The 144,179-nt window shown below is 35.7% G+C and overlaps 4 protein-coding genes across 9 annotated transcripts; 3 read left to right on the top strand and 1 right to left on the bottom strand.

The window, feature by feature from the left end:
• The first annotated feature begins 35,932 nt into the window (after window positions 1–35,932).
• Window positions 35,933–82,227, top strand: LOC131845653 (frizzled-2). The gene is made up of 3 exons (XM_059194742.1): window positions 35,933–36,312; window positions 79,798–80,009; window positions 80,782–82,227. The coding sequence occupies exons 2-3, from the start codon at window positions 79,818–79,820 to the stop codon at window positions 82,225–82,227; spliced, it is 1,638 nt and encodes a 545-aa protein (XP_059050725.1). The 5' UTR covers window positions 35,933–36,312; window positions 79,798–79,817.
• A 3,939-nt stretch (window positions 82,228–86,166) lies between these two features.
• Window positions 86,167–112,699, bottom strand: LOC131845623 (uncharacterized). Of its 3 annotated transcripts, none has more exons than XM_059194702.1 (11): window positions 112,652–112,699; window positions 111,684–111,782; window positions 109,625–109,711; window positions 100,425–100,568; window positions 100,055–100,166; window positions 99,357–99,505; window positions 98,360–98,537; window positions 97,643–97,819; window positions 96,768–96,870; window positions 87,336–87,432; window positions 86,167–86,731 (listed from the first exon to the last, which is right to left on the bottom strand). In XM_059194702.1, exons 2-11 carry the CDS (start codon window positions 111,777–111,779, stop codon window positions 86,471–86,473), a joined length of 1,404 nt encoding a protein of 467 aa, XP_059050685.1. In that variant the 5' UTR covers window positions 111,780–111,782; window positions 112,652–112,699; the 3' UTR covers window positions 86,167–86,470. The 3 variants fall into 3 exon arrangements, with proteins under 3 accessions (XP_059050685.1, XP_059050684.1, XP_059050687.1); XM_059194701.1 differs by lacking the exon at window positions 112,652–112,699 and adding an exon at window positions 112,520–112,605; XM_059194704.1 differs by lacking the exon at window positions 112,652–112,699 and adding an exon at window positions 112,520–112,605 and having other exon boundaries at window positions 100,425–100,562.
• Window positions 112,700–117,494: 4,795 nt separating this feature from the next.
• Window positions 117,495–133,442, top strand: LOC131845682 (longitudinals lacking protein, isoforms F/I/K/T-like). 4 transcript variants are annotated; one of them, XM_059194771.1, is made up of 6 exons: window positions 117,495–117,730; window positions 118,248–118,454; window positions 119,071–119,328; window positions 125,172–125,415; window positions 127,413–127,484; window positions 131,280–133,442. In XM_059194771.1, the coding sequence occupies exons 2-6, from the start codon at window positions 118,281–118,283 to the stop codon at window positions 131,990–131,992; spliced, it is 1,461 nt and encodes a 486-aa protein (XP_059050754.1). In that variant the 5' UTR covers window positions 117,495–117,730; window positions 118,248–118,280; the 3' UTR covers window positions 131,993–133,442. The 4 variants fall into 4 exon arrangements, with proteins under 4 accessions (XP_059050754.1, XP_059050757.1, XP_059050756.1 ...); XM_059194774.1 differs by lacking the exon at window positions 131,280–133,442 and adding an exon at window positions 130,314–130,978; XM_059194773.1 differs by lacking the exon at window positions 131,280–133,442 and adding an exon at window positions 129,207–129,697.
• A 725-nt stretch (window positions 133,443–134,167) lies between these two features.
• Window positions 134,168–134,566, top strand: LOC131845627 (longitudinals lacking protein, isoforms A/B/D/L-like). Its single transcript, XM_059194708.1, has one exon. The coding sequence runs from the start codon at window positions 134,168–134,170 to the stop codon at window positions 134,564–134,566; it is 399 nt and encodes a 132-aa protein (XP_059050691.1).
• The last annotated feature ends 9,613 nt before the right edge of the window (window positions 134,567–144,179 follow it).

Genomic DNA, 144,179 nt, shown 5'->3' with positions numbered 1-144,179 from the left:
GATCCGGTTAATCGTCGATGCTCGTTATCGACGTAAGCCGAATATTTGCGTTTAATCGGGATCCTGTATGGATGACGAGAGCACGTTAAATATTATAATTAAGTGTTAATTAATGTGGTGTTAGTAAATTGAATTTATCTTATATTAGTATGTGAAATACAAACATGGGCATGTGCAAACGATTACAATAGAAACTGGCTTTAACAAATTACAATTATATTAAAATTTCAATTTAATGTAGTACTTCTACCTCATTAGATATTGGGATTTATATGAATAAATAAAATTTACGTGTTTATAATTTCAAATTTACATTTTTTACTAAATGTATATACAGTACTGACATAATAATTTATTAAAAAAATTGTTTATCTATCTTTCTGTCTGTCTCTCTCTTGTTCTTGCTAATATTTTAAACGGCCGGACCGATTATAATGGGAATTTCTCTCGCACATAAGTAATGTTATGGTAACTTAAGCTATTTTATATTTATAGCTGTATATTCAGACATACTTTACCCATTTCAGAATTTATACTTGCGTCAGATATATATGTAATGCAATTTACAATCAGCCCGAATGGGCAGAGAAGTGAGCAACGCGAGAGTGTAAACACGAGTGAAAACACTTCCCATGCCATTGGCGCTGCCACTCGCGCTGCCCGGCGCTCCCTCGATTGTCGGTTTTTCGTGCGCGAGTCAAAGGACTGGCAGCGCGAGTGGCAGCGTGTTTTTACATTCAGCCCTCTCTCTCAGTCGTCGCCCGGCAATATTTCGGGCAGCGCGAGTGGCAGGGAATGCGGCTGAATGTAAACGTAGCATAAGGGAAGCACTTCGGCTGCATCTACTTAGTTAATATTATTTTATTGTATTCATAATTGTCATATAAAAGATAATGTTTAAAAATCTGCAACGGAAAAGCAAAACTTTTGCTTTAAAATTTATTCACATAAAAAGATATCGAGAAATGTTCATATATCCATTTAATTACATGATAGTACTGTGAAGTTAAAATTGAGATTATTTTTGCCAATAGTACCTACACTCGTGCGAAACCAGGGTGGAATATTAGTCAATACATAGATACTTCAAACATGCGAGAGTTAGTTACAGACCGTCACGTTCAGCGATTGAAAACTAGTACAGAGGTTTTATTAGACACCATATAGTACGAAGTAGTTGCCAATTCCAAGAGTACAATACCTACAATGTCGGTACGCAATTTGCAATTTTATTACCACTGCAGTAAGATTGTTATGCTATATACACAATTTATTTCTACTTTGATAAAGGAACACCACGGATTTGTTTATGGGGATAATAAACTCGAGGAACTGTGCGCAGATTTGTGAATTTCTTTAACTGTACGAAATATATATGACTCTAGAGTGATGCATGAGCTATTTTGTGAATATATATAAAAATAGTGGTAGATAAAAAACAAATTGTTATGACTATTCAAAAGTGCTTAAATTAAGTTTATTTGAATAAATGATTTTCTATTCTAAATGATTTTCTATTCTATTCTATTCTATTCTAATAACAAAGTCATAATGCTCCGGAGTGTGCCACTAGTCAAGTATAAATAATAATAATCTCAGGACAATTCACACAGCGCCATCTAGACCCAAGTTAAGCTACCTAAAGCTTGTGTTCTGAGTAACTGCAGTCAAGTTTCCACACTGAATATTTGTGATTTCACACATACCTACTATTTATAGCGGAATTAAAGAAAATAATATAAGTCTATTAAGTAGTGAAATGAACTTCTAGAAAATAACACTTAATTCGATGAAATAAATATAACATCTCAGGACAATTCACACAACGCCATCTAGACCCAAGTTAAGCTAGCTAAAGCTTGTGATATGGGTACTAGATAACTGATACAAATACATAGACATATATTTTTTCGCAATAACATACATATTATACATAGAAAACACCCAGACAGACCCAAACAATCATACTCATGAATACAAATGTTTGCGCCGTGCGAGGAATCGAACCTGCGATTATCGGAAGTGAGGCGATACAGTTGTAACGTCTTTATAATAAAAAACACAAAACGATCTTTGAATCAGCAATAACTATTAAACAAAAAAGTATAATATAAATATGAGTCTGTATGTTGGTAGTCTGTGCAATAATTTTTATTTTTTAATGCAGAATTAAAAAAAAATATTAGTATACTGCACAAGGAGTATAAAATGCTAATGTTTTTTTTTTTAATTCTTTTAATATAAACCATAAGTGTGCGAAATTTCTAGAAATATGCACGGTGGAGAACCGCCATTCATTCAGATGGTGGGGAATGGTATTTTAGTTTTTGACTGGTAGTGCGATGGTTCAATATTCAAATAACAGCTAAAAACGGTATAGCTCTCTTAAAAGAAGCTGTCAGGGGCAATAAGGCAGTTAGGCATAAGTGTTAAACATGGACAATAATTTCAGGAAGTACATATGTTTAAATAAAAAGAGGCAGTTGATCATCTACTGTCTCTTGGAATAATTTCATTTATTCCCTATTTCCAACACTGGAGAGTACATAACACCCAAATTTTGGGGTGCGCCCATACTCTACACAACACTTAGAGTGTATAAGACAAATAATCTACTAGGTCACGACGCTCTCAGATTTATTGTCCTTCCTTATTACTGCACATATTAATTACAACATATTTTCATCTGAAGTGGAGTTGTGTCGTGACAAATTGTACCGTTATATCCCACCCGGCCTGTGCCTGGCGCCGACACCCGGCTCCCGGAGGCCGGCGCCCGGCTCAGCACCCGGTAACACCCCAGTAATGCTCCGGTGATAATTTATGCCGTAATTAAACCGGTTATCACAGCTACTGGAAGTTAACTGATAAATAATTTTAAGAAATATATTTGTCTTTTATAATTATTTTTGACTAGCTGTACCCGCGGCTTCGTCCGCGTGAAATAATGACTTTCGATAGCAATTTTAATCAGTTAGGCTAATTATAAAAAAACCAACAAAAAATGTCATCGTTCTAGCTTCAGAAAAAACGATTTTCACGCAAACATTCAGCCCTCAATTTTATTTTAAGGGTAAAATTTTTACTACATTTTAAATGACATTTTTATTTAATTTAGTTCACAGTCTAAAAATATTGTACTTAAAGATTAGAACCTGGATACGTCCGCGGTTGTCCAACAAAGATTTGAGACCATTCAGTATTCTTTGAGTGAAATAGAACATATATTCAGGGATATATGAATTTCCGATTTTTATATTGAATAAGTTTATTATTAGGTAACCATCTTTACTGTAGAACAAAACCGATAACGTAATCGTTTTACGATTGCTTGTCCGTTTCTAAAACATCCTGACACATTATACAATGATGACTCAATTACCTGATCCTATAACTTCAGGATTGTCACCGCCAAAAATATCAAAGTCCTCGGGTTATTTTCCACTAATATTAATTTCATTGGGTACTTATTTCAGCTACACATAAATCTCTACATCTGTAACTAACATCAGGAATACGACATTTCACAATTTTTTTTGTGTATACCTATATAATTATTTATACCTGTAATATTGTTTTATTTTATTATTATCATTACATTAGGAGTTGTGGTCAACATTGACTCTGTATTGAAAATTATTGTTGTTTTATTTTTGTTATATGTATTACTAGCTACTCGCCCCGGCTACGCCCGGATGTTCATGTATTATATATATAAACCTTCCTCTAGAATCACTCTGTCTGTTAAAACAAACCGCTTCAAAATCCGTTGCGCAGTTTTAAAGATTTAAGCATACATAGGGACAGACAGCGACAGCGACTTTGTTTTATACTATATAATGATTACGCGTCACGTTGTCATTTTCTCATTATTAAAAAAAATATCAATTTTAAATTTGATAATACACAAATTAATTTCTCCGCATGCAATTTACATGATTATGTTTTTAATAAGATTAAACGATTATATCAATTCAAATTTAAAAACATTTTATTTGATTATGTTTTTAATAAAAAATAAAGTATCACGGATTATTTATGTTTAAAAAAAAGATAATGGATTTGTTAAATAAAAAACCATTGTCGATCTTCTATCGCATTAATGTCAACCCTACATCACTAGCCCGATAATCGGCAAAAATATCGAATAACTATTCGGAATACGTATCTATCGATACACACGGATTGAAGCGCCTCGATGTACGAGTGCTGGCCCACCATTCAGTACACGACACACGACCGTTGAATTATTCATTAACTCAATAGACATTATTGTTAGTTTTTTGCTCCAATCGTTACTTATTTATAGACAATACGAGACATCCAACGTGATTGAATTATTCGATTTCGTGCTTTATTTACTGTGTGAAACCATGGTATGGCCATGTGTTGTAATTTTATTATATTTGCGTATAGGTAAAACGAAAAGACTAGATACGGAGATATAATAATAATAATAATAATCTCAGGACAATTCACACAGCGCCATCTAGGCCCAAGTTAAGCTAGCTAAAGCTTGTGCTATGGGTACTAGACAACTGATACAAATACATAGATAATTTTTTTTTTCGTAAATACATACATATTATAAATAGAAACACCCAGACCGATACAAGCAATCATACTCATGAATACAAATGTTTGTGCCGTGCGAGGTCGAACGAGATCGAACCCGCGACCATCGGTCATAAAGCGGTGTGCTAGACCGCTAGACCACCGAGGCCGTCAATATATATTAGGAAAGTTATTGAATATATAAAGATACAGCACCATGTATCCATAGGTATAATTAGTGAATCACGGGATCTCACCATGTTTTATTTTTGTTGAGTTCCCGATACATGTCCGTTGAAACACTGCCGAAATATCGGTAATTATATATGTATATATATTATTATACTTATAAATAATGACCGCGTCAAACTAAAAACAACATGTATCCATAAGTCGCCGGGTCAGATCCGGCTCGAAGGACCAATGTTGAGAGGGTAGATAATAATAAAACATCCTGCAAACTTAGTATAGTTAAATCACTTGAATTTAATTACATTGAACAACGTATGATAGACAAAATCGTCAAACCAGAAACCAGAGAGAAAGAGACTATCCATGCTGTCACCCTATCACTTATGTATAGCTATTACCATAACCTCAAACATAAAATAATTATTCATTTAATTATAGTTTGTTAGGCGAACTCGGTGCTTTAGCAGTTTGATTTATTACTAGCTGCACCCGCGACATCGTCCGCGTGGAATTAACATTTATGTTTTTTAAATAAAATTAGCCTAAGTTACTCCTTATTACATCAGCTACCTGCCAATAAAAGTTCCGTCAAAATCGGTCCAGCCATTTCAGAGATTAGCTGAAACAAACAGACAGACAGACAAAAATTGTAAAAAATGTTATTTTGGTGTAAGTACCGTATTTATATTCATATGCATGTAGTAAAAAATGGTTATTGCAATATTACAAACAGACACTCTAATTTTATTTATATGTATAGATGTATTGACATACATACATAGTACATAGATATATTTTTTTATTTAAATGGCGCTATATGAATTGTCCTGAGATATAAAAAATGTAGCTGTACTTGAATTCACTACTGTGTCCATACAAAATATTTTTTTAAATTCAATATTTCATTACAGACTTCTAATTCTGCGCATGCAGTATCTAAAAATACAGATCTATTCAGCGCATGTAACTCAGAGCATATTAGGACAATTTAGACTCCAGACAATGAATAATTTAGCTATAAAACTTTAATATGACGTTCGTATTTGACATGCTAGTGGTTCTCGACTCGTTATGGCGTCCGCACACATATATTTGCAAATTGGATAATTTGAAACACAATTGTTTAATATCGAACGACGTTAGAATATTAAATAGTATATTTGTGTAATTGTAAAACAGGTGGGTAATAAATAAGTGATTTTATATATTTTTTATGCGCACTCAACGGAAGCCCTCATTAATGAATAATTTTTCCGATATTTGCAACATTTTTCACTGATGCTTCGCTTCTATTGGTCGTAGCGTAATGTTATATAGTTTAATGCCTTCCTCGATAAATGGACTATCCGACAGAAAAATATTTTTTCAATTCGAACCAGTAGTTCCTGAGATTAGTGCGTTCAAACAAACAAACTCTCTTTATGATATTAGTATAGATAATGGAATAGTAGACCCGCCTGCGCTAACGGTTTACACTGGCAGGGCACCAGTGGAGGATGATAAGACGAGCATGAGGTCAGGTCAGTTAGCCCATCGTTGTAATTCACCATGAATGTATCACGATGGTTTCTAAGGTGAACCACATGGAGGTCAACCTGACATGGTACATTAGTAGGAATGGGGTTATTAGTCCAGATTATTAATAATTTGTATATGTACATCACCATAATAATTATTATTTAAATTGGAATGACAAAGAGAGCGTCATGCTCCAGTGGTTCAGTGGTTTATTACACTGATTTACAGCCAAGAAGTTGTAACTTGGATCTCAACTCAAAGACTCTAAAGGGGTGAAACACCAACATGGCATATAGAGCCTTGTATTACGGACCTACTTCATGCATTACAGTAATCCTCCACATAACTGTATTGTAGAATGCAGAATAGTGCGGCTCTAGTCCTAAACACATTTTTCCCGAGAAACGAACCCTTAAATTCCAAAACGAATCCCCAAAGCGTTTTCAAGTATGGTAGGAATAATAATGAGTTATAAAACCTATATATAATCTAATTAATTAATTGATAAACTGCGGGTAACCACCACTTATTTTTATTTTTTGCGAATCAAAACAAATGAAGTAAATAAATAAAACGCAAAAATGTGCATGGACCAATAAGGGTGTAATTTAAAGAAAATATAGTCGAAAAAGTTTTTATGTGTCTATTTATATATCTGAGTGACATGACTACCACGTAATATTATATTACAAATATTTAATATACCATCATAGAAATAGTATTGCTCAAAACATTCCTTTCCAGAGCCGTCCTAATATAGAAGATAATAAACCTGACAGTAATTAAAGATCATTTTCCCGAAACGAAATTAGACTTCAAAGGAAGTTCAAGGAAATATGTTAAATTAATTTTACAAACTTAAGGAAAGTGTACAATACGAACGTGGATGGATGGAAAGGGAGAGGACGCCCTAAAAAAAGATGGATGGATTGTGTGAGAGAAGATATGAATAAATGAAATGAAATGAAATTTTATTGCATAAAATGTGGTACATTGGATGTGGTATTTTGAATATTATTATATTGTTCGCACATTTAGTCATTTCTGACATGCAACAGACAATTGTCAATTGAAATATTGTCATTATACATTGCTCATCATTACATACATATATTATTATAATTAATTAATTTATTAGTAATAGTCACTTTTTCACCATTTGTGAAAGGTATTCGTCTATATTATAAAAGCAGTTAGATAACAACCAATTATACAATTCTTTTTTTAATTTGCTTTTATTTAATTGTTTTAACTCCTTTGGCAACTTGTTAAATATTTTTATGGCCATTGGATAACAATTAGAGCTTGCTAGCGTTGAATTTATCAACGGATAATATAATTTATTAGGACGCCTCCTTGTGTACTTGGTCTCAAAATCATTAGATGTTTTAAATAACTCAGGATGCGATTTAACAAATAGGCACAGTTCGTAAATGTACATAGATGGCAATGTTAACAGTTTTAATTTTTGAAATAACGGTTTGCAACTTGTTATTGGTGAAACATCAAATATGGCTCGTATACATTTCTTCTGGGAAAGAAAAGCTCTACTTAATTCCACCGAATTTCCCCATAAAACTAAACCGTATCTTAATTTAGAGGCAACGTAACTGTGGTATACTAGAATAGCGGTTTTTGTTCCTGCTATTTTTGCTATTCGCCATATTGCATATGAGAAACGATTTGGTTGAATACATAGATTATCAATGTGGGTTTTCCAAGTGCAGTTTTTATCCAAAGCAATTCCTGAGAACGTTAAAGCATTTGTTTCATTGATCGTTTGTCCCTGACACGTAATGTTTAGATTTCGGCAACTATTGCCATGTTGATTTTGAAATTGTATTGCATTTGTTTTTGATATATTTACTTTTAAATTATTATATGTCAACCAATTGATAAAAGGAGAGTATGCTCAGATATGACGGCCGATAGAAAGCAGTGGAAGAGAATGACATACTGCGCCGACCCCAAAATGTAAATGTAAATTGGACTCCAGTCTCCGCAATCAATCTCTCATTTGGACCGTTGTGCGTGTAGAGGCAGACTACTAAAGTAGCCAGCCAAGCTCCTCCCAAAAGCGCAGAAGTCATCACAAGCTTCACGGAGCGAACTCACTTTCCGAGGATTTGTTTTCATTGTGTGGCCACTGCTGTGGCGCCGACCCCAAATAATGGGATAAAGGCAAGGCAATGATGAAGTAACTTTAATTTTTAAAAATTGCAGCAGTTCCTTGGAGTCTAATCTTATATATAAAATTCTCGTGTCACAGTTTTCGTTCCCATACTCCTCCGAAACGGCTTGACCGATTCTCATGAAATTTTGTGAGCGTATTGAGTAGGTCTGAGAATCAGCCAACATCTATTTTTCATCCCCCTAAATGTCAGGGGTAGTCCACCCCTAAATTTTTTTTTTATTTTTTAGACAAAATTTTTAGTTTCTGTTTTTTTATGATACAGCATACAAAAATACATATAATCCTAAATTTTCACCCTTCTATCATCAACCCCTATTTTTTTATAGCGTTATTAATTTATATGGCAAAACAACGTTTGCCGGGACAGCTAATATCAGTATAAAATCCGATCCAATCTTAATATTCTTTTTGTAATGTAGGTAGTACGACAGTATTTATTTTTTTAAGCGATGATAATTCACCCACGTGCGCTAATCCGCCGGCACCAGTGGAGGATGATAAGATGAGTATGAGGTCAAATCAGTTGGACCATCATAGCAAATTCTTCAGGAATTTAACATGATAGTTTCCAGGAGGAACCGCGTGGAGGTCAATTTTACATGGCACATTGCTAGCAATGGGATTATCATTACGTTGATTTTTATATTAGAATAATATATATAGTATCAAAGTACGGTACAAAAACTCTTTGAAAAAAAGTCAGACCTTAAGCTACAGTATATTATCCTAAGTTATAAGAAGAAATGATATTTTATATTGTTATAAATACATTTCAGGACAGACCATTGAACTTGGCACCCATTTAGATCTCACCTCTTTTGTCGTAGAAGTCAACAATCAAGGCATATATCATAATATTAAACTCGGCTATCATTTCACATTTATGTTTTTAATGGTATAATTACTTAACAAGTTGATTGTGTATACAATATTTTAACTCTCATGATCAGTGCTAGTTGTTTAGTTTAGTTTCGTTTCATTTATTGACCAATGTAAAAATCATCTTTACATATATGGCAAGTCAATACAATAATGATATTTATAAAATTTTAATATGATTACAATTATATTATGAAATAAAATAAATTACCTACACAACATACGGTTTAACTAATTACAATATGTCATAATGATGTTTAAAAATCATAATTAAGGTGTGTTGACAGTTTGTATTCACACATTTCAACTTAAAAATGTAAAGTCACAACAATTATTTAAAAGAGCAACACGCAAGTATGTTGCTCGTTCATCTAATGATGAGACAGCATTCCGAATGAGTAAGTTAAAAAAGAATAAGTATATAAAGTAAAGACCCGGTTAACTATATGTTTACATATAAATAAAATTGGAGTGTCTGTTTGTAATATTGAAAGGACAGATTTTTTCTCCATGCATATGAATATAAATACGGTACATACACCAAAATAACATTTATTACAATTTTTGTCTATCTGTCTGTCCGTCTGTTTGTTCCGGTTTTCTCTGAAATGGCCGGACCGATTTTGACGGGACTTCTTTTGGCAGGTAGCTGATGTAATAAGGAGTAACTTAGGCTACTTTTATTTTAGAAAAATGAAGTTAAATTTCACGCGGATGAAGTCGCGTGTACAGTTAGTTATGCATCAAAATTGTCAGATAATTTATTAGAACTGTAAGGAGCACTTGTATAAGATGATGACTTAGGCTTTGAAGCCGGCTACCGCAAGAGAAACCCCAAGTATCATATAATAAGGAGTAACTTAAACTACTTTTATTTTAGAAAAATAAAGTTAAGTTCCACACGGACGAAGTTGCTGGAACAGCTAGTATCATATAAACCCGATATTGAATTGTTCGATATCGTAAAACCACAGTCTAGTGAGGTGACTGAGTTGATTCAATGGAATCTCGATTATGAATCGATAACGCTATAAACAACCAGAGGTGTGAACGTTTACACTGTATATTTGCATTTTAATCGTGAGAGGACATTCACCCCGAATCTATCGAGATCTTTAACTAATAGGTAATATGTTTATTGCTTTGTGTATTTAAATTGGTATTGATTAAACAAACGAGCAAACGGGCCTATTGCTGCTGGGAAAGGCGACACCCAGCGGGGTTTTAACTGCATCCAATTTACTATAATTTAAAGAGTTTTATTCAATCAGTTTATGAGATGTTGGGAATTTGTTTTTTAATTAAATTTATTTTTAAGGATTCTTTTTTATTGATATAATGGAATGGTGCACCCGGTTGCGCTAACTGTTAACGCTGGCGGGGCACCAATAAGATGAACATGAGGTCAGGTCAGTTAGCCCATCGTGACAAATTCACCAAGAATCACGACGGTTTCCAGGGGAACCGTGTGGAGGTCAACCTGACTGGTAATACTACTATTAGCCGAATAAAGAGGCTGTGGATATTTTGTTTTCATGAAATTTAGATCTTTGCAATAATTGCATCAGTGATCTTGTATATAAAATCTATATGTATAGACAGGTATACAGTATTTCAATGTTTATAGACTTGTAATTTCAACCATATTCCTTACCAATATATCTCTATCTCCTATAAATTATTTGCACACGCATCTCATAAATAATATATAATAACCATTCCAATATAGTAGCGTATTAACTTAATAATTATGGATACGGCAATGAATGCATCATGGCATAAATCGTGCGTGCACTGCGTAGGAAGCGCAAATAAAAATAAAACATTAACATATCGAATTGGACATCGAGTCGTAAATATTCGTGAAAGCGAATACGCTCGAACGATATCGATTACCATCGGCGTGTACGACGCCTCACTCTGTCTCCTGCTGTGCGGTCGACGACGGCGATGCTCGGCATTTTTTTGCGTTTACATAGTACGATTTAGAATTATGTTACGAATGTAAAAGCCACTTCCAGAATAGAATAGGAAATCATTTATTCAAATAAACTTACATTGAAGCACTTTTGAACAGTCATTACATTTTTTTAATCTACCGGTCATTCGGATAGCTGTCTCATACTCGTAACAAGAAGAACGATCAAGAAACTTGCGTGTTGCTCTTTTAAATAATTTTGTTATTACTTTACATTATTAATTTTAAGTGTGTGAATCATCATCATCATCGCAGCCACTGCTGGACATAGGCCTTCCCTAAAGATCTCCACGACCATCGGTCCTGCGCTGCTCGCATCCAATGCCTTCCAGCGATCTTGACCAGATCGTCGGTCCAACTTTTTAAGTTATAGCTGTATAGCTTATGCTTTTTATACAAATTTAACATTTCGTATCAATATTAAAGAAACGGTAAATCCAAGTTTGGAATCGACTTATCAAATTTGTAATTCAGTCAAATTATATAATATCTGTATTTATTATTACAATGTAGTAATATAGTGTTACATTATCTAAAGTATAAAACGTTTTGTAGATGAAAGGCACAGTAGAAAGAAATGACTGAAAAAAAATATTTAATTAGTAATTGCAAGAATTCTACGCCCTCAAAGTGAGTGAAGGTTTTTTTTTATGGATGATAATGGAATGATGCACCCGCCTGCGCTAACGGTTTACGCTGGCGGGGCACCAGTGGAGGATGATAAGATGAACATGAGGTCAGGTCAGTTAGCCCATCGTAAGAAATTCACAAAGAATTTACTATGATGGTTTCCAGGGGGAGAAGCACTGAATCACTGGCAAGAAATGCCAGGATTAATACATTCAAAAGACCTAATATCGGGCTTCTCGACCAAATACTCCAATAGATTACTGCTATTGAGTAAAAGCAACATATGCATGATGACTAGGGCCCTCACAGGACACTGCAAATTGAACAAGCATATGGCTAAGCTAGGCCTATGCACGACAAGTATCTGCAGATTCTGCCAAACTGAAGAGGAAACGCCGCTTCACATCCTATGTGGTTGTAGCCCACTCATGCATAAACGAAATATCTCCTTTGGAAAGTTTACACTCTTTCCCGAGGAGATAAAAACGATCGCTCCTAAGAATATCCTTCAATTCTTGTCCCTGACGGGTCTAGGTAGCGAACTCTGAAAAGGGCGAGCACAATAGATCTATGTAGGTCGCAGTGCTACAGGTGCTACACATCTGACAATAGCCCAAACAACCCAATAAAAAAAAAAAAATTCCAGGGGGAACCGCGTGGAGGTCAACCTGTTTTGGTACATTGCTAGTGATGGGGTCATGAGTCCACATTACTAACAATCCCCCTTCCCCCAGTGGGTGAGGGTCAGGGTCACGGAAAATATTAAATACTAAATAGAAACTGGTGAAATAAACAAAAGGTTTTCCCGAGACATAAATTCACGGCGGGCAAAAACATTTATATTTCTTTATTATACTTATCTTTGTTACATTTAAGCTTTATAAGTATTTAAACCATATAATTTTATAATAAACTAGCTATTCCCGCGACTTCGTTCGCGTGGAATTTAACCTTATTTTCTAAAATCAAAGATTTTTCAAAATAAAAGTTGCCTAAGTTACTTCTTATTACATCAGCTACCTGCTAAAAAAAGTACAGTCAAAATCGGTCGAGCCATTTCAGAGATTAGCCGGAACAAACAGACCGACAGACAGAGAGATTTTACAAAAATTGTAAAAAATGTTATTTTGCTGTATGTACCGTATTTATATTCATATGCATGTTGTAAAAAAACGGTTATGTCAATATTACAAACAGACACTCCAATTTTATTTATATGTACAGATAATACCGTTGGGTGTAAACAACGATTGTTATTTATGAGAATATTGCTTAAACAAATAAATTAAAATTATTTGCCGCGTACATCGTTGTCTCTCGGTCGTTAATAATTCTATTTTCAAAATTTATAAGACAAAAAGGCGCTAAAAATGAATGGTCAATGGCCGACCCGTCGGCCATTTTGTAATAAATTACTTGGTAACACGCGCCTCCGCGTCAATGTACTATATTTGATAGCCTTGCGTGACATCTGTCTATGGACAACAAACTATCTCTTCGCCAATTACCATACAAATCGGTATAGCAGTTCAATCGTAAAAAGTAGCAGGCAAACGAACTCTTGCATTTATAATCGAGTAAAAAGTGTATAGAGACGAAGTTTATGACTTTACAACCAAGTTTAAAAATAATAAGATTCAGAATCATTACATAGTATAAAACAAAGTCGTGGTCGCTGTCTGTCCGTTCCTATGTATGCTTAAATCTTTAAAACTAGGCAACAGATTTTGAAGTGTTTTTTTTAAATAGATAGTGATTCTAGAGGAAGTTTTATATGTATAATACATGTACACCCGGGCAAAGCCGGGGCGAGTAGCTAGTTACACTTTAATTATTTTATTTCATAGACGGCCTTGATGGTCTAACGGTTTGGCACACTGCTTTACTTCCGATGGTCGTGGGTTCGATTCCTCGCACGGATTTACTTCCCATATAATGTTTGTACTTTTTATGGGAAGTAAATCTGTGTGCTAAACCGTAAGACCACTGACGCCGTGGACATAGGAGATGGTAGGATGGTAGGCTTTTTTATTGGAGGTTTGGGTTATATATTGTCAAGTGCTTGAACCTGTAGCACTGCGACCTACATAGATCAACTGTGCTCGCCCTTTTTCAGAGTTCGCTACCTAGACCCGTCAGGGACAAGAATTGAAGGATATCTAAGAATATCCATCCAAGAGCCATGGTTTTTATCGCCTCGAGAAAGAGTGTCATCATCATCTGCATCTTCCTTATCCCATTTATTTGGGGTCGGCGTAATATGTTTTTCGCTTCCATTCATCCCTGTTCGCAGTCATCGCGTTATTTACTTCCTTTCTTACCATATCATCTTTCACACAGTCCATCCATCTCTTTTTCGGCCTCTGCCCTTATAACCATCCACATTAATATGTAACACCTTTCTTAAAATATTATCCTCGTTCCTACGCATTACATCTCCATACCATGATAGACGATTACTCTTCAACCTCTCTGACACCGGTGCCACTTTCATACTTCCTCTAATGTATGTATGTATGCCTCGGGAAAGAGTGTAAACTTTCCAAAGGAGATATTACGTTTATGCATGAGTGGACTACAACCACATAGGTTATATAGTGGCGTTTCCTCCTCAGTTTGGCAAAATGTGCAGATTTTTGTGCACAGGCCTAGTTTTGCCATATGTTTATTCAATTTGCAGTGTCCAGTGAGGGCCCTAGTCATGATGCACATGTTGTTTTTACTTAATAGCAATTTAGACTATTCGAATATTTACTGTTACCATCTTATTTGTTATATACAAAAGACTCCTCCCATCGATCCCCCGTCCAATTCAAACGGGGATCGATATTACGACGGCCTGAGCCGAGGTTCGAACCCCTAGCGGTGCCCTCAGACTAAACTCGTATCCGTCAGGCGGGAGTTAGCCTTCCACCGCTCCGTAAGTCCTTCCTTTGGAGTGCTATCTGCACTCGCCCTCTATCCGGTGAAGCTGTAAAGGCCAGCTGCGGCCAACAGCATTAGAGTAGTTCGAAAAAAAAAAGCAGTTTTTTTAAGAATTCAAAATATACTCTGCTACTCAAATAATTATTGTAGCGTATCATAATTATGGTTTACATTTTAATTACACCATCTCTCAAATATAACGATGCCTCACAGATCATTAAAAATCCAAACTGTGTTTATAGTAGAACTATCATCTTATTATGACCATTGTTCATATACCAACTAAAACTTTGCTCAAATAATATTTATTACCATAATTAAACTGTAACCCCATGGTTTATTTTACCTGAGTGTATTCAATTACATTTTAAACACTGCTATCTCTATCTACATCTATATAACTCAAAGGTGACTGACATAGTGATCTATCAACGCACAGCCCAAACCACTGGACGGATCGGGCTGAAATTTGGCATGCAGGTAGATGTTATGACGTATGCATCCGCTAAGAAATGATTTTGATAAATTCCACCCCTAAGGGGATAAATTAACGCGAGCGAAAAAACGGGCAAAAGCTAGTATCTTATAAACACCTTACTAATATTAAAAACACAAAAGTTTGTGAGTATGAATGGATAGACAGAGATGTAGACTTCTCTTTCACACATAAATGATGGGACGATTTTAGCGTATCCGGGTGCATTTTACATTCAGCCGCTTCCCCTGCCACTCGCGCTGCCGGAAATATTGCCGGGCGACAACTGAGTGAGAGGGCTGAATAAAACACGCTGCCAGTCCTTTGACTCGCGCACGAAAAACCGACAATCGAGGGAGCGCCGGGCAGCGTGAATGGCAGCGCCGATGGCATGGGAAGTGTTTCCACTCGCATTTACACTCTCACGCTGCTCACTTCCCTGCCCACAATGGCACACTCGTGTTTACACTCTCGCGCTGCTCACTTCCGTGCTCACTTTCCTGCCCACTCGGGCTGAGTGGAAATGGACATAAAGTTTTGTTTTGTGTAGGATATTGGATACCAAGAACAGGGGAGTAGATGGACTCTGATTGAAATAGATACAGGAATGGAATAGGAGCATAAGGTACCCACGCAGACAATTTTTTACAATCTACATCTGGTGACTTTTCTTTCTTAATACTGTCTAAATTAGTTTATAAATACATAAACAAAAAAAAATCGAAAAGGCATGTACTGGTAAATAAGAATGTTCATACAGATGCGTTCGATCAAATTCGTGACCATTTTTTATACCACGTATGTGGCAAGCAAGCATACGGCCCATCTGATGGTAAACGGTTACCGTACCCTATAGACCATTGGACCATCGAGCAATAGTGCGATGTGCAGAACTGTTAGACCGCCAGAATTGTTAATATTTAAAAAATCAGCACATTTGTCATACATACACCTAGCAGCCCGAGTTCAATGCGCAGCAGGGGTGCCAACCGTACGAGAAGCCTAATATAGATACAAGATTTGACGGCCTCGATGGTCTAGCGGATTCGCAAGCCGCTTCATTTCCTATAGTCGCGAATTCGAATACTATTATTACTATGTTATACATTCAGTGCAATCGAACAAATATATAATAAAATACCACATGTAATTCGAGAGATGGCGTTAAATAGATTTAAAAAAGAATTACACCAATGGCTCGTTAAAAAATGCTGGCCTCCTGGCCTCCTGGCCTCCTGGCCTGACATCTGATATTCTTATTTATAATGTAATTTAATTGTAAAGGTAATTGTTATGAATTGTAATTTGCATGCCCCCTGAATATGAGGCGAACATTTGTACTAGTGTTGTAAATGTTGAAGCAAATAAATTACCTATCTATCTATCGTTTGTATTCATGAGTACGATTGTTTTTATACTGTGTATTTATGTATGTATTTTAAAAAAAGTTGAGATGGCGTTATGTGAATTGTCCACAGTAATTATTTTTACATTACTAGCTGGCCCCTGTAACTTCGCCTGCATCATACTTACTTGACATTTATCATTAAACTAGCGCGGGCTTCGCTCGCGTTAATTTATCCTCTTAGGGGTGGAATTTATCAAAATCCTTTCTTAGGGGGATGCCTACGTCATAGCAGGTTTATGCATGCAAAGTCTCAGCCCGATCGGTTTAAAATTGATAGTTTCATACAAACTTTCATCCCTTATTTTATCCCCTTGGAGGTAGAATTAATCAAAATCCTTTCTTAGCGGACGCCTACGTCACAACATCTACCTGCATGCCAAATTTCAGCCCGATCCGTCCAGTGGTTTGGGCTGTGCGTTGATCGATCACTATGTCAGTCACCTTTGATTATATATATTTAGATTTCGCCCAATTTACATTAAATGTTTTTAAATTATGTGTTATTAGCCTATGTGTATTAAGCTATATTACTACAAATATTAATTTAAAATTCATTCGGTAGTTTTTGCGTGAAAGATTAATAAACATCCATCCATATTCATATACTCGGCATGGCATTTACCACGTTATTTAGAATTTACTATAATATTCTAATGTACAAAGCTAGATATCCAATTTCTGATTCTATATGAGATGTTTTATTTTTTCTTTCTTTGAGCTAAAACTTGTGAAGTTGGCAACCCTGGTGCGCGGCGCAGGTATGCCAGCATGACACCTACCAGGTTGTTTACAATTTACACAGGTCGAGAGACGCGACGCTGGCGCCAGCGCATTCCATTCGATTCTCTAATCGAGTGAAGTGACTGTAGGCATCTGAGACTTGATCATAGCTCGATATTATATAGCCTATAGATATACTCGATAAATGGGCTATCCGTGCTAGCTGTGGGCCTCGGTGGTCTAGCGGTTTAGCTCACCGCTTCACTTCCAATGGTCACAGGTTATTTATATGTAAATACGTGCTATTATAATATAATAATTACTCATGTTTTGAATCATTATGATGGTATAAGGAATTTCATTGAAATTAATCAACACTATAAAGTGTTCTTTTTTTTTTTTATTAAATTTATTTGTTTCTCGACTGTTTTTATTGTCCCATTTTTTTTTTGTATTATAAATATATTATGTAGTACTTCAGCCGCGATTTGATACGGCCAAAGTTTTAATTGTATAATGTGTTCCTCTAGAGGGGATGTTAAATTATCGTATCTATAAAGTGTTCACTATTTGTTTTACGACCATTTATTTGACGACCTCGGTGGTCTAGCGGTCTAACACACCGCTTTACGTCCGATGGTCGCGGGTTTGATTCCTCACACGGCACAAACATTTGTATTCATGAGTATGATATTTTTGGATCGGTCTGGATGTTCTCTGTGTATATTATGTATGTATTTACAAAAAAAAAAGTGTCTATGTATTTATATCAATTGTCTAGTATCCACAACACAAGCTCTGCTTAGCTTAGAACTAGATGGCGCTTTGTGAATTATTCAGGGATATTAGTAGAAGATATTATATTACAATATCCTACAGTAAAAAAAAACTTTTAAACCAGTAGTTCCTAAGATTAGTTTAACAAAACAAACAAATCATATTCACCTTTATATATTAGTAGATATAAATAAATACATACATACACAAAAAAAAACTGTTCCGTTCTGAACATCAATTTAGATATATAAAAAATATATAATGTAATAATCTCAATCCGCATTATTATGAAAAAACATATCAGAAAAAAACTGCAATAACTAATGTCAACCTGTCAAACGAACCAAAATTATATTGAAATAAACAAGACATTTACAGCTCTATAGGACAACTAATATAAATATTTAGTTTTTTTTATAAATACATACATAATATACATAGAAAACACCCAGACTAATACTAACAATCATATTCATGAATAATGAATACAAATGTATGCATCGTGCGGGGAATCGAACCTGCGACCATCGGAATTATACTGTATGTAGTATATATATACGCATACACAAAAAAAATCAAATCTGTTCTTTTTACAACATCAGACTAAAAGTATAATGTAATAATTAGTACGCATTATCTATATATATAAATAAAACTGGAGTGTCTGTTTGTAATATTGAAATAATCGTTTTTACTACATGCATATGAATATAAATACGGTACATACACCAAAATAACATTTTTTACAATTTTTGTCTGTCTGTCTGTTTGTTTCGGCTAATCTCTGAAACGGCTGGACCGATTTTGACCGGATATTTTTTGGCAGGTGGCTGATGTTAATAAGGAGTAACTTAGGCTACTTTTATTTTAGAACAATTCTTTGATTTTAGAAAAATAAAGTTAAATTCCACGCGGACGACGTCGCTGGAACGGCAAGTTATTAATAAAATAAAACAAATCACTAAAAAACTGTTCGCAATCTAATTTATATGTCAACCTGTCAAGCAAGCCAAAATTATATTGAAATAAACGTGACACTTATAGCTGATACAATGCACGGGCTTGTCAACGGAATTTATTATGTTTTTAATTTATAGACTAATCGTAACCATAGAGTAAAATATCCTGCTCACGAATATAATAAATAACCCTGGACAACTAACACAGCGCCATTTAGTATCACGGTAAACAGAGCTTGTGTTACGGGTACCTAGACAACTGATATAAAAATAGTATAAGAATAGAAAATCATTTATTCAAATAAACTTACATTGAAGCACTTTTGAATAGTCATAACATTTTTTTTTTAATCTACCGCTCATTCGCAATACTGTCTCATCACAAGAAGAACAAGTAAGAAACTTGTGTGTTGCTCTTTAAACTTACTTTTTTCTGTAAATACATACATAATATACATAGAAAATCTAGAGTGATACAAACAATCATACTCATGAATACAAATGTTTGTACCGTGCGAGAAATCGAACCCGTGACTATTGGAAGAAAAGCGGTGTCCCACACCGCTAGATCACCGAGGTCGAATGGTTCATACGTTTTTTAAGGATTAAAATGGAATGGTGTACCCACTCGTGCTAACGGTATACGCCAGCAGGCACGAGGAAGGTAATAGGACAAAAATTAAGTAAGGCAGTTTTGGCGAAACTCAATTGTCGAGAAAGGGGGGAAATGAAACCATTGCTAGAAATATAACTTGTTAGGGCCCAACTTCTAGTTACGTGCCTCAACACCGACCACGGCAATGTACCTGTCCTGCCTACACTACGCTACCAAGGAACAGGATATTGTTGACTACATCCGGACCAAAAGTAACCTGACATTGAGGGTGACGCAGCTGGAATCGAGTCACAACACGAGCTTCAAAGGGTTCGTGGCCCGGGTCCCCACCAACATGCTGCCCACCTTCATGAAGGAGGACTACTGGCCGAAGGGTGGTCTATCAGCGATACCGTGGCAGATTGCCGTCGTCAGTGCTGTGACCGTAGAGACAATTTTATTTACATATTTTATTATTATTTCTAATTTCTATTTTCTTTCCATGCAAATAAAAATAAATACCATCATATATCATAGCATATTCAGCATCAGCATAAATTAAAATTTTTCCACTAAATAAGATTGTCACCACACTCCAATGGAATTAAGCAATTTATCCTTCTATCATCTAATTCACCGTGTTGTTACTGCACTGGGACGCAACGGTCCGTGTTAGAAACAGCAGCACGTAAACGCGCTGATCCGCACTGATCTGCACTGGTCCGCGCTGTCGTATATTATCAACATGCGGTGACCGCACTAATCCGCACTGGACCGCGCTGATTCGGACTGGACCGCGCTGTCGTATATTATAAACATGCGGTCAACGCAAGTTTGCAAATCACCATAATCTCCGTACCCATATTGCAAAACAATTATAGGGCTGCTAACTCTTTGTATACAGTATTAGCGTCATCCCGCGGCGATACCCTTGTTAATTTGCATATAAACATGATTGACGGCCTCGGTGGTCTAATTGTTTAGCACACTGCTTTACTAACGATTGCCGCGGGTTCAATCCCTCGCAGAGTGGTATTTGTATTCATGAGTATGATTGTTTGTATTAATCTGGGTGTTTTCTATGTGTATTATGTATGCATTCTCAAATCTTTTATCCCTTATTTTATCCCCTTGGAGGTAGAATTAATCAAAATCCTTTCTTAGCGGATGCTTACGTCATAACCTCTACCTGCATGCCAAATTTCAGCCCGATCCGTCCAATGTTTGGCCTGTGCGTTGATAGGCACTATGAAGTCACCTTTGAGTTGTATATATTTAGATTCAAACTCATATGCCTAACTAATCCTAAACTAATTTTAGCCTATTTTAGTCTTATTTGCATACATAGCTGTTATTTTATACCCAACTGTCAGGTTCAAGTAACAGTTGTCAATAGTGAAGAACTAACAACAAATTTAACTATTGTTATTTTACAGTGCGTGAGAGAGTCTAGTATAAGTCTAACATTTTGTTAAAATTACATTGTTAAAATTACTTCTTTCATAAGCTTCTTTATGAAAGCTTATGATAGTAGTAATTTTAACAATTGTATTTATGTTTAATACTTTTTGATTAGAATATTATTGTTATATAATGCAGTTATCATGTAATGTAAAATCAATCTATGTAATTTATAAATAAAGTACAATTCTGTCTACATAAGCTAACATCACACATAGGTCGTCAATACATTTGCTTGCCTGACATCAAATTCCAAATAAAGATCATTATGTGCTAACCCTAACGCCATTGCGCACGCGCAACCTAAACTAGTTCAAGGCGGACAATACATGCGACTAATTTGACTATCCAATAGCACATGGGACAACAAGATTTTACAAACGCTCATTGCCGTGTAGGCAGAACTGATTGCATAAACAATAAGGATATTATTCTTGGCTGAATATTTGCGAAACGTAACAGCACATGGTGTAGACTGTCATGAGGCTTTTGTCCTGAAAATGTGAGCCATGCGGGTAATGCACCAGTGAATGCGTGTAGTTAAATAGCGGTTGCTTAACTCATTAGGTTTTCAATGTTCTATACATTATGTTAGGCTCAAATATATCTTCAAATTTACTAATATTCTTAATACGATAATATGTTTGTTTGTTTACATGTTTTAAGTCAGTCTTTCAATTATTGTCCCTACAAGCAGCACTCGTGAACGGGTGCTGCTTGTAGGGACTGGTCTGCTCTAATCACTATGACTGATTTCCTCTTATTAATTGTTTAACCAGTTGGTTATGTATTCAATATTTTTTCTTTTTGAGTATTTAATTGAATTAGTGCTAATTGGTGGTTTGTATTCACACACTTAAACTTAAAAATGTAAAGTAATAATAAAATTATTTAAAAGAGCAACACGCAAGTTTCTTGCTCGTTTTTCTTGTGATGAGACAGCTTTCCGAACGAGCGGTAGATTAAAAAAAATGTAATGACTATTCAAAAGTGCTTCAATGTAAGTTTATTTGAATAAATGATTTTCTATTCTATTCTATTGGCATGGCAATACAATTTAAGCAATGATGTTCTTCGTCAGTCTTTCATGGCAATACAACTTAAGCAATGATCCTGAAATTTGTAAAGAAATAACTAATTTAAGTGACGAAAATAGTGAAAGATATAATCTAGTTTTTATCACTGTAATGATTATAACAAAGTCGGTCAGAAGTTAATTATAAATTTATCATCGTAAATCGGTGAGGTCGCTCCGTAAATTCTGTGAATATACCAGGAAACTTCTCCACTTCTGGGAGAATATAGCTGGCTACAGTAGTAGTCTCGGCTTTACACGCACAACGGCCAAAAAGATTGACTAAATGCGGATCAAATAGTCTAAATTACAGTATGTTACATTATAGTCACGCGGAAATGTTATAATAAAAAACTCAAGCACAGATTGTAAATACACCACTTGCACTATGATCGTTTAAAATATACGGTTACAAATGCACTCGTACTGCGTTGGTGAAGTACCTAGATATCAGAGAATACATTTTCGAGCGACACCACTCACGAGTATATGGTTACACCAAAACGTGACACTTCGTTTTTTATTTCCATGCTGTTGGTATTGTATTTAATTATATCTGTGTGTGGGCCAACTAATACCTAATTAGATAATTCAAGTGTGTCTTGTGGAAGAATATTATAGTGATTGTAATCTTAACATAGTAATATTTCAATCCGTTTCACTAAGGTTGCATTGAAAAGATTGCTTTTAGCAATATTGTATTGTATTATTGTAACGATACATGTGTACTTCGTTATATTGTTTGTGCTTCTTCTTTACTGTCTGTTGCAAATAAAGTATATTCTATCTATCTATCTATGTAGTAATAAATGAAGTCATTTCCGCTGTCTGCTTGCGTAGATCTTTTAAAACTACTTAACACGTTGTAATGCAGTTTTTAGCAATAGATAATAATAATAATCTCTGGACAATTCACACAGCGCCATCTAGACCCAAGTTAAGCTAGCTAAAGCTTGTGTTATGGGTCCTAGACAACTGATATAAATACATAGATATTTTTTTTTTCGTAAATACATACATATTATACATAGAAAATACCAAGACCGATACAAACAATCATACTCATGAATACAAATGTTTGTGCCGTGCGAGGAATCGAACCCGCGACCATCGGTCGTAAAGCGGTATGCTAGACCGCTAGACCACCGAGGTCGTCAAATATCGTCAAATATCAAAGATGGAGTAATTCAAGAGTGATTGTATGTCTTAGATATGATTCTGCGAAGATCTGTATTAGAGTACTCACTAATACGTACAATCAAACTCATGAATACAAATATTTATCGTGCTAGGAATCGAATCTGCGACCATCGGAAGTAGTGCGGTGTGCTAAACTGCTAGACGAACGAGGTCGTCGGTACATAAATGCTTTGGTATGGTATAATTATTGTACAGGGAGAAAGAGGTTAATAATGTGCAGTAATTAACCCATTACTAGCAATGTGCCATGTTAGGTTGACCTCTACACGGTTCCCCTAGAAACTATCGTGATAAATTTCTGGTGAATTTGCCCTAACATGGGCTAACTGACATGACCTCATGTTCATCTTATCATCCTCCACTGGTGCCAGCGTATACACTTAGCGCAGGCGAGTGCACCATACCATTATCATTCATAAAAAAATTACTGTACAGTCTATGGTCTCTCCAAGGAGGATTTAATTATTATTTGTTATACCTCAATAAAATTTGAATCCGTCTAAATCGATTTTGCCTTAAATACGATGTGAAACACCTAAATCGCATTTCAATAGTGTAACGCTTCTTAAAACGTAATTTACCCCCTCTCTAAATAGTATTACCTACTCCAAATTGACGAATCTTTGAATCTATATTATATTGAAACCTTAGAATGTTGATTATATTACTTGAATCCGACGCTTTCTGATGTTAGATAGAATTAAATGAAGTCTGATTTCTAAGAAAACTCGTTATATCCGTCCAATAGTGAACGATTCAGTTCCACGAACTTCCAAATTACTGGTACTTCAAGTTTACATTATGAGTTATTTGCATTACAGTATAATATGGGCTGGTCCACAGTTTAAGGAAATTAAGAGGAGGAAGTGCTAATAATATGGTATTTTCCCAAATTTCGCCAGAAATCAACTATCGTGATTTGTTCCTGAATACGTCTTATCATCAAGTGAAATGACATCATATTCGCCTTATCATCAGTCAGTGTACCGCCATTAATTTGAAAAGTATACGGGCTGAGTTTCTTCTCAGTTCTTTTCATTTCTAAATCATTCCAAACTGACGATAGATTTGACATATCATAAGAGTCTGTAATAGACCTACATAAATAGTAATATTTTGAATTTGAACACTGAAAGAATTTTCACTCAGTTCATTAGATCCAGAGATTACCTTCCCGATAAATGGGCTATCAATTTCAACATTGAAAGAAACAACAACACTTCTCAAAATCGGTACTACAGTTCCAGTGATTACCCCTACAGTCTCATAAACTCAGAAATTTTACCACTTTCTGATATTAGTGTAAATGAATCATCATCTGCTTCTTCCTTACCCCTTTTATTTGTGGTCGGCGTAATGTTTTTCTCTTCCAAACATCCCTGTTCGTAGTCATCTCGTTATTTACTCCTTTTGTTACCATATCATCCTTCACACAGTCACAGATATTACTATAGCTGAATTCAATATTCATCTCTAATTTACTTACAAATCTGCCTGAAAAAAGATTTAAATGTCATACAAAACACTTCCTATAAAATTGAAGAATTCGTTAACGATAATAATGTTTTTATAGAAAAACTTTAAATCCATAGCACTTACAATATTATCTGATTCCACTAATAATGCGTGCGTAGCGATTTCTATATTGATTATCGCATGCCTCTTACTTGTTATACTGTAATTATTTATATAAAAAAAACATCTATTTAAAAGAGCAACACACAATTTTCTTGCTCATTCTTCTTGTGAAGATTTCCGAATGAGTGGTAGAATCAAGATATGACTATTCATAAGTGCTTGGAATGAGTTTATTTTAATAAAGATTATTTCTATTTCTATTGCCGTAGATACACCGTCACCAGACCAACTCTCAAAAAGATGGTTGTCAGTACTAAGCTTACGTGAGCTGACATGCTCAAGGCTGATAGGATTAACGTGGCAAACAGTGGTACACCGCGTTCTCGCTTCACTTATCACATAATCCATAGATCTTAATATGTTGCCACAGAATAACAATCCCAGGACAATACAGCGCCATCTAGTCCCAAACTAGGCAGAACTTGTGGCAACAGATGATACATAGATTTTTTTCTAAATATATGGACTGGTCTAGTCTAGTATCTTATTTATACATCTACGAGCATACATATAAATAAAATTGGAGTGTCTTTTACTTCATGCATATGATTATAAATACGGTTCATATACACCAAAATAACATTTTTTATCATTTTTGTCTGTCTGCCTGTTTGTTCCGGCTAATCTCCGTAATGGCTGGGCCGATTTTAACGAGACTTTTATTGGCAGTAGCTGATATCATAAGGAGTAACTTAGGCTACTTTTATTTTAGAAAATTCTTTTATTATAGAGAAATAAAGTTATATTCCAATACAGCTAGTATTCAAATATAAATGTTTGTACCGTGCGAGAATCGAACTGTTGGAAGTAAAAAACATTACACACACTACCATCTACTTGACACACACACGCATTGAAGTTATAGTCTTTGACAATAGAACCTTAATAATTTTCAAATTGTTAATTTAAATAATTATGATGAATTGTTAACTATTAGGGAACCACTAGATTGTTTAACTTCGCTTCAAATTCGAACCTTTACCTACTTAATTCAGTGCAATATGCAGTTTTAGATAGAACCAGTTTGTGAGACAATAGGGAAGGTATAAAAGGAAAGAAGACATGCGGGTTGCCGCTCAGGTAGATAGTGTGACGGCTCGTAAATCTTTCCATACGGGAGTTTACGGGACTCATTTCGGCAGCGCTGCCCCGGCCCGTTAGAATTGTGTATTTGTTTTATTGCTTCTTGAAGTGTCATGAGGGTTTTACTGGGCTGGTTTTTGTGGTAGCAACTAAATTAAATAGCTATAATTGACAGCCTCGATGGTCTAGCGGTTTAAGTGTCTTACTTCCGATAATCACAGGGTCGATTCCTCGCACGGTACAGATATTTGTATTCATGAGTATGACTATTTGAGTGTTTTAATAGTAATAATCTCAGGACAATTCACAGCGCTATCTAGACCCAAGTTAAGATCGCTAAAGCTTTGTTATAGGTACTAGATGACTGATATAAATACATAGATATTTTGTTTCGTAAATACATACATACATACATATTATACATAGAACACCCAGACCGATACAAAAAATACAAATATTTGTGCTCTGCGAGGAATTATGTATATCCGCGACCATCGGAAGATTTGAATTTTTTCTTACCCGCCAAAAAAAGTCCCGTCAAAATCGGTCCAGCCATTTCAAAGATTAGCCGGAACAAACAGACAGACAGACAGACAAAAATGGTAAAAATTGTTATTTTGGAGTACTGTTTTTATATTCATATGCATGTAGTAAAATATGATTATTTCAATATTACAAACAGACACTCCAATTTCATTTATATGACACTACAATTTTATTTGAAAAAATATGTATAGATGTATAGATTTTTACCGTTATGAACAACCCTGTTTATATTCATAAAAATAGTTCCCTGATGTACTTCATCACAAACCAAATTAGGGGGAGGCAATTATTAGTAATTAATATAGGCACAAATCAGCCATCCAACTGCAGTAACTCATACAAACAACGCAGTTTAATGGGTTATTGGAACCATATTGGCCGTGAGTAACGGTCCGGAGTTAACGCAACTTCGGCTTAACTGGATTTAACATCTGTTGCTTCATTTTGTAAAGGATTTTGTTAAGTACAATGCGGTAATAGACATTTTAAATAATAACAATACTGTGTATTGTTATATATAAAAATCATCTTTATATATATAAAAATCATGTTTATATATATAAAAAACTAGCTATTCGCCCCGGCTTCGCACGGGTGTACATGTATCTAAATATATATAACTCAAAGGTGACTGACATAGTGATCTATCAACGCACAGCCCAAACCACTGGACGGATCGGGCTGAAATTTGCCATGCAGGTAGATGTTATGACGTAGGCGTCCGCTAAGAAAGGATTTTGATTAATTCCACCCCTAAGGGGATAAATTAACGCGAGGGAAGTCGCGGGCAAAGGCTAGTTATAATATATATATATAAACCTTCCTGTTAAATCACTATCTAGTTTTAAAGTAGTTTTAAAGATTTAAGCATACATTGGGACGGACAGACAGCGACAGTGACTTTGTTTTATACTATGTAATGATTACGTGTCACGCTGTTTGTCCGCGATGGACTTTAAAACTACTGAACCGATTGCAAATTTGATTTGCACATTGTGTGCAATTTTATTCAACTTGAAAGATAGGATAACTTACATCTCAATTTATAGTCGCAATATTGTTTTATTCAAGAACCTTAGCCACAGCAACGCCTCGGTGGTCTAGCGGTTTAGCACATCGCCTTACTACCGATAGTCGCGGGTTCGATTCCACGGCACAAACATTTGTATTCATGAGTATGATTGTTTGCAACATTTTTCACTGATGCTTCACTTCTATTGGTCGCAGCGGAATGTTATATAGCATAAAGCCTTCCTTGACAAATGGACTATCCAGCGCAAAAATATTTTTTTCAATTCGAACCAGTATTTCCAGAGATTAGCGCGTTCAAACAAACAAACAAAATGTTCAGTTTTATAATGTTAGTATAGATTTACCCTTTTTTATATATCACTTTGGAGTTTCTTACAAACCCTCTTGAGAAAAATATATATCTAGCATTATTCCTGATTTTTTATACAGTGAAAATAACTATACAGTGATCCAATATTTTAATAATAATGCATATTAATAATTCTCTATAGTACAGTGTTATAACTCTGCCTCATTTTATAATAGGCGCGAGTTCGATTCCCCAACAATACCTGAATAACATCGTATTTAGTGAGTGTATCTGAAATCATTCGGGTATGACCGAGTATTAATAGAAAATATTACACATGCGTGTTGAGTGTACTGTCGTGCACACAACACGAAGACAGACGTGGACAAAGTCGTGGGTAATAGCTAGTTAAAACTAAAATATTTTAACCGCAAAATGACACCTAATTGGTGTCATTTTGCGGAGTCTCATTTTTTTTAAAACACAGGGGACAAACGCGCATGCGGCTCACCTGATGGTAAGTGATTACCGCCGCCCATGAGCACCCGCAACACCAGGGGAATTGCAAGTACATTGTCGGCCTTTTAAAGGAATAAGCTCTATTCTTGAAGGTTTCAATATCATATCGGTACGGAAATACCATTGCTGGAAGGTGATTCCACAATTCTCTTCTACTACTTAATGATTTATATTATTTTGTTTAATTCCGCTTCAAAGAGCATCGGCGAACAGACGCGGTTTGATCGCCGATGAATCAACACTTCGCTTCCAAGCTATATCCGAACTCTATTCAATGTCTGATGATGTCTCGTTTAGAGGCGAAACACGTGTCGCAATATAGGTGTAGACTCAATAACGGTCGGAATTTGATCACCATCAGAGAAGGTCGTAACGGTAGTCAAGTTTCCACACCGAATATTTGTGGTCTCAGACATGCTAATTGCAGCGGAATTAAACAAAATAATATAAATTCATAATGTAGAAATATAAAGAATTTATTTTAGAGAAATCTTTCTGTGAAATCGTCTGCGTGGAATGTAACTTATATTTTATTAAATTCAATCAAATTTCTGAAACGAAAGTAGCCTAAATTACTTCTTAAAACATTGGTTTCTGCGAGTGAAAGTCCCGTCAAAATCGGTCCAGGTATTTCAGAGATTAGCAAGAACAGTCAGACGGACAATTTTTTTTTCATATTAGATGTAAGTACCGTATATACTTTCATATACAATTAGTGAAAGCTGTTAATTTGAAATGATTTGTCATTTCAAATTGACAGCTTTCACTAATAAACAGACACTTCAATTTTACTTATTTATATAGATACACTGGAATGGCAACAGTAGTGATGTATAGATTACTGTTACCACTACATAAATGTTTAAATGACTAAAATATCTTACATGAATAGATTTTCTGTTTGAATAGCAATATAACGGACGAAAACTAAATTTCTTATAAATTGGCATTTTTTTTAATAATATTTACGTAACTTAAGATTTTTATGTACACTTTTTATTCATATTGGCATCGAGAAGTTTCTCCACGCGTAGGAAAAAAAGTAGTAAAAAAAAAAAGTAACTCAGTTTAGTTACTGAGGCAGATCTGAGTAAAGAGAGAGCAGATCTAAGCAGGCAGATCTGAGTGAAGAGAGAGCAGATCTCAGCAGGCAGATCAGAGTCAAGAGTGAAGAATGAACTGATAGATAGATATTTTTTTTATTTAGGGATTTGTGTTTTTGTCAGGTGCTTTAGACCTGTAGCAATGCGACCTAGATATATATATCGATACAGGACAGGATATCCCGTCCACTCCCATCGTCCACTTCAAACGGGGATCAAAATTACGAAGGCCCGAGCCGAGGTTCGTAACCCTAGCGGTGTCCTCAGACTAAACTCGCCTATCGTACGGTGAAGCTGTAAAGGCCAGTTGCGGCCAACAGCTTTTTATTGAGGATTTTGGACTTATTGTCATAAGACCTACAGCACTGCGACCTATAAAGATCTGTGCTCGCCCTATTTCAAAGTTCGCTACCTAGGCCCCTTTCCTGACGAAAAAGAATAGAAGGATATTCTTAGGAGCGATGGTTCTTATCTCCTCAGGATATAGTGTATACTTTCCAAAGGAGATATTTTATTTCGTTTATGTATGAGTAGGCTATAACCACATAGGATATGTAGTGGCGTTTCCTATTTTGCTTGGCAACAAAAAAAAAGCATAAGAATCTTAGCACATTTCACGCCGATGGTACCGGTAATGCATAAGAGGCAAGCAGTGGTGCAGCGGTGCGCCCACGAGCGCCCACCGTCCCATTGTGTTCCTGCATACATAATACACGTACTGCCTACTGCATGCACACAGGCGTACATGTAGCCACGAGTGTCGTTTGTCAGCTATCGCAATGCAACCTACACGCGAGATATGTTCTCCTGGTAGTTGTGTCTAGGAGACGCCTAGCTTTTGTTGCATTGTAAGTCTGTCTGGTCTATTTTATGGAAATTGTTTAATAATAATAAATAATCTCTCATAAATGACAGCAAAATATTAATAATTAACGTTTTGAAAATAATAATATTAATAACTGTTTGTTTCTAGAAGTAAATAAATAAATAAAATAATATATAAATCTATTTGCATATTGACTAGAAACATTTATTATGTTTTACAGCTCTGGCTACAAGACTTTTGACCCAATAAATATAATTTTAATACACTTATATATGAAACTTTTGTTTTTATTTGTGTGTAAATTAATAAAATAATAATTATTGATATTTTATTATTTATAAACAAATAATATTTAAAATAACAATAGAGCAAATATTACAAGTTTAATAATATACCATTGCTCAGTCGTTTATATACTTACTTTTGATTTAGTTTTTTATTTTCATTCTGTATACCTATAGAAAGTTACTTTACTTACCAGCGAGTCATACAAACTACAAGTAAAGTGTGTAATTTAAGCTAAGCTAAGTGTGTAAATAAACTAGTATAAATTAAATGAAATCAAGTCAAAATTCATTTATTAATTTATTCAATTGAAAAGAACGATTGGAGTTTCTTCCTAGTCTTAAATGAATTTCGAAGATATTTTTTCTTTATTTGGTCAAGGGCACAAGGGCAGGGCATTCTACACGGATGAAGTCGCGGCCACACCTTTTTTTTATGGACTACTCTAATGCTAGCCACAGCTGGCCTTTACAGCTTCACCGGACGATAGGGGGCGAGTGCAGATGGCACTACAAACCAAAGGAAGGACTTATGGAGCGGCTGAAGACCAACTCCCGCCTGACTGATACGAAAATGGCAAATCTAGTCTTAAATATTATAAACGCGTAAGTTTGTAGGTATAAAAATGAAACTTTAGAGTAATATAGCTTATGCATCAGTATAACACAAAAGCTATATTTTTTATTGAAATTTAATGCGAGTGAAACCGCGGGCACAGCTAGTCTTAATCTTAATCAAATTCAAATTTTTTTTCAAATTCAAATTCAAATTCAAATTGCGAAAGTAGGGATGTTTCTGGCTCTTTCTCACAAAAACTACTGAACGGATTTCGATGAAACTCTACAGTAACATAGCTTATACATCAGCATAACATATAGGCTATATTTTTTATTGAATTTCAACAAAAACGGGCACAACTGTATTCTATAAACATGTTAATCTTGTGACCGTATTGACATAGTCTCTACACTATCTCGTGCAACAGTCCAATATTGAATATAAAGCACACAGCGTTATCATTTTAATTAAAATTTAAGAACTCATAAATGACAACTGTGATAATTGACAATAATAATATTGTGATAAGTAGCGATACCCTCCAAGTAATCTGAGTGATGAGCTCACTGAACTTATTTATATGTATGTTATTGTTACACGTTAAGTCACAACTCTTATCCCGGATGGGGTAGTCAGAGGTATTCTTCTTTTAATGAGCATATTTACTAGCTACTGGCCCCGGCTTCGTACGGGTGTGCAAGCAAAAATCATTACATAGTAGAAAACAAAGTCGCTGTCGCTGTCTGTCCGTCACTATATATGCTTAAATCTCTAAAACTATGCAACGGATTTTGAAGCGGTTTTTTTTTAATAGATAGAGTGATTCAAGAGGTAGGTTTATATGTATAATACATGTACACCAGGATGAAGCCGGAGCGAGTAGCTAGTAACCAATGATTTAAAATATTTAATTAACAGTAATACCTTACAGTACATGTTATGGGCAAAAGGTGCTGACTCAGCTGATGCTGTGAGCGTAACGTTTACACGTGCGCTGCACAGCGCTGATTTTCAGTCAGTACCTCTCATCGAAAAAACAACAATAGTACAGGTGTTACACAAATCTTGTATAACTCACTTAGTATGTAAATAAAGAAATAATACAAAAAAATTGCTCAGAATTGTCTTTTAATTGATGCCTACGGCCACCTTTTACCATTGAAAAACCCCATGTTGTACATGGGGGTTTTTGAAGCAGGGTATATTGAAGTTTCTTAATAAACAGTCCAGGGGTTGTAACAAATTTTATATAACACAAAAAAATCGCTCAGTATTGTTCAACATGATGCCTACGGCCACCTTTTACCATTGAAAAACCCCATGTTATACATGGGGTTTTTCAAGAAGGGTATATTGATGTTTCTGAATAAACAGTCCAGGGGTTGTAACAAATTTTATATAACACAAAAAAATCGCTCAGTATTGTTCAACATGATGCCTACGGCCACCTTTTACCATTGAAAAACCCCATGTTATACATGGGGTTTTTCAAGAAGGGTATATTGAAGTTTCTGAATAAACAGTCCAGGGGTTGTAACAAATTTTATATAACACAAAAAAATCGCTCAGTATTGTTCAACATGATGCCTACGGCCACCTTTTACCATTGAAAAACCCCATGTTATACATGGGGTTTTTCAAGAAGGGTATATTGATGTTTCTGAATAAACAGTCCAGGGGTTGTAACAAATTTTATATAACACAAAAAAATCGCTCAGTATTATCAACATGATGCCTACGGCCACCTTTTACCATTGAAAAACCCCATGTTATACATGGGGTTTTTCAAGAAGGGTATATTGAAGTTTCTGAATAAACAGTCCAGGGGTTGTAACAAATTTTATATAACACAAAAAAATCGCTCAGTATTGTTCAACATGATGCCTACGGCCACCTTTTACCATCACACCGCTCGCCATCGACAGGGAATTCATCCCCACACGCTGGAACCTATGGTCTCAGACAGTGCGGTTTCAGAGGAACTTCCTCCCGTGTTCACTTAAATTGTGGAATGAACAATCTGCCGAGGTTTTTACTAGTGACTACAGCATAGGGTTTTTCAAGAAGGGTATATTAAATTTTCTTAATAAACAGTCCAGGGGTTGTAACGAATTTTATATAAAATAAAAAAATCGCTCAGTATTGTTCAACATGATGCCTACGGCCACCTTTTACCATCGCACCGCTCGCCATCGACAGGGAATTCATCCCCACACGCTGGAACCTATAGTCTCGGACAGTGCGGTTTCAAAGCAGTTTTCTCCCGCGTACACTTAGATTGTGGAATGAACTACGTGCTGAGGTTTTTACTAGTGACTACAAGATGGGGTTTTTCAAGAAGGGTTTCTTAAAGGTCGGTAACATGCACCTGATATTTTTTTATGGATGATAATGGAATCGTGCACCCACCTGCGACGACCTCGGTGGTCTAGCGGCCTAGCACACCGCTTTACGTCCGATGGTCGCGGGTTCGATTCCTCGCACGGCACAAACATTTGTATTCATGAGTATGATTGTTTGTATCGGTCTGGGTATTTTCTATGTATAATATGTATGTATTTACAAAAAAAAAATTATCTATGTATTTGTATCAGTTGTCTAGTACCCATAACACAAGCTTCAGCTAGCTTAACTTGGGTCTAGATGGCGCTGTGTGGATTGTCCTGAAATTATTATTATTATTATTACCTGCGCTAAAGGTTTACGCTGGCGGGGCGCCAGTGGAGGATGATAAGATGAACATGAGGTCAGGTCAGTTAACCCATCGTGACAAATTCACCAGGAATTTATCACGATGATTTCCAGCAGGAACCGCGTGGAGGTCAACCTGATATGGTACATTGCTAGTAATGGGATCATGAGTAACAAAATATTTTTTTAAACAATTTTTGTCTATGTCTATTATGTCCAAAATAACATTTTTAACAATTTTTGTCTGTCTGTCTGTCTGTTTGTTTCGGCTAATTTCTGAAATGGCCGATTTTGAACTTTAATTGGCAGGTAGCTGATGTAATAAAGAGTAACTTAGGCTACTTTTATTTTAAAAACTAAATAAACTAATTGACTTTTTTGTTAAATTCCACGCGGACGTAGTGACGGGTTTTTGTCTGAGCCAGTTCGAACACACGACCTTAGATTTCAAAGTTGATATATCGAACTAATAGACCAGGACGGTCTATAAGAAATAAATCTCACGTCGATATATCGGTAGTCACAGTATAATTGATTTAAGGCGCGCAACAAAAACAATAAATCACTTGTTATCAGCTGCTATCGCGGCCGCTCCATTGTTTATGGTTGCGGCTATCATCTGTCATATGTCATATTCCACAGACAAGGCTTGTTTATTAACCAATAAAGCCCGTTATTTAATTTAAGGTGTTATAATTTTCTATCCATTTCAAAAGTACAGATTTTTTCGTTCCAAATAGCTTTTCCTTCTGATGATTCTTTTTGTAAAAATTTTAACGGCCTCGATGGTCTAGATGTTTAGCACACCGCATGGTCGCGATTCAATTCCTCGCATGGTACAAACAATTGTATTCAAGAGTGTGATTGTTTGTATCGGTCTGTGTATTTTCTATGTATATTATGGATGTAGTTACAAAAAAAATCTATGTATTAATAACAAAAGCTCTGCTTAGCTTGGAACTAGATGGCGCTGTGTGAATTGTCTTGGGCTATTATATAATCGATTCGGTTCAATTATTTCTAATGTATTTCATACAAATGGTTTACGTTTGTATCACTGTCTCACATCCGTCTTTGTTTCTTTTGTCGTTTCCATTTTAATATTAAAAATGTAAAAAAACGAACCTATACTCTATGGGCAACTTATTTAAAAATAAACAGTGTAAAAGAAATTTAAATCTCTCTGTCTATAAGCTTAACGAACTCAAACAGTTCCTTTTATTTTCTTTCCCTCCTGCTGGATGAAATTGACGAGGTGAAAATGAGTTTTATCTACTGATCGAGACCGATGGAATCCCAACCCACTACGTTCGCAACTTTAATCGATTTTCACTCGCGATTACAAACCCAATCCGGGATGTAATAGACTTTTTACATTTACCCAACTTCCAGCTACGCTCAACACCTACATTTCCATTTCAAAATCGTCACAGAATTGCAATGTACACATTAATTTCCGTCACGTTTAACAACAAGGTGGAAATTTGAAATGCCAAAGTGGAATCACGTAAATTGATTCCAAGTCCGGACACAGAAAGTACGTTTGCCGCGCCAACACAAATCCGAACGCAAAACGTTCGATTGGAGTAATTTCGAAACGTTTTCCTAATTTATAAAGAGGCGAGGCAGTCCCGCCCGTGCTCATATAATTATTTTAACGCGCGTTCAGAAAAAAACTTCCCAAGAAAGCAAATAAATGAACTCGCAGTAAGAACGGGTGCTGCCATCTAGTAGCGAAGTGTACGAAGCTGCATCACCCCGCCCCGCGCTCCCCGCGCCCCTGCGTCGCCGATCCAAACAAGCATTCTCGTTTCATCGTTCATTCACTCAGTCAGTCGGCGCACGTCGTTCGTTACTTACGTGTTTGTGATAAAAATATATACGTAACCGAATATTGTTTGAAACATTCGCTCAGCTGATCAGTGACAAGGTGTATATAAGCGAATATAACAAGAAGCTAAATAATTGGCTAGTGCTGTGATCTCGGGAGTGAAAACCCTAAAACGAGCGACTATCGAAAATATCTCGAGTCGAATGTAAAAATATACGCGTCGCCGTGAAACATTCACCGCGTGTGACTGATCGATATTTTAAATGATAACATGGATTCAATTAGGTGTTGTTTTAGAATACGGTGAGATATTGTGACGAGTTGCATTTGTGTTGTGTGTGATCGAGTGAGACATCGCGCGGTAGAAAGCGGTAAGTAACGTTATTGATTCATTGCATTTAGATAGATATTTACCTAGATAAGGATCCGGGATTTGTTTTGAGCCGATAAGTGCCGGTTGAGTAGATATCGTGACAAATAATTTGCATTTTATTATACAAATAGGAGGCCGTCATGAGCCGACGGATTCCAGTCTCCAATACGAGTAGGTAGATAGCGGTAAAACCAAGACATCTATATATTACCTATAATGTATTCTGCAATACTGCATTGGACCTGCATGAATTCCGTAACAACATTAATAATAATAATAATCTCTGGACAATTCACACAGCGCCATCTAGACCTAAATTAAGCTAGCTAAAGCTTGTGTTATAGGTACTAGACAACTAATACAAATACATAGTTTTTTTTTTGTAAATACATACATAATATACATAGAAAATACCCAGACCGATACAAACAATCATACTCATGAATACAAATGTTTGTGCCGTGCGAGGAATCAAACCCGCGACCATCGGACGTAAAGCGATGTGCTAGACCGCTAGACCACCGAGGTCGTCAAATAAATGGTCGTAAAACAAATAGTGAACACTTTAATTTGAATGAAATTCCTTATACCATCATAATGATTCAAAACATGAGTAATTATTATATTATAATAGCACGTATTTACATATAAATATTGTTTTAATTACATAGTAATATTTTATCAATGCTAATGGTTATTAAAATTATAATAATTGTAATAAATCTACCTACTGTCCTACTCTACAATGAAGTGGGCACTAGGTATTTAAGCTGTACATGTTGTATACTGATATCTTAAAGTAAATAGAAAAAAAAGAATTCGAATTTTAAAAAGTAATTCAGAGTAAATATTCACCGTAGGTACAAGTTCCGAATTCTTTATTTGAATTCAAATAATTTTCTTTAATTGAATTTATATTGAATGCTTACTAACATTATAAACGAGATAATTCTGAGTAAATATTCACAGCAGGTTGGTAAGTACAAGTTCCGAATTCTTTATTTGAATTCAAATAATTTTCTTTAATTCTTTAATAGAATTTTTATTGAATTCTTACCAACATTATAAACGCTAAAGTTTGTATCGAAAGATGGATGTTTGTTGCTCTCACGCAAAAACTACCGAAAGGATTTTGATAAAACTTTACAGTAATATAGTTTATACAGCAGAATAATAAATACACTACAAATTTCATGAGAGTGAAACCGTGAGCACAGCACAAAATAAATCTTAGGTAGATTTACGAGTATATTATGTACCTATAAACTATCTACTTGAATGTTAGTGATTTCAAAGTTTTGTATACTAAGAAGTTAAACAATCTTCAATCAAATTTAAAATAAACATACGATAATATTTATTTAGTGCTCATACAAGTTTCACAGAATGCCGTTTGTTACATTAACCACAGTTAATGGAACAAAACCTAAAATTTAAACTTATATTTAATTTATTGTCCAATGTAAAAATCTTCGTTACATATATGGCAAGTCATAATATATAGTAATGATATTTATATAATTTCAATGTAATTACAACTATAGTAAGTACTTAACAAAATTACTTACATCTATACATATAAATAAAATTGGAGTGTCTGTTTGTAATATTGAAATAACTGTTTTTTTACTACATGCATATGAATGAAAATACGGTGTACCGTATTTATATACAAATGCACAAAATGTGTATGTATACACCAAAATAACATTATTTACAATTTTTGTCTGTCTGTCTGTCGGTCCGTTTGTTCCGGCTAATCTCTGAAATGGCTGGACCGATTTTGACGGGACTTTTACGGGCAGGTAGCTGATGTAATAAGGAGTAACTTAGGCTACTTTTATTTTAGAAAAATAAAGTAAATTGCCACGCGAACGAAGTCGTGGGATCAGCTAGTTTTAAATTTGATTTTATTAAGTACCTATCTGTTTATGAAATATTTTGTTTGGTAATTTTATAATATTCGATCTACACGATTTCCAAATTCATAACATGGTCACTGACTCTGAATTCAATGATGGAGAACTAATAATTTAGATAGATAAAAATCTTTATTCGTAATTTCTGATTAGGGGTAGGGACACACAGAAGTACCTCCGTCAAACTCAAATTGTCATATATTCACGACTTGTGTTCTAAATAGGATGGTCAGAGGTATTTTCGACTGTCGAAATTGTGTTTATTTGGATCTCTGCGCCGAAATATAGCTTACAAATTAAACTGCTTATCTACTTACGAGGTAACCGATAAAAATTCATTGATACATTTACCAAAAATGCGCGCGAAACCTTATTAATTTCTATGTATGGTTATAATATAGTGATTTATTCGTACCTCATAAATCTATACTTTATTATAACCACTGGTTAATATAACTTCATTACACAAGAAACAATAGTAACGCAATAACTAACAATTGAAACGAGAATAGACGAAGTTTGTTGTGAGAATAGTCAACGTGCAATATAAATTCAATCAAAGAAGTGCATAGCACCCGACCGCTGTACTACAAGAATTTAGGTACTAAATATATCTGTATTAGATAGATAAATTATTTATTCACAATTACAGACACATAACATACATGAAATACAGAAAAAACACGAATTTATAAAAGAAATGTAGGTGACTTTATATGCCGCAAAAGTGAAAAAGGTAAAGTATTACACACGTAGGCAAACCACGGAAAGCTATAGGCATGGGTTACGCTGACGATCAGTATTGTAGCAAATATGCGCGCGAAACCACATTAATTTCTATGTATGTTTATAAAACTGATTTATTCGTACCTCATCAATCTATACTTTATTATACCCACCGGTCGTTATAACTTTTGATTACACAAGAAACAATGGTAACGCAATAACTAACAATTGAAACGAGAATAAACGTAGTTTGCTTTGAGAATAGTCAACGACAGTGCATTGCACTCGGCCGCTGTACTACAAGAATGTAGGTACTAAATATATCTGTATTACACAGGTAGGCAAACAACGGAAAGCTATAGCCATGGGTTACGCTGACGATCAGTGTTGCCAACACACTTTTACCATGTCCAAATTGAACGTCCAAGCATCGCCTCATTGTTAAAAACTTTTTTTTACTTGGAGAAAATTCTCATATTCCTCATGAGAATTTTAATTTCAAGTAAAATAGTTCCCGCCGCAGAACAGGAATCAGAAATCATTTTATTTTGTAGGACATTAGCATTTCAATAATCAACAAAATTGTAATTTAGGAAAACAATTAAGTTCATTTTTGCATGAGAAACAAAGTTATTGCCAATTATAACTGTGCTAACAATGATTCAGTTTTATTTAGTTCAGTTACATATAATAAAAGGAAAATGACGTCAAATATGATTTCTGACCACCCAGGAACGCATTGAAATATACCCAAATTTTATGCTAATCCGTTCAATACATGAGAGTTATATGATTAAGATACAATTATCAACAATGCTGAAATGTATTTTTTATCTAAAAAGTCATTTTGGCTTTAAACAATTACAAAAATTAATTTATCGAATGGAAATTTTCAAATTACTTAATACATTACATACGGATGTGTGTAACACATTTTTAAAAAAATTTCCACTCAAACGAAGATTAAATTTACCTATTCTAATGGTAAAACTGCTACTATGGCAACACCGCTGCCGATGCACTTTCTCATTTGCAAGTCGAAAATAGCCCGAACGAGCGCCACCGGTCGTCTGAGTCACGCCTTTATTTACGATCTTAGCCATCTCCCTGCGAGGGGCATTAACAGCTCGCTAAGTGTCCGCGAATCTATTCCAACACCGTTCACAATATACCCCAAACACGTGTTCTAGTTTTATAGGCATCATTCCCGTACAACGAGGCAACGTTCCATTTTACGGGCTACTAAAAATATTTACGGCCAGTTACATCATACAATTTTTGTGCTCTGTTCCATTTAATATACCTACATGCCTATCTTTTCAATGGAACGGTGCTCCTTCGCGAACTACTAAGTCTAAGGGAAAAAATTTTAGGAAAAATTAAAAATATAATGTAAAAATTTGACGTTCATAAGCGGCTAAAATGTCCTACATGAATAAATGACTTTTGACTTTTAAGAAGATAGGACGAATATAGGTCAAATAGGTTAGCGTATAGTAAAAGTTATTATTCAATTAAATATTTATTGAGTAATTTATTAAAAAACCTAACTACCTAAGGAAATAACTGCGTTAGATAATAATAAACGAGTACTACTGCCACAAAGCTTGTGTTATGGGTACCAGACAACTGATATAAAATACTTAAATAATATGTTTTTTAGTAAATACATACATAATATCGACTTCGGTGGTCTAGCGGTCTAGCACACCGCTTTACGTCCGATGGTCGCGGGTTCGATTCCTCGCACGGCACATACATTTGTATTCACGAGTATGATTGTTTGTATCGGTCTGGATGTTTTCTATGTGTAATATGTATTTACGAAAAAAAAACTATGTATTTGTATCAGTTATCTAGTACCCATAACACAAGATTTAGCTAGCTTAACTTGGGTCTAGATGGCGCTGTGTGAATTGTCCTGAGATTATTATTATTATTATATTCTAAGCACTACATAATATATTTTATACTAGCAGTTCCCACGACTCCCTCCGCGTGATATTTAACTTTATTTTACTAAAATACAAGTAGCCTAAGTTACTCCTTATTATTTATTTTATTTATTTATTTATATAACTTCAATGCACAAAATACCAAGGTAAAAGTACATATGGCGGACTTAACGCCTTAAGGCATTTTCTACCAGTCAACCATAGGCTGTGCAGAGAAAAACTGTATTACATCAGCTACCTGCCAATAAAAGTCCCGTCAAAATCGGTCCAGCTATTTCAGAGATTAGCCAGAAAGACAGACAAGAGTAAAAAAAAAATATTTTGGTGTATATACCGTATTTATATTCATATGCATGTAGTAAAAACACGATTATTTCAATATTACAAACATTTAATTTTATTTATATGTATAGATTATTCTCGATTATTTTAAAGAGATGTAGTAGAATCTTCAGTAGTAAACGACTAATTAAAGAGAGCAATGACGCTATCCAATGTTGAATTTATTAAATGAAATCCCTTGTTTGCATCCCTTATTGCACTGAATAAAATATTTTTCTTTCTTTCTTTCTTTCTTTCTTTCTTTCTATATATCGTCTAATACAATTTACAATACATATTTCATACTCGCGATCAAATCATCGGTTACGAGGGGCGTCGTCGTAATTCGTTCGTATTATACTATACGATAGCAATGGATTCTGTCTAAAATCTTAGTTTGTTTACAATAATCATTACATCTCCCATCTGAGTGTTTGTATTCGCGATGTGGTGTGGGCGAGATGCTGGAAACACCTCATAAAGCAGTCTAATCGTATACGTAACACTGTAAACAATCCTAAAAACGCTGTAGAAACTGTTAAACACTGTTTCACATTTTCTAACACCTCCTAATTACAGGTAAAACGCATTAAATATAATTAGTGCTTATTTGAACGGATATAAAGGTGCGGGTTCGATGCCCCTGCGGGCAAACATTGTGCGATCACATACGATTCTCTCACAATGAGCTGTTTGTTTCCGTGGTGGAAACGCCAGTGCTTACAATTTGTGTTGGCATTAATTACGGTTGGATTACGTGTAGTGAGGTACCTACTTACATTGACCGGTTTATTTCATTAACACACGTTACTCACGTGCCTGTAATTTGTGTCTGTTGAACAGCATACCAGCAGAACCTCATTCATTCATTCATTCATAATTTAAAAGCTACGCACTTCCATCAATATCTTTGGTTGATGATACTACATGACTCCAAATTTTTCCTTAATCTGCTTGATATAATAATAATAATAATCTTAGGACAATTCACACAGCACCATCTACACCCAAGTTAAGCTAGCTGAAACTTGTGATATGTGTACTAGATAACTGATACAAATACATAGATATTTTTTCGTAAATATATACATTTTGTAAATAGAAAATACCCAGATCGATACAAACAATCATACTCATGAATACAAATGTTTGTGTCGTGCGAGGAATCGAACCCGCGACCATCGGAAGAAAGGCGGTGTGCAAAACCGCTAGACCACCGAGGCCGTCGCGATATAGCTATGTCGTCTTCCCTTCCCCTCTTCCAGTACCTATTGGACTCAAATCTGACTGAAGAACCTTAAGGTACTGGGAGGAAGGGGATTGTTAGTAATGTGGACTCATGAACCCATTACTATCAATGTACCATGTCAGGTTGACCTCCACGCGGTTCCCCCTGGAAACCATCGTAATAAATTCCTGGTGAATTTGTCACGATGGGCTAACTGACCTGACCTCATGCTCATCTTATCATGCTCCACTGGTGCCCCGCCAGCGTAAACCGTTAACGCAGGCGGAAAGACCATCCCATTATCATCCATAAAAAAAAACCTTAAGGTACTAATAAATCAAAACATATTACCATCCTTTTATAGCATAGGGGACAAAAGTGCTTGCGGCTCATCTGATGGTAAGTGATTACCGCTGCCCATGAGCACCCGCAACAGCAGGGGAATTGCATGAACGTTTCGGGCTTTTAAGAAGGAATAAGATCTTTTGTTTAAGGTTTCAATATCGGATCGGCTCGGAATCACCTTCCAGCAATGGTGCTGGAAGGTGATTCCTCAATGTTGTGCGTGACAAAGTTTGTGAAAAAACGCATGGTGGAAGACCGCCAATCAAAACCCCACTATTCATTACTAACTTTATACGCGACTTCGTCCGCGTGGAATTTAACTTTATTTTTCTAAAAAAAATTTACTCCATATTACATCAGCTACCTGCCATTAAAAGTCCCGTCAAAATCGGTCCAGCCATTTCAGAAATTACCCGGAACAAACAGACAGACAGACAAAAATTGTAAAAAATGTTATTTTGGTGTATGCACCGTATTTATATTCATATGCATGTAGTAAAAAACTGTTATTTCAATATTACAAACAGACACTTCAGTTTTATTTATATGTATAGATGTATAAGATTAGTTACTTGTTTAAATTATAAATGTATACATATATGGACTGAGTGCGGGATGTTTTAATAAAAAAAATAAAGCATCTAAATTTTGAATATTACAAACAGACACTCCAATAAATTAATATAATAATAACTCAAAATAAATTAATTTAATTCCTCATAAACGAATGCATTTGATCATTAAAAATGATATCACAGTACATCAAAATGTTTCTTATTTTTTTGTAGTTTGAATTTTAAAAAAAGCTGTTTTAAGGGGCAGCTGAGGCTATGGGTGGGCTGTGTATGTAACTATATATTTTATAAATGATGGGTGGACGATGGCGCAGCGGGGAATCGCGACTATGAACTTTAATATTGTTTAATAGCTGTGCCAAGTACCCCTAGCTTGAAATGCTACACGTAGATGTGTAGGTGCTTTGTTCCACCACTTTTTTCGACGACCTCGGTGATCTGGCGGTCAAGCACACCGCTTTACGAGCGGTGGTCGCGGGTTCGATTCCTCGCACGGCACATACATTTGTATTCATGAGTATGATTGTTTGTGTCGGTCTGTGTGTTTTCTATGTATTTACAAAAAAAAATCTTACTATGTATATGTATCAGTTATCTAGTACCCATAACACAAGCTCTAGCTAGCTTAACTTAGGTCTAGATGGCGCCGTGTGAATTGTCCTGAGATTATTATTATTATTATTTGTATTGTACCCCAAACATATCCCGGTCATTATTAACATATGTACCAGTTATCAAATATTTTATCTATTCTATATGAAGTAGTGTCTGCGTAGTGGTCGAAATTCGACTATAATAACTTTTAATTATAAGTTTGAACATTATTAAAGTTCTATTGTCAAAGACTATCTAAATATATATAACTCAAACGTGAGTGACGTAGTGATCTATCAACGCACAGCCGAAACCACTGGACGGATCGGGCTGAAATTTGGCATGCAGGTAGATGTTATAACGTAGGCATCCGCTAAGAAAGGATTTTCATTAATTCTACCCCCAAGGGGATGAAAGTTTGTATGAAACTTTGTCAATTTTAAACCGATCGGGCTGAGACTTTGCATGCATAAAGCATACTATAACGTAGGCAAAGAAAGGATTTTGATAAATTCCACCCCTAAGGGGATAAATTAAAGCGAGCGAAGCCGCAGGCAAAAGCTAGTACTTCTATAATCACACGCACCAACAGTTGTACAGGCAATAAACAAATATATGCGTATGTGTGTCAAATACATGGTAGTGTGTAGGTTTTTTTTATTGATTTTATGTATTTTTGTGCATAATTAAAAAAAAAAACTATTAGCAATCTGCGCTCTTTCTCTAAATAAACTATAAGTGTGCGAAATTTCATACTCCTGCGTCGGCGCAGTTTTCGTAAAAAGGATTACTAAGTTTTTGCTTTACGTATGAATATCTATAGATCTTTGTATCTATAGATGAATAAAATTTAAGTGTCTGTACGTAATATTAAATTACCATCTTTTCACTATATTACACTTTATTTATATTTTTTTATAGATGATAATGAAATTGTGTATATGCCTGCGCTAAACGGTTTAGGCTGGCGAGGCACCAGTGGAGGATGATAAGATGAGCATGAGGTCAGGTCAGTTAGTCCATCGTGACAAATTCACTAAGAATTTATCATGATGGCTTCTAGGGTACCCGCGTGGAGGTCAACCTTTCTACGTTATATTCTACTACGACTGTACACGCGACTTCGTCCGCGTGGAATTTAACTTTGATTTCTAAAATAAAAGAATATTACAAAAATAAAAATTACTTACAAAACCCTAAGTTACCTTGTTGGTTACTACATCAGCTACGTGCCAAAAAAGTCATATCAAAATCGGTCAAGCCAGTACAAACAGCCAAAAATTCTAAAAAATGTTATTTTGGTGTACATACACCAAAATATTTATATTCATATGCATGTTTTAAAAAACGGTTATTTCACTATTACAAACAGACACTACAATTTTATTTATATGTATAGATGTATACCATGTTACGTTACGTTATACTACTAGGATACTACGGTGCGGAACAACTCAATCCAATATTACCGAATCGGAATTACTTTCCACAGTGGAGCGGCTGTTTAAATACAATACTTAAGAAATGTTCTTGCTTCTTCTATTTGGGGTGTTGATTGGTGTTTTATACACGGCGTAGACTCAACAATGATCATCATCACATCAGTATTATTAGGTGAATCTGATATACACTCACGGTAAACTATAATTACAATAATGGGTGTGTACACCCATTATCTGTTTTTATAAACTCTACTAATATTATTTTGTTTATGAATTTATATGTTCGGTTGTACGCTCTAATCTCAGGAAGTAATGGTTCGATTTGAAAAATTCTTTCAGTTTTGGATAGCCCGTTTATCGAGGAAGGTTATGGTGGAAATAACATCACGGTACGACCAATAGGAGCTGAACTGTAATGAAATATGTTGCAAGAAGTGACGTAAACAAAATTGCGCAGGTCAGATATTATACGGGTTGTTTTAGTGGATGATAATGGAATGATGCACGCCTGAGCTGACGGTTTACGCTGGCGGGGCACCAGTGGAGGATGATAAGATGAGCATGAGGTCAGGTCAGTTAGTACATCGTGACAAATTTACCGAGAATTTATCACGATGGTTTCCAGGGGGAACCGCGAGATGGTCAACCTGACATGGTACATTGCTAGCATTAGTCCACATTACTTACCATTCTTTTTCCCCCCGCATTATACAGGGTAATCGGAAGGGGTATATCCATTAAGCCGCAACATACGTGGAGAACCAAAGTTTGTTACCATGGGTCCTTACCCATGGTAACAAACTTTTGTTCTCCAACTTTCGGCGGAACTGAATTGAACTCAAACAAAGAACGACAAGAAACTCAATTGAATTACTTTTTTTTAAGCCAGTTTAATTACAAGAATTTGTACAGAATAACATTTTTATGAATTTTGTTTGAAACAAATGAACTAACCTAATTTCAGTCCATCATCAGCTCAAAAAATAACTTATTGTGTAGAGTTTAAACGGAAGTTAGTTAACTGATACTTAGCAGTGGTAACTTGTAACAGCACAGTAGTCTATTCATAACGTAAGTACAGACACGATAACATTTATTATTAGAGAGACAAGTACCAAAGATCACAACACGTGCTCGTAAAGTGTTCTCAGTTTAATCAATATTTTACTTGTTAATTCCTAATACAATTGAACAGATAGCTGTGGATTTAACAATAACACGCACTGAGTTTACTATATATGTGTACATTTATCCTAACGCTGAGTTGTACATATTGTCGGAGTCGCCGTGAAGCGTCGAAATATCGGGAGTTCATATTCAAATTCAAATTCAAAATCCAAGACCAGTCCCCACAAGCAGCACCCGTACACGAGTATGACGGATGAGCCAGCCATCATTGCACTCAATCATATTAGAAGGAGCACATCGACCCGGCCCACCACGCCGCCACAAGTTTGAACTTTATAGCGAGCATGACTGTTTCAAGTTACTCCTCATAAATAATATAATTACATATATATATCCCATTTCTATACTTTTTTTTCTTATTGATGATAATGGAATGGTGCACCCGCTAACGGTTTAAGCTGGCGGCATGGGGGCACCAATGGAGGATGGTATGAGCATGAGGCCAGGTCAGTTAGCACATCATGGTAACTTCAACACGAACCACGTGAAGAACGGTTATTGCATTGCTAGGAGGGTTGGGGTTTTTAGTCCACATTCCTGTTTATAGTAATCTCAGGACAATTCACACAGCGCCATCTAGACCCAAGTTAAGCTAGCTAAAGCTTCTGTTATGGGTACTAGATAACTGATACAAATACATAGATATTTTTTTTGTAAATACATATACATTGTCAATACCCAGACCGATACAAACAATCATACTCATGAATACAAATGTTTGTACCGTGCGAATAATCGAACCCGCGATAATCGGAAGTAAAGCGGTGTGCTAAACCGCTAGACGACTGAGGCCGTCAAACATATGATGAGTATTATGTTATTGTTTTTTAAAAATAAACAGTTAGTGACGTGGCCAGATTTCGGTAGCGAACGGTCATAAGAAATCTTAATCCAAATTATCTAGACAGTGATGTATGTCGAGGTGTAATTACACTTGTTTAATCCCATTTAATCCCCGTGATTGTGATAATACTCAATGATAATGTGTCCATCACTATGTTACGACCTCTGTGCCAGTGATAGGTTAAATCAGCCTACCCACCATAGTATCTGAAAGTTTCGCAGTCGGATAAAACACAAAATTTATATTACTACTGTAATAAAATTACCAGCGACTTCGCTTCTAAAATAAAAGCTTTAGATACTCTAGAACATTGGGTATCTACGATTAAAAGTTCCATCAAAATTGGTCTAGCCGTTTAAGAGATCAGCTGAAACAGACAGAATTTTTGTAAACTATTTAGTACTTGATGTAAGTACAGACGTTCTCGGCATCACTTGAGTTCACACTATATGTTATTCTGATGTGTAAGCTATATTACTGTGAGTTTCATCAAAATTGTATCTGTAGTTTTTGCTTAAAAGAGTAATAAACATCCATCTATACTCACAAACTTTCGCGTGCATAATATGAATATATATTATATATATCCGCGCAGACGCTTTTACACAAAGGATACCTCAAAAGACACTCTACTCGGGAGTACCAAACAGCGAGATTGGGGATCTTAGGTCTCTACCTAAACTTAAAAATGGTAACCAACATAAAATCGTGGAATAATTTAATAAGTCGCGCGTTGCCCGGTCAGTTGACAAGTTTTATCGCGCGATATCGAGTAATATCAATAAATCATACACGATAAGGTCTCCTCGTAATTAAATGTGCTGCATGTGATCGATCATGTGTCTGTCTGTGCGGCGGCCAGTTACGTAAACCAACTGTAACATAGTTATAATCAACAAGATGTACACAAGGATCCAACTAACCAGGGATGCCAACGTTAGTTTTTTCGGACTGCTCTAATGCTTTTGACCGCAGCTGGCCTTTACAGCTTCACCGGACGATAGGGGGCGAGCAGATGGCACTCCAAACCCGCGGAAGGACTTATGGAGGGGCTGAAGGCCAACTCCCGCCTGACGGATACGACTTTAGTCTGAGGGCACCGCTAGGGGTTCGAACCTCGGCTCAGACCGTCGTAACATCGGTCTCTGTTTGAATTGGACGGGGGATCGATCGGAGAGGCGACCGGGGGCGCCGTTGTGGTGCCCCGGGCGCGCGCAGACGTGTATGAGGTCGTCGACTTCACCGGCGAGGACGGTGTCTTGACTGTGTGTAAAATTGTGGTCGGGATGGAACGGGTGGGCCTGTGGGGAGGTTTACTACCGTGCCAACGTACGAGCATCCTCGTACAAGTACCTCCTCAAATATTTCTCAGTTTCGTGACACTCTTCTTGATATGAATCCAAAACTTAGATCCTATATATCCAGTGACGTTCAGTTTTGCGGTCATTTGGAGGACAAGGCTAAAAACTGCCTCTATAAAGTTAGGAGTGCTGCGTGATACGATATTAAAACCTTCATGAAAGGAGTTTCTTCGAGAATTCCTTCTTAAAAGACTAGGAAAACACTTGGAATTCACCTATTATTACGGGTGTACCATGGGCAGTGATAATCACTTACCATTAGATGTGCCGCATGCTAATGTTACCTGTGCTAAAATAAAAGGTAGACTGTAAAAGTTCTATGCGTGTGAGAAGCTTCCTTACGCATTTTAGATTTTGGAATGAACTACCATGGTTTTCTCTAGAGACTACAGCATGGGGTTCTATTGGGTCGCCAACGTGCACGTGACATCCCTTGTGTTTCAGGCGTCCATAGGCTAAGGTAATCGTTTACCATCAGATGGGATGTATGCTCAATGGCCACAATCGTAGTATAAAAAACCCTCATCAAGTCTGTACTAGGTTTTAACCTATAAAAACCAGTCAGAACTCTATGATGTACGAGGTTAGAGTAGAATTATGCTAATGTACAAGTTTTTATCGTATTTTTATTTCTTTGACTAAATGTTGATAACCCTGGAACTCTGGACTCGGTCCTTGTACTTGGTCCGAGCTCGTTTTATCATATGCAAATAACAGCCATAGGTTAATTTTTTATCATTCGTATAAATATTAATCGTAAATATTAAATGTTAATAACTAACGTGCACATATAATAATAATTGTGTCTTGTTATGTATATAATTAATTGATGTAACGCTTCGAAATTCGCATTCCATCATTTATATCTTACTAGCGAATCGGCACTGCTTCGCTCAAATATTTGAATTTCTCGGCTTGTTATATACTATAACATACATGTATTATACATATAAACGTTCCTCTTGAATCACTCTATCTATTACTGAAAACTGCATTACAATCCGTTGCGTAATTCGAAAGATATTAGCGAACAAATAGACTTTATTTTATACTATTACTAGCAGTACCGACAAACGTTGTTTTGCCTAAAAATAAAAAATAAAATTTAGGGATGGACTACCCCTAACATTTACGGGGATGAAAAATAGATGTTGGCCGATTCTCAGACCTACACAATACGCTCACAAAATTTCATGAGAATCGGTCAAGCCGTTTCGGAGGAGTATGGGAACGAAAACTGTGACACGAAAATTTTATATATAAGATAGTAAACATTGTGAATAACGATTGAAATTAAAATGTTATTTATAATAAGTGGCCAAAACTCATGTGATAGAATATGCAAATTAATAAAACACTTTTTATTATATTTACATTTATATATGAATCCTGATAAAATGAAAAGTAATAAAACAGACGTAATAAATCACGTCAGTAACGGTTATAAATTTGGTTATTAAATAACGAAATAATGCTATACAATTTCACATTTTAATATGCAAATAAAATCTTTCTTCTCTAATTTGATGCTTTAGAATTTATACCTACAATAGCAATAGCAAAGTACCATTTATCTTATATACTTTCTTGCCTCTACTACTACTACACATTTTATAATATAAAAAATATTTTTTTTATTTATAAAATATGTAATTTATATTTATATATTTCAATAAATTTTACCATACCATACCATCACTCTTACTTGTTCAACTAATCTGATGGTAATGGTAAAAAATAAAAAAAGTGTCACCCCAAATTACTTAGCAGTATGAAAATTAGTTAACATTCTATTCTCAGACCTACTGAGTATAAACACAAAATTTAATAAGAATCGGTCAAGCCGTTTCCATATAGTTTCAAACACTGACACGTGAATTTTATATATATATTAGCTGTACTCGCGCCTTCGTCCGCGTGGAAATTAACTTTATTATTCTAAAATAAAATTAGCCTAAGTTACCCCTTATTCCATCAGCTACCTGCCAATAAAAGTCCCGTCAAAATCGGTCCAACCATTTCAGAGATTAGCCGGAACAAATACAGACAGAGAAAAATTGTAAAAAAAATATGATACATATACATATATGTATACACATATAATTTTATCGCGTTATCAACTTGTACTAACATTGTAAAAATTGTAATGTAAACTCAACGCGTTCCTTGAATACCATTTTTGCGTACAAACATACAATATAGCATTTTACGAGTATGTGTATATATAACGTTTACATGGCTGATAAACACGTGTAATGCTAAGTATTCTTACACTGTTAATGTTATCAGTTTTATCAGAAATCTGATGGTAACAGTATACCTTGTAACGATATACTATTACAACCAAAATATATGTTTTGTGACAAAAACCTCGTACAATCTGAAAATCTGCGCTATCAATGCGATATCAGTGTGATAAGTGTAATAGCCGCTCGTTTTGGTACTTCTTCTACAACCGATTTTGTTGTCAATTGTCACTAAGTTATCGCTACAGAGGAGAGGTTTTTTTTATGTATGATAACGGAATGGTACACCCGCCTGCGCCTGGTGTACGCTGGGACACCAGTGGAGGATGATAAGATGAACATGAGCTTAGATCAGTTAATTCATCGTGACAAATTCATCAGGAATTTATTATGATGGTTCCTAGCAACCGCGTAGAACTCAGTCTGACTTGGTACATTGCTAGCAGTGAGATTATTTAAGCTTAATTGAAAAAGATAAGAACAGAGTTTCGTGTCAGTCCTTCTTAGCTGGAAAGCAAATCCGGAATGACAGTAGATTTGACATATCATAAAAGTCTGTGATGTACCTACATGAGTAAAGATATTTTGGTTTGATATAAAGATACTACGTTTGCTCAAAAATCTAATAAACCGCATTTGTTATTCATATCTGTTACACTGGCATATTTTATAAAACCTAGACGAATTCAAATGAAATTTCATATACAGATGCATCATATCCTAGAATTTTTTTTTATACTATGATGTTGGCATACGGCCCATCTGATGGTAAACGGTTACCGTAGCCTATGAACGCCTGAAACACCAGGGGTATCACGTGCGCGTTGCCGACCCTTAAAAAACCTTAATATACCCTTCTTGAAAAACCCCATGCTGTAGTCTCGTGGGAAAACCTCGGCAGGAAGTTCATTCCACAATGTAAGTGTACGCGGGATGAAGCTCCTCTGAAACCGCACTGTTCGGGACCACTTAGGTTATAAGACATACAATCATTTGTACCCGAATACACGCAAGCAACGCCACAAGATTCAACCAGTTATGAATAAGATTCAAACTCAATGGTTGAGAAACGGCGTATGTATCAAAACATCTTAAATCATAACACGATAAATATGACTATGGAATTTTATTTACAGCCATAAATTCGTATCGAAATTTAGCGAAAGCACTTGTATTGTCCAAATATTTCTACAGGCACCGTGCACGGCTTCTAGCGATTAATCCGAGATGCGTCGCTGTTTATTATCGAAAACGTAACTTATTACAATAGCGATAGAGTTGATTTTGTGTGGCCACCGCATTTGGTTGGGGATCGATTATACGAACAAACAGGGCCGGCAATAAATCATCCACTCCCGTTTACCTGCTGGCTGCGATCGATAAAAAACACCCCGTGCTTGAAACAAGAGGGAGTGACATTACTAACGATGTCACCAAGCGTTAGAATTACGATTATTATTACTTTAATTTTAACGTTCAGTTCAAAGACCAACTGAGCGGAACTAGTTCTATGTTTTTATACTCATTAAAGTTTCTACTATCTTATATATAAAATAACAACTTCTCGTGTCACAGTTTTCGTTCCCATACTCCTCCGAAACGGCTTGACCGATTCTCATGAAATTTTGTGAGCGTATTGAGTAGGCCTGAGAATCGGCCAACATCTATTTTTCATCCCCCTAAATGTTAGGGGTAGTCCACCCCTAAATTGTTTTTTTATTTTAAGGCAAAATAACTTTTGCCGGGACAGCTAGTATTGTTATGAGAATCAAAGAACGAGAAAACTGCTGTAGCTGTCATGCATCTGATTTTTGTAAACTGATCTGTGGAACAAAAAATGTTTGACTCTTCTTAATCTACTGCTCAAGTTCAAGTTACATACTATTTTTTGTTAAAACTATATATTGAAGTTCGTTAACGATAGATAATAATGTTTTTATAGAAAATTAAAAATCCATAACGCTGACAATATTATCTGATTGCACTAAGAATGAGTGCGTAGCGGTTTCTATGTTGATTATCGCATGCCTCTTACTTGTTATACTGTAATTATTTATATAAAAGAAGACATTTATTCAAAAGAGCAACACACAAGTTTCTTGCTCATTCTTCTTGTGATGAATCTGCGTTCCGAATGAGTGATAGAATCAAAATATAACTATTCAAAAGTGCTTGTAATGAGTTTACTTGAATGAAGAGTATTTCTATTTCTATATTTTACTAGCAGATCCTGCCACGCGTTGCTGTGTCTATGGTTCCTGAATAAAATAATATTGAGATATAAGTTATCCTATATCCACGAATAGCTAACATTATTTTAATCGTACATACCTGAATTAGAAAAAGTAGAATTAACAAAGTCCTGTTATAATGAAACGCAACAATTCAAATTCAAAAATAATTTATTCATGTAGGACATTTTAGCCGCTTATGAACGTCAAATTGTTTTATATTATATTTTTTTCCCTACCGTCGAAAACAAGGTTATAAAGTAATATAATAATTTTTAAACTAAGGATATTTTAGTTGCGTTGAAAAACAATAGCATGCAAATAAAACGTCCCGTCACACCGACTGCAGGTAACTGGACATTGTTTTAAAACAAATGAACAAATTCGCCACTTATTGTTAGTGTACCTTTTATGAATATACGAATAGTTTGCAAATATAGCCCAAATTTTATGAGTGTCTTTCAAAATTTATTTTTATTATATCTCCTCACAGTATTATGACAAATCGTCGCCATTTTGGAATCGCTTTTTATGACGGTTGGAGACAATATTACTTGTTTTAAACTTTAAATTGTTTTGGGTCATACATAATGACTTCTGTATATTTTTTTTTTCCAAATGCCAAAAAAAATTTGCATTCTTATTTTTTTTTAGTTTATGTATAATATTTGTGCACGTTCTTCGAAATGACGATAATTGTAACAATTGTAATTTGTTCCAAAACGACCCAACTTCAATTCCCAAAAATTTGTCTATATTATCAGTAAGAGAAATAGGCTGTCTTTATTAAATATATATATATATAGCCTTAATATAATTTTAAAGTACAAAATCGAGGATAATTGCTTATATATTTTAATGTGGATAGGTGTAATGAAAGAAAGGGAGAGAACACCCAGACCAATACGAACAGTCATACATTAATCCTGTGAGGAACTGAACCTGACCATCAGTAAAGCTGTGTGCCACACCACTAGACCACTGAGGTCGTCAAATATGATATAGATGATTTAAGTGTCCATACATCATCGTGTGAGGAACCGAACCCACGACCATCAGCACTAAAACAGTGTGCTAAACCACTGGATCACCGAGACCTTCAGATATGATATAGATGAATTAAGTGTGTTCTTTTCGAATTCTATAAAAATCCACGATCGCGCAATATGACGTACATTTTACGTTTCGTCGTAAAAAAAACTCGTCGTGTTTCGTCGTAAACTCGCACCTATCACTCTTAGTTTCCATTCGCTGAACTTTCCTCGTCACTGCACTCAAAAGCAGCCATTTTATACTTTATGCGTCGAGCTTCTACCTACCTGGTAATTGAGTCTTGATATTTCAGGGACTCGTGACTTAGTGGCAGCTACCTCGGTTTCTTGAAGTCTTGAAAACGAAAATTGCCACATTCAAAACTGTATGTCAGTTTAAATTTCCGATTACCACCGGTACATGTTCCATAATACACATAAATAGAATGTTGTCTTAAAAGATGGCCAATTTGTGTTTTTATTGTTCCACGTCCGTCCATGATATACACGTCTTTGTAACACAATCTATGTTCAAATGAAATCAAAATATCTATATTCTGGTCTATTACAGATTCCGCATATTAATTATATATTTCACATTAATTTATATAAATTAATAATATATAATACATAGTATATATAGACACCTATATAAATACCTATACATTGTAAATAAACTGGCTTTTAAAAAAAAGTAATTCATTTGAGTTTCTTGTTAGTTTTCAATTGGATCTATATACCGAACTGGACGGTAGGGAAAAAAATTATAATGTAAAAACTTGACGTTCATAAGCGGCTAAAATGTCCTACATGAATAAATGATTTTTGAATTTTGAATTGAATTTTGAATTTTGATAAATTTTAATGAAATCACTAATGACATATTTATATTAATACATACATGCGGAAATGTCCGTCTGTCTGATTGAAATTTAGATTAAAATAAAAAATACAAATTTAAGTTTTTGTTTTTAACTGTAGCTGACTTAATCCTGAAAGTTAACTGTTAAACTACTAAAATGCACATACAAAAAATTTAAACATTCCTCATACTATATCAGTTAATTGAACACATCCAATTTCAAAGTGTAACGCCATACACGCATTTAACAAATTTATTTAATTCTATAATTTATATAGCTACCAGGCTCATTCCTCAGGAATATTACGTAAATGATAACGAGTGTTTGACAAGTTTCAATATCGGCGTTATCATAGTAGAGGGCCGGGGGCTAGTTAACCCGGTTATCCGGACGGTCATCTCCACCCGGGTGAATTGTTAATTCTAAATTCGACCTTGTGTGGTACAAGATAACAGCGAACGCGTAAATCTGGTTTATCTTCTACTCTTATTTTATTAGCTAATATAGTTCTAACACTAAGTCAATGTAATTTATTTAATTTACAACAATATTTGAGAGCCTTACAATAAGTGGTATTTAGATTTTTTGGTCGCAGGTTCGATTACTCGTACGCTACAAACATTTGTATTCATGAGTATGATTGTTTGTATTAATGAGTGTATTTTCTATGTATATTATGTATGTATTTACAAAAGATATATCTATGTATTATATATATATATATCAATTGTCTAGTACCCAAACCACAAGCTCTGCTTATCATGGCACTAGGCTCTGTGTGAATTGTCTAGGGATATTATTCATCATCTGCTTCTTCCTTATCCCATTTATCTATGGTCGTCGTGATATGTTTTTCTCTTCCATTCATCCCTGTTCGCAGTCATCTCGTTATTTACTCCCTTTCTTACCATATTATCTTTCACACAGTCCATCCATCTCATTTTCGGCCTTCCTCTGCTTTTATAATCCACATTCGTATGTAACACCTTCCTTAGGATATGATCTTCATTCCTACGCATTACATGTCCTGTTGTAGTAATAAGAAAGAAGACTAGGTAAACGGAGAAAATATATTAAATAATAGAGAACTGACAATTATGAACAGAAAGAATGAATTGAAGTATCAAAAACAAGAATGTAATATAAAAGAACTATAAATTTAAATACAAATTTAGAATATAAAATACATATCTGATTAGCCAGTTACAACACTCCCCCTTAATCAGAAATGATCAAAAAGCAAAAAAAAGGAATTACAAAAAGAAATATTTTGCCAACCCTATAACTACCATGCGTTTCTTAAAAACATCAGCAGGCATATCACTGCTTTTAAAATATTCTAAAAATGAAATTTTATTTACTACTACTACACATCTTGTCTATAAAGTGAAATTTTTATTACATATAACAAAAAAATATTATATATAACATCACCAAAAAAAAAAAGTCCAACTATCTAAAGAAAGGATTATGAAATAGCATCAGAAAAACAAAGTATTATGCAAATACAAATAATATAGCATCAAAAAAAAACATTATATTTTTCAGATGTATAACTAACTTGTATCTTTAACCTTTTATCTTTTAATATACCTATGTATATGTGACAGTAAGTGAAGATCATTACATTAATTTTAAAAGTATAAATCTAATTTAGTAGAGTTTACAGTATACTGCAGGCCTTGCTGACATTAAAACTTACTGAGACAAAATCTGTAACCTGTATAGGACATTCTATCACATCCATACCTCTTGATGAATTATAACAGGGACGTGGATACCACCAGCACAACCATATATTGCTCTATCAGGTACAACCACAATTAATACCCACAGGGACGCAGATAATACCAGCACAACCACATGTTACACTATCAGGTACACCCACAATTAATACCCACAGGGATGTGGATAATACCAGCACAATCATATATTGCGCCATCCGGAACAACCACAATTAGTTCCCAAAAATCCTCAAGCACTAGTCACAACTCTTCATCTTCTTACCGTCAAAGGTCGGGACGACAGTCATCTTCAAGATACCATCAATTAATTCCCTTTTAATAATAAAATACCTTATCCATAAGACAGATTCCAAAAGTGAGACTTCGTAGGAATATATGACAGCAACGGAATCTTTAATAATTTTGTCAATATCAGCTAAGTTTTGTAAAGTCCACATAAAGCCATTTATATATTCCTCTACATTTTTTAAAATGAATCTTCGCTCTAATGCCAATGTTAATATGTCCTATTCCTCTTCATCCATCTTCAAAAGGCATCATGTAATCATCAACGATGTCCATTTTACGTGGACTACTGCTTCACCGACTACCGTGAGGCATATCTTCACGAGTGCCTTTCTGTTATTCCTTACCTTCTGATCCGCGCCGTAAGCGCATATTCGTGACCACAGATCCTAGAATTGGGCATTTTAAATATCCACGAAGGATACCCTTATTTACTAGTAAAAGACAACGACGGAATTGATGAGGAATTCGACTTACTATGTAAATTTTTCTCCGTTTGCTTTCATGAGACATTTTTGACAGAAAATATTTTTTCTTATTAACACAAAAATATTCACAATAAACCGTCTTCTTCAACGAATTTAATTTAAAATCTATAATGTGTTAAGCTCGTGCTGATAACGTGTTGTAGTAATAAGAAAGAAGACTAGGTAAACGGAGAAAATATATTAAATAATAGAGAACTGACAATTATGAACAGAAAGAATGAATTGAAGTATCAAAAACAAGAATGTAATATAAAAGAACTATAAATTTAAATACAAATTTAGAATATAAAATACATATCTGATTAGCCAGTTACAACATGTCCATACCATGATAGACGATTACTCTTCAACATCTCGACACCGGCGCCACTTTCATACTAGGGATATTATTATTGATATAATAATTTCAGGAAAATATCTCAGGAGTTATCTTGAGATATTATTAATTATTATTTTGCGAAGTCAGGACAAATCACTAAAAGATGATAAGCTAAACGAGTTAAAACCAAAATTCAGCTTCGAATCCCAATTTTCCCCGCCAATCGTGGCGTTTGGGACTCAACGGGTATATGCCAAACTCGCTGAGTCCCAAACGCCATAAACGGAGTTTGACATGTCGAGCGGAAAATTTTCAGGAACAAGTATTATTATTATTTTGCGAAGTCGGGACATGTCGCTAAAAGATGATGATAATGATGAGTTGTAACCAAAATTCAGTTACAAATCCCAATGTTACCCGCCAATCGTGGCGTTTGGGACTCAGCGAGTTTGACATAAACTCGCCGGGTCCCAAACGCCACGAATGGAGTTTGACATGTCAAGCGGAAAATTGTCAGGAACAAGAAAATGTTGACCCCCAGAGTTGATTGCGTTGGAAGCACTCGCGCAAATTAATCGATGTTTTGCCAACCTAACCTAGTTCCCAACTTTACGGGAATGTTTGATTACCAACATTATAAATTATATCTGAACTTCCCTTCGCAGGGAGCTTGTTTGCGTAATTACAGTTTACATTATACGTACAGAAACGTGTTATATGTATAAACACACATTTACATTATATTATTGTAACTAGCGACGCGTTCTGGCTTCGCACGCAGGCATTACAAATCTTTTGGCAAATACAAAATCTACAAATCTTTCTTCAATTTGGCTTGTTCTATACTGTAACAGGCATGTATTATACATATACTTTCCTCTAGAATCACTCTATCTATTGCTGAAAATTATATTAAAATACGTTGCGTAATTTAAAAGATATAAACGAACAGACAGCGGCCGCGACTTTGTTTTATACTATGTAAAGAAAACCCAGGCCAATTCACGCAACGCCATCTAGTCACAAACTAAGTAGAGCTTGTGTTTTGGGTACAGACAACTGATGTAAATACTAAAATATATATTTTTTAAATACATACATAATATGACAAAACACCCAGACACAATACAAAAAATCATACTCATGAATACAAATGTTTGCACCGTACGAGGAATCGAACCTGCGACCATCGGACGTAAAGCAGTCTCCTAGACGCTAGACCACCGAGGCCGTCATTGTCGTCGAGATATATCTATTGTAGTTACAAAAAGTAGGGTTCTTCTCTATTCCAAATCCACATGCAAACTCTCATAGTGATTGGTTAAACGCTGTTCTATTTAAAATTACAATTTGGTGTGTCTTCCTAACCTTTAAGGGATTGAACCCGTGACCATCGGAAGTAAAGTCTTCTAAACCGCTAAACCATTGAGGCTGTCTAAAAGATCAAATAAATATCTTCTCCACTAGCATGACTATTTAAACATCTGTCTTGTTCTGTATTAATAATTAATAATTGTTATTTAAATCAATATGCAGTTAATAAGATAAGTATTATTGCAAACGTTATCAATCATATAATGCACAATAGTATAGCAATATGTACAATGAACCTGTTATATTACCACTACATGTATATGTACATACATATATACCTAAGTTGTGATCGCCCTCAATCTCGTACCATCACGTAGCTACTAGGGATGGTCGTTATATATCGATGTTAATTTATCGATAATAGTTTTTTATGTACGATAATGGAATGGTGCACCCGCCTGCACTGGTATACGCTGGTCACAAGTCTAAGGTATAAGGACAGGTCAGTTAGCCCATCGTGGCAAATTCACCAGGAATTTAACATGATGAGAACGACTAAGACTGTTGAAGGAAGGAGATCAAGACTAGGCGATCCCCCTCCGATCGATCCCCCGTCCAATTCAAACGGGGATCGAAATTACGACGGCCTGAGCCGAGGTTCGAACCCCTAGTGGCGCTCTCAGACTAAAGTCGTATCCGTCGGGCAGGAGTTGGCCTTCAGCCGCTCCATAAGTCCTTCCGCGGGTTTGGAGTGCCATCTGCACTCGCCCCCTAACGTCCGGTGAAGCTGTAAAGGCCAGCTGCGAACAACAGCATTAGAGTAGTCCGAAAAAAAACTAGGCGAGCAAAGGAACTGCACCGGTATAGTCGTAAAATATTGTAACTAATGTGTCACATATGTAAAAACAATATAGTCATCATTGCCTTGCCTTTATCCCATTATTTGTGGTCGGCGCAGTATGTCATTCTCTTCCACTGCTCTCTATTGGTCGTCATATCTGAACATACTCTTCTTTTATTCATATCATCTTTCACACAATCCATCCATCTTTTCTTAGGGCGTCCCCTCCCTTTACATCCATCCACATTCATAAAAACAATATAGTATTATAAAAAAACATAGATAATAAAAAAGGTGTTATGGGACACAGTCACAGATGTAGTCAGTCAGATACATCAAAATAATAATTTCATTTAATAATGTCTAGTAAGACAAATTCAATATTGTCTACTAAGCACTGCTGTGTCTAAACTGTGTCACCCCACCTTACATTTTCCTATTGTTATTTAGTATATAAGATCATTATTTCTATGGACATATTGTCAGTTTATCATCTGTAATATACATCGTCTCGACCAACAACATAGTATCATTCGACCTCGTTGTCTATTATGACGACCTCGGTGGTCTAGCGGTCTAGCATACCGCTTTACGACCGATGGTCGTGGGTTCGATTCCTCGCACGGCACAAACATTTGTATTCATGAGTATGATTGTTTGTATCAGTCTGGGTATTTTCTATGTATAATATGTATGTATTTACGAAAAAAAAATCTATGTGTTTGTATCAGTTGTCTAGGACCCATAACACAAGCTTTAGCTAGCTTAACTTGAGTCTAGATGGCGCTGTGTGAATTGTCCTGAGATTATTATTATTATTATTCACCCGCAACAGTATAAAAAATTGTTCGCAACAAGGACGTCGACCTGATATGGCACATTGCTAGCAATGGGGTCGTTAATCACATAACTATCATCTCGAGGTCCTTGGCGTTGATATATCCAGTGACGTTCAGTTTTGCGGTCATTTGGAGGACAAGGGCTAAAATAGCCTCAAAGAAGCTTGGTGTGCTCAGTAGAGTGAGACGGTATTTCACGGCGGCCCATCGCTTGCAATTATACAAGGCGCAGATCCGGCCGCATATGGAATACTGTTCTCATCTCTGGGCCGGAGCACCACAATACCAGCTACTTCCATTTGACCGCATTCAGAACCGAGCAGCCAGAATCATTGGTAATCAACGTCTATATGACAGACTCGACCCATTGGCTTTGCGGCGAGATATTGCATCTCTGTGCATTTTCTACCGCATATATCACGGGGAGTGTTCTGAGGAATTGTTCGGATTAATACCAGCTGCTGAGTTTCACCAAAGTACCACCCGCCAGAAACTGAAATACCATCCTGATCATCTGGATGAATGGCGGTCTTCCACAGTACCATCAGGTGAGCCGCATGCTCGTTTGTCCCCTGTGTTATAAAAAAAAAAACTAACAATCCCCTTCATAGTAATATTTTAGGAAAATTCACACACGCGCCTCCACGAGAAGGTAGGGTGCAAGCCATAGCACCCTAACTAGAGAGAGGGGGCCTGTCCTACAACATCTACAGGACAGGCCAAGCCGCCGAAGTCTGGGTTGAGTGCCAAGTGCGAACCCGCCCCGCGGCACCTCGAGGTATACCGTGTGGTTTTTTAGTGGGTACGAGTCCCACACACCACCTCGCCATCCCTCCGGCGGGGTGACGGTCTTGTTGAAGATTTTTCCACACGTTAAAAAAAAAAAAGGAAAATTCACACAGCGCCATCTAGTCCCATGCTAAGCAGAGCTTGTGTTATGGGTAGTGGACAACTGATATCAACTTGGGACTAGATGTGAATTAGGTAGAGTTGTTATTACTAATAATATAAAAATACAAAATCGATACTTCACATCGATATTTATCGCAGATATCGACAAATTGTGAATCGATGTGAAAATCGATATTCTAAATTCCAACATCCCTACTACGTACGTGTTACTAATCATGCACTAGTATCGGGAACAGAATTAACTACGAGAATAGCCGGGTGACTCACTAGTGTTAGACAACGATTACAGTACCTGCTCCCATTCAATTATAAAACCTATGTGCATTTAGGTAAGTTACCACCCATGTAGTACCTACCATTGGTTAAAGATTATGTCGAAAATCACATATGTACTTTAAGGTTTTTTTCTCGTCAATGATAATGGAATGGTACAGGCGGGTGCCTGCGCTAACGGTATACGCTGGCAAGGCACCAGTGGAGGATGATAAGATGAGCATGAGATCAGGTCAGTTAGCTCAAGTAAATTCACCATGAATCTGTCACGATTGTTTCCAGAGGGAACCGTGTGGAGGACCGTTAGCTTCTTACCATCCCAGTATAATAAATAAAACAAATTTAATAGTGAACGTTATATACGTAATGGTATACATAGGCAAGGATTACCACTTACCATCAAGTGGACCGTTAGCTTCTTACCATCCCAGTATAATAAAGAAAAACAAATTTAATAGTGACCACCTCTGCACACTACACTACTACACTGCACCTGTCATACTTGCGAACGAGTTCACGAATATGACGGTTAAATCATCGCTTCATTAAACCACAGCTTATTACAGACCATTGACATGGAAGAACAGAAAAAATATTGAGCTGTTTGACGCTCGATATTTTTTCAATAGGCATTCGCACTTACCTAACGTTGTTTAAAATAGAACCGTTTCTAGGTTGGTTTCTAGACTACATTACAATGGAGATAAATAGATACAGATTTGTCTATGGCATGGTTGGAATACCATCTGTACCGTAACTATTTACCGTTTGGCGAAGCCTTTTACTAACATCGTATTTATTTATTGAATCTATTGGTTTTTTTATTGAATGATGATGGATTGAGGTAATTGTCTGTGCTAACGGTATACATTGACGGGGCCCCAGTGAAATATTATGTTATATATGTATATGAATATATATGTATTTCTATAATAATATTAAAAAAAAATCTTATTTAATCCGACCCTTAAGGTCGGTAACGCACACGTGATACGTGGTTCCTTTTTAACATATTTATCTACCACTGGCTACTCGCCCCGGCTTTGTACGGGTGTACATGTATTATACATATAAACCTTCCTCTTGAATCACTTTATCTATTAAAATAATCTCTTCAAAACCGTTGCGTAGTTTTAAAGATTTAAGCATACATAGGGACGGACAGACGGCGACAGCGACTTTGTTTTATACTATGTAATGATGATGACTAGCTGACCACGCAAACGATGATGATTTTGTCATATAAATTAAAATCGCTTTTAAAAAATAGGGATATAAAATATTGTTGAAAATTTAGGGTTAAATGTACTTTTAATGCCACATTATAAGAAAATTAAAAAAAACCTTAGGGGTGGAGAACCCTTATCACTAAGGAGTATGAAAAATAGATAGTAGCCGATTCCCAAACCTACTGAATATGCATATAAAATTTCATAAAAATAGGTCGAGCCTTTTCGGAGATATATGGTGGGGGTGTGTATATATGGGACACGAGAATTTTATATAGGTATATCTTGTATAAAGTTTCTTAAGGTCATATTATATAACAATATATTCTGTGAAAATTTCATCTTAATTTCTGTATGAAATTAAGATCCTGTGTTTTACAAAACATTTACATACAAACCAACAGAATCTTTTATGTAAACCTAATATATATTTGCGACTGTTATCCCAGATGGAATAGTCAGAGACCTTATCAACTATCGATGTTACTACGCATGTAACACAACACTTGACATGCCCTCATTTCACTGGGTAATAATAATAAAAATAATCTCAGGACAATTCACACAACACCATCTAGACCCAAGTTAAGCTAGCTAAAGCTTGTGTTATGGGTACTAGATAACTGATACAAATACATAAATTATTTTTTTTCGTAAATACATACATAATATACATAGAAAACACCCAGACGGTTACAAACAATCATACTCATGAATACAAATGTTTGTGCCGTGCGGGGAAACGAACCTGCGACCATCGGACGTAAAGCGGTGTGCTAAATCGCTAGACCACCGAGGTCGTCATATATATTTGCTACTGTTATCCCAGATGTAAAAGTCAGAGTCCTTACCAACTATCGATGTTACTGAACGCAACATTTGACATGCCCTCATTTCACTGGGTAATGTATTTGAATTCAACACGATAGTGGGCCAGCCTTCCCCAGACTAGATTCAAACTCAAGACCTTGGCGTTTGAGTCGGGTAAAATCACTAGGCCACGCTGATGAACTGTTGTTGATGTAATTAATCAATATATAATCACTCTCTTTACATTCAATTAAAGCGCCTACAATGAAATTATGAATAATTCAATGACAAATTAATAATAAACATTCGACGGCCTCAGTGATCTAGCTGTTTATCATACCGTTGTACTTCCGATGGTCGCGGGTTCGATGCAAATATTTGTATTCACGAGTATGATTGTTTGTCCGATACAAACAATCATACTCATGAATACAAAATATGTTTGGGTGTTTCTGTGTATATTATCTACTAGCTTTTGCCCGCCCGCGGCTTCGCTCGCTTAATAGTAAGTATTATTATTAATTAGGTGTAGTTTTTACGGCTTTACTTTTGTTTAGCGTGTGTAAAAAATTAGGGCCTACAAAATCTAAGAAGATTTATACAAACTTTCATCCTCTATTTTATCCCCTTAGGGGTGGAATTTATCAAAATCCTTTCTTAGGGGATGCCTACGTCATAGTAGCTTTATGCATCCAAAGTCTCAGCCCGATCGGTTTAAAATTGACAAAGTTTCATACACACTTTCATCCCCTATTTTAACCCCTTGAAAATTAATCAAAATCCTTTCTTAGCGGATGCCTACGTCATAACTTCTACCTGCATGCCAAATTTCAGCCCGATCCGTCCAGAGGTTTGGGCTGTGCGTTGATAGATCACTATGTCAGTCACCTTTGAGTTATATATATTTACAAAATAAATATATCTATTATTATACTAGTTGTCTAGTACCCATAACACAAGTTCTGTTACCGTGGGACTAGATGGCGCTGTATTAATAGTTCAGGGTTATTTATTTATTTATTTACTAGGCTACGACGCTGAACTGATGTAATTATTCAATAATACATCACTGCCTCTACATTTAATTAAAACATGCGCCTACACTGAAATTATGAATAATTCAATGGCAAATTAATTATAAACATTCAGAATCCTATACATATAAATAAAATTAGACCGTCTGTTTGTAATATTGAAATAACCATTTTTTACCACATGCATATGAATATAAAAACGGTACATACACCAAAATACATCATTTTTTACAATTTTAATCTGTCTGTGTGTCTGGCTGTTTGTCCGGCTAATCTCTGAAATAGCTGGACCGATTTTGACGGGTTTTTTTGGGAGGTAGCTGATGTAATAAGGAGTAACTTAGGCTACTTTTATTTTAGAAAAATAAAGTTAAATTCCACTCGGACGAAGTCGCGAGTACAGCTAGTATGCAATGAATAGGTATGAGGTGCTCAGGAATTTGTGTGTATGGGTGAATCACACCTACACACTTAACTAATTAACTTATTATTTATTCAACGATGCAAACCACAACCCAGTTAATGTTGTTTAGACCTGCCTACCGTTATTGAGTGGCGAAGCAAACATCTAATAATAAACATATTAAATCACTATTGCTACACTAATATTATAAATGCGAAAATAATTCTGTCTATCTGTCACGCTTTCACGCCAAAATTACTGAACCCATTTTAATAAATATATAACCCTGGACAATGAACACGCCATCTAGTTGCACGATATGCAGAGCTTGTATTATGAATACTAGACAACTGATATAAATACATAGATATTTTTTTGCAAATTAAAGTAAGTACAAATCACATTATATACATAGAAAAACACCAAGACCAGTACAAACAATCATACTCATGAATACAAATGTTTGAGCCGTGCGAGGAATCGAACCCGCGATCATCAGACATAAAGCGATCTGCTAAACCGCTAGACCACCGAGGCCGTCGAGAGATTTTAATCTAATTTGATACATAAATAAGAGGACTGCCTGTAGCATGAGTAGCTTCTGTTGTGTACAATTGTTTGTTCAAACGACAGTGGCCCCTTATTGTTTCTACAAGTGTGGATTAGAAATTCTCTATTATTGCGACCAGTATTTATTTAAAAATCGTAAATTACCTACGTAAATTGTTTTTCCTTAACATTTATAACGTAATGTAAGTTAGACTCCATTTTCCGCAATGAGTCTCTCGTCTGGACCGTTGTATGCGTATAGTCAAGACTACTAAAATAGCCACCTAAACTCCTCCTATAACAGAAGTCTCCTGGTGTCACAACTTGAGCATTTTATTTATTTATTTATTCATTTAATTCAGACCACATGCCCCATATTATAAATACCTTATACACTAACATACATAAGAAATAATAATAAAAAGTAAATAAAATTGTCTCTATGGTCACGGCACTGATGAAGGCAATCTGCCATGGTTGCGCCGATAGACCACACCCTTCAGCCAGTAGTCCTCCTTCATGAAGGTGCTTCAGCATGTTGGTGACCCGGGCCACGAACGCTTTGAAGCTCGCGTTGTGATTCGATTCCAGCTGCATCACCCTCAATGTCAGGTTACTTTTGGGCCGGATATAGTCGACAATGTCCTGTTCCTTGGTAGCGAAATGTAGGCGGGACCAGGTACATTGCCGTGGTCAGTCGTTATTGCTTAGCATTGTACATTTTTTTTTCCTTTTTGCTCGGCTCCTAATAGTCGTACGTGTAGGACTGTAGAGTCAAGACTACTAAAGTAGCCAGCCAAGCTCCTCCCAGAACAGAAGGTTCCTGGTGTCTTCACAGAGCATTTTATTGCTTAGCATTGTACATATTTTTTTCCTATTTGCTCTGCTCCTAATAGTCGTACATGTAGAACTGTAGAGTCAAGACTACTAAAGTAGCCAGCCAAGCTCCTCCCAGAACAGAAGGTTCCTGGTGTCTTCACAGAGCATTTTATTGCTTAGCATTGTACATATTTTTTTCCTTTTTGCTCTGCTCCTAATAGTCGTACATGTAGAACTGTAGAGTCAAGACTACTAAAGTAGCCAGCCAAGCTCCTCCCAGAACAGAAGGTTCCTGGTGTCTTCACAGAGCATTTTATTGCTTAGCATTGTACATATTTTTTTCCTTTTTGCTCTGCTCCTAATAGTCGTACATGTAGAACTGTAGAGTCAAGACTACTAAAGTAGCCAGCCAAGCTCCTCCCAGAACAGAAGGTTCCTGGTGTCTTCACAGAGCATTTTATTGCTTAGCATTGTACATTTTTTTTTCTTTTTGCTCAGCTCCTAAAGCCAAGGAGTCAAGACTACTTTAGTAGTCTTGGCTCCTTGGCTCCTCTTGGCTTGGCTCCTCCCAGTACAGAAGTCTCCTGGTGTCTTCACAGACTTCAGCATTTTGTTGCTTATCATTTTTATACATATTTTTTTCCTTTTTGCTCGTCTCCTCATGGTCGTACATGTAGAACCGTAGAGTAAAGACTACTTTAGTAGTCTTGACTCCTTGGCTCCTCCCAGTACAGAAATCTCCTGGTGTCTTCACAGACTTCAGCATTTTGTTGCTTAGCATTTTTTATACATATTTTTTTCCTTTTTGCTCGACTCCTAATAGATGTACGGCTATTAGGAGTCGAGCAAAAAGGACTGTAGAGTCAAGACTAGTAGCTAACAAAGCTCCTCCCAGATCAGAAGTCTGGTGTCTTAACAGGCTTCAGCATTTTTTAGCTTTCAGCATTTGCATTTTTTATACATATTTTTTCCTTTTTCCTCGGCTCCTAACAGTCGCAGCGTGATGTTTAATAGAGATACTGCTATGTTGTACTCGTGACTTGTCATGTAATTCATACAACACTTGTATTATATTGTTTATTTAAAGCTGCCTGCCCTACATACAACTAATCTCCAAAACTGTTCAACTAATAAGGTTGGAGGTCGAAATAATGGTAGCAATTGTGTTGACCTCAAGTTAGGGTTGTCAAGCTTGAAACGATTTGTCTAGTACAGTTAAAAATATATTCGCTAAGTTTTTTTAATATATAAATTTTTACACATTATTATATCATCGTAATACGATTGAATTTTGACTAAAATTGAATCGGTCAAAATTTCATAATGCTATTATGGAATTTTGACCGATTTTCGTAGATCAAAATCTTGAGCAAACTTGTATAAAATGAAACGAAAATGCTCAGAATATGGACTTCGTAATTACTGTTTCTCTTAATATGTTTTTTTTTTGTTTTTCTTTAAGTAAACAATGAACGCATGCAAATGTATGTTTGTCTTTTTGCATTAAATCCGATCGATCCCCCATTCAATTCAAACGGGGATCGAAATGACGGTCTGAGTCTAGCGGAGCCGTCAAACTAAAGTCCTATCCATCAGGCGGGAGTTGACCTTCAACAGCTCCAAAAGTCCTTCCACGGGTTTGGAGTGCCATCTGCACTCGCCCCCTATCGTCCAATGAAGCCGTAAAGGCCAACTGCGACCAACAGTATTAGAGTAGTGCAAAAAAAATTATAATTTTTGTAAAATGTTCTATTATAGTTAAAATGTCATAAGTGCCGTAATTATTGTAGAATCCTGATACAATTGGCATCCCTACGACATGTATTATATAAACATAGCGCGCCCGCATGATCTCTATCTAGCTGTGCCTAGCGGCACATAATAATATAATTTGGCATAATTTTCTATGTTCCACGACCTTCATAGTGTAGTGATTTGTAGCCTCATCTTCTGATGGTTACGCGTTCGATCCTCGCATAATACAAACATATGTCTAATGGATGATAATAGAATGGTGCACCCGTCCGCGCTATCGGTTTACGCTGGCGGGGCACTAGTGGAGGATGATAAGATACACTTAAGTCAGTAAGCCTATCGTAGTAAATTCACCAGAATTTATCATGATGGTTCCCAGGAGGAACCGCGTGGCGGTCAACCTGACATGGTACATTGCTAGCAATAGGGTTATTAGTCCACATCACTGACAGCCTCCTTCTCCTCAAACATAGTCATGATTTACGCTGTTTATTGGTATAGATGATTAGCATCTTTCTCACGTATGTATTTACACAAAAATGTATTTAAATGTGTAAAAGCTTTTGTGTATTTTTTTTTATTTGTAATGCCAAAGAAGAAGTGTGAGTACCACAGATATCATCGCCGTGATGTCCATGGTAATCAACGGCCTCGGTGGTTCAGTCGTTGAGCACACCGCTTTACTTCTAATATTCGTGGGTTCGATTCCTCGCATGGTACAAACATTTGTATTCATTGTATTTATGAGTATGATTGTTTGTATCATTCTAGGTAGTTTTCTATGTATATCATGTATGTATTTACAAAAACAAAAGTAATTAAGTATTTATATGAGTTGTCTAGTACCCATAACACAAGCTCTACTCACCGTAGGACTAGATGGCGCTGTGTTAATTATCCAGTGTTTTTTATTTAATCAAATTTCATTCATTCATTTTCAGTTCATTTTGTAAACATTTAAGACATCGACGTCGTGAAATTTGTAACTTGTGTTATTATTCTGATGTATAAGCTATTAAGTACTATTTTTATTATTTACTGTTAAAACGACAGTTACCATTTACCGTCATCATGACGCTAGCTTATTTACCATTCCACATACAGAAAATACATATACTTTACCGGTACAATGAGTAAATTAATCATATTCTGTCATTCATTGAAAGATACCAATGTTTGCCAAACCAAACACTCGACCCTCTGTCAGCTATCCTAGCCACCTCCGCGGGTCTCGTGCCAGAATGTACGAGTGGTATTATGCTTTCTAACCACTTGGCCGGCCGCCAGACGCCGGTCGGACGTCAACCTTCTCACTAATGCTTTATTATACGTAGAAGATAATACCTATTAGCTGACTTTACACGTACTTTAATTCACGCGCGAATCCACTTTCACGCGGGAAATAGAGGTTTTACATGTCGTCGTTCTCTTTACATCATTACATAGTATAAAACAAAGTCACTGTCGCTGTCTGTCCGTCCCTTATGCTTAAATCTTTAAAACTACGCAACGGATTTTGAAGCGGTTTTTTTAATAGGTAGAGTGATTCTAGAAGAATAATACATGTACACCCGGACGAAGCCGGAGCGAGTAGCTAGTATAAAATAAGGCAAAGAGAACGAGAGAGAGAGCGCACCATCTTACGCATTTCCGTCTTTCTATTGTTTCCGCGCCTTTTTATAATACTTCATTATTATATCAAACTGACATCTGACTATGGAACAAAATCAATTATATTTCCTTAAACGCATTTATGGCATTTTTATTAAATTATTATTTGTACAATTTGACCCACTTCCTATGCCACGCTGTCTTGGCTTGACTGGAAGAGATCTCTTTTAAAGATAAGTCCTCTTTTGTTAACATTATTTCTAATTAATATACTTATAAAATGTATTTCAGTGCAATAAAGAATATTTAAACACTTGCATCTATTCACATCATATAATCCAACGGGGCACATCGAGGCAGTGTACCCAAGATATTAGCAACGTTGTCTCTTTGAATAGTTATTTCTACCAGTCCAATTCAAACGGAGATGGAAATTACGACGGCCTGAGCCGTAGATCGAACCCTTAGCGGTGCGCTCAGCCTAAAGTCGTATCCGTCAGGCGGGAGTTGGTCATCAGCCGCTCCATAAGTCCTTCTGCGGATTTGAAGTGCCCGCTGGACTAATATCTGCACTCGTTCTCTATCGTCCGATGAAGCTGTAAAGGCTAGCTGCGGGCAACAGCAATAGAGTAGTCCGAAAAAACCATCTGAGCAAAGAAGCAAAATCATAGTCATTGATACTTTAAAAATTTTAAACGTGTCTTTGAAACAAAATGTGTCATTTCAGATTTTTTTTTTTACGTACTATAAAAATACACGGGCCAAAGAGTGAACAGAAAAAATACTTAACAAACGCCCAGATATAACACGCTCGCGTATCAAAGAACGTGTCGTGTAAAGTCAGCTAATGTCGAGGGCAGGTTAATTTGTTGTCACATCTAGTTATTTATTATATCCGCTACAATAATCGGATATTTTTTATATATTTTCCAAAATACTAGCTAAGCTTTTAAGCTTTGTACAAAGTTGTCTGCGAGGTCGTCTGTCTCATTTGCTTCAGCCGCCAAGAAAAGCAAGCTGTGCTTTGTAATACATGTTTCGTTTGAAAGGAATTTTTGTATAGAGTATCCTCTGGTGAACTAGCGGTGAAAATATGAGAATCAGTCCGACATAATTTTACTTTTTAAAACAATTGTAACATTCTATAATTCACACAGCGTCTAGTCCCAAGCTAAGCAAAGCTGCTATTATGAGTACTAGACAACTGATATAAATACTTAAATACATTTTTGATAAATACGTACATAATATACATAGAAAACAGCCAGACCGATACAATAATCGAACTAGCGAACAACTAAAGTAAAACAGTGTAGTAAACAGTTAAACTGAGGCCGATAACAATAATACTAGTATGTATGTATTTATTAATTAGTAAAGCTGTGCCCGAGACTTCGTCCGCGTAGACCTTGACCAAATAAAATAAATTATAATGTAACCAAAAAAAGACAAATATAAAAGATGTTTCCATACAACCTTTTATCTACCTTATCAACACCTTACAACCTTTTTTTGCATTAAACGTAGCCCTTGTCCTTTCTCAGTGTCTTTACTGTCTGTGTACCAAATTTCATTTAAATCTGTTGAATAATTTTGGCGTGAAAGCACGACAGACAGACAGACTTACTTTCGCATTTATAATATTAGCTACGAATTAGTTATTACTGCACTAATTTTACATAAGGTAACAGGTAAGTTCATACCTATACATTAGTTAATAAAGAACCATTATATGAACCATAGAGCACGTTCTGTCGCCAGTTTGCTCTCTAAATGGCCCCTCCAGCATGCGGGCATTACGGGCCGACCTCGGCTATTACAAGTGTACCGTAATAAAGGCGCATAATAAACCCTAATGAGAGGTCGCATTGTTGGCCCAAATATATTGATATAAATAGATATCGCAAATGGCTTGCTTTTAAATATATTAGACACATACACTTCATTTATATTTTTATGTTTTTTCATAATTTTAACATCAGCATTTGAGGGTCGGCAACGCGCAAGTGATACCCCTGGTGTTTCAGGCGTTCATAGGCTACGGTAACCATTTACCATCAGATGGGCAATCAAGCATACGGCTTGATTGCCACCATAGTAGTATAAAAAAGAAATTGTAAGAAACCGGATCCTTTACTATCTGTTTTTAAGTATCCAGGACCTACTCTCAGAAATAGAAATAATAATTATCCAAAAACACTTATTTTCAAGCACTTTTCAATAGTACTTTTTGATTTTACCACTTCATTCTGAAAGCAGACTTATCACAATAAGAATGGTAAAAGAACTGCGTGCTGCTCTTTTAAATAAATGTTGTTTTGTAAGGATGAATGTAGTTAGTAAGTAGTATATAAAGATTGATTATTATAATAAAGGAGACAGTATACACCCAAACGTTGTACCTACCTATCATTTGCCTAACAAGCACCACCCTTATATGGCCACCCTGCCATGGTCATTAGTAAACACATTTTACCAATGAAATACTATTATATATTACCAAGTATACGACATTTAACATAGAAACCGCTACGCATTCTTTGTTCAATCTGATAATATTATCAACATTAATAAGACACTTTGTGCTTTATAAAATAATAAAGTGCTTTCTATAATAAAAAATTAAATATTTAAAAAAATATATAGCACAATTTATCCCTACATTCAAAATCCAACATTCAAAATTCATTTATTCATATAGGACATTTTAGCCGCTTATAAACGTCAAATTTTTACATTATTATAATTTTAATTTTTTCATTACCATCCAGTTGATCCAATCGAGAAGAACTGGCAAGAAACTTAATTAAATTACTTTTTTTTTAAAAAGCCGGTTTATTTACAATGTATATTTATATAGATGTCTATGTCTAACATTAAATGAAAATCCAAATGTACTAAATCACCAATCGAAGTTACTGACACAGATTAAAAAAAAATGCTATAAAACAATTGTCATTAGGTATATTTATTAAAAAATATAATTAATAATTTTGAATATGGAACATAGAGTTGCGATATTTTATATATATATATATATGTTTTATAATATTACCATAGACTTGTAGGGATCCTGTTAGCTTGAAAGTTGACATGTCGATAGATTATGTAACGAGGTCCTAGGCTCCTTCTGTCTCGTATCTCCAAAAAAGCAGACGAAAGTGTGGTCCACAGCTGGTTTCCTATATGTGAATAAATGCTTTTAACTTTAAACAATAGAAACGTATGGTATTTTTAATGGTTGATGATGAAATTTCATACATGAGGCAGGTCACTTAGCGTATTGTGACAAATTCACCAGGAATTTATAATAATGATGGAAAGGCGTGGAGGTATACCTGACATGGTACCTTGCTAGCAATAGAGTCAATAATCACATTGCTAACACTCCCATTCCCTTCTAGAAACGCTGAACCGCTAACCCTAGCTCACGATACCAAGAAAACCCACGGCTGTTTTACGGCCATGTTTGTTACGATGTTACAAACTCAACGAAGGGCAGCGCACACGCAGTCCTGGAATCGACGTTCTACATTAAATAGCAACATTAACGACTCGAAATAAACCATTGCATATAAACAACGACAGTTCATACTAAACCAGTAAAATATAGAATAGAATAGCAATTTTTTTTTGTCAAAAGCACTTTTGCATAGTCGTACTTATTTTTTTAATCTACCGCTTTACAGAAAGCAGTCTCATCAGAAGAACGAGCAGCAAGAAATTTGCGTGTTGCTCTTTTGAATAATTGTTGTAACTTTACATTTTTAAGTTGAAATCTGTCTGTATGTCTTTTATTCTGTAATTTTACTGTCTTATATCAAAATAAACACGTCTTACAAAGGATACTGTGTGGTACCTAAAATATATGAAATTATATAACTCACTTCATACAAAGGTTCTTCTTTCTCTTCTTCTTCTAAAATAAAGGTTGTTCTATGTTTGAAAGATTTTTTAGAATATAATTTTTTTACGACAACATAAGAATGTCAAACATGTTAGTCTATAAAAATGATAAAGAGGAAACAACCAGACACAAAATCATTTTAATATCAGTCAGACATAGTTTTAAGCTTATCATACATTCTAGCTTTCATTCATTCTTCACTTATAGAAATCTTTTTTTTTATAATTTCCCAAATGTAGTAAACAATAAGGTATTAACAATATGTTGTTGAGATTTATTTATTTTTATTTATTAAAACTTTAATGCACAAATACATAAATAAAGGTACACATGGCGGAGTTATCACCTTGAGGCATTTTCTCCCAGTCAACCATTGGGCAAACAAAGATTCATGTAGCCGGTGCATTAACCTCATAAGAGGTGTGCAATTTATGTTTAATTAAATAAAATATAATAATAATAATAATATTTATTCATGATACACATTTACATTTTAATTTACTGTAGTTCTACACTAGGCTGGCAGGCCGATATTGTAGAGACTGGAGTGATATCTATATATTAATTTAAAAAAATACATATATCTCAATAAAATCAGCCGTGTAAAACCGGTTCTAGTTAGGTCATAAAGTTAGACTAATACTACTCAGTGCCGGAGTAATGTGGCTAATATTCCGACTCCACCAACATTACACGAGTAAATTCAGTAATCAAATAGAAATCTTGCGCAAAACTAGTTTTCCGTCAGAAAAATACGCGTGATTATTTTTATTGGCGTCTTGTTTATTTTATGTGTTATAAATAAATTCGCTCACTAGCCGATATTATTAGTTTAGATACAGTGTGCCGCGTAAATATTTATATTGCCAACAAACAAAAATACCATTTCATTGATTTGCTGAACCAAAATATATATATAACATAGCTGAGCGGGGGGGAAAGGGGATTGTTAGTAATGTGGACTGAAATCTTATTGCTAGCAATGTACCATGTCAGGTAGACCACGCGGTTCCCCCTGGAAACCATCGTGATAAATTCTTGGTGAATTTGTCACAATGGGCTAACTGACCTGACCTCATGCTCATCTCATTATCCTCCACTGGTGCTCTGCCAGCGTATACCGTTAGCGCAGGCGGGTGCACCATTCCATTATCACCCCATAAAAAAATTATTGTTAGGAATAATGGTGAAATACTCGTATTAAAACACTGACGACGTAAATAAATTGTCAGTTAACGAAATAAGTGTTATGTAGCTACCAAATTTTGACATATAATGTGTTTTTTTTATCAATTCATTTTTTAATAATTACATTGTATATTTTTAAAAAATTGCATGCTAAAACAATGGCGAAATATGTAGACCATTTTATTAATACTGACCCTCTTCTAATATATAAGTATTGTATATTTCAAGCAAATAAATAAATATGTATTTATAGCAATACTAGCTGTGTTCGCGGTTTCGCCCGCGGCTTCACCTGTTAAATTTCAATCTAAAACATAGCCTATGTGTTATTCTGATGCATAAGCTATATTACTGTAAATTTTCATAAAAATCCGTCAAGTAGTTTTTACGTGAAAGTGTAACAAACATTCTCACAAACTTTCGCATTTAAAATATCATAAAGATTAAAATTTTTAAGCCGCCACGCGGTAGTTCAAGAACGATGCCATTGTTTCTCGTTAATTAAATAGATGCGTGAAACGGAACGTGATTCCAAATTAATCCTAATGCACCCATTAGGTGTAGCCAAACACCATTTCAGGTTACAATGTAATCAAGCGTGAGCATGCAGTTAACCACACAACTATCGTGCTAACGTTAAATTTAACTGTTACCGAATCCGTAGGATGTCTGTTAGAGACACGTGTCGATATCTTGTGTCGTTAAAAGCACATTAACTGTCGACGTACAGCGACTCTTGCGACGGTCAACAGCACACGGCCGGCCGCGGTGGCCATAGACTAGACAACGCGCAGATGTGACGACAACATCCTATTCTTGATATTGAAATGATCTTTAATCAAATAAACTTAATATATGTACTTTTAAATAGTCGTATTAGATTCTAAGTATTTAAGAACATGACTTAATAAGTCAATAATCTTATTCTAAAAATCATATTTTATTCAAAAGTGCTTATATTAAGTTTATTTAAATGAGGTAATTTGTAACTTTATTCAAATAAACTCTATATAAACACTTTTAAATAGTCATATCAGATTCTAATACGATCATTCGGAAAGAGTCATCATCAAGAACGAGCAAGAGACTTGCGTGTGATATGTCAAATAATTGAAAGTTAAAAGTTAATTAAAATATCATTTGTCACCCGTGGAAGAACTCTAAAGTGTAAAGCTTCCATAAATTTCCGAACCGACACGATATTGAAACCTTCAAGAAAGGAGCTTATTCCTTTTTAAAAGACCGACAACGTACTTGCAATTCCTCTGGTGATGCGGGTGCCCATGGGCAGCGGTAATCACTTACCATCAGGAGAATCGCATGCTCGTTTGTCACCTGTGTTGTAAAAAAAATACATTAAATTAAGGTTAGGGTCCAATAAGTAAACCAAACAAGACGACTTTACATGCCCGCAGAGTGTGGCTAACAGCTATCAAATAGTGATTGTCACTTGGCCAGCTCAGTAGTTATCTGTATATTTACAGCGAATAATTGTCAGATTACGTTTGTTTGGAATGTGCACGTTATCAAATAAACATATTTTCTTTGGGTACTTTATCATTTGTAAAGGTTAGCATTGATGCAAACGGATGGTAGTAATCAGATATTGATTGTTTTTATTTGATCTCATTATCAGTATAATATACTACCTCGCGTTTCAACGGGCCTCGGGATAATAGAAAGGAGAAGAAAATATGAGGTACAGACTCGTAATTATTTCAATTTTTTCTCAAGGGTTCAAGTTTTTCAAGGGTTTTGGGTTTGGAAATTACGACGGTTTGGGCCTAGGTTCTAACCCCAGCTGTATATACCCTCAGGCCAAAGACGAATCCGTCATGCAAGTTCGTCCTCTTAATTGGAGTTGCAATCGCTGCCATTTTTCGTCCGCAGAAACTGTAAGGATTTGGTACGGCCAACCTCATTTCATTACCTCATTTCAAAAACTCGAAGGCCAACTCCAGCCTGACGGATACGAGTTTAATCTATGGGCACCGCTAGGGGTTCGAATCTCGACTCAGGCTGTGATAATATCCCCGTTTCAATTGGACAGGGGATCGAAAGGAACACAGTGCGGAGCGCCCGAACGCAAACTAAAAAAATTCGTATCCCGTACCAAGCAAATAGTTTTTAAGTAAACCTATACATCATTCTGTAGCACAACTCATAGACGTTTTTATAGTCACAATAAATAGGTACTGTATAGTTGAAGTAACTATGCAAACTAGTTAATAAAATTGAATGGCCCATAAAAATCTCGCCTGCATTCTAAGAAGCGATTGCACGTTAGGCATTTAATAATGAAACTGCGTCCAGTCTACAATGTACAAAGTCTATTCACCGGGCACATGTTCCGCTAGAAATAAATAAAAGCATTTAACTAAAACTAAATCTATTCCAACGGACTGAGCGTCCGGAAAAACAGTGTACTCGTATTTATTTCAACTGTTATTGACTTTTAATTAGGCACAGTTAAACACCCTGTCAATTTTAAATATAAATGCTTGTTTAGGATCTCGTTACGATGCTTGGTTTAACAATTATTACGTCAATGAAAATAGCTTAGACTTTGTATAATTTAGAGAATTGGTGGCTGGCTACGTCATACTCGTGAACGAGTGCTGTTTGTAGGGACTGGTCTGCTCTAATCACTACGACTAATTTAAGCTAATTGTGTATTTAATATTTGACCCTAATAAATTAGTGATAGTTGGTATTTCACACGTTTCGACAACAGTACAACAAGCAACACTCATGTTTCTTGCTCATTCTTCTTGTGTTGAGACAGCTTTCTGAATGAGCGGTAGATTAAAAGAAGAATAACTGACTATTCAAAAGCGCTTAAATTAAGTTTATTTGAATAAACTGTTTTCAATTATCTTTCTACTAGCTGTGTTCGCGGTTTTATCCGTATGAAATTTATAGCCTATATTATTCTGATGTATAAGCTATATTCCTGTAAAGTTACAACAAAATCCGTTCAGTAGTTTTTGCGTGAAAGAGTAACAAACATTCATCCATACTCACAAACTTTCACGTTTATAATATTATTAAAAATAGATTCTTTTCTGATTGTAGTTTTTATAATAAACTTCGATGGAAAAAAGAATCATATTTTCAATTAATAAGTCGAATTGATTTACAAAATATTGCAAATCCTGCAAACAAAATATATCGGCGAACAAAGTATACGATTACGTATCTCGGGTTACAATCTGGACGGTGATAAGTGTTATCAGTACGGCGCGATTATCAAATAATTACTGTTAAGAATTACATATATGTATATACGGGAGTTCGCTACTGTTCGTGTTTTATTACTATTGGCCTACTGATAACGCACTGATAATGGATAGGGATACCCTATTTATAATACTTTCTCCTGATGTAATAACTGATTTGAAATGTCTTTCTGATTGACTTGTTTTTTTTTTTAAATAAAAGAATTTTCTAAGGTAAAAGTAGTCTAAGTTACTCCTTATTACATCAGCTACCTGCCAATAAAAGTCCCGTCAAAATCGGTCACGCCATTTCAGAGATTAACCGGAACAAACAGACAGAGATAAATTGTAAAAAATGTTATTTTGATGTATGTACTGTATTTATATTCATATGCATGTAGTAAAAACGGTTATTTCAATATTACAAACAGACACTCCAATTTTATATATATGTATAGATAAACGCGAAGTATTGTGAATATGGTTTACTCTACTCTACTACGCAACAACTACTACTCTTTTACGCAAAAACTACTGAACTGATTTTGATGAAACTTTATAGTAATATAGCTTGTACATCAGAATAACATATTTATATTATATGGTCATAAATTTCATGCGGATGAAACCGAGGTAATAGCTAGTACATATATAGATGTTAGGGAAACTACTCTGCTACCAAAATGTTAGGGAATTTACTATGTATATATATAGTGAAAAATGAGTGGAAGCGTCAGTCACGTACCTGTATGGTTCTGCGGATTTCTTGGGCTTCAGGGTCTCGAAGATATCTTCGCTAGCTGTCCAGTTTCACAGTAGGTTCACAGTAGGTTTCACAGTTCTAATTTATTTTAATTCACAACACAATGCGCGCGCGTCATGGCCGCCGTACAGTCGGTTCAGTACTAGGTAAGGGAGGGGAGGCAAAGGCGCGGGAACAGAAAACTAACGGACTCTAATATAATAATCTGTGCTTACGATGTTACAGGGTAGATTTTGAACAATAGATTTATTATTTAAATTAATTAAGTTAATTAAATGAATGATATTTATGTGTATGTATGCTCCTTTGCAGATGCCGGTAGTGTAGTCCACATGAGCATGTGTGGGTGGCGCGGCGTGGTCGCGCTGGCGACGCTGATGCTGGCGCGAGCGCAGGCGACGCTCGCGCTGCACCAGCCGCGCTGCGAAGAGATCGTCATCCCCATGTGCCGGGGCATCGGGTACAACCTCACCTCGTTCCCCAACGCGCTCGACCATGACACCCAAGACGAAGCCGGCCTAGAGGTAACATATCAATCTTTTATTTTTGTACACTAATGGCCACATGCTCACGACTAGGAAAGAAAGAAAAAATTAAAACATTTATAGCTGACTAGCTTTTGCCCGCGGCTTCGCTCGCGTTAATTTATCCGCTTAGGGGTGGAATTTTTCAAAATGCTTTCATAGGGGTTGACTACGTCATAGTAGCCTTATGCATGCAAAGTCTCAGCCCGATCAGTTTAAAATTAACAAAGTTTCATACAAATTTTCAGCCCCTAGTTTATCCCCTTGGGGGTAGAATTAATCAAAATCCTTTCTTAGCGGAAGCCTACGTCATAACATCTACCTACATGCCAAATTTCAGCTCGATCCGTCCAGAAGTTTGGGCTGTGCGTTGATAGATCACTATGTCAGTCACCTTTGAGTTCTATATATAGAGATATATGTATACATATAAGCAATTACTAAATATTTGTAATGATTATACATATTATATGCATATAAAAGTATTTTCATGATACATATATATCTGTCTGTCTGTTTGGACATGCTAATCTCTGAAACTGCTGGACCGATTTTAAAGAGACTTACTCGCTGATAGTTAATGTTATAAGAAGTGACAGTTAGAAATTTTATTTATTTTAATAAATAAAATAATAATATACCAACAGCAACAGTAATCAACAGTAACAGTTAGTATATAATTAATTCCGATATATTGGGTGGTATTTCGATTTGTCCACAATTTTCCGATCTCGCGGATAAAAAACTAATATATGTTATAATTAAATTTCAGGTCCACCAGTACTGGCCCCTCGTCGAAATAAAATGCTCCGCCGACCTGAAGTTCTTCCTGTGCTCGGTGTACACGCCGATCTGCCTGGAGGACTACGCGAAGCCGCTGCCGGCGTGCCGCAGCGTGTGCGAGCGCGCGCGCTCGGGCTGCGCGCCGCTCATGCAGAAGTACGGCTTCCAGTGGCCCGAGCGCATGGCCTGCGAGAAGCTGCCGCGCTTCGGGGACCCCGAGAACCTGTGCATGGACGACAACAATCGCGAGCCGGAGCCCGAGCCGCCGCGCCCGCCGCCCCGCAAGACCCACAAGAACCTCTGCAAGGACCCAAAAAACTGCGAGAGCGGCCAGGCTGCCGGCGCGGGCGCGGCCGCCGCCGACGACTGCGCCTGCACCTGCCGCCTGCCGCTGGTGCCGGCCACCGCCAACTCCAGCGCCGCCGCCATCGGGCTGGCCGCCTGCGCGCTGCCCTGCCGCGGGGCCTTCTTCACGCGCGAGGAGAAGGAGTTCGCGGCCGTGTGGGTCGCGCTCTGGAGCGGCCTGTGCGCGGCCTCCACGCTCATGACGCTCACCACCTTCCTGATCGACTCGCAGCGCTTCAAGTACCCGGAGCGGCCCATAGTGTACCTCTCGGCCTGCTACTTCATGGTCGCAGTCGGCTACCTGACGCGGCTCGCGATCGGCCACGAGGAGGTCGCCTGTGACGGGCCCGCGCTGAAGACCTCCGCCGACGGGCCCGGCGCCTGCACGCTCGTCTTCGTCCTGGTCTACTTCTTCGGCATGGCCTCGTCGATCTGGTGGGTGGTGCTGTCGTTCGCGTGGTTCCTGGCCGCGGGGCTCAAGTGGGGCAACGAGGCGATCGCGGGCCACGCCCAGTACTACCACCTGGCCGCGTGGCTGATCCCCGCCGCGAAGACGGTCGCCGTGCTGCTGGCCGGCGCCGTCGACGGCGACCCGGTGGCCGGCATCTGCTACGTCGGAAACACCTCGCCCGAGAACCTGCGGCGGTACGTGCTCGCGCCGCTGGTGGTGTACTTCGCGCTGGGCGCCACGTTCCTGCTCGCCGGGTTCGTGTCGCTGTTCCGCATCCGCTCGGTGATCAAGCGGCAGGGCGGCATCGGCGCGGGCTCGAAGGCGGACAAGCTGGAGAAGCTGATGATCCGGATCGGCGTGTTCAGCGTGCTGTACGCGGTGCCGGCGGGCGTGGTGATCGGCTGCCTGGCGTACGAGGCGGGCGGCCACGAGCGCTGGCTGCGGCGCGTGGCGTGCGGCGCGGGCTGCGGCTCCCGCCCGCTCTACTCCGCGCTCATGCTCAAGTACTTCATGGCGCTGGCGGTGGGCATCACGTCGGGCGTGTGGATCTGGTCCGGGAAGACGCTGGACTCGTGGCGGCGCGTGTGGCGCGGCGGCCGGGGCCCGCACCACCGCGCGCTCGTCAAGGGCGCCGTGTGACGCGCGCCCGGGCCGCGCGCGCCCCCCGCGCAGCCCCCGCCCCCCGCGCAGCCCCCGCACCCGCCCCCGCCGCCCCCCGCCGCGCCCTCCGCGCGCTCCGCCCAGCCGCTCTCCGACTACGGGCCCGTGTAGGCGCCGGCGGCCCCGTGTGTCAGTGCCATTACCGTGCCCGCCCGCGGACTCTCGTGACGTGACGTGACGTGACGTGACGTACCGAGACGTGACGAGCGTGACGCGGTTGTCTAGTCCCGCGCGTGCCGCGACGTGCACGTAATATATACGTAATAGTGTGTAAGTGAGGAGCCCGATGACCCCTCGTATACTAGTGTAGTGCGGCGATACTCGTACACGGACGGTGTATAAGTGCAGTTCGCGTGTAGACGTCGATTTCGCGACACGCGAATTAGTAAAATACTTTATAATTAACGTTTTCCACGTACGGTGAAATGTAACATATTATAGTGTTAAAATAAAGGGATTTACTAATGCGCGTCGATACTAAAGATAAACGAGCAGTCGTTAAACATGTAATCACTGTGTACACCGATTTTGCGTTTACTCAACATTTTTTTATGTACTGTATTGTCCGTAATAAAAACTCGGTTTATTTGTTGAGTTCTAACCGAGTGTAATTTGACGAAACTTTTCATTACTCAGTGAAAGAGGTTTGAAATTTGTAAAATAATTATACATAATCGCAACTCACTACTTTACAAATTACATTGTAAGCGAAAAAAAATTGTAAATAGCTATATTTAGTACCAAATGTGTATAGGCGGATGTCCTATTCAACGACGTGTAGACTAGTACGACCATGTGATAGAGGCATGGAATTGTAAACCGCCATCTGCCGGCGAGTAGTAGAACGTTACGTTTCGCATAAATTCATTTAAATGCGAGGAATCTGGATGGATTTATGACCCGAACCAAAGCACCTACAAACCAGTGAAATGTTAAATTGATATAAAAACTCGTGCTAATCAACTTAACAATTTACTGATATGTATTGTTACCATAAATATAAAGTTTAACGAAAATTATGAAGACATCTTGTATCTATGAATCCACAAATCCACTGATGTTTGCATTTAGATGTATGGACAGCATACACTACTTCTATAGTTGTAATATAGGGATCTCAACGTACAATATATAACGTAATGTAAGCGACCATTGTTAATAATCTCATTATATAAGATAAATATCCCGATTGAAACTGAAAACAAATGAAAAAATCGCTCAAATAGAATGTTTAATGTCGAAGCTAGACCGCCACGTGCAATTATGTAATTTTGTACCATATATTTTATTTATAAACGAGAAGATATTGTAAATGTGTCCGCGGCGCCACAGCCGATCGCATCAAACTATGTAATTTATTTTATATCTAGCTGTAGATAAGAAATATAATAATAAAGCGACTTTTTTATGTACAATCTTTACTTTTTTTTAATTATTCCATATATAATTAACATCCTTTTTTTTAATTTAATAATCTTACTAATAATATGAACGAGAAAGTTTATGAGTACAGATGTATAGGTGGATGTATGTTTGTTACTCGCATGCAAAAACTACTGAACAGTAAAATATGTTATACATCAAAATAACAAATAGGCTTTAATTTGAAAAGATAGCATGTAAATTTGGCGAAATATAATGAGAAATGTCAAGTGTCCTACAGACGAAATTGCGTGGATCAGCTAGTTACATTTAACTGACATTGCCTCAATCATGCAACAAAACAAATGTTTTGACTACATTAAAATTAGCATAGAGATAGCCTTTTTGGGTGTTGTTTTAAAAGTACATTATATTTGTGAGTGCAATCAAACTTTAGAAAATTTTGAATTTCCGACATGAAATATTATTATTAATGATCTATCAGTCTTATGAATAATTAATAAGACTGACAGATCATTAAATAAGTCACCTGACGATGTATTGTTATTTTTAGAAAAGTTTTTCTGACCTGCCACAACTAAAATCAAAGTATCAAGTGAATAATGGAATCGCAGAAGTTAACAACAGCATTTAGTAATTGACTCTTCAACAACAATCACAACCTTCTAAGCATTCTGTTTGCCTGGTACCGTTATATTTACAATATTTCTTCTCTAAAGCGAACTGACGCCGCAACGCGCGGTGCTAATTTTTCAAACTAAAATTTAGAAAATAATAGGAACGCAGAAGTTAATAACAATATGTAGTAATTGACCTTTCAACAGCAACCTCCTAAGGTTTCTGTTAGCCTGGTACCTTGATTTATTTTACAATATTTTGTTCATATTTAAGCCAATACGAGACGCAAAGATAACAATGGAACAAAATTTTGTATTATAAGTCTTCTATGATCCATACTACGAAATTGTGCATAAATTCCATAACCCGACCGGACAACTCGGACCGTAACCTGATTGGTCAACACCTGGCGTGCATCATACCATTTTTATAGACAGAAGAGGGTATTTGTAAAGAAGTGCGTTAACACCACTACGGTTATGACCGCCTAGTACAAATTGTCTGTCAAAAATGAAACTCGCCTGATACGAATGTAGGGTAAAATGCCAAATAAATATAGAATTAAAATAAACATAAAGCTTATAAAATCACTGTTTATAATTTTCAGAAACAGGTGTTTAAATAAAAGCAACAAATTCAGTCTATAAGGTTTATTTAGAAGACTAAAAGCACTAATAGTAATATAAAAACTAGTTATTGCTAGTTTGAACATTATCTCGTGGTAATCATAACAAAACACATGTAAACAAGTTAAAAATATAAAAATATTTGTACATACAGTGCCATCTTTACATTATATGACGAACTTCTTAAAACAACGACATCTATGTAGTTTAGCAACTTACCGCTAGATGACGCTAAATGTAAAAAATATAGTTTTAAATAAAACAATTACACGAGTATGAGATTAACTTATATCTATAAACTATCACATTACAATTACGTATGTCGTTTGGACAGATTGTTACTATATTAAAAAATATTTGTTACTACATAATAAAAGTCACGAAAAATGGCAACTCCGTTCATGGGCGGCGCTAGCTGCGCGGTGTCACTTCAATTTGCCTCAACAAATTATGGCATGGAAGGAATAACTTTCTATTTATATAACTTACACTTAATACCTACAGTCTACCTTAGCTAATTACGTATTTTCGTCAGTAATGGCAGTTTCTTCTATACAAATCTAGCAGTTCACTACAAAACACAAACATTTCAACAAAGAAATGAATAGACACATTTTAAATGAATCACTAACCATTAAAATACATTAACAACCATCAAGCTCTGCCATTAGAAACTAGTTTTAAATGGCATTATTGCTTTCGATTAAATTCTCACAGAGTAATGTTTTTCGATGTTACAACGAACAACCTGTAGACAGGTAATTCCAATTTTTCATTATTCATTAAAAAAATATTAATAATAAAAGAGAAATGTTTTGTCTATGAAATGCATACTTATGCTTTAAACATCTGATAACTATTTAAGAATAATAATCAACTCAATTTATTACCCTTAAAATTAAGTACATTAAATATTGTTAGCACACAGGTAATAATGATTGTAAATATATTAACAAAAATTTTAAAATAATGGTACAATATTATTGATACCGATATTTTAATTTAATTATATCACTGTAATTAAATATAACTTAAACGATTACAAATTTTATGTAAAACTTGAAAACAAAAATGATTTGATACTTATTATTATCTACAACAGTAAAGGCAAAGGAACAGCGCCACACAGCCTTGTCAACTATAGACAACATCTTAGTTATTTTATATTTTTGCATTTAATACATATTATTAATATAGTTAATTCGTTCTTAATTAAAGTAAATAAATCTTTTACCACAATTTAATATTATTCATATTAAAACCAAATTAACTATATTAATAAAGGCAGTATCTTACTTTTTAAAGTACAAAAAGAAATGTGTCTTAAAACAAAACGTCCGATCGATCCCCCATTCAATTCAAACGGGGATCGAAATTACGACAGCCTGAGCAGAAATTCGAACCCCAGGCTAAACTCGTATCCGTCTAGCGGGAATTGGCCTTCAACCGCTCCCATAAGTCCCTCCGCGATTTTGTAGTGCACTCTGCACTCGCCAAAACTCGAGCAAACAGCATTAGAATAGTTCGAAAAACAATACCGGCACAGATTAAAATGCAAAATGTCAAGGGGCCTCACTAGTAGAGGCGCTGTACCCTCAACTGGAGACCATGCTATTACAGCTGTGTGCGTAGTACATCGCTTGGCTGTATGGATCATGCATCAGAGACCCTGGCACCGCGGTGTCCGTTTGTTCATGCATACTCATATTTAAATTGTGTATGTATTGTGAGTGTGTATGACTGTCGGGCAGTTGATGACTTCCATGAGGTACCTGATGGTAGTAAGGTTGTTCCTGAGGCAGGTGCTCCATTTCTATATTCTTCTGGATCTCCTGCTGCTGGAGTGGTTGCAGACCCTGTAATAATTTTTTGTTACTTAATAAATATATATATAAATCATCCTAAATAAATAACCCTGGACAATTAACACAACGCCATCTAGTCCCACGGTAAGCAGAACTTGTGTTATGGGTACCAGACAACTGATATAAATACTTAAATATTTTTTTTACAGATACATATAAACAGACACACCAATACAAACAATCATACTCATGAATACAAATCTTTGCACCATGCGAGGAATCGAACCCGCGACCATCGGAAGTAAAGTGTGCTAAGATGTCAAAAGTACCTCCCTTTATAGTTAAGTATAACAGTTTTAAGATAAAAACGTATCAGCAATTAGCTGTAACTGTATATTGTATTAATCATTATCATTACATAGTATAAAATAAAGTCGCTGTCGCTGTCTGTGCGTCCCTATGTATGCTTAAATCTTTAAAACTACGCAACGAATTTTGAAGCTGTTTCTTTCAATAGATAGAGTGATTCTAGAGGAAGGTTAATTTATATAATACATGTACACCCGTGCGAAGCCGCGGCGAGTAGGTAGTTTAGTAAATAAATACAACTAAAATTAACTTAGACACTTTTGTAGGTTTTCAATTAATTACTTACCTGCGTTTGGTATTTGCAGCGTTTGAACCTCCCGTACAATGATGAGTAGGGTAGGTTGTAGTGTATGGCTGCCTGGTTTATCGACATCTGACCTATCCTGTACACACATCACAATTTTTTTTTATTTTTGGTTGATAATGGAATGGTGCATTATCCTGCGCTATCGGTTTACCCTGGCGGGGTACTATTGGAGAATAAGATGAATATAAGGTCAGGTCAGTTGGATGGGCCAACTGACCTGACCTCACGTGGGGGGGGGGGGGGGGGGAAAGGATTGTTAGTAATGTGGATTAATAGAAATAATCTTTATTCAAATAAACTCATTACAAGCACTTTTGAATAGTCATATTTTGATTCTACCACTCATTCGGAATGCAGATTCATCACAAGAAGAATGAGCAAGAAACTTGTGTGTTGCTCTTTTTAATAGATGTTTTTTTTTATATAAATAATTACAGTGTAACAAGTAAGCGGCATGCGACAATCAACATAGAAATCGCTACGCACTCATTATTAGTGTAATCAGATAATAGTGTTATGTATTTAAAATTTTTCTACAAAAACATTATTATCGTTAACGAATTCTTCAATTTTATAGTAAGCTTTTTTGCAAAGGAAGTGTTTTATTTGACATTTAAATCTTTTTTCTGGCAGATTTATAACAGACTCTGGTATTTTATTGTAAAACCTTACGCAATTGCCATAAAACGAATTACTAACTTTAGCCAAACGACATTTAGGTAAAATCAGTTTGTTATTGTTAGGTAAGCTTTTATTAGTGCAATCACTAACTCTTTTGAAACTGTCTATATTCTTCCTGGCATACATGATATTTTCATAAATATATTGAGAAGCAACGGTGAGGATATTTGATTCCTTAAAGCACTCTCGCAAAGACTCCCTGGAACCCATGCTATAAATGGAGCGAATGGCCCTCTTTTGTAAAATAAATATTGTATTTATATCAGCTGCTTTGCCCCATAACAAAATACCATACGACATAATGCTATGGAAATAGCTAAAGTACACAAGTTTAGCCGTTGCCACGTCTGTTAATTGTCTAATTCTTCTTACCGCATAAGCGGCAGAACTAAGTCGACTCGCTAATTTAGTAATATGAGCACCCCATTGCAACTTGGAATCTAATGTGATACCTAGAAATACAGTATCATCCACAAAATTAATAGGTTTATTGTCCAACGTGATTTTTGAATCTACCGGCCTTACATTGGGGAGAGTAAATTTGATACATTTAGTTTTATTTGCATTTAGTAACATATTATTAGCTGTAAACCATTTTAAAACATAAGAAAGAGCACCGTTTACTTGGTCCAAATCATCAATATGTCGATTGACTTTGAATACTAATGAAGAATCATCAGCAAACAGAACTATGTCAGCTATCTTTTCTACCATATAAGGAAGATCATTTATGTAAACTAAAAATAAGAAAGGACCTAAAATAGAGCCCTGAGGAACACCCATTTTAATACTAGTTCCCTCAGTAATAACCCCATTGCTAGCAATGTTACATGTCAGATTGACCTCCACGCGGTACCCCCTGGAAACCATCGTGTTAAATTCCTGGTGAATTTGTCACGATGGGCTAACTGACCTGACCTCATGCTCATCTTATCATCCTCTACTGTTGCCCCTCCAGTGTAAACCGTTAGCGCAGGCGAGTGCACCATACCATTATCATCCACAAAAAAACCTGACCTCATGTTCATCTTTCACAAATTTACCAGGAATTTATCACAATGGTTTCCACGAGGAGCCGCGTGAAGGTTAACATGGTACATTCCGCCAAACAACATTGCCAACAATGAACCATGTCAGGTTGACCTCCACGCGGTTCCCCCTGGAAACCATCGTGTTAAATTCCTGGTGAATTTGTCACGATGGGCTAACTGACCTGACCTCATGCTCATCTTATCATTCTCCACTGTTGCCCCTCCAATGTAAACCGTTAGCGCAGATGGGGGCACCATTCCATTATCATCATTAAAAAAAAGCCCTCAACACAATATTTAATACTGTTATTGTGACGTTGAAGTAAAATGAGATAATTTAAGTTTGAGTAAGTAAAGAAGGGGTTGTTACAATGACTTTTTATTGTTATTATCACACATATGTGTGATTTCTTCTTTCTTCCTTCGCTAACGATTTAAGCTGGCCGGACCCCAGGGGAGTATAAGATGTGCATGAGGTCAAGTCAGTTGGCCCATCGTGACAAATTCTCCAGGAAATTATCACAATCATTTCCAGGAGGAACCTCGTGAAGGATAACGTGACATGGTACATTCCCCTAATATCTTACAATTTGTATTTTTCAAATAAATAATATTGTTATTGAGACGTCCAAGTATAAGGAGATGAAATGTAAGCCAGGAGAGAGAAGAGTAGCAATAGGTTAGGACCCTATTGCTATCAAGTATTTATTACTTGATAGCAATAGTGTACTACTATGTTATCTGTGAATGAAAAGGGGATTGTTAGTAATGTGGATTTAACCTTTACAGGTTGTGTCAGGTTGACCTCCACGCGGTTTTCCTGGAAACCATTGTGATAAATTCTTAGTGAATTTGTCACGATGGGCTAACTGACCTGACCTCCTCATCTTATCGTCTTCTACTGGTGCCCCGCCAGCGTATACCGTTAGCGAAGGCGGGTGCACCGTTCCATTATCATCCTTAAAAAACTATGTTATCTGTAGTCATAAGGACTAGGACCCTATTGCTAGCAATCGATTTTTCGCGGTTCTCCCTGGAAACCAAGAGATTTCATCACAATGGGCTAACTGATCTGACCTCCTCATCTTATCGTCTTCTACTGGTGCCCCGCCTGCGTATACCGTTAGCGCAGACGGGTGGAATGGTTACCCGCATCTTTATCATCCATTAAAAAAATCCAAAATTTTTAAACATATAAAAATAGAATTCCGGTGATCACTGTAAAGTTAAGTATTTATAAATGTTAAAGTCAAAATCAGAATAGGTAAAGGTGATAAGCATAGGTGATAAATTGTTTTAATATATTATTCTATTTTTTTAATATATTATAAAAATAAAAAAAGGTTTTTTATCAACCAACCAGCTACTTCAGTCAAGAAGAACTGGCAAGACACTCAACTAAAACATTGTGGTTTTAACTGCGTTATTTTAAAATTTCATTTGTTAGTTCTCCTTGACTGAACCTATATAAAGAACCGACGGTACTTGACATCATAAGTACAATACACTATAAGTGCCCGTAATAGACCTATGACCTACATGAACGAGTTTGAAGTTCAATTTGATTACAAATCACGCCAATTGTGAATCGTATGTGTCGACCATACATGTATAAAGCAACAGTACTTATTGATGTACATATATTGATTTTAAATTTAAACTTTTATGGAAATAACTGATTCATAAAGCTTTTAATATCAGAGTTAAAATTAGATAAACTAAGTTTCTTTATTAAGTAAAAGTAGTCTTCTTAAACCATACATGAATAAAGCAACACAATTTATTGATATACATATATTGATTTTAAATTTAAACTTGTGTTCAGGCGCGATTGCACTAATTTGTGGCCCAAATTGTATTTTGATACAGCAACACTGCATCGTCAGGTTTCAGCGGGCCAGAGACAAAATTGTGACGGTTGACATTCAAATTCGAAATTCGCTAACGATCATATACGCATTATAACACGCAACCACTGTAAACCTATTTTCAATTAATTAAAAAGCTAGCCTGGAATCTCCGAGTTTAATTACACCATCAAGATCCTCTTCACACTAAAAGGCGTAAACATACGTTGTGGACCTTCGACGCCGCATAATATACGCAAAATACGAAACAGCGACCAACGGATTCTTCGTAAGCCGATTCATCGCAAGGAATTTGGACTACGAGACGTGCGAAGAGGAACTACCTACAACAGGATCGAGGTTAAGACGACGGAGGAGTAGCAGCAGATGACCACCTACATCATCACTACGCGCATTTCGGTACGGTCTGCCATCCTCCCTAACCCCATCCCTTTCGCTTCATTGTGTAATACTGTGCCTTCATTTACGTTACAGTGCTTGTGTTTGGCATCGAAGCCAGCTTGTGCCTCAGCTAGTGCTGCTGACTTCACAATCCAAGAATCAATCGTGAGTACTTTTATAAATCACCAAAATGAGCGTAGACGAGGCTATTAGTACAGGCAAAATCAGTCGTGAAAGATCTCCTAATAGGCTTATAGCAAATAAAGAAAGCGACAATGACTATCTTAAGGATTTAATTAAAATGCGTGGCATTATAAAAAGCAGGGTAACTAGATTTTCAAATGCTATTCATGATCTCACTAAGGAGCAATTATCTAGTCAAAAATGTATCGATTTAAGGTTACGCATACAAAGTGTTACTAATTTGTATGCAGAGTTTAGTGAGATTCAAACAAAAATCGAAAAAACTGTACGCGACTGTGATTTGGATACGCAATTAACACAACGCGATTTGTTTGAGGATTGCTATTATAATGCACTATCACGCGCGGAGTATATGCTTAAGTCTGTGGAGGTCACTGCCAGTTCAAATAAGTGTAGCACTAGGGTCTCTAAATCAATATCCCTTCCGGTTATTTCACTACCCACATACAACGGCATGTACGATTCGTGGATCGAGTACAGGGACAGCTTCCTATCGTTAGTTCATAATTCTGATGAACTCAGTGATATCCAGAAATTCCACTACCTAAAATCGTCATTGAAGGGAAGCGCGGAGTTAGTTATCGATTCCGTGGAATTCTCAGCCAGTAATTACGCGGTGGCATGGGAACTGCTTCTCAACAGATACAACAATAGCAGTCTGTTAGTTCATAATCACGTTAAGGCGTTATTTACGATATCAAAACTCACTAAAGAGTCACCACATTCGCTAAGAACCCTCTCCGATACGATATTAAGAAATTTACGCGCTTTAAAAATATTAGGTGAATCAACTGAGTACTGGGACACTTTAATTATTTTCATTATTACGTCTAAGTTAGATGAAACCACCGAACGCGAGTGGGAACAATATAAATGTACTACGCGAAAGCATATTTCTGACAATAAATCACCACTGAAGGTAGATGATCTTCTTATGTTCATAAGGGACAGGGCCGACATGTTGGAAACATTGCGAGTATCACACAATCCTAACATTAACTCTAATAAACAAAGCGCTGTGTCGCATAGTGTGTCACACAATGTGTCACATAATGCGACACATAAAACGTCACAACACAAAATTCACTGCAATGTTTCCACCAATAAGCCACAACATCAAATCACTTTCACTAAAAAATTATGTCTAATGAGTAACGCCGATCATCCCTTGTATTCATGTCAACGGTTTTTAGACACTGACTTAGATACTAAACTGCAATTTATATCCGCAAATAAACTGTGTGAGAACTGTCTACGTTTAGGGCATTCGGTAGATGTATGTAGGTTCGGGCCGTGTCGAAAATGCACTAAAAAACATAACACGCTAATTCATAACGATGCAACTGACCATACGCAAGTTATATCAATGCATTCAGTCGACACCGCTGTCTCGAACCCGGGCGCTGCGCACGCGTCCCCCGCGACCTTTCCACCGCCCGCGGATTCCATCCCCATGCAAATGAGTTACTCACAGGTAAACAGTGCACACATAGGCAATAGTAATGATCACAACAATCAATCTATGTGCATGCAACCGGTTTTACTGTCTACTGCAATGGTCGAGATAGTTGATAAATATAATAATATTCATATAGCACGCGCGCTTCTCGACTGCGGTAGCCAGTATTGTTTTATATCAAAATCATTATGCGATTTACTTAACATTAATTTAATACAGTCCACTTGCGAAATTCGAGGTGTCGGAAACACAATTACTAAGTCAACACAGATATGCGAAGTTGAGCTAAAATCACGCATTAATAAATACTCAGCACGTATTAAATGTTTTGTGTTGTCTTGCATTACTTCGACATTACCCGCCGCTGTTTATAATCAAGGCGCGCAGTCTATAAGGACACCTGATAATATACAGCTGGCGGATCCATATTATTATGAGTCCCAAAATATTGACATTTTAATAGGCGCGGATTTATTTTGGGACTTACTATGCGAAGGTAAAATGAGGTTGTCAAATGGACCCTTTTTACAAAACACGAAGTTAGGTTGGATAGTTTCGGGTCCTATCGATCTTAACATACGCAACAATAAAATACCTATCCAATGTAATTTTGTACAAACAATTAATACACAGTTAGAGGAGTTGCCTAAGGTTACCGACACACAGACTGACAACGAACGGGCGTGCGTGGAGCATTTCGTTGTTACCACTACGCGCAATGATGACGGAAGGTTTCACGTACCACTGAAACAGTCGTCTGCCTTAGGTCAATCATATTCGCAAGCCAAACATCATGTTTTGGCATTAGAAAAACGTTTAAGGCATCGTCATTTAGTCAATATTCTAATCCGCTTAAGACAACATAGGTACACTGCTTATTTGTTACTAGTGTTACAGTTGAATGAGGTGCCGCGCGATGTATTGCGCGCGTCGACCCTAGTTGAAAATGGTTTATCAGCGCTTAATACCATTCGTATACCGCGATCTGTTATAGCTAGCGAAGCTATACAGATACAACTGTACATTTTTACAGATGCGCCGCAAACATTCAAGTTTAAGTCTGGAGTGACTGATTTTTTTGCAACTCGATACTACGAATATACGTTGTCTTCGTTTGTGTGGTTTTCTCAGCTCAATCGTATAAGACAAACTATCGCTTATGTAGTATGCTTTATACATAATACACACCATAAAATAAATCGACAGTCGGATATTCTCATTGTTGATAAGTTGAGAGAATTAAACACATCGCTAGTTAATTTATTTCAAATGGAATCATTTTCAAATAAGTACATGTTGTTTGAAAATTATCTTATTTATTATAATAAACATATTTATTGCAAATTAAATTCATTTAAGGTCAAGAATTATTTAACTCGCGTTGGTGGTCGACTTGTAAATTCATCTCACTTCATTTCGGATAAGAAGCGTTCAATTTTAATTTCATCTATACATATTTTTTCTATATTGCTATTTCGTTATAAACTCTTGCTATACGCAGACCCACAGGCGTTTCTCTTCAATTTAGGAGAAACATGGTGGCCTTGCATTGTTTGTAAACGTTTGGAAAGCAGAACTCTTGCCCCGCTTATGGGTGACTTATCTACTAATCGTATAACTTCATACTTTCCCTTTATGCGTTCTAGGGTAGACTTCATATGCACATTTAATAGTTTAGAGACACGCGTGATGCGCTTGGAACTCGCCAGTGACTCATCTACTAATACAGATTTACTAGCCTAAAACATTTATTTACACGCTTCACAAACTATGCGAATATCCTTTCAAATAATAGCCAAATTTTATTATTAATTTTATTTTATATTTATATTTTACTTTTATTCTACCATATGCGCCTCATTTTGGTGGTTTATAGAAGTTTAGAATTCCATGCTGTAATATTTTTGTACCGCGTTTTAGAAAGTGTTCAGCACAGTATTATTTCAATCGAACCTCCTTGTTTTCCTGTCCTTTAAATCCTATATTCTTAGATCCGCACAACCTTACTCCTAACAGCCCCAGATATTTCCCGGCAGGCCGTCCGCTTACCGCGCCTGTCAGTCATGACTTCACAGAGGTGCCTGCTCATCGACTTACGCGCTATGAAGGAGTCGAAGAGTTAGTAGTTTCGCCTACACTTCTGGTCTCATAGGACGACGAAGGGTATACCAGGACATCAAATCAAGGACCAAGAAGAAGGAACGCTATTGAGCTACAGCTAGACATGCCCCTTACTCGACGACTAGTTACAATTATAAGGCACTTTCACGTTGAAAGCTGGTGCTTCCAAGGCCGGGGGTATGTTCAGGCGCGATTGCACTAATTTGTGGCCCAAATTGTATTTTGATACAGCAACACTGCATCGTCAGGTTTCAGCGGGCCAGAGACAAAATTGTGACGGTTGACATTCAAATTCGAAATTCGCTAACGATCATATACGCATTATAACACGCAACCACTGTAAACCTATTTTCAATTAATTAAAAAGCTAGCCTGGAATCTCCGAGTTTAATTACACCATCAAGATCCTCTTCACACTAAAAGGCGTAAACAACTTGTATAGAAATAACTGATTCATAATAAGCTTTTAGTATCAGAGTTAAAATTAGAAAAACTGAGTTTCTTTATTAAGTAAAAGTAGTCTTCTTAAACCATAGATGAATAAAGCAAAACAATTTATTGCTTTGTATTGATTTTAAAGTTATACTTGGACAAAAGTAACTAATAAAAAATAAGTTTTCAGCATCACAGTTCAAAATAGATTCTTTACTAAGTACTAATCTTTAGCATTCTTATGAATAGAATAGAAAAGAAAATTATTTACTCAATAAAATTACATTTAAGCACTTTTGAATAGCCATTACTTATTTTTTTAATCTACCGCTCAATCGGAAAGCTGTTTCATAAAAAGAAAGAGCAAGAAATCTTGATACAGGTATATTTTTTAACTTGCGTGTTGCTATGGTATAAGTGAATCAGAATATGGATAAGTAATCTATAATTTGTCTAAAAGATAGGTGAAGTTTAAGAATCCAATGGTCCTAGATATGAATATATGTAGGTATGAATCCAATATTATGAAATTTTGAATAAACAATTTTGAGATTCCCTGAAAATTAAATGTTTATCGAAAAATCCAGCTAATTTTAACTAACTAGTAATAGAAGTTCATAGTCTACTCTTATTTTAGACTAAACTAAAACTTAACCATACTTGCCACAAGTTGGTTAAGTTATAATTATTAGTTTGAATTTGAATTCACAAGTTTAAATTAGATAGTCATCATGGTAGAACTTGTTAAAGCTAGTTAGTTCAACGCTAATGTAATTCAAGTTTAACTATTTCAACTTAATAGTAACTTAAGTAATTTATTCGATTCGTCATCATTGCATAGTAAAAATAAATCGCTGTCAGTCCGTCCCTATGTATGCTTAAATCTTTAAAACTACGCAACGGATTTTGAAGCGGTTGTTTTTAAATAGATAGAGTGATTCTAGAGGAAAGTTTATATATATATATATATATAATACATGTACACCCGTGCGAAGCCGGGGCGAGCAGCTAGTCTTATATATAAAATTCTCATGTCACAATGTTAATTTGTTAGTTACCGTACTCCTCCCAACGGTTTGACCAATTTTTATGAAATTTTATATGCATATTCAGTAGGTCTGAGAATCGGTTAGATACTATTTATTTTTCATACCCCTATAAGTGAGAATTAAGGTATTTGGTATTTATATTTGTATGTAGTAGTAAATAAAGTCACCAATCGGGACAAACTCACCTTACAGCTTCAAGAGCTTCCCCCATAGCATCTTCGGACCAGGGTGTGGGGTTAGAGCGGGACAGCTCGATGCCTTCTCTCTTACACCTTCCATATAATGTGCCTGCAATTCAGAAATAATAGTGAAGAGTCTACATTTAAGGATTTTTGGTATCTCTGGTCTCATTGTTGTATTCGGTGGTTTATAACATCGTCTTACAGTCCTGGATTCGATTTTTGCACTATATAAACGTTTGTATCAGGCCAAAATAGGACAACTATCATACTGATGAACACAAATCTTTGTACCGTGCGAGGAATAGGACCCATGAGCTGTAAGGCGGTAAGGCAATGTGCTAAACCAGTACACTACACTAAGGTCACCGAGAAGTGTATATTAGAGTTAGAGATGCCTGCTGCCGTAGGCGTAGTGGGGTAGTCACCGGTGGGGATGTCGCGCTCGAGGTCGGCGGTAGGGATAGTGGGATAGTCACTGGTGGAAAAGTCGCGCTTGAGGTCGGCGGTAGGGGTACTGGGGTAGTCACCGGTGGGGATGTCGCGCTCGAGGTCTGTGGTAGGGGTACTGGGGTAGTCACCGGTGGGGATGTCGCGCTCGAGGTCGGCGGTAGCGGTACTGGGGTCGTCACCGTCGGGGATGTCGCGCTTGAGGTCGGTGATAGGGATAGTGGGGTAGTCAATGGTGAGGATGCTGGGCTCCATGTCAGCGGTAGGGATAGTGGGGTAGTCAATGGTTAGGATGCCGCATTTGAGAGGCGGTAGGGGCAGTAAGGTAATCACCAGTGAGGATGTCACGCTCGAGGTCGGGGGTAGGGGTAGTGGGGTAGTCAATGGTGGGTATGCCGCACTAGAGGTGGTAGGGGTAGTGGGGTAATCACCGGTGGGGATGCCGTACTGCGAGGCCGCGCGCTGCACGGAGCTGGCGCCGCAGCGGATGGCGGCGAGTGCGCGCTCCAAGTCTGCTCGTCTCCAGGCGGTGGGCGCGGCGTTGAAGGGCGCCGCCAGCCGGATGCCCTCGCGCCGCGCAATCTTGTACAGCGTGCTGCTCGGAATACCTGACAACCAACACATCTAGCTCTAGCTACCTCTTATTGCAGCCACCACACAACTAGCTTAATTACCAATCGCTTTTGAGTTTAAAAAGAAATTAGAGCTGAAGTTAACTTATTATGAACAATAAGTTAATTTGGGACCATTAGCGTGGTGGCTACGTGTGGGTCTGATTCGAAGGTTTCAAGTGTGAGAGCTAGAGGGCTCCAGCTTCCACGAGATTATGGAAAATTACGACTACTATATTGCCTAAGTAGCCGATCGATTCCACGTGCTATTCAAATGGAGATTCAAATTACGACTGCCTGCGAACCCCTATCAATCTCTCAGACTAAAATCGTATTCGTAAGCCAGGAGTTGGTCTTTAATCGCACTGTAAGTCCTACCGCAGGTGAGAAATGCCATCTGCACTCACCCTCCTATCGTTTGGTGAAACTGTAAATGCTAACTGCGACCAACAGCATTAGAAAAAGTGGCGGAAACTATTCAACACATATATGAATATATATAGTTTTTGTATGCTGTACATATCCAACTAAACTCACCATAAGCCTTGCTAGCCTTGTTCGCAGATATAGCACCAGCTCTTAGAGCATGCAGCGCCCCTCTTAGGTCGGCTTCGCTCCAAGATTTGGAAGCGCCTTCTTTCTTCGGCGTGTCAATGCCGAGGCGGTGCGCTCGCTGCCACAGTGTGGTTGATGGTATACCGTACGTCGCTGAGGCCTGTGAATCGAACGACAATTCAGTTCCAAGTCAATGTTACCCGTAAAAGGACCACAATTATGTCGTCTACATCTGTTGTCCTAGCAGATCACAACGCAAATTCATACTTCAAAGATCCAACTTTGAAAAAATAAGTCATGCGTCAAGTTATTCCTTTATCCGTTATTGTCTTGTGATAGAAAGGCCGATAATATCCAAATTAATCCGAGATACAGAGTGGGTTCTCACCACCAGTATCGTTGGATTTTTTTAGATAAATTTATATGACAACTAGCTGCCCCGGCAAACGTTGTTTTGCCTTAAAATAAAAAAAAAATTAAGGGGTGGACTACCCCTAACATTTAGGGGGATGAAAAATAGATGTTGGCCGATTCTCAGACCTACTCAATACGCTCACAAAATTTCATGAGAATCGGTCAAGCCGTTTCGGACGAGTATGGGAACGAAAACTGTGACACGAGAATTTTATATATAAGATCAAGACAATTCACACAACACCATCTATCTCAAGCCAAGCAGAGGTTGTGTTATGGATACTGAGCAGTAGAGAGAAATACTTAAATACGTTTTTTTAGAAATACATAGGTACATGATGTATATAGGAAATACCCAGACCAATACAAAAAACCAAACTTTTGAACATATAAATATTTGTAACATGCGAGGAATAGAACCTATTCTACTACTACCGAGGCCTGTTAAATGTGAGCATATTAAGTGTAGCATACGCCACAACATCGACAGTTGATACTGCATCTGACTACCCCATCTGAAATATGAATCCTAGAGGTATATTATTATTATTTATAAATGTTATACCTTGGTGAGACTCATGTTGTGCTTTCTAAGCGCTTCGAGCGCATTGTCCATGTCTCGTTGAGTCCAGCTCTTGGGGCTGCTTCGCGTCGAAGGCTCCGGTTGTGTACTGCAAGAATCGCTAGTATCCTCGCCGCTTAAATGTGGTTGTTCTGTGAGGAAGTGTATTCTTATAATAATGCGTGTATGAGCTATATTGTTGTATTAAGCAAATCTCTTTCTACCTCCCACGTCGAATTTCACTCCCCTAAATTGATTACAGCTTAACAAAGTATTATTGGGCATCAGTAATGAAAGACAAATGGCTTACATAATAAAATTATCTACAAGTGGAAACATCTCATATTTTGTTTTGTTTTTGTCATCGAATTATCATTACAATACTCAATGATTAAAAATTACTCACTTAAAATTTTGGTAATTTTTGAGTCAAGTTTTAACAAAGCTTCATTCATTTTATATCAAAATAACTCAATAAAGTGTAAACTTGGCCTATTACGTCTACTGATGTAAACATACAGATCTTATCAGAGGTCAAATCTACCATCAATTCATAATGGAGTTTGAGATAAAAATATCAGACAAAAATTTCTGCTTTTCCAATAGACATACCAACAGACAGATTAGTATACCATCCCATTTGAAACGAGAGCAGAGTTTCTTCTCGTCAACCAAATTTAATATATTATATCGATTCTTACCTCCCTCCGACAGCGGCTCGTCTTTGACCGACATAAGCGGCGTGAAGTCTGAAGAATCAGGCACTTCATTTGAACTGAGCATCGTCATGTGTCGGTCCAGCAATGTTGAACCCTGGTACAAAACAGCTCATCAGCTGAAGGACAATATTCAAATATCACACTTATTGAAACATAGCATTAGCACTATTATATCACTTGAGCTTCTAAGAATATCCATCAATTCTTGTCCCTAACGGGTCTAGGTAGCGAACTCTGAAAAAGGGCGAGCACAATAGATCTATGTAAGTCGCAGAGCTACAGGTCCAAGCACCTGACAATAGTTGGTAAAGTTGGCGGTCAGCCGTAAACAAAAAAAATAAGGAAGAATTACCGTGGTGGCTGCGTGCGGGGCAGACTCGAGGGTTTCAAGTGTGAGAGCTGGTGGAGCTTCCGTAGGTTCCTGCTTGACGCAGACGGGCGTGGCGGCCGGGCCCGCCGGCGCCAGCGGCACCAGCTCCTCCAGCCCGGTCTGCGTCTACACAAGTTATGGGTCATAATGCCATAACAACCCCCGATAATCCAAACAGCGCGGGGGGGAAGGGGATTGTTAGTAATGTGGATTGATAACCCCATTGCTAGCAATGTACCATGTCAGGTCGACCTCCACGCGGTTCCCCCTGGAAACCATCGTGTTAAATTCCTGATGAATTTGCACGATGGGCTAACTGACCTGACCTCATGCTCATCTTATCATCCTCCATTGGTGCCCCGCCAGCGTAAACCGTTAGCGCAGGCGGGTGCACGATTCCATTATCAACCCTCAAAAAAAAAATCCTCACAGCGCCATCTAGTCCCAAGCTAAGCAAAGTTGTATGGGTAATCTTGTATTATCGGTCATATATAACTGATACATCACGAAAGTTTGTACTCTTTGACGCAAAAAGAATGAACGGATTTTGATGAAACTTTACAGTAGTATAGCTTATGCCTCAGAATAACATATAGGCTATATTTTTTATAGAAATTTAACGCTGGTGAAACCGCGCTAGTACTTAAATATATTTTTTTAATATTATATAATATACATAGAAAACACCCAGACCGATACCAACAATCGTACTTTAGAATACAAATATTTGCACCGTACAAGGAATCAAACCCGCGACCGTAAAAAGTAAAGCTAAACCGTTGGACCACCGAGGCCGTCAAATCTATTTATACCGACTATCGGAAATAAAGCGATGTGCCTCTAGACCACCGACTCCTCACAAATCTCTTTATAAATCTTATCATCAACGATTATGGTACAACAAGAAAATAAAATTATCTTAAGTCTAAAAAAGATTGCAAACCACTCATATATAGATACTACCACCTTGGGAATGTTACAGTATTCCCAAGGTGATAGTATATAGTATACTTTGCCAAGCAAGAAATTTTAACTGTACCTAGTTTTTATTTATTAGTACTATTACTAGAATTTACTATTACACGGCAATACACCACCTGTTTTGTGCTGAAAAGCAGCGTTGCAGCGCTCCAGCCGCTGCAGCATTATGCTGAGCACGGACCTATTCAGTAGATACCTCGACAAACATACACATACACGCACACACGTAATTTGTGTACTTTTTTTTAAATTGTTGCACTGTTCTTTTTTTTTTGGTTGTATAATGTGTGTTTTAGTTTTTTCTTCTACTGAATAAATACCATTTATTTCAATTTAAAAAAGAATTTATTAAAAATGAAACTGTGAAAGAGAGATTGATGCAAGAGAATGCAAAGAGAAGAGATGTTAGGGGTAACTTGTTTCCTAGTTTTAAGTTAGTGGACCATTGTCCACGTTATCAAGCTGTAAGATCGTATAATAACTGTGAAAGAGAGATTGATGCAAGAGAATGCAAAGAGAAGAGATGTTAGGGGTAACTTGTTTCCTAGTTTTAAGTTAGTGGACCATTGTCCACGTTATCAAGCTGTAAGATCGTATAATAACTGTGAAAGAGAGATTGATGCAAGAGAATGCAAAGAGAAGAGATGTTAGGGGTAACTTGTTTCCTAGTTTTAAGTTAGTGGACCATTGTCCACGTTATCAAGCTGTAAGATCGTATAATAACTGTGAAAGAGAGATTGATGCAAGAGAATGCAAAGAGAAGAGATGTTAGGGGTAACTTGTTTCCTAGTTTTAAGTTAGTGGACCATTGTCCACGTTATCAAGCTGTAAGATCGTATAATAACTGTGAAAGAGAGATTGATGCAAGAGAATGCAAAGAGAAGAGATGTTAGGGGTAACTTGTTTCCTAGTTTTAAGTTAGTGGACCATTGTCCACGTTATCAAGCTGTAAGATCGTATAATAACTGTGAAAGAGAGATTGATGCAAGAGAATGCAAAGAGAAGAGATGTTAGGGGTAACTTGTTTCCTAGTTTTAAGTTAGTGGACCATTGTCCACGTTATCAAGCTGTAAGATCGTATAATAACTGTGAAAGAGAGATTGATGCAAGAGAATGCAAAGAGAAGAGATGTTAGGGGTAACTTGTTTCCTAGTTTTAAGTTAGTGGACCATTGTCCACGTTATCAAGCTGTAAGATCGTATAATAACTGTGAAAGAGAGATTGATGCAAGAGAATGCAAAGAGAAGAGATGTTAGGGGTAACTTGTTTCCTAGTTTTAAGTTAGTGGACCATTGTCCACGTTATCAAGCTGTAAGATCGTATAATAACTGTGAAAGAGAGATTGATGCAAGAGAATGCAAAGAGAAGAGATGTTAGGGGTAACTTGTTTCCTAGTTTTAAGTTAGTGGACCATTGTCCACGTTATCAAGCTGTAAGATCGTATAATAACTGTGAAAGAGAGATTGATGCAAGAGAATGCAAAGAGAAGAGATGTTAGGGGTAACTGGTTTCCTAGTTTTAAGGTAGTAGAGCATTGTCCGCGTTACCAAGCTGTAAGATCGTATAATAATTTGCCTGTATACTTAAAGGACATTAGATGTATTTCGTTATTCAAAAATAAAGTAATGTTTTGGTTACTCAACAATAGAGTATAATAGAATAGAAAATCATTTATTCAAATAAACTTAATTTGAATAGTTATAACATTTTTTTTATCTGCCGCTCGTTCGGAAAGCTATCTCATCACAAGAAGAACGAGCAACAAACGTGTGTGTTGCTCTTTTAAATAATCCTTATAAGTTTACATTTACAAGTCGAAACGTGTGAATACAAACTACCAACCAGCACTAATTATTTTGGGTCAAATATAAATATACAATAAAATTAAATCAGTCGTAGTGATAAGAACAGACCAAAAAATATCTTTGTATTTTAGACTAATATTTTTATTTACGTCAGACGATTTTCATAACCTCTTCCCCTTATCCTTAAACCATGTGGTCACATTTGCAGACATAGCCCGGGTTGGTGCCTAGTATAGTTGGATATATCGGAATTACCCTTAAATAAATTCAAAATATCTGTTAAATCATATTTATTGAGCAAAATTCACTAAAAGATTACTTGAATGACGAACGTGCATGGCAATAGTTGTTCATGCAGGGGATTTTCATTTAATGTTAGACATAGACACTTATATTAAAGACATAAGACATAATAAACATGTTAATAAAGTGAATTAATACAATAATATATATTCGATAAATGTAATGATGAGATGCAGAGGGCAACCTATAATAGAATAACAGATTACTGGTACAATAATAATGGTAAACGCGATGACTCCTATTATATAGCTAACGTGTATCACAGAGGCGCTCTTACGTGAGTATGCTGTCATTGTTTTAGTTTTTACACTTGCATCTAAACCTGTCAAGATTTCTACACAAAATAACTTTTCAATTGGAAAAGTGTCATATTTATTAAGCTATCATGTGGTCGCGGATTGTAAACTTATATAATATCGAAATAAAATAAAAAGAAGACATATATTGATATTGTACACACCAATACCTTTTATAGTTATTCATTATTAATATCAGTATAAGATAATAATAATAATGTTTATTGAACTAATATTTAGTACAGCCTTGACAATATTATTGCAAAAATAAAATTGCTTAGTAAATACAGCAGCGTTTTGTACACGTTTACTTTATAGTTAAACAATTCAAATAATATTAAACAACAAACAAATAAAAACGACATAGTCCGGTAACAAAATAAATTTAAGTCCTTAATAAATGCATGCTGATGAAACAAATATCAATTCTAAGTAGTTAGATAATAATTTGTATGTTAAATTGGACACAATCCTTATTTTGCAGAATTATAGTGGGTACATAATAAACTAAGCATACAGCAGTACCAGTACCAAAGAAAGAAAACTACCCCCCGTGCTAGTTTTTATTAAAAACTGTGTTACGGCAAGGTAATGAGTCAAGCTCGGTTCATACTAATGATACATTTAAATATAGGCTCTATTGTATTCACTTACAGTTGATTTTTACATTCTATTACTGTTCACATACAACATGAAATAAGCGCGTGATCATCCAAAGGGGCAAATAACAAACAGTATATGCAAACAAAACAGATAAATATTCGGATTACAGACTAATTCATAAAAAGAAACTTAATAACTACTACCAGACAATTTATTAATAATAACAATATATTTACTATTTCTATGTTTTGAATATATATAAATATACACACACACACACACACACACACACATATATATACATCTTTTACAGTATATTTCTTACACATATTTAAATATACATTCTATACACGATATATATTTACATAGACAAATACGTGATTATTTAATGGGATTTGTATAATAGAATACACAATAAATTTTATCAATAAGATACTATTAATTATAACATAACAATGTATATATGTATAAACGTATACAATGTAAATATTCCACTAAAGACAGATGGACACAAGTATGGAGTATATTTGCTTTTTTTTTTTTTTTTTAGCATTAAATTATTTTAATTATCCATTCTATAGGCCACCCATACCCATTTATACATCAAGTTTTAATAGGTTTTCAGTTCCACAATAATCCAATTTATTCAAGAATACATGCAGTGCCTCTCGACATCTATGTCTCGACATACTTTTCAGCGGTACAGTTTTACAGATGTGATTGTATAAGAAAGGTGCTAAGAAGTAAGAAAAACCTTGAGCAAATGTTGTTCTACATGCAGGAACCCTATATGCCTCATGCAATCTTCTACCAGAACATATAATTTTAGGATCTAAACATGTATGTTGTCTAAGTATAGCAGTTTTGATAAAAAGCTGTCTTACGTTCAATACCTTAAATTGTTTGTATAACTCCGTTGTTGAATATCTAAAATGTTTAAAATTTATCACTTTCAGAATACATCTTTGGGCCCTTTCTATTTTCAGAAGAGTACTTTTTCTGGCACCTCCCCATACTGAAATGCCATATGTACATATAGACTGACACAGAGCTATGTACACAGTTTTACTAACCTTTTTATCTTTTAGAGATCTAATTCTTTTAAAAATCGGTATAAGTTTTCGCATTCGAGATTTTATAGTTTCAATATGTTGTTTCCAATTCAAATTTTGATCTATTACAATTCCAAGGTACCTAAGACTATCTACCTTAGAAAGAACAAAACAGTTGCAGTTAGTAAATCCAGAAACATCACAAGTATGCATTCTCAATGTAAAATTTATATTAGGTTGTAAATTATTTCTCATCGAAAAAGTTATATATTGCGTTTTATTCAAATTTAATGTCAATATATTGTAGTCCAACCAATTGGCTACTTGGCAGATACCCTTTTCTGCTGATAGTCTAGCCTCCTCCCATGTAGAACCTTCAAATAAAATAGCTGTGTCATCCGCAAAAGTTATTACTTTACCATTTTGTATTTTCATATTACATAGACTGTTTACATATATCAAGAAGAGTGTAGGTCCTAGAACGGAGCCTTGAGGTACGCCAAATGTAAGATATTGTCTGGAACTGTACAAATCTCCTATTCGAACTTTTTGTGACCTATTTGATAAATAGCTTTTAAGAAGCTCCAGTGGAAGACCTCGGATACCAACAGATTCTAATCTGTGTAATAATAGGGGACCGGAGACAGTATCAAATGCTTTGGCTATATCTAGAAATACTCCTATTATTTTCTTCTTCCTGTCAAGATTTTCCACTATGTGAGTTACTAAATTTTCGATTGCATCAATAGTCGATTTCTTTCCCCTAAAACCAAATTGATTTTGAGATATAAAGTTATTTTGTTCCAGATAGTTAATCAAACGTTTATTAATAATTTTTTCCAATATTTTTGATAGAATTGGTAACAACGAAATTGGGCGATAATTAGCTATACAATCTTTATCCCCCGTTTTAAAGATGGGAACTACAATGGAGTATTTTAAAACATCAGGAAACTTACCTGATGATAAACACAAATTACATATATGAGTAATAGGTGCAATAAGAGAATTAATGTTTCTTTTGAAAAATATAGAAGACATTCTATCCCAACTGACAGAGTTACTATTCTTTAGCGACATGACCGTCTCATAAATTTCTGCTTCACAAGTTTCTAACATCACAAAAGAATTTAATGGACCATTTTCACTTTTGGAGATAGATACTAGTTTATGTTCCGTTAGGTTTAATCTGTTTAATACATTATTTGCCAGTTTCTTTCCAATAGTTATGTAGTAATTGTTTATATAATCAAGAGATTCCTGTGGAGTAGTTTTAATTTTAAGCAAGTCATAGGACTGCATATTATTATCCCTATTTAAATCGCAAACACGCTTTATGACATGCCATGTACCTTTAATGTCATTTTTACATTTTTGCAATTTAGATTTATTATATGCGTTTTTTAAATTGTGGAGAATTTTATTGCAATGATTTCTGTAACGCTTGTAGGAAGTTTCTAAGATTTTATCATTGGGTGATTTTATGTGTCTTTTATGGAGTGTGTCTCTGAATCTCATACAGCGTAACAGTCCGGGTGTTACCCAGGGTTGTGATATTGATTGTCTGCAAGGTATTGTATATGAACGCGTCGATTTATTAATTATTGCAAGTAGTGTATCCATAAATATCTCAGTAGCTTTATCTGGGTCATTTATTAAGAATATGTCATCCCAATCATGCATCGTTAATAGTTCAACAACCTTATTATAATCCATTCTATCAACAGTTTTATTTTTGAAAATATTATTGGACTGCGATGTTAATGTCATGTTAACATACAACGTACTATGGTCTGTAATTGAAGATTCACATATCATTGTTAACATTCTAGTATCTGATTTAACGAAAAAATGATCAAGACATTTATCAAAACGAGTAGGAAGAATATGGCTAGGAAGAAGACAGTGTGTTGCAAGTAGATCCAGATATTCAACAGCCTTCGTATCATTACTATCCTTGCCAATATTAATGTTAATATCTCCAGTAAAGTAAATGTTAGGAATCTTTTTAATATCAGTTAAAAATTTGTCCAAGGAACTTATGAAATTATTTGGCAAAACAAATGAAGGAGATCTATATACGCATATGAATGCACAATCTCTGCCGACATTAACAACTAGACAGTCTGCATCATTAATATTTGGTTCATATACATGAATATTAGTTAATTTATTGTGGAGATATACGACTACCCCACCATTCTGGTTAATATGTTTACAAGTTGAATATGAATTATAGCCCTCAAATATAGGTATTGTATCGGTATTTCGCAACCAACATTCAGTAAGAACAATTAAGTCGTAAGTAAGATTACTACGTGCCAAAAAAAATCTAAAATCCTCAAAATTACGATTGATACTCCTTATATTCTGTACGATAATCTTAAGTGAGTTTTCAGTAGTCAGACTATACTGTTTAAAAGCTTCAGGATCACCAACCACAATTGAGTCACCAATGCTAACAATATTGTCAACATCGGTGGATACTACACTAATGTCATTTTGCAACATTATGGTAAAATAATATTACTTTAGATTTTGAGTATGGTTGGAGATCTTTACCTTTATTTAAGTGAGGCATGACACTGGACATTGTGGAACCAATAGAAATGTATATATAATGGAATATAATTGTAGTTAATCTAGTAATATATTTATATATATTATAATAGATATATGATTTTATTGTCTGGTAGGAAAAATATGGAACATAAGTGAGAAATTGAGAATAGTTATCACCAAGCTTCATGTGGCAATACAAAATAAAAAATGAATAATTAAATAACTCTAATCTAATACAGCAAGTAGAGATTCTTATAATAAATAGTCATTGTGTGTCCAAGTCACAAAGTTGCTTATATGATTTAACAGCAATAGCAGGACAGCCATCATCTTTCCGTAGTAAAACAGTGCCTCGTGATGTCCAACAATATTTATATGAACCTTTCTTGACAAGCTCACGGGCGGCAATCCAAATTTTCTTTGACTCAGTAGTTAAGGATTCTGTTATATGAATTCGTGAATTATCACTATGGAATCCTAAATGTTGTCGATTTAAAGGTGCGTTTTTATTTTCATTGTTAAAATTTTTGAAAGCTTTTATAAGTATTTCTTTATGCTCCAAATATTGATATTCTACTATAATTGGTGAAATATTTTTACCTCTTCTAAACACATTTATAGGGACGTTTTCCATTTTTAGGTTTATAGCACTATAAATATTCGCAACAACTTCATTCAAATTTTCTTTTTCACGTTTTGGCACGTTTCTTATTTCAACTGTGTTTCTTTTTAACTGTTTTTGAATCCCCTCCAGCTGAGTTTCAAGGTCATCTATACGATCCAGTGCAGCAGCATGCTTTATTTCCAATGTTTCAACCTTTTCACTTACTTCTTGATAATTAGAGGCATTAATTTGCAAAATATTTATTATTTCAGCGTTTGATTCCAGTATTTTTGTATTTTGTTTTTTTATATCCGTAATCTCGGAGTTGAGCATGCTTTTAAAAGAAAGCATTAATGAATCCTTAATATCCATCATCTCAAAATCGGGGTTTTTTCTTTTTCTTATATATATGTTTCGAGCTTTATCTTGATTTTCAACTGTCAGATCAGGTTGTGACAAATACTGAATTGGATGGCTTGATTTAGGTGTACGTTGCATTTTTGTTGTTATCTGTTTGTTTTGTGTATACTATGATTCAATAGAAAAAGATACAATACTTGCTGTTTCACTTGTACTTTGACCGCAACCAAAGAAATTTGCACTGTATCACTTTGTAATAACAATCAATTTAGCTGCACTTAATCACAAAATTATTTTACTTTTACAAACACACGTTCTACCCAATGAACAGTTCGAGCGAGAATGAGACTTATATAAATATACATTGTAAATAAACTGGCTTTTAAAAAAAAGTAATTCAATTGAGTTTCTTGCCAGTTCTTCTCAATTGGATCTATATACCGAACTAGACGGTAGGAAAAAAATTATATATTATAACGTAAAAATTTGACGCGTGGTAAAATGTCCTACATGAATAAATGATTTTGAATTTGAATTTAGTACACACGAATGTAGATAACGTTCATAAAAATGAACATCCAAAGAGTCGGTAAGAAAAAAATAAAAAATATTTTACCTGTAAATGTTGTAGAATCTGTGACGGAACGTTTCCTTCATTTCGGCACTCATGTTCAGATTTTATGTGGTGTCCTAACGACGGTAGCTAGAAATAATAAACATTACAACAAGCAGAAAATGTCGAAATACCTTCTATATAATAATATATCAGGAGACAGACTGTTGCAAACTCTTTGCACATTTTTATATGTTTACTAGCTTTTGCCCGCGGCTTCGCTCGCGTTAATTATCAAAATCCTTTCGTAAGGGATGCTTACGTCATAGTAGCTTTATGCATGCAAAGTCTCAGCCTGATCGGTTTAAAATTGACAAAGTTTCATACAAACTTTAACTTATTTTATCCCTTTGGGGGTAGAATTAATCAAAATCTTTCTTAACGGATGACTACGTCATAACATCTACCTGTATGCCAAATTTCAGCCCGATCCGTCCAGTAGTTTGGGCTGTGCGTTGATAGATCACTATGTAAGTTACCTTTGAGTTATATATATATATATATAGATTTTTCTGCCAATTTTAAATGTATTTTCTTTTAGAATTTGTCACTTTTTGCCTTACAACCATTTGTACACGTATCTTAATTATAAGTATTTACCATTTTCTATCCATTGTTTGATTTATGTACATCGCATATAGAGTCCACTCATTTTATCACCTACATTTTGGTCCATCTTCGCTTATAAACCAATACACAGATAATGTTTATATAGATATATCAGGAGAATTTCACGGAACGTCATCTACAAGTAGTTCCAAGCTAACCAGAGCTTATGGTTAGTAGATAACTGATACAAATACATATATACATTTTTTTTATAAATACATATCTATATATAAAATTGGAGTGTCTGTTTGTAATATTGAAATAACCGATTTTTATGCAGTAAATACATACATATTATACATAGATAACACCCAGACCGATACAAACAATCATACTCATGAATACAAATGTTTGTACCATGCGAGGAATCGAACCCACGACCATCGGATAGTAAAGCGGTGTGCTAAACCACTAGATCACCGAGGCTGTCATATGTATTTTTAAATGAAAAAGTGAGTCACTTAAATACTATATTTGTAAAAAAAATAAAAAGTCCTAACTATCAATGTACCTACTCATTTTAAATGAGAAAGTGAGTTGCATTGTTATACTTATTATTCGCCAAAATTATGGCAAATATATACAATAAAAATACAGGTATAACACTATGGACATCACGTTATCATGTAATGACCGTGATACCAATAATACGTTGCCATTCCAGGGAACAAAGGTGTCATACTCCTTATACCGTAATTTCACTACCTAATCTCAACATACCGAAGCACAGCTTACAAAGCAAGCTGCTCGGCTACTATAGATATGACTTATGTACCCACGCAGATGATTTTTTACAAAACTGAATTTGGAGTGGAGAAGTATATATGTAGGTTAAATCATTGCAAGTGAGCAAATGAAGACGCAAGCAGAAATTAATAACAACAAAAAAAATCTATATTGCGCCTATTTCCTTATTCTAAATTTAAATTCAATTGCTTTATTTTTTTTTTATTAAAACATCCCGCACTCAGGCCATATATGTATACATTTATAATTTCAACAAGTAACTAATCTCTACATCTATACATATAAATAAAATTGAAGTGTCTGTTTGTAATATTGAAATAATCGTTTTTTACTACATGCATATGAATATAAATACGGTACATACACCAAAATATTTTTTTTTACAATTTTTGTCTGTGTAATCTCTTTGTTCCGGCTAATCCCTGAAATAGTTGGACCGATTTTGACGTTACTTTTTTTGGCAGGTAACTGATGTAATAAGGAGTAACTTAGGCTACTTTTATTTTAGAAAAACATATTTTATTTTAGAAAAAAAAAGTTAAATTCCAAGCGAACGAAGTCGCGTGTATAGTTAAGTAGTAAATAAATAGCTATTGAGTTTATCGGATTTTGTTCATAAAGTAGGTATGTCGGTTAGTGTTGGGAAGTCATTACCTGATCGATACAGAACCGGTTTATAATTATGAATTAATAATTATGTACCGACCTGATTGGTGAAATAGCTGTTAGCGAAGTTTGGATTACTGTCGTCCTCGTCCGAGAGTGGTTCGCATTTCACCCGCGCCAATCCGTTGCCAGGCATCTCCTGGAAACGTCTACTAGCTCAGTCCAATCCACTACCAACGGTCACATTTTAAATAATGTTTATAGATACAGTTCCTGGATATGCATAATATGTAAATTTACTTATAATACAAATATTTCTAGAAGACGTATCGAAACCGTACCCACTCCATTTTACAGAACAATGACGCAAAATCGAACAATCGCATTTATAAGTAGGTTTACATAGGCAATTAGACAAAAGGAAGCGGGCATTATTGAATTTTTTCTCGATTGGTGCACAAACGAAGAGTGCAAAATTGGTGCTCTCTCTCTCTTCCGTACGCTGGGCAAACTGAATTGTCTCCCGGGCTTTTTAATTCTTTTTATTACGATCGCACACCACAACACTACTCGTCTATAAAGTTCACATCGAAAGTTCGCACGGACTAAACTTCCCGCGTGTCTATTCAAAAGTTTATGACTAGCGGACGTGTGTCTAGACTCTAGTATAAACGACTTTAAGGAAAGGTCAGTAGAGTGTATAACGGTGTGCAATCACCTGCGGATATCGATGAATGTAAACTTGCGCGGATAACCCTCCGCGAGGTGCACACGGTGTCGAGCGCAAGTCCGCGTGAGCCGGCATGCACCGCCACCTACGAACGCATTCACTTTCCAGCGTCTTCCCGAACGGCGAAGGACGGCGTAAAACGGGAGCCGATAAACGCGAGGGAAACGAAAACGGCGAAGACGAGGGCGCGAAATCCACTCACTCACCTAGTCGGTCAGCGGAGGCCGCCGCTAGCACTCGCCCGCGCCACACATGCACCGGACCCACGCGCCCGCCACTGCACCGTGACCTTCGGGAAACGATGAGATGTCGCAAATGAAAGTGAATTCGGCACACACCCGGCCGAGTCTGCGTCGCTGCGTGGCGCATGTTTAGGAGGTGCAGGGCGGCGCGTGCTGATTTTTTTCCGCGCCAAAGAAATAAAAACAAACGCCTTTTTGCCGGGAAACGGCCGCGCGCCGCTCGCTCGCACCTCCCGCGGCCTGGCTGCACTTTTGTTGCGACTCGTAACATTCCGGCATGCACTAGTAATAGATTAGAACTAAGAAAGTTCAGAAGTTGGAATGTTTAGGTAGCGTGTGGCTAAAAATCCGACTAGTAGGAACTGTAGGGAGGGTAGATGCAATATAGCGCGTGTAGATATGCAGAGCGTGGAGGCAGAGGGCCAGGGGGTGGCCGCCCCCGGCGCCCGACCAGTCGGCGCCCCGCGCGGCGCCTTCTCTCTCCGCTCCGATTGATTTTTATTACAAGAATTTCGCTGGTGGTTTTTTTTTGTTTCCCGCACACCGAGAGGCTGCCGACGCACACAGAGAGATTCGTATAATTCGTTTGTACGGACTTACTAATGCTATTGATTTTTATAACGAAGCGACGTTCTTGTTGGAGGATAGGCATTCGCTTTGTCGTTTTTTATCGCAAGAGTAATTGTTACTCTTTTTCATGTATTAGACGTAACTAATTAATCAAGGCAAATTAGCCGAATAGCGAATCAAATTACTTATTTATCTGACTCCAATTTAGTGTACAGACTACAGATGAAGCTGTTTTGCGTAGCTTTTGTTACTTCCTCCAAATAGTTAGTTCTCACAAAACTTTTCAAGAAATGTCTGAAATTCTTGTAAAGTAAATTGGCGAAAACTATTTTGCGATCGTCTAAGTTTTACATTTGCCTGCTAACACCGTTCTCAAGCGATATTAATACAAACTATAGCAAGATGTGAATACTAATAATTTATAAGTCCGTCTGTTTGCTTGTTAAATTTTTACGACACGTCTGGACGGATCTTAATCAAATTTTACATCAAAATCAAGATTGCTCTCTCAGGCTGTGGTTGGGACTTCACTTCTTAACATTCCATGGATTCACCCTGAGTGTATGGATGTTTGTTACTCTTTCACGCAAAAACTACTGATCGGATTTTGGTGAAACTTTACAGTAATGTCGTATAAAATACTTCCTTTTAAAAAAAACTTATTTTAACATTAAAGAGTTTATAAACAATAGTGTTTTTATAGAAAAAACTTAAAATACAAACATATTATCGGATTGAACTATGAATAAATAACTAGCGGTTTCTATGTTGATTTTCGCATGTCTCTAACTTGTTATTGTGTAACAATAACAAAGTTTCTTGCTTGTTCTTCTTGTGATGAGTCTGCGTTCAGAATGAGTTGTAAAATAAAGAAATATGACTATTCAAAAATGAATAATGAATAATACATACAATTTAAAAACATAGTAATTTGGAAGAAATATATAAATGTCAATATGTGTAATACAGACGAAGTTGCGCGGGTCAACTAGTATTAAAATAGTATACACTGATACAAAAAAATTCTTGGTACAAACTGACGTATTGCATAAAAATGTACAAATCTATATCAATCTTGATGGCCTGCATTATATTGGGTCCTAACATGTGAAATTAGGGTTTTGTAATGAAGTAACTTTTTCGATTTTTTCAAAATATAATATATTTGTTTAATTAAAGTATGTACCATTGCTATTTATGCGTTTTTGCCATCTCATAGGTACTTATTGATTGATAGATCCCTTTACTAAAAAAAACATTCGGACGGGAATCAATAAAATCTTTGAACGCATTTTGGACTGCCTCATCGGGTTTGAATTTTTTCCCTTGTTAGAAGTTATACAAATTTCGAACAAAATGGTAATGTGTTGGAGCAAGGTCCGGGGAGTACAGTGGATGTCTTAGACATTCCAATTAAAGCTCTTCTAATTGGTAACTGTTGTGCAGTGTGTGGTCTAGCGTGTCCTGAAGCAGCAGTGGCCTACGGCGATTGACCAGCCTCAGTTGTTTAGCAGCTAGCTTTTCCATCATGGTTTGCAATTGCTGACAATACACATCTGCCGTAATCGTCTGGCCAGATTTAAGAAAGCTGAAGTGTACAACACCGGCATCAGTCCACCAAATGGTCACAAGTAACTTTTTTGAGTCAATTCGCTTGAGTCAGGATTTAGCTGGTTCATTGCGATGAGCGTTTCCGATTATCGTACAAGATCCACTTTTCATCACAGGTAATGATTCGATTTAGAATCCCTTCATTATTATGCCGGTTGACTAATTTAACGCAAGAGTCTACGCGCGTTTGTCGATTTGCACCCACTCAATTCATGAGGGACCCACCTTTCAACTCTTTCACCTTCCCAATTTGCTTCAAGTAGATTAAAACAGTTTTGTCACTAATACCGCAGCCTGCAGCTAACTTGGATGTGGTTTGCGATGGATCCGCTTCCACAATTCTTCATTATCAACCATGGACTCCGTCCGCCCACGGGTCTTGTTTTGCGGGTCGAAATTTCCAGAACAAAAACGTTGGAACCCAAAACGCACTGTGTTTCCTTTTGCGACACCACCGCCGTACACATAATCCTTCGAGCCGTTTCTCCACCACTGGTGCCACGGCGAAACTCGTACTCGTAAATAACGCGATATTTTAAGTTTTTAATTTTGTGAACTGAGTGACGCAAAGAAAAAACCAAAGATGCAAAAACATATGGATTACGGTTTTCGAAATACAAATGAATGAGTAAATGGCTGTATAAATTTGAAATTGGAATTCCTAACTAAAGAGTAGATATTTGAGATCAAAGTGGCCAGTACGACATAACGCAAATTTCATATGTAAGGACCTAATATTTTGACATTTTATTATTTGGAATAATTATGACATTCATTATTAATATTTGTTTAATTTATTAATTTAATATTAATATGAATATAAATTTGCATGCTCCAAAATGTAGCTGAATATGAAACTGTGTATTGAATTCTAAGAACAATGTAACCTATACAAAGCAATAAATAATATACGGAACAGTTAATTTCTATTTATACTCGTACTTGTTCTTTTCTTAAAACACCAGCCGACAATATGTAACTTCCCGTCTGATTGTTGCAGTACTTTCAAATCTATACATCTAAATAAAATTGGAATGTCTGTTTGTAATATTGAAATAAACGTTTTTTACTACATAAATATGAATATAAATGCGGTACATACACCAAAATAGCATTTTTTACAATTTTTGTCTGTCTGTTTGTTCCGGCTAATCTCTGAAATGGCTGGACCGATTTTGACGAGACCTTTTTTGGCAGGTAGCTGATGTAATAAGGAGTAACTTAGGGTACTCTTATTTTAGAAAAATAAAGTTAAATTCCACAGATGAAGTCGCGTGTACAGCTAGTTTTCAATACAATCACTTCCTTTCTTTACTTAAATCGAAACTGCAGTTAATAATAATAATTAACTGTGCTTGTAGGTTCCTTAATGTAACCAATTTTGGTAAGATATAAGGTCAACAATCATTATCATAGTATTATCGTTTTATCATATTTTTTTAATAGCTAAGTATAGAATATTGCACCATGGACCTCGTGGAGGACGACCAGATCGGTACTAAGGGGATTATCAGTGACGGATGATGTAAGTATCGTATATACTTTTATATATATTTAGTAAAAAACTGTTAATTTGAAATTACAAACAGACACCTAAATATTTTTTTCTTTCTTTATTAATTTTGTGACTCCTTTTTTGATAAGGAAACTAGGAAAAGTAGACGTAAGTAAAAATGTATTTATCTGTATACATTAATAAATACATCCTTATTCCTTATTAACTAAGTAATATATAATGTACATAGATATAAGCACTTTTTTATAGTCGCTGTTTTTTTATTCTACCACTCATTCGGAACGCAGACTCATCACAAGAAGAACGAGCAAAAATTTGCATCTATACCTTTCATACTCGCTACGACAAATCTCTACGGTTTAAAATACCTACCTATATCTACCTAAATCGTAGCATGTGTAGCCGGGTAACGTAAATAGTACAGGTAAACTACATGCAGTGGATAACTGTGGTTATTCGTTACATACACTTTAGAATTTATTGTATCAATCCCTATAAAATAAATCATTATGATATCTATGGATACCCTGCACTATTTTTTTAATAAAAAAAAGTCTAAAATATAGTGCAAGGTACACACAGCAATGCTGTGATTTTAAGTTCGGCTAAAAAAAATAGTGAAAGGCAAATTCGATATTGACACAAATATACACGAATGTCAGTAAGTACCAAATTTGACTTTCACTAGATTTCAAATTGAGTAGGTTTAGCCACCATATACCTAAGTGTAAAATTAAGTAACACTGGCAGTTTCTCGAAATGAAAAGCAAAATTTTAGATAAATTGAAACGTAAACACATTTATTAATTTCAGGTGTAAGCCACACCTGAAATTTCGTATTAATATTAGCAAAATTAATATATATAATACAAAGTTAAATTATATTGAATTACAAGAAAAAACAAATATAAGTTGCTTCTTATCGCTCTTGTATTTCTATTATGTACTTCATCAATTTCATTTTGCCGCGCCTCCGCTCCGCCTCGCCCGTGGCGTAGTGCCAAACAAACAATATCTGTATTAATTCATTATGATGACACTAGATGGCATTAACAACATTAGCATTTAATTTTCTTACAACTAAACAATTTTAATTAACAAAGTTAATATTCAACAAATACCTTTAGATATATAGTAAATGTATCAACAGACATAAAAATTACATAGAAAACCGTAATTTATGGCCACAAATATGTATTTAAGCTTTAATTTTTACTAATGGCAACATTATTGGAGCTTATTTTGGGTCACTCGCGTCGCTTCCAACCAACTTGTACTTCGTTTGTATTTTCTGTAGAGGTGCCTTTCTCTAAACTTGCAGCATAGAACGAACATAGTATTTTTAGTTAGTGTTTTCAACCAAGAAAGAAAGCTGGCGGGTGTGCAAATGTGTTAAATTAATGTGGCCGTAATAGATTATTTCCATTCTGCGAACAATAGTGTTATAATTTGTTCAAATAGTTGATGAAATAGTCAAGGTAAGTGTTTGGGATGTGTATAACATTGTGAACGTGATAAGGGCTAAGCACTTATTGCTGCCTACGAGTTTTCATCTTGAAAATTTCCACTCGTGAACTTTCGAAGTAAAGTTTGTTGAAGTTCTTTGTTGACTTTAAACTTTACCCTACTTTAGCGAATCGAAATCGCTCGATGAACTTGAATGAGCCACAAGTGTCATGAAAAGTTTGTTCAGAAAATGTAAAACTTAGAATTTTCGTCGCCATTTTATTTTTTGTCGCGCTGGAAAAGCGGCCATTTTCTTTGTGCCGCGTCGCTTACGACGACTCGTATGTGATCTTTAAAGTTAAATTAGTTAAGTTGGGGCGTGATCTCATCATATGAGGTGATTCTTTGAGATAATTTACTCAGTCTTGTGATAATCGTGCTGTGTGTTATTTGTGTGGCGGTCGCAAAGTTTTAATGGCCTAGTTAAGTACTGCGTGGTGTTTGCGCCTTGTTTAGGCTTAGCATTAATTTGGTTGTTTGGTGTAATAGGGCTGAGGGCGCGACGAGTGGCAAGTCGGCATCATGGACGACGACCAGCAGTTCTGCTTGAGGTGGAACAACCATCAGTCAACACTGGTGTCTGTGTTCGACACGCTATTAGAGAAGGGTATTCACGTAGACTGTACCCTGGCAGCGGAAGGACAAACACTCAAGGCTCACAAAGTGGTCCTGTCGGCTTGCAGTCCTTATTTCGAGGTTGGTACTAGGCGCTCAATGTACGCGCACAATTCTAATATGTAGGTCAATTGCTATCGTGTTTAAGTTAGTTACAAGGCAGCACAGTTTTGCTCTAATAAACATTCCATTTGTTTCATTCTAGCTTTCATGCGTTAGCAATTAGTATAAACTGATGCATAGATGAGTTGGCAGCTGAAAGTTGTTTCTACCACTTTCCTAAAATGTTTCACTTTTTGAATTTATTAATGCAAAGACATTAATAAATTTGTTAACATAAATAATTGGCATCATTTGTAACATGGATGTCATAATTTTGTGTTTAGAATAATGTAACAGGTCATTAATTACTGGCAATTAGGTTTAAATTAACTGATTTATTAAAAAAATCATTAGTATGAAATATTTATGTAGTAGATTGTTAAAAAATTTTTATCCTGCATACATACTTGTTTTATTGTTTTGGTATATTTAAGAAATTAATTAATAGTTTCCTTTAATCTCATATACTTGAACAAAATATATTTCTTTTTTCATTGCCATATAAACATTGAGTGTAATAACATAAAAATGTGTTCACAAACAATAAACGTTAGAAAACAAAATGTTCACAAAGAAAACAATGTTATTGTTGCAGAGTGTATTATCACAACAGTATGACAAACATCCAATAATTATATTAAAAGATGTAAAATATGCAGAACTGCGAGCTATGATGGACTATATGTATAGAGGAGAAGTGAACATATCTCAGGATCAATTGGCCGCTTTGCTGAAGGCTGCAGAGTCGTTACAGATCAAGGGACTGTCAGACAATAAACCCTCGAGGCCACCGTCGCGTCCGGCCCAGGCCGTGGTTGCACACCCGCCTCGAGTACCCTCACCACCCCCACAGGTATGTTCATCCATACTAACATTACACATTAACACTAGAAATTGCATTGAAAGATCTTATTTCTTACATAGGAACTGGCATTTTTTTTATTGTTAATTACATATATTATTTTTTAAATATGCTTTTAGTGTACAATAATTTGAGGTAGACATTATTTAACCCCTAGATTTATTTCAAATTTGTTGATTATAATATAATCAACAAATCTGCTTATAGTCTGGAAGACTGATTACTTGATAAAAAAAATATTTCAATTAAAGTGTCAATGGGTGATCACCCGATACCTATGTGTAAATTTACTTTCGTTGCGGTGTTATCGCTGATTATATGGTCTTTAACATGTTAATAATAAAAATACAAACTCACTAAAATTTACACAACGCCATCTAGTTCCAAGCTATGTGGAGTTTGTGGAACTAAACAACTGATCGATTCATTTAAAAATATACTTTTACAATATACTACTAAACTATGAATATACAACTAATAAATAACTACTAATTACATAATATACTTTGGAAACACCCAGTCTGATACAAACCATACTCTTGAAAACACATGTTTGTAGAATGTAAGAAATTGAATCTGCAACCATTGAAGGTAAGGTGGTGTGCTAAACTGCTAGACCACAGAGGCCTAGCGGTTTAACACGCCGTCTGTAATTATAGAGTGTGTTTCTGTTTAATGCCTTTTATACCTTAATAACTGAACAAATACTGTTACCAGTGGTAAGCTGTATTAAATTGTATACTTGAGTATCTCGGCCTCATCAATTTTAAGCTGCCATGTAGCTTGCTTTGTATGTTGTGTATCAGTTATAGGGTGTACGCTTATGGATATAAGCCATGGTAACTGCTTACCATCAGGTGGACCAGTACAAACAAAGATTATAATGAAATTTTTTATTGTCATATCACAAGAATAACATAGGCTATATATTATTTAAAAAAAGCCAACAGACATGGGTAACAGTTAGTAATATTATGACTGTTTTACACACTACAGGACAAGTACAAAAAATAGTAATGACCTCAACAGAAGGTGACCGTTTTGTTAAAATACTAATCTTTCACTCTGTATCTATATGTATACTTTGATAGTAATATAATGTTGCCATTACTAAGCTACTCACTGGAATATTAAAAATTTATTTATTCATAGTAAAACATACATTTCAGTTATTATCTTATACATAGGAATGTTGAAACCATCTTTATTTAACAGAATTGCACCATGAAGTGGTTAAATTAAGTGAATAAACTTGAAGATGACACATTTCTCTGTCCCAACATTGCTACTTAATTGGAAGGATTGCTTGATATAGTAGCATCTCTTTCTACCAGCTTGACTAGTATTAAACTGGAATGAGACAAAAGATAATAGTAATTAAATGTTGACATTGTAATCTTCATTTGGTTATTAGCTTCATGAATACAATAATTACTAAGTTGGCAACTTTTTGTGCTAAATTAGTTATTATTATGCTAAACTAGTTATTTTTACTACCTTAGTTTCTTTATGATAGAGAAAAATACTTTTAATTTTTTTTCTATCATAAAGACTTTATTGAACTTCATTACCTAGTATAAAACAAAGTCGCTGTCTGTCCCTATGTATGCTTAAATCTTTAAAACTACGCAACGGATTTTGAATCGGTTTTTTTAATAGAGTTATTCTAGAGGAAGATTTATATGGATAATGTACACCCGGGCGAAGCCGGGCAAGTAGCTAGTAAATGACAAACAAGCCGAAAGTCAGTATTAAACGTCGCCTGTATACATGAACAGCAAGCACTAGGACATGACGTTATCATGAGAAACTCGTGATTGCCATTCTAGACGTATCATACATTGCAATTCCAGAAGAATTAGATATCATGTCCCTTATCATGTAATACACTGTCTCACCGTACAACCGAAACACAACTTACAAAAATACCCTGCGACCGCCTGAATAAGTGAGGTACCCACGAAGACAATTTTGGACAGTCACTACGACTGGTTAATGTCACATGTTATGAAGTGAATTTCGGTCACAATTTCATAGTTTATTATGTAGATAAGGATAGATAAAAAGCTTGGTAGAACCACAGTGACTTAGAACTGATAGCAAATCTACAATTTTATAATGATAACCACACTTCAAGACCATACAATGTTAGTTTAGATATTTGTTCTACAAACATTGTATTTAAAACTGCATATTTCAAATATTTTAGCGCTATTAACAACTTACTGAATTGTATTTTGGATGGTGGCCAAATAGAATACCTTAACTTATGGTAACATTCATTATTTTGTATTTAAAGTGATTAATTTTAGTTTTTCATTAAGTATTAATTACGTATATTTTATTTAAAACTGGCTACTCGCCCCGGCTTCCCACGGGGGTGTACATGTATTATTACATATATATGAACATTCCTCTTGAATCACTATCTATTAAAATAAAACCGCTTTAAAATTCGTTGCGTAGTTTTAAAGATTTATGCATATATAGGGACAGACAGCGACAGCTACTTTGTTTTATACTGTGTAATGATATGCCTAATCTATTAAATAAATCTGTCAAAGCAAATTGATGTATCTTATACCATATATAAAATATATAAAAGTTATTTTGTTATTTATTCTTCATATACTTTTTTCAAAAAACAATGCACTGTAAAAATCTTATCTATCAAGCGGGAGTTTGTCTTCGGCCGCTCCAAAAACACTTCGCAGGTTTGTAGTGCCATCTGCACTCACCCCCTATCATCCGGTGAAGCTGTAAAGGCCAGCTGCGGCCATGTTGGCCGCAGTGTCATTGGAGTAGTCCGAAAATGAAACTGAAACAAGCTCTAAAAAATAAACATTTAATAATGCCCACATTTATTTATACACAAATAAAATTTGAGTGTCTATTTGTAATATTGAAATAACGGTTTTTTACCTGTTTGTTCCGGTTAATCTCTGAAATGGCTGGACCGATTTTGACGGGACTTTTATTGGCAGGTAGCTGATGTAATAAGGAGTAACTTAGGCTACTTTTATTATAGAAAAATTATTTTAATTTAGAAAAATTAAGTCAAATTCTACGCGGTTAGCTAGTGTTGAATATTATCCACAAAAATAGAGGTTAATGACTATCAATTATAGGCATAAAAATTCCTTATGTCTATAAAATATTATTTCCTTTTTTTATTGCTAAATTCCAATAGAAAGCAGCTAAACCCAAGAATGACCTCATTAAATACTATTGTTACGAGCATATACGACCTACTTATTAATTTATGATTTAGTATATAGTTTTAATGTCAAATACCGACTGATTGACGTAATTGTAATGCTACCGGAAAAATTGCCGGGCGACAACTGAGCGAGAGGGCTGAATGCAAAAACACGCTGCCAGTCCTTTGACTCGAGTGCAGCGCCAATGGCATGGGAAGTGTTTCCACTCATGTTTACACTCTCGCGCTGCTCACTTCCCTGCCCACTCGGGCTGAGTGTAAATTTGGCATCAGAAATTAAAGGCAATACAATTCTTCAAACGTACATATTCTTTATCGGTTAACATATCATCTCAATACAAAAAGAACCCCACCATAACAACTATACCTAAATTAGTATTAACATCTTAGATTGTTTTTTTATATGTGAGGCATTTACAATCATAAATGTTAACCTTACATAAGCTACTTGGCACAATTGCCACTAATTAATTAGACCAATTACAGTCGTAGTTAACCACTTTTCAAGTACAGAAAAAGTGAATTACATAAGCATAATGTACTTAGTTGATTCATATTTCACGATGTAAGAAAATAAAACATTACTTATATCTATACATATAAATAAAATTGGAGTGTCTGTTTGTAATATTGAAATAACCGTTTTTTACTACATGCATATGAATATATCACCAAAATAACATTTTGCACAATTTTTGTCTGTCTGTCTGTTTGTTCCGGCTAATCTCTGAAATGGCTGGACCGATTTTGACGGGGCTTTTTTTGGGCGGGTAGCTGATGTAATAAGAAGTAACTGAGGATACTTTTATTTTAGAAATATAAGTTAATTTCCACGCGGACGAAGTCGCGGGTGCAGCTAGTAATTCATATAATAAAATCTTAAATGAACAGTGTTTGAATTTTGCCGGTGGTTATGTTGTTTATGATGTACTTATTGAGGTCAAAAAGTTTTTAGACATTTTCTTTGTGTATTTGTTTGTACGCGAATTAGGAATTGAATGTAGATCTTCTCATAGGAAGCTTCCCATAACATGTTGTCTTTGATTCAGTCCAATTTTTTGTAGTTTTAATTTGAATACATACAAACATGTAAGTAAATGACGGAGGCCGTGGTCTAGCGATTTAGCACACCGTTTTACCTCCAATGGTCGCAGTTTCAATTCCTAGCACGTTACAAACTTTTGTATTCATTAGTATGATTGTATATAAGGGTCTGAGTGATTTGTATGTATATAGAAAAAAAGTATATCAGTTTTTTAGTATCCATAACACAAGCTCTGTTTACTTAGGACTAGATGGCGTTGTGTGAATTGTGCAGGTATATTATTATTATAAAAAACACAAGTACGTAGTCGTTTTTTCCTGATACCATACAATACATAGAAATAAACAGAATATAATTTTAATATAATATATTCTGACAATTCTCTATACCAATGTCATTCAAATTAGTCAACCAAGATACCCACCTATAGTAATCGAAAGATACATTTAAATATATATAACTCAAAGGTGACTGACACAGTGATCTATCAACACACAGCCCAAACCACTGGTCGGATCGGGCTGAAATTTGACATGCAGGTAGATGTTATGACGTAGGCATCCGCTAAGAAACTATTTTGATAAATTCCACCCCTAAGGGGATAAATTAACGCGAGCGAAGCCGCGGGCAAAAGCTAGTGCCCAATAAAAAGCTGAAATTGCAGGACAAGATGTATGTATGTATGTGATGTATCATCTTAGTCCTCTATAATTGCTATACCACGCATAAATGCACGAATGGTATCACGGGTGTCATATTACAACGCGATGTTCATGTATATAGGCGACTATTACCGTTTAACATTTGATGGCCTGCATTGATTGGTGCCATTCCATTGACAAAGATGGTTGTAAAGTATCTTAGTGAGTCAAATTATCTAGATACATTCCATGCGGCTTTCCTTGCAGTGGAAATTTTTGGAATATGTTGGCATGTGTTAAAAAAATACTTAATTCAATTGAATAAAACATTTTTTCGACTTCGGCTCCACTTTTTTCCCCGATTTTGGGATAGTTTTGTAGTGTATCCCCGCTCTTGTTGGTCGTAGCTTGATAATAGTTAGCCTATATCCTCGACAAAGGGGGCTATCCGACACAAAAAAAATTCAAAATCGGTTCTTATATCTTTTATCGTTCTTATAAGAAACTTTTATTTTCGGAGAATATAAATTCTTTTTTAAATTCTCTGAAAGTAATTTAATGTTTAATGTAGTTAGTCTATGACCTTGCACGAGGTTATGCCTATATCGTGGAAGTCAAAGGAAATAAACTTAACATTATGGCGATCATCTCAGGGAAAGCAACAGGACTAAACCAGTTATTGTTTCGGTGTATAGATTGTTGGAAACATAGATTAATATTGAGGGAACACTGCTTTATTTTAACTGTCCTTACTGCCAAGTAGGGCGACCATAAAATTTGTATTTTATCAAAAAATATCACAAGAACGAGCAAGAAACTTGTTTGTTGCTCTTTTGAATAAACAGACAGCCAGCCTTCCATGGTTATTACAAGGTTATAAGGTTATTACGTCCCAGCATGGGTTACTAATAGAAAATTTACTCTACAGGTTCGAGATGGCAGTATAGACAGCCGTGAAGGTTCAGTAAGTCCAACTCGCCGCCGGAAGAAAGCGCGTCGCATGTCGACTGAGACTGCGCCGGTGCCCATACCGCCTGCCACTGACACCGCTCAAGGCAACGGCGACGAGACGCAGTGCAAGGAGGAAGTCGCCAGAGATGGTGTTGAGGATCTCACCCTCGACGAGGAGGCGGAGGAGCAGCCCACAGCTACGCACAACGACGTCGTACGCAGTTAGTGTTCAGTTTGATTTATTTATTTTAAACCTAATTATAAATACCATATAGACCAGTGATTCCCAAAGTGGTCTATATCGACTCCCAGAGATCTATAACAAACTGCAATGGGTCTACGACAGCGGTTACCTTATTGGTTTTACTTTATGTTTTTAACTCTAAACTTTACTACAGTTAGAAATTTAAAAAAAAATACCAGGAATGAATGGGAGGTCTACCCAAAACCGAAAAATCTAGATCAAGGTAGACCTTGCCAGATTTTTCGGTTTCGACACAAAAAGGTTTGGGAATCTCTGATATAAACTAACATACATATATTATAATGATATCTTATTAATATTATAAACGCGTAAGTTTGAATATGGATTGATGTTTGTTACTCTTTCACGCAAAAACTACTAAATGGATTTTGATGAAAGTTTACAGTAATATAAATTATATATCAGAATGACATATAGGCTATATATTTTATGCGAGTGAAACCGCGGGCTCAGCTAGTAAGTAAATATATATCGTCATTGTGGTCGCGGCATTGACGGCAGCAATCTGCCGCGGTAGCGCCGATACCACCTCCCCTTCGGCCAGTAATTCTCTTTCATAAAGGAACATATTGATTAAGATCCGTTGTTTTTAATCACAATTACATTGTCATATGGTTCTAAACTATCTGGCATTTATTGATTCTTTATTGCCCTTATAAAATTATACAATTTGGCGAGTATAATGCCATATTATACTTACTTTTTGCGAATCTAAGTTCCTACTTTTTTTATAAAACCGCAATAACGATGGCAGTGTGTTTGGTGCAATGTAAAATATGTTCTACCTACATATATACTATTACTACATTGATAATGAGATGTTAAATCTTACTTACCATACAAAGTTGCATGACATTCCATTGCCATATGGCATTCATTAGGTGAAAGATTGATGGGCAGTGGTGTGAAAGAATAAACCTATTACCTGACATAAGTAAATAGGTCTTCATCACATTTTGCCCATGAATACAATCATGTCATGAATATAAATTTATGTACCGTGCGACGAATCGCATTCATTTTATTTGTAAGAACTTTGATTTATCAGAAAATACTTGAGCTTCTTATTTCTGCTTATTTTCGCCAAAAAATATTCATTGTAATATATTTTTTTAATTTCTTAAATCTAAATTTAATCTAAATTAAATACTTACGGATGTGTATTTTTTGTATAAATTTTGTGGAATGTAACATATTCAATATTGCTGTGAAACTATGATTTCCCTAAAAGAATCATATCTGGAATCTGTTATTGATTTGTGGTTTTGTCCCCATTAGATATTAATAACGTTCTGACCACAAATTCTCCATCTTGATTCATTATTATTACTCGGGCTTTGGATGAAAAAACACATAATTAGTCACAAATTAGGTCACATACCGAAATACACAATCAAAGGCTTGAAGACTTCCTTTCAACTATTAGAAACGGTAATAATAAATATTTATTCTCTTAGGCGTAGAATGAAAAATATATTTTTTTATACAAATATAACGAGTTATCTATATCTATATAAAAATACACACTTATACTTTTCCTGTACTTTACCATTACAAAAAAACTTTAATATTGTATGCACTTTTAGAATATTGTAGGAATAGGATGTACCAGAAAACGTAAAGAAAATTTCGGTATTTCTAATACAGCAATGTGACGGGTAATAAATCATTACATAGTGTAAAATAAAGTCGCTTTCGCAGTTTGTTGTCTTTCATCTTTGTAGTTTAAAAGACGGATTTTAATGTAGTTTTTAGCAATACATAGAGTGATACAAGAGAAAGGTTTATATGTATAATACATGTACACTCTTGCGAAGCCGGGGCGGGTAGCTAGTATGAGATAAATAAGAGTGAAGGTACATATGTCTATTAAAATAAGTTTCTCAATATATTAGTAGTCTATTAGGAATGAATGTTTTAATTTAAATAATGAAATGTTTGTGTTCATTCCAGATTTCCAATGGCACATGGAACGATCTCAAGACGATGTTCTAAATTCGAGTGACAGTGTTCGAGAGTCGCAAGGTAAGCACGCATTGTACTTGCAGCAACCTTGCAGATGCAGTTATGTGCATTTGTCACAGACGTATCTGCAACGTTGCATTTTATACAAACATCTCACATTGCACGAACTCGATACAGTACATGCAACAGATATTGAAAACTTGCAATGTTCGATGTTTTATGGGACTCAAGTGATATTCTGGAACAATAAACTTTTATAATTAAACGCAATTGTTATAATTATAAACGCATATTATTTGTTTTTATATATTATTGGTCCAAAAGAGTTAATTGTTCCAGACATACAAGGAACGGATGAAATGCGCAATGTCTTCCCATAATTTGAAACTAGACGAACAGTCATTGCTTAAAATAATCTATTTATCTTGTTATATATAAATATTATATTTCACAACAGCGGATACGAGAGTGCTAGTGTTTTCACATGTGAAACTTCAACCTTATATTAATTAGTATCTAATATTATTATAACTACTAATCATATTATCAATTTATATTTTTATATGATTGTAAACCTTTTAAGATATTTCAGTGCAACTGGTAATTTTAAGGTAATGGTTTTTGGTATGTTCATTATGTGTAGCCTTATCAAAGGCGAGGTAAAACAACAAGGTAAGTATCCATTCAGTTTGTTATTATCACAAGAATATCATATTGTGTATCTGCTTGTGTTTGTGTGGGACCAATGAGCGTAGACCATTGCATGCTTAACGATACCATAGAACCTGTAGCAATGACACTGTCACTTACGATATTTAGTGCTAACCCGGTTTATATTGTAACATGGAATGGAATGTCACGCAACTTTGTATGGTAAGTAAGATTTAACATCTCATTATCAATGTAGTAATAGTATATATGTAGGTAGAACATATTTTACATTGCACCACAACACACTGCCATCGTTATTGCGGTTTTATAAAAAAAGTAGGAACTTAGATTCGCAAAAAGTAAGTATAAAGCTAAGTTTCGTAGCTAAACACGTCGCGAAAGTACACGAATTGGTACACGTTTGTGTTTTCTGATGGAAAATAAATGTTTGTTGATAGAAGATTGTGACAACGCACCGCAGCCGTAAACTAAAGGTAAATGTCAATTATTTTCTTATGAACGTAGAATGTTAGTTATGTTGCTTATTTATCTATTATTTACATATTATTCCTTTTTTGCATTCACATGTGATTTCACTGCAGATGTCTATTCTTAGCAATTCGTGTTCTAAAACATCAGTGATTAGGGACAGGTTTTTTTTTCTATAAAGCATGCATGTTGTCAAGACATATATTTAAATCTCAACCTGGAAGCATGTAGCTACTCTACGGTGTCCAGTGGATGCGCATTTCATTTCTACATCACGAATAACAGGGCAAATATGAATGGTATATTTTTATGCAGATTTAGGTCATCTACGTATGATATCAAACGTCACGGACGAACTGATCCCAATCCATTCCTCATCTAACTATAGCCAGCATGTAACACTGCTTCTCATAAACTTACAGCCATATTTCTGTTACAACAATACATTTTGAACACTAACATTCTTCTAATAAGATCTAAAATCCGTTATGTGAATAATAAATACAGTGCACATATTTTAATGTCAGTTTCTTTTTATTTCGCACTCCTATATATTGTTACAATATTTATTGGCGTCACTGTAACTAACTACTGCTTTGTATTATGTGAATTTATTTTCGCTTTTCATGTTTGCTCTTCCAGAAACAATCATACCACTAATAAGCCTAACTAGCGCACTGAACTATGCTAAAACTCCTTTTCCCATAACACGTGGATTTCTTAAGAACATCAATATTAAAACGGAGGAAAATTTAATAACTAAAAGCATAATTGGCCATAGACAAAAGAAAAGACTGAGAAAGATTATGAAACGGACGAGCAAAATTAAAGGGTCGTTAAAATTAAAAAAGAAGCCCAAATTAGGTGAATGTAGCGAGAGGAAAAAAACTGTACTTGAGAATGAATCAAAATATGTTTGTTCTATATGCCAGAAAAAGCATTATAAATATAGAAGAAACAAACTGAGGCACGAAAAATATGAATGCATCACTGGCCCTCAGTTTGAATGTGAGAAATGTGGAAAAAAATATTCACAGAAAAAAACATTAATCACACACATTGATCAGAAACACCCTAATTGGAAGAAGCAGTATGAAGCTAGTCAGAAAAAAAAATAACCCTTTTTTTGTCTCTTGTTATTACAAATATTGCTTTTTACTTTTTGTTGATTTATATAAACTATAGTGTTTATTTTTTTTTTAATAAGTTTTATAACATGAATTGCTAGAAATCGAGACTACAGCATTAAGTTATACGCAGTCCCCAGTATTAATGTCAACTTAAAGAAAATCTTGAACTAGTCTCATTGATACTAAAATGTTGTTGATTATTTTTAAGTATAGATCAAACCAAGTGATTTTTCTTACACAAATTAGTTGTATCGTAGTTGATTTTTGATCTCTTTAGAATTATGTATGTTTTCTTTTATTAAGATTTTATTAAATAAATCTCAAAGATATTTCTTTGGTTCGTTTACCTAGAAAGTAACTGAGTTGTTGACGAAATTCAAATAATACTCTAATGTTACTGAGTAAAAGTAATTTTGTTACACTTCCTTTTTATTTTTTATATTTTTTTGTTTTTTTTTTATTGTATTTACAGAAGTTCAAGTTTTTTGTTTTATTTTTTTCTCAATATATTAATTTGGTTACTTATTTCGTTTTTATTTTCGCTCAAGTTATCATAACATAAGTCGTATCACATGAAACGTATGACTGAAAACAGACTGTATTTAATTTTCTATTTCAGGGCGGAAAACGACGCCTCGTCATAGTATCATGACGCGTAGTAAAAAAGTCACCGAGGAGGCGAGCGCGACCACATTAGCCATATTGAAAAATGTGAGGACCAGCAACAGTACTCCCGAGGACGCGAAGGAGAATAAAAAGCAGTCGCCCGCCAAGACGGCGAGTTCGCCCGGTGTGGAGCCCAGCTCGGAGTGCCGGCTCAACGTGTTCCCTCGACACGACCGCAACAGCCAGCTGCCGTGCGCGCAATACAAGACTGAGAAGGGATACAAGTGCCCGAACTGCCAGCGCTGCTACAACGCGCGCAAGAACCTCGTGCGCCACGTGACGCTCGAGTGCGGACGCGAGCCGCAGTACAAGTGCCCCTACTGCGCCTACAGCAAGCATCGCCGCAACGAGCTCAAGAAGCACATCGACAAGAAACACCCCGACCATCAGAGTCCGGAGGCGCGCCGCGACGACAAGCCCGCATAATCGTATGCCGTCCTACAGTTTACAGTGCTTTATTATAGTGCCTTACCTTTATACAAACACTTCGATGATCTTCCCTTTACAATGGTATTGAAATTTCATAAATTTTATATGAATCTTGTTTTAATTATGTATGGAATATAAATGATATTCAATATTTTGAACAATTAAACGAATAATTTTTTTTATTAGTTTTTGATTTTTATATTCTTCCCATCTCACGAGCCCAGACCGATTCCAAACATTTATGGGAAGATAAACGTTTGAGGGAATTCAGTTATTTGGATTGTGCATGTTTGCATGAATTTAGAAGCTTCGCCTTATAATTTCTAACAGAAATTATATATTATTATTTTTTTTTTTTATTTTAATTATTATTATAACGCATTTCTTTGGTTCCTTAATTTTATTTTAGCCTTTGGTAGTATTAACAAGACTCCGTATGTAGTTCCGCTTAACTTATTATTTGCAATACCTTTAATGTATTGTATTTCAGAATTACACAAGGATACCCACCTACCGGCACTGCTGTCGCTGCTGTCGGTACAGCACGCGCAGTCGCCGGCGCTGGCCGCCCTCGTGCCGCCCTGCATCCAGCTCACTAACGTGATCAAACCTAGCGTTACCAAAGACATCGCGCCCTTCCCCTCACAGTTGCACCTCCCCAAACTGCCCATAGACACGTTGAACGCCATGCCCGACAATATTAAAGCGCATATACTGCAGCAAGCTTTCATGCAGAACAACAACAGCGTCGGCCAGGCCGTAGACTACAAGCCGCAGACGAAGCAGGACGAGGACTCCGACGCCGAGTACGACGACACGGACGACATCGTACTGCCCGAGGAGACGGACGCGTTCTACGACTCCAACTCGATGTTCCCCAACTCGGGGATAGTGAATACGGGCGACGTGTTCGACAAGCAAGACAGCAAGGCGTACGGCAAGCGGGACGGGAACAGCTCGGACGACGCGAGCAGGCAGTTCGAGTGCAGGCACTGCGGGAAGAAATACCGCTGGAAGTCGACGCTGCGTCGCCACGAAAACGTGGAGTGTGGCGGGAAGGCACCCTCGCACCAATGTCCGTACTGCTCGTACAAGGCCAAGCAGCGCGGCAACCTCGGCGTCCACATACGCAAGCACCACAACCAGGAGTGGTACGCGTACGCCACCAACAAGGTGAGGCGCAACAAAAAGACATCCATCTAAATATATTTATTTATACGGAAATGAATTAGACCAAAGTAGATACCCAACCAAATCGGTACTGCAATAATTATTTATATTTACACTATTATTATTTTGTTGAGAACGTTTTATTATACACTAAAATGTAGATGTAATTTGCACATTCCCTAACGGCATTAGATATAATTTTGTTGTTTTTGTTTTATAGTTTATTGACGTAGTTAAGACTGACCCCCTAAGTATTCAAAAGAATATGGCCCAAGGTCGACTATTTATAATTTATGATATATGATATATTTACGATTGCAAACCGTTGCGGTGTAAAGACTTCACTTGTATTGCCGATCGCAGTTCGTGAACGGTGCGGTCGATTAAAGTATCCATCCAAATAACTCGAATTTGTCTAGTGTTACGGCCTGTCATTCCTAATAGGGAACTAGGTAATTCCAAATTTATAATTTAGTGCAATGATATTAAGAAACCTGTAGGTAGGTAATGTTATTATAATCTTTATAACTAACGCAATAACGGATAGAGGCGCCTCCCCGTACGGGAGTGTTGTTATTAATGTATCATTACTGATATTGTCATCTGTCACGGGTAGAGAATTTATTTTCATTCTGATTGTATCGTTAGTAGAATATCTATTAAGTTATTGTTCATAATTTATTAAATATTTTATTTGTTTTTTTATCTAGTTTATTTCTAGTTCGAGGGACCACTTTTCCTTGTCTTCCTAACGTTCTTTGTGCAAACCCAAAGTTTATTAATTTAAAAAGTTGTTTATTAGTGTAAGTTAGAGGACTTTTGGAGTCCGCCGTAAGCTCGCAATGCCTCAAAAAAAAAAACAGTGTGCACACATACAACTTTACACGCTGTCGCAGTACTGTAGACTGTCATATGTATATATGTATATATGTGTACTGCAACAAATTGAGGCGTGAGGCATTATTAATTAGATAATGGAAGCTCATCCACAATGTGCCTACGATGTTACCTGTAGATGTATATGTAATATATATGCGATATTACATGTTGTTTGGTTTATATAAAGTCTAGAGAGAATGTGTTCAAAATAAATTCTAAATTTATTGTATTGATATTATATGATATTTAAATGCAATATTCCAATAATCTTTTAGCATATTGACTGTTGATATTTTTGTTAAACTAGGATAACAAAGCTATTTGACCAAAGTCAGTATTAGTTTATTAACGTGATGATATGTAATAGAATGTTAATGTTGTTGAAGCATTCGAGTCATTGCTAAGCATTAAGAAATTGTTTTGATATGCAATATTCCCATCATATCATGTTTACGGTTTAAGGTACTGATGTATGATTTAGGATACAATTTTTGATGTTACGACGTTTACATTGTTTGTTAATGTTATTGGAAAATTAGTTACGATTAGTGTGATTTTTATATGAATATATTGGGGTTCACTTGGTAGAAAATTTTAATCAAATATATTGTATAGTATAATATACACATGTTCTTTTACTTTCTATAATCCCACCCACCCACCTCACTCGATGGTAAATTTCTTGTAGAGATTTGGTAAGTGTAAAATTATTTTGTCTCCTATCTCACGTTTAACAAAGCATGCGTGCATGTCAGACTGTTTTACAGCCCGGCTTTAATACCTACGTTGCATGACCCGATTGGTCTTTCTTTTCTTTTTTCCGTTCATACTAATATAATTAATAATTTCAGGTAGACCAGAAAACCCATGGGTCGGGAGACACTACATTTTATTAACAAAATGTTTGATTACCAAAACCGTGACTAAATAAAAAAAATAACGGTCCAGATCATGAGGACATTTATTGGCACACAAGCTAATATTTCGAACCTATAAGTCTATGCGTGCGACTATTGTTAAATTGCTGCTATTGTTTGAAATTCTGGAAGCACATTAATCCTCAGTGCTCCGGATTTACTCGTTACACAATAAACGTTATGATTTCTTTTTTGTTCTTTTTTTTTTTACTTTCCTTTTGCAAAGCTTTCATCACAGCACTCGGTGGAAATTCACAGTAGACTATAGTATTATGTACGATGTATCTATTCATATATAGTATGTATCATTATTATGTATATAACATGTATAATGTATCGCTTGTACTGTCGTTAACCACACGGGAATGTTGAATGTCGTTTGTGTGCGTGCCCGCGCCAGTGAGGCCACTTGATGACCCGTCTCGGAATTTCAGGGGGAGGCTGCGCGCCGGAAGACGTGTCTTTCACTAGAATCGGGGGGCTGTCGTGGGAGCAGTGGTCGGCGCGCCTGGCGCTGCCGCTGGTGGCCGGGCTGCGCCCCCCGGCCGCGCTCGCAGCCCCCGCCCCGCCCGCGCCCGGGGAGCCCTCCTTCAACTGCCCCGACTGCGGCCGCCTCTACAAGCTCAAGTCCTCGCTGCGCAACCACCAGAAGTGGGAGTGCGGCAAGGAGCCGCAGTTCCAGTGCCCGTACTGCGTGTACCGCGCCAAGCAGAAGATGCACATCGCGCGCCACATGGAGCGCATGCACCGCGAGGTGCAGATGAAGCCCGAGCACTATCTCAAGCAGGACAATGTCGACGCCTGCACATAGCGCGCGTAGTGCCCGCACTCCGAATTAGTCGCTATCGAATACTCCATATTGTTAGGATGTGTATCCCTACGCGTTAGATCCTACATATCAATACGTTTTTGAAGTTTTTATTGGCAAATTTTATTAGGACACTGATATATACATTATATAGTAAGTTTTTATATACACGTTTGAGTATTTTAGAATCGTGGAGAAAATATAATCAGTTTTTGAAAATCAACAAAATTAATGACGATCCCCAATTTATATCCGATTGTGATAATTGTGATGAAATCTCTTTTGTGATAGTGGCACCAGACTGTCACGTTAGATGTAATCGCCTACTAGAGGTCACAAGTAGTGCCTTCATATGTTACCTACTCGACTGTATTGTTAGTTGACATCCAAAAGTGATGACAGATCATGATAGATGCTCTGCAGCAAAAAAGTACAGAGGGAACTCCGGCTAGAACGAAATAAAAACTTAAAAATATTGCTCAAAACCATTTATTCTCACCAATATATTTGCTCTGAAGAATGAACCTTAATTTTGACAAGTGACTTTGTCAACATATGTAAATTCAAAAGACATTTGAATGCAAGAATAATTGAAAATTGATTAAAATAATTGAATTAAATTTTATTCATTATTAGGAACTCCTATATTAATGAAATAATTTTTAAATATTCAGTGTTGCTTGATAGATATTAAGAAGATGTTGTGACCTGATATTTTGCTTCTTTCTCACACATTTATAGAACAATGGCGTCACTATTATATATACACGGTGTTCCCTCTTAATATTTTTTATTGCACCGAGAAGACAGGATATAGAATTATTTATCATGAATTTAATATTGACGAATTACTCGTAGTATTGACACTGGTTACAGTTGATGTTGTAACAGTGTGCGCAACTGTTGCATTTATCCACTATGTTAAGTCGAAAGTGATTTGTATAGTTACGCTTTACTCATTTTTATATATTTTTATGTACAGCATTTATTGTGTAAACTATCATTCCTGGTTTAATAGAAGACTTAGGTGTGACTTGATAGAATTTTGAAGTACAAGTTGTTTGGTTAATGTTGTTACCAATTGCAGTTACTGTTTCCTAAATTTTGCAGTTGTTTCGAATGACAACTGAAGTGTATTCACACGTCAGTGAAAATCTTTTATATATAGCATAGGTTAGTTCAGTGTCCACAGATGCGAAATCATCAAAATGTTTTGGCACATTATGTTTATAATTTTAACTTATACTCTTTGGGTTATGTCTAGTGGACATATAACTAATGATATATGTTGTAGTTTTAATGAAAACGAAGCTATTTTCGCTTAGGTAGCAAGCTCTTCTTTGCCATAATGCATGTTCCATTATATAAATGTAATACTCATTTAAGTTAATTTTTTATTTCAATTATTTTTAGATCTCTTTACGTCTTATGCATTTATTTTATCAATACTTTAAGCTTACAATTTGATCCGTGATTAAGTAGAAGTAATCTGCTCGCTAGTTCCTCGCGAAGATGTCTATGAATACATTGTTTCTAATTATTGGGTTCATCCAAGTAGTGATTAGTTAAGACTCAAATAAATTATATATAGTGCCTTACGTGATTACAGTCGTATATTGAATGAAAATCACGACACTGCCACTGAATTGTGAAACGAACATTGCACAATTTTATAATTTTGAAATGTTAAAATCTTCCAAATAGTATTTAAGTATGTTATACACATTACCATTTAGAAAGTATCATACGATTAGGTCTGGTATTGTATTGTGAGGTGGTACCGCTGTGGCTCTACACGCTGGCACGACTCTGCTGCTATTCTGACCATTGTGTTCGTGGCAGCGCGCCGGGCGACAGTGGCGCCACGTCGTTCGCATTGTACCACATTAGATTTATGATCCGCTCGAGTTACCATCATACAATCAATATGTAAAGTTCACAAAGTACAATCATAACAAGTCTTGTCAATATAAAACTAAGTGCCTTCGAAAAGTTAGTCATTAGGGTTTAAAATGTTTCCGTTAATTAAATGTTTGGTTACATCACACATTGTTATTGCAAAATTTCTAGGTTGTGATTATGACAGACTATTTTTCTGAATGAATTGTTGCAAATTAGCAACAGTTTGGAGGACCAAGCCACGTTGTTTGTGTGTGTATATATGTACACAGACAATCTATGTTGAATACTACTTGTTAGCTGTGATATTGCCATTATAAAAATGAAATATGATACTCAATTTCAAATTGTAGAAATGTATGGGTGTCGAAAGTCAGTTATTTCTGTGACCGCAACAGTATATCCCTTAGAGCAATTTATAATGACCCAAGTGATGTTACGAACAAACCTAGTTATTTTTATATTAGGAATTACTACCTAGAATTATTGTAGTAGATATTGTAGATACTTTGTAATCTGCCAATAACAAGTTACAGTGATTAAATGCATTTGATTGTATTTTTATAACCTTTTTGTATTTTAAATAAAGTTGCTATTCTTGATATGTAATAGTTTCAATATTTTCTTTCTACCTGTAATAAAATGTAAATGACTATTAATATACAATATTTAGTTTACGGATGGGACATACTAGATGAAGTAGAGGTCAGAACGGACACCGCGGATGTGTTAAAAATTGACGCTCTATTTCGTCAGATGTGCCTTATAATATGTGCATGCTAAACAACTAACTGAAATTATATGTATTTACAAGGTGGACCTTTCACTGTGAATTTATATATGATTATATTGTACATCAATGTTTAACATACATCTGGATGGTTCTGCATCACATGGTTGCATGTTACCTGGACATTAGACATAAAATAGACCCTAGATTAATACAAGTAGAATGTTCGAAGCAATTTAATGGGAGACATGGTGCATTATCCTCCGCTTACATGGTAGCACATTTATTTTTCTAAGGTGGCTTGGCTTTACACAATATGGTGATAGCTTAGTGTTTTGCACGTATTTATTTTTATTTGCGTTTTAATTTCAGTTGCACAATTTTACACTCCTTATATATTGGGTTATGGTACTCCGGGTTTGAGCAGCGTTAAGGCCGAGTGGACGCTGTACGAATGTGTCGATTGTGGGAATAAATACAAGCACAAAGGATCCCTCCAAAGACACATAAAGTACGAGTGCAGGAAACAGCCCAGCTTTAAATGTCCCTACTGCGTGTACCGTGCCTACCAGAAACACAATCTGTTGCTACACGAGCGACATCTACATAAAGACCTGCCGGAGAAGGTGGATTTCGTGACGGATTGACCCGCCGCAAATGTAATACAATGTCAGTACATGTTACGAACTAACAACATACTAATCTCTGTGTACTGTAACAATTACTCTCAGGGGGAAATACTAACTCTAAATTTAGGTTGTATATTCTTGGGTGATTGCAGTATATATATTTATTTATAAATTATATACCTACGTAGCTTATATTTACTAAACATTTGATACATTTTCAACTAATATTAGTATCAGTATAGGTACATTCTAAAACGGAATATTTACCGTAATACATATATTTATAATCTCTATATTTTGACATGTTACAAACATCGTGGTAGTTGATTGTAAAACATTTTACAGTTTTACTATTAGTGTCATTTTTATGTTATAAAATATTAATATCACTCTTTCTTGTTTTCTCTCTCTCTCTCTCTCTCTCTCTCTCTCTCTCTCTCTCTCTCTCTCTCTCTCTCTTTCTCCCTCTCGTTATCTCTCTCGCTCTCTCATGCTCTCTCATTTACTGAATGTATCAAATGTTTTATAACAGTTATAAGGGCTTGCGCAATCCAAGAACTTTATATTCATTACGATATGTTTTGTAGTTTTGTCTACTTTATGCAATGTAATATAAAACGTACATTTTGTCCAATAATGTCCCTCGTATGCACAAGCCCTAATAATTCAAACAAGGAAATCTATATGTAGAAGTATTTGACTTTGCTTTAATTATATGTATATTATATGGAAACAGCATGCTATAGGTACTATATAAAGTTATGCACCAAAATGGTTATTGGCGAATGGCACTGATTGTACACGTAACAAATAGCACCAATAACTATTTTATTGTCACCTCAGATAATTAAATCAACAAATTTATAATTGCTACTTATTTCTGTTACAGCCATAACTATTTCAATACAGAGGTAGTGGACATTATACTTAAGCAAGACTACAAAACAAATGTTGGTGAGATTATGAAGTTTATACTACAGCTACCGTGCAAAGCTGTAATTCTCATATTCTCAATAGAAATTGAGACTTCAATCGTGCCTAAATTATTTGCCAAAGAAGAGTAACTCGTTCCTAACTTCAGGGAAGTGTGAATATATATTTTTTATTATTGTTTAAACTACCGTGCCGTAAGAGATGAAGTATTTACAGTATATCTTCGTTAACATTTTATAGGTAACTAAAACTAGACGAATGATATCCGGCTCGAAGGATCAGTTACAAACTACACTATTTAATGTTGTAAAAAATAGTATTATTAATTTTTCAAACAGTTTTCTTTGTTAGTAGTGTAAGCTTAATTTTTATACTGCAAATAGTATATATACACAGCCGTGCGTTTTATTAAACTGTTATAATTTTGATAGTTGTTAAACTATATCAAATAATTTATATATTTTTCAAACGCGAAAACAAATATCTAAGATGAGATCTTGTAATACTTCAGCATTGTGTTACAATCCTATAAATTGGCACAGTGAACTGAAATGGACGAAATAGGTAAACAAGTTGATGTAACTAATTATAGATAGTATTTTCTACGCAACAATTTATATAAACTTTCACAGTTGATATAGTAAATCAGATTTTAAATATTGAAAGATCGTTTATTATATTAACTGTAAAAGTTCAAATAATTAATTAAATACAAGTATCAATAATATACTATAACGGTCTTATTACAAAAAATCTGTTAAAACTCGGACGAAACGTGGTCTAAATGGTCGTGGTTTAAACCATTCCTAAAGTTAATACTTGGAATAAACCTAACATTATTACGAATCCAGATCTAACAGAGGACTACTTAGTACTACAGTTAAATCGTTCATTATGTATTCCATACAGAAATCAGTCACTCATGTCTGTCACCGTACAATTACGTTCCATTTTACCAGAAAACTGAAAAGATCAAAAATAATATTAGTTCAAAGAAAAATGTATAAACTAAAAATAAATTTATTTCTATTTATCTATGTCTTCATTATAACTATTCCATTAATATATAATATTTATTAATGAACTATTAGGCTGAAAATCAGTTTTAAATTACAAGTAGGAGTCCTATACGGAGAAAAGGAACGGCGAGATATTTTTATTGGATCGTTCGAATGGTGACTATTTCAAAGTCAAATGAGTGAAAAAATAACAAATAACGTCTTTTATATATTTTTATTGTCGAACATTTGCTTTAAATATCTTTAGTTAATATATTTTTAATTTAGTTAAAATATTTTTCCAAAAACTACAACTAACAATAGAATTTTTAAAATGGAGTTTGTATTTTTGCATTTAGACCACTGTTAAACTAGGGGCATCGCAGGTCTAACTTTAGACCATAGACGAATCACGATTTAGAGATAAACTTCATTTTGTAATAAGGAATACATTGGTGAATGGTTTATTACTAGTGCTAAACCAGATTTATCTTTTTGTAATAAGGCCGTAAGAGTTTAAGCCGCTAAATCTGCAACTATAAATAATTTATTTTTTATGTGGCAGCTATTAACTAAAATACTATATAATAATAATATAGTATATAAAAATCTCATCCTGAACGTAAATATATAAAATTGCATAATAAGTAATTAGCGACATGTTAAATGTAAGACAAGTGTTTTTATTAATTATCAAGTCCCAGTGAAACCATAGCGATCGACCTGCGGTCCCAGTGGCGGAAAATATGTTTGAACAAGGTGGCAAATGATAGCGATATTCTAAATGCGTCTTGAGGAACTAGTACCCCCAATTGTAATGTGTACAACTTTGAAACTTAATATCAAGTTTTTTAACCAATCAGAGACCAGATAGCTAAACCAATAAAAAAGTCAAATTATAAAATTCTTTATTTGAATAATGTCTAAAATGTACATTTAGTTTATACAGTTTTTTTTGCTCTCTTTCATTGTAGATATTTTTAACTTACTTAGAACGTCATACGTGTAGTGATATAAGGCTGCTAATATACAGGCGGTTATTTGTTTGCTTGGCTGATGTAACTATCGTTCTAATGGGCTCCACTGGACATATATATTTGCTACGCCGCACCTTCTTTTCGAAAGTTAGGCGCATTTGGTACTTTGACAATTCACTGTATATTACCAGCCTAATTAATCGCGATTTGATTAGTCTGTCCACTATTCGCCACTGCGGGAGCGAGTTGAACGCGTTGGTCTGACTGGGCATTGATTCATAATGTACCTACGATACATTGTTATATTTTCTTGTTATTAATGTTTGTTTAGTGCGTGTTCCTTGTTACCAAAGAGTTTTATTATATACCAGAGATTGTGTATACCAATATTGTATTAGGGGCACAGTATTTCTGTTGAATTGTATATTATTTTTGCATTTGTTACTGTTACGTAAGTTACCTTAAAGTTCAAATTATAATTCATGCAATATAGAAACCAAAGAATCTTCCAGTCGATTCTTAGCCATATTTGAGTTTAGTCCTTTATTATATATTAATGTTAAGTAAATTATTATTGTTCTCTAATCATAGCGATCAGTGTGAAGTGGTTACCTGACTCCAAAGAAATGTAAACACCTTTTTATGTGTTGAGTGTTATTATGTAAAGTTTTATCTAAGTGTAGGATAGTTATTTTTATTAAGACAAGTAAACTGAGAGACCCACCAACGACCTAGTTAAGGTGAAATTTTACTATCTATCCACTATTGTCGTAATAATAGTTTTTATATCCAATGCATTGTATTTGAAATAACCAGTGTTGTACCTACATATCAATTTATAAGGCATGGGTGAACTCAAGTTCTACACAATTCTGGCAGCTTTGTTTATATATATGTATAATACTAGACATTACCGACTTTTATGTCTAATAATAATGGTAATCTTACCATCAGGTGAGCCGCAAGTTCGTTTGTCCCTCATGCTATAAAAAATTTACAATTTAATGTGTCTAATATTTTCAAACTCAACTCATTTATACAGAACCATATGTAGGTTTTATTTGTTATGATTATATCTACGAGGTTTTCTGTATCTGTTGTTATTGTCTCAATAACATGGGGGTTTTTAAGAAGGGTCTTTTTTATGGATGATAATGGAATGGTGCACCTGCCTGCGCTAACTGTTTACGCTGGCGGGGCACCAGTGGAGGATTATAACATGAACATGAGGTCAGGTCAGTTAGCCCATCGTGACAAATTTACCAGTAATGTATCACGATGGTTTCCGACGATGGATGGAGATAAAGATATGCGTTGATTACCATTACCACCACTGTGATATTAAAATCTCTATATATATTTTTTTATTATGTTCATTACCAATATAAATTATCTGCCTTATGTACTATTTTAATTATTATTACCAGAAGATAAGTCTTTATTTAGACTTGAGTATACCCATGTTATTTTAAAGTTTTTGTGTGACTTCAAACAAAGGAAAATACATAATATCTTGAAGAAGAAACTAGTAAAATGCTGTAACGTAAGAAATAATTTAATGAATGCCCATATTGTGCCTTATTTATTTATAAGTACTTGCTAGGCTGTTATACTAATATATAAAGTGAGAGGTACAGTCAGAAAGTATCTCAGTATTTGTTATATGTGAACAGTATAATATCACAGTTTCTATAAAATTGTTTCATAGATGTAAGAAGTAACTCGCACACGAAAATAGCTAAAATGTAAGGATTTACCATAAAAGTGTATGGTAAAAAGATATAGCACTTGCATGTATATTATTGCAGCCACAGAATTATCACTGAATTGATTACCTCAATACATATATAATATATACCAGCAGACCTGGCCACACGTTGCTGTGGCTAAGGGTCTTGGATAAAATAATATTGCGCTATAAATTGAGATGTAAGCTATCCTATCTTTCAAGTTCGATCAAATTGCACACAATGTGTCAATCAATTCAGTCATTTACAATCGGTTCAGTAGCTTAGGAGTCCATCGCGGACAAACAACATGACACGTAATTTTTATATATAAAGATCTATTTTGTCATTTTGGTGCTGTAAGTAGGTGATATATGAACGACCTGAAATTAAGATTAATAAACGAGTGATGCGGTATGCTAAGCAAGCTAGAGCCAAGGCCGTCAATATACGTAAAGATAGAGATTACTCAAAAATACAAGTTCGATGTTGTTGATAGACTAGGCTGTCTAAATTGTCAAATTAAAAAAGTTTTAAATATCGAAGGACGAAAATTACGAAATATAACAGTCAAATTGTAAACCCCTTTTTGAAGTCTGTAGAAAATCTATAACACAGTATGGTATCCCAGATAGAGGCATCGTTGACTTGGTAAATCTATCTTACCAGGTAAATGATGTTTACCCTATTTTCAGAGTTTTTGAGTCTCCCATTTTGTAATAAACTGTTACTATATGAGTATTATACAAATTATTCAAGACTGAAAGTCGTCTATTTCCATACTTTATAATTTGTTCGCGGGAACTTAGTCTAGTTACTTGAAATAGGCACAGATTACTTTTTATATGAATGGTATAGCCAGTACTGTGGTAATATACATGTAAGATACACGTCTACACAATTATATATGAAAGGAGCAACATCTCGCTCGAAAATAATAGTTATTTCATAATTAACTTTAAGGCAAAAAATATGTTATTTTTTATGTGCCTACGTCACACTCAGGCCAGATTAATAATATATAAACACTTCATTTTATTTACCAATGAATCAATTCATAATATTTTATGCTAAAACTAAAAAATAATGAACATTAAATACTCAATTATTTATCAAGTTATAGCCATTATTATATAAAAAAATGTTAATTCCAAACATGTTAAAATTTAATTATACCAATCTATAACTTCACTATGTTAACTCAATTTTATAATACAAAATATATTTTTAATCTACTCCTAGAAAAAGGTTCTACATAATTATAGCTTACAGTACATGCCGTCGCAATTGATCAAATTATTCATTTTTATTTCTGCTGTACCTACTACAAATAAACATTTGTCTTTGGTATCCACGACGCCATCTTGAATTTACTTTTTTATTAATAGAATAGTATTATTACTATTACATAATCTGTGCTATACTGCACACTGGCACGTAACATGTTGGAAAAAGTTACCAAAAATAATTTTATTTTTAAATAATAATGATAAATATTGCCTAGTGTACCTATTTTGATATTATATTTAGATTAAAATTAATAATTAATATTTTATATTGTTAACACTACACACATATGTGTTATACCTATATATTAAAAAAACAAATAGCACAAAATATTTCCATAAGTCTAAAGGTTATATTGCATTGAAGAGTTACAATGTAAATTATATTTTAATATTGTTATATACACCCATGCTGTTCTAATAAACCAGTGTTAAAA

This window comes from Achroia grisella, unplaced genomic scaffold, assembly GCF_030625045.1.
Source record: "Achroia grisella isolate CSIRO2021 unplaced genomic scaffold, CSIRO_AGI_Agris_v1 utg478, whole genome shotgun sequence".
Classification (NCBI taxonomy): Eukaryota; Metazoa; Arthropoda; class Insecta; order Lepidoptera; family Pyralidae; genus Achroia; species Achroia grisella.
Note: the sequence above shows the minus strand (reverse complement) of the source record. Positions and strands in the feature narration are given on the sequence as shown.

What these genes read in the sequence shown, in the direction of transcription:
- LOC131845682 (XM_059194771.1), top strand. Translation starts at nt 118,281, where the DNA reads ATGGACGACGACCAGCAGTTCTGCTTGAGGTGGAACAACCATCAGTCA. An exon ending in CTTGCAGTCCTTATTTCGAG is followed by an intron (nt 118,455 to 119,070) that starts GTTGGTACTAGG and finishes TTATTGTTGCAG; the next exon opens with AGTGTATTATCACAACAGTA. An exon ending in CAGTGTTCGAGAGTCGCAAG is followed by an intron (nt 127,485 to 131,279) that starts GTAAGCACGCAT and finishes ATTGTATTTCAG; the next exon opens with AATTACACAAGGATACCCAC.
- LOC131845623 (XM_059194702.1), bottom strand. Translation starts at nt 111,779, where the DNA reads ATGCCTGGCAACGGATTGGCGCGGGTGAAATGCGAACCACTCTCGGAC. An exon ending in CCCCGCACGCAGCCACCACG is followed by an intron (nt 100,167 to 100,424) that starts GTAATTCTTCCT and finishes GTTTTGTACCAG; the next exon opens with GGTTCAACATTGCTGGACCG. An exon ending in ACAACATGAGTCTCACCAAG is followed by an intron (nt 98,538 to 99,356) that starts GTATAACATTTA and finishes TTCGATTCACAG; the next exon opens with GCCTCAGCGACGTACGGTAT.
- LOC131845627 (XM_059194708.1), top strand. Translation starts at nt 134,168, where the DNA reads ATGACCCGTCTCGGAATTTCAGGGGGAGGCTGCGCGCCGGAAGACGTG.
- LOC131845653 (XM_059194742.1), top strand. Translation starts at nt 79,818, where the DNA reads ATGAGCATGTGTGGGTGGCGCGGCGTGGTCGCGCTGGCGACGCTGATG. An exon ending in AAGACGAAGCCGGCCTAGAG is followed by an intron (nt 80,010 to 80,781) that starts GTAACATATCAA and finishes ATTAAATTTCAG; the next exon opens with GTCCACCAGTACTGGCCCCT.